A 144,179-nucleotide genomic window follows, 5' to 3' on the forward strand; every position below is an offset into this window, starting at 1 on the left:
AGACACTTTGACCGGGACGAATGGAGTATTTATCAGTCGGGTCATTTTTCAAATTAGTTTAATGCTTAATATACTAGCACGATGATAAGTTTAAAAATAGTTGGAAGTTACTCATGGATTAAGTCGTAAAATAAGAACTCCTCTCTTTTGTTGACTTCCTTTAAATCTAGTTAATTGCACCCGTTTTTTTAAACTGAAATTACTTTTATATATTATATTGTAATTTAATTTTAAATTTAACTTGACCTTATTCTCTTTAAATTTAGTATATAATACGACTAGAATTAATTTTTTTCTTTTTAATTTGACATTTTCAAAAGGCGTATCTAGCTCATTTACAAGGTGCATATGTGCGTCCAAGTTTGTAGTGGGTTTTGGTTACTCATTAGATAGTGTGTGAGCTCAAGTCCCGAATTGGTAAATTATTAACACATTAATTGGATAACTCCCAAACACTTTACTATAACCAAGAAAAGTAACTCAAAAACTTGATTACAATATTAAATTATAACTTACTTTATTATACCCTAAACTCGTTAGACAATGATACAAATTGTAAGTAAATATAACCAACTTCTTGTTATATATACTTACCACCTTTGTCTTGTGCTACAAGTTTTTATTTCTAATTACTTGCAGACCAAGTTACTTGCGGCCCAAGTTCAAATATTAGCCAACCTAAACCCTATTTACATAATGCATACAAATACTCCTAGCTCATAAAACTCACACATATCGACAATATATCTTCCTATGTTTTTATAAAAATGGTTTTCTTTAAAAAAAATCCAACCTCATATAGTAGTGTGTATATTATGATTTAAATAGATCCAAACGAAAAAATATATCCCTGCCTCGAGTCTAAAGATTATTAAGCATAAAATTTGCTCAAATTATGGGATTGTATCAAGATTTTATGCACAAAATTTGCTCAAAACATTTATATAAATAAAGTAATATTCCTATAGTACTATAAACACGCAAAGTATTTCCTTCTCTAGTCTCTAGTTGCTACTCACTTTTTTTCATTCATATATATATTTCAACAAGAAAAGACAATATCTTAAAATATTTTATATTTGTTAAATAATCTTTGCTTTAGTTGTTACTAGATTTATAAGAATTTAACATGCTAGTTATGAAATTTACAAATTTAATGTAACTGAAGAGGTATGTACCCGCCTCAACACGGAGCAAGGCGGGTCAACCCACAAGATAAAGACAAGAAGCTTGAAATCAAGACATTATGAAGGCACTAAGCCAAAACCTATGCGCATGGCGCATACCACACATGCTCAGGCATCATATGCCCAGGCACCACACATGCTCAGGCATCATATGCCCAGGCACCACATATGCTCAGGCATCATATGCCCAGGCGTCACATATGCGCGCGGCGCATCAGCGCGCGGCGCATATCACATCTGCGCATGAAACATCTGCGTGTGAGAATAAAAGAGAAGACCTCGCGCATCCTCAGGATTGGCGCATATCACACATGCACATAATCAACCTCGTCCTTATCCAAATCAGGATTAGGGCAACCTTGATTGTGCACGTCAGACAACCTTCCAGAAGGTATCTTTTTAAGGAATAAGAATATGCTGATGTTAACAGCTGCCAAATGAAAGGTGGACAACTCAACATGACACATGTGCTACCACGTGATTACAACCAATGAGAAAGCACCAGGTGTCCCAGAGGACACGTGGCGCAGAGCAACTGGAGGAGGCCAACAAGGCTGAGCCCAATCAGTGGAAACCCTAGCACTATAAATACAGCATCAACTCCACAAGGAAAGATCATCCAACAATTCACAGTTACAGCCAATAACACATTCAATCATATTCAATCACATTGAAACAGACAGTTACAGTCAGTAACACAATCACACAGAGTATTCAGCTATCAAGCAATACTCTCCAGATTTCCTTACTCTCATATTATTATCTTCTCCACAAATACTTATTCTCACACCGGAGGGTTACCCCAAAGAGGACCCCTCTGTCCCTTTCTGAGGGGTAAGTTGACGGTGCTGTTCATTTTGTAGGTGGAAGAACCCAGATCCAAGAAAACCATCGGTGAAATAGTATAATCACACCCGAGGAAAGTAGATCGTCTACCAGTGAGTCGATCCACGCTTCTTCATTGGCACCATCCACTGTTACAACGGCAACAAGATCTCATCAGATCTATAAAAAAACCAATTTTCACCATGGTTTCTGGCGTTCATAACGTTGATCAAGTTCTGGAGGATATTGAACGTGAGGATGTTAATGAGGGACAACAGTTTCTGAGGGCGCCGCGTGATTCTACGCGCGCCACCAGTAACCGTCCTTTCATCACAACTCCTCATGACCAGACTGAAACTCCTCCAGACGATCTTACGTTACAAAACCTTGCCGGCGCGAAGCAAAAAGGACCAATGGGTCCAGAAGATGAAACAAATGATCCTAAAGAATGGCTCATAAACGAGCAGCGGCGTCTAATGGACAAGTATAATGAGATGGTCAAACAGAAAAAGCTAGCCGACTTAACACAAAGGCAAGCGCTTGATAAGCAAACTGTTCATGGAACAAAAAGGCCGCGCGCGCCGGAAGAAGGACATTCTGTTCACACTGCACACACTGAGTTCAGTGATGAAGAAGTGCACAGCATGAGGAAGACGCGAGATACTCATGCAGGAGGCTCACAGCTCCGCGCACCTGTGAACATGGCGCCTGGAGCCAGAGCCGATCTGGATCTGCACATGCCATACAGCCCACCAGTTAGAGGGCAAGTGGACGTAACCACACCCTATAGACCAGCCATCTTGGTGAAACATTCAAAGTTCACTGCGCGCATCGTGCAGGCTCCCATCCAGCACAAAACCAAGATGCCAAGTGGTTTGGGTAAATATGACGGCACAACAGATCCAGACGATTTCTTACAAGGTTTTTACAACACGGGAAACCTATAGAGCTGGACGATGCCAACATGGTGTCACATGTTTGCTCGCTGCCTCACGGGCGCGGCGCGTGTCTGGTTCGAGAGCTTGCCGACTGGGCAAATTGATGGGTTCGAGGAACTATCGGAAAAGTTCCAAGCCCACTTCGTACAGCAGCGCAGACACACGCGCGACCCTGATGACATCATGCACTGCGTGCGCAGGAATGATGAAACGATTGAAGACTACATCACTCGTTTCAATCAGGAGTCTCTGGCAATCGGAGGTATAACTGAGCAACTCCTGCGCGTAGCCTTTATACAAGGCGCGCGCAGCGATCAACTCCGTCGAGCTCTCGTAAGCAGAGATGGCATGCCCACCACGTGGGCCAAGTTAATGGAAGCCTCGCGAGTCTTCGCGAGAAATGAAAAACAAATTGCCCAAGATAGGGCAAGAGAAAGAGCGCATCAAGCTGAGTCACCGCGCAGCAAAGAAAAGAGAGGCAAGCAGAACTCTGTATGGTCCAGGTTGCAACCAACCAGTTTTTCTTCCGCAGAAAAGCAGGCGCAACCAAGCTCACCCCAGCCCCAAAAAGATGTTCGTAATCGCGGGGAGGGAGACAAGAGGGAGGGCGGCAGAGATCCTAGCAGACCTCTGCCAAGAATATGGACTCCACTCACTAAAACGCCTTCACAGGTGTTAAACACTGAGAATGTACAATTCAAAAGCCCCAAGCCACTACATTACAAGGGACCATCAGACAGTGGCAAGTACTGTGAATTTCACAAGTCCACAGGGCACAACACTGATGCATGCCACCACTTGAAGGATGCAATTGAAAAGGACGTGAAATCAGGCAAGCTGGCTCACCTGGTGAAAAACTCAAGACCAGAAGATGAACAATCAGGAGCCTCAGCCAGCAAAAAGTACAAAAGAATCTGTGTAGCCGAGGGAGGAAGGCAGGGGCAGACATCAAGAAAGAGAAGCGCGCAAATCCAAGGAGATTGGTGCGAGCAGCAAGTCATCTTCCCAAGAATCAGGGGAGGCCCTTCCATCAGCAGTCCTCTTGTTATCACTACACACATTGCTCATTACGAAGTGTCAAAAGTCCTGGTGGACACTGGCAGCGAATCAGACATCATGTATGAGCAATGTTTCAGAAAACTGGATCCGGCAGACCAAGCGAGGCTTGAAATTGTGAATGCACCAATCTCTGGTGTTTCAAATGAAATCATTCATCCCCTAGGTCAAATACAATTTGAGCTAACTATGGGGGATGAGAAACACAAGCGAGCCGAAGTTGTTAACTTCTTGGTCTTGCCCACCACTTCTTGCCACAATATGATCTTGGGTAGGGGAACGATTGCCCAATTCAACGCCATACCGTCGCCAGCGCACTGCGCGTTGGGGTTCCCAACACCAACAGGTGTAACTTTTGTATACCGAGATCATTTGTGCGCAGTGACAAGTACTCCTCGGGAGGGGAGAATGAAACTTCCAATGGCAGACAACGCGCCAGAGGAATGGATTCTCAACCCAAAATTCCCGGAGCAGAAGATCACAATTGGCGCTACGTTATCAGACGACACGAGGGTGAGAATGAAAAGATTGCTCACGGCATATATGTCGGTCTTCGCGTGGCAACACTCTGATATGACTGGGGTTCCGCGAGACCTGGCACAACATTCTCTAAACAACTTCAAGTCTGTAGAGCCAATTGCTCAAAAGAAGAGAGTCATGGGGGATGAAAAGGCGAGGGCCATGAATGAGCAGATTGAGGATTTACTGCGCGCAAACATCATCCGCCCGATACGATACCAGACGTGGGTAGCCAATCCTGTGATGGTAAAGAAAAGTAACGGGTCGTGGAGGATGTGCATTGACTTCAAGGACCTCAACAAAGCGTGCCCAAAAGATTGTTACCCCCTCCCAAACATCGATGCAAAGGTGGACTCCGTGGCGCCATTCAAACTCAAATGTTTCCTGGATGCCTACAAGGGCTATCACCAGATTCAAATGGCACCACAAGATGAGGACAAGACCGCCTTCAGAACCGACAAGGGTGTTTTTTGTTACACAAAAATGCCCTTTGGTTTGAAGAATGCGGGCGCCACATACCAAAGACTTATGGATGCCATTTTCAGCGAGCAAATCGGAAGAAACCTAGAAGTCTATGTGGATGATTTGGTGATCAAGAGCAGGGAGGAAAAGCAAATGCTCAAAGACATCGAAGAAACCCTTGGACGCCTAAAGGAAGTTAACATGAAGCTCAATCCGAGCAAATGTACTTTCGGCGTACTAGAGGGAAAATTTCTAGGTGTAATGGTCACCAAGGATGGTTTCAAGGTGAACCCTGAGAAGGTGGAGGCCATCCTTGACATGCCTTCGCCATCCACCATGAAAGAAGTCCAGAAGCTGAATGGTAGATTGGTTTCAATCAACAGGTTCCTCGCGAACCATGCAACCAAATCTACCCCATTTGTCAACACATTGAGGAATTGTCTAAAGAAAAGCCAATTCAAATGGACTCCTGAGGCCGAGCAAGCTTTCAGGGAGATAAAAGAATGTTTGATAAATCTCCCCGCGCTCACAGCTCCACTTCCTGGTGAAACTTTGACATTATACCTATCAGCAGGAGAACGCGCCATCGGCGCAGTATTATTGGTGGATCGCAAGGGAATCCAAACGCCAATATACTATGTGAGTCGGGTGCTGACAGATCCTGAGACGCGCTACTCCATCATGGAAAAGTTAGTTCTATCACTAACACACGCGTCGCGCAAGCTTCATAGATATTTCAATGGTCATCCCATTGAAGTTTTGACTGGTTACAACATCCAGCAAGTTTTGCGGCGCCCCGCGCTCTCAGGAAGGCTGACAAAATGGGAGCTGGAATTAGGCGAGCACACGATCGCCTATAAGCCCCGTCCAGCAATAAAGGGACAAGTCTTGGCTGATTTCATAGCCGAGATCCCCGAAGGAAGAGTTGAAGAGGCTCAGCGCGAGGTAGACCCTCCGCGAGCCAATGATGAAGAAAATGTTTGGAGATTGTTCACTGACAGAGCTTCAAACAACGAAGGGTCCGGCGCAGGCTTAAAACTGGTGGATCCAGAGAATCATGAATATACTTACGCCATCAGGTTGGACTTCAAAAGCACCAACAATGAGGCTAAGTATGAAGCCCTGCTGGCTGGCCTGCGCATCGCGCAAAAATTCGGAGTTAAAAAGCTAGAGGCACATGTTGATTCATACTTGGTAGCAGCACAGGTCAATGGCCTTTATGATGCCAAGGAGAACACCATGCCTCTATATCTAGAGCAGGCGAAAAAGCTCATCGAGCAATTTGACTGCTTCAGAATCGTTCATATTCCGCGCAGTGAAAACAAATCTGCAGACGCGCTGAGTAAGATGGCATCAACCAGTTTTGATCACTTTGGTAAAGATGTCAGGGTAGAAGTAATGAGCAACCCGTCGGTGATAGCGAAGTCTGTCCTGGTAACTCATACAACCCCTTCATCATGGATAACTCCAATAATGGAATTCCTGAAGGAGGGAAAGGTACCAGATGATCGCGCGCAAGCGAGGAAGATAAGACACAACGCGCAGAACTATGAACTGCTTGATGGTACATTATATCGACGCTCTTATCTTGGGCCGCTCATGAAATGCCTAGATGCTGAGGAAGCAAGCTATGTGATCAGAGAGATACATGAAGGAATCTGTGGAATACATGCTGGCCCGCGCATGGTGGTTGCCAAGGCAATGAGCGCAGGTTACTATTGGCCTGGCATGTACTTGGACGCTCTAAAAAAGATCCAAAAATGCAAAGCATGTCAGAGCTATGCGCCAAACACCATGCGGCCAAAGAACAACTTGATTCCGGTGACCTCCGCATGGCCTTTCCACAAATGGGCAATCGACATTGTGGGTCCCCTACCGCAAGCGCCAGGGCGAGTAAAATTTTTGGTAGTGGCAGTAGACTATTTCACGAAATGGGTTGAAGCCAAGCCACTAGCAAAAATCACAGCCGAAGCGATGAAGCAGTTTATCTGGAGCCACATCATATGCCGTTTTGGCTTGCCCATGGAAATTGTGAGCGATAATGGCAAGCAATTCACTGACAAGAAGATATCCAGCTGGCTCAAGGAATTGCGCATCAACCAAATCTTCACTTCGGTATATCACCCTCAGGGGAATGGCCAAGTGGAGCGCGCGAATCAAAGCTTGTTAAATGGGCTGAAGAAAAGGTTGGAGGGAGAATCCCATTCGTGGGTTGAAGAGCTACCTAATGTCCTGTGGGCACACAGGACATTAAGCAAAACCAGCAATGGCGAATCCCCGTTCAGCCTAACCTATGGAACAGAGGCAATGATTCCAGCGGAAATTGGATGCCCATCCCATAGAGTGCTCATGATGAGCAAAATGGATAACGAGCGCGAAAGAAGGTTGGATCTCAACTTACTTGAAGGGCGCAGAGAGGCGGCTATCATCAGTGAAGCCAAGTACAAGAAAAAGCTGGAAAAATATTACAACCAGCGCGTGAAAGAATGCCACTTCAAGAAAAATGAATTTGTCCTTCGAAACAATGAAGCTAGCCGCGCGATACCCCCGGGAAAAATGTCCCCCAATTGGGAGGGACCTTATCAAATCTCAGAAGAATTGGGGAAAGGCGCGTGTGCTTTAAAAGATTTGAATGGAAAGAAGATCCCGCGCGCATGGAACGCGGCACAGCTTAGAAAATGTTTCATGTAAATGTCAAGTTTGTAATCAAGGCTTTTTAAGCCATTATGAATATTGATACGCGCTATCTTCTATTAATGTGGATTCTATTACCTTTTGCATACATGTTTCACACCTCCCTTTATTAGTTTTGAGCAATATGACAACATTGTATTGACATCAAAACGAAATAAAACGAGGTAAAACATACATGCGCGAGCTTCAAGCTCAAACGCGTTAAGGAGTCTTAACTCTAAAGCGTCAGGGCCTTAGCCCAATTCTATTACCTTTCGCATACATGTTTCACACTTCCCTTTATTAATTTTGAGCAATATGATAACATTATATTGACATCAAAACAAAATAAAACGAAGTAAAACATACATGCGCAAACGCGTTAAAGAGACTTAACTCTAAAACGTCAGGGCCTTAGCCCAATAATGTGAGCCTTAGCTCAAATCACTCACAACATCCATCCTACATACTGCGCAGCCTGACCATAAAACACCTAAACACAACTAAGGCAAAGCAAATGCCAAAACATAGTTGTTAAGGTCTCAGGTTGGGGTCGCGCAGAAAACTGTAATGGATATCTGAGCAACACACTGACGCGTAAGGCTAAAAAACTCATAATTCCATAAACGCGCGATAACGTCGCGCAAAAGAGGAATAATGAAAGCGCCAAGATACGTGTCAACATAATCAAGATATGGCAAAATCACTTACAATATGACAAGGGTTAAGTATAATAAATTCCTTACAACCTTGTTCTTATTCCAACGTGCAAGCATATCTTATATTCGACAAGCAAACATGCGATATAAAGAGATGAATGCGAATGCGCAAGATGCGAAGAAGGGAAAAACAAAATTTCATTCCAAAGTATTGAAATTTACAAGTTTACAAGATGAGATACAAACTACAAAAAAAAAAAAAAAAAAAAAAAAAAAAAAAAAAAACATGAAGGGCTTCTCAAGTCTCCACGTTGACATCAGCCTCTTCATCATCCTCATCATCGCCCTCAGCATCTGGCGCAGCCTGCTCCTCATCATCTCCAAACTGACCGTAGTCAAGTTGTTCATCTTGTATGGAGACTTCTGGCGCAACAGTGTCAGGAGCGGATCCTTTGGCCACGCCAGAGCCGCTAGCAACGCCAGCATTCGCCGCGCCATCATCGCCGCCGCCAGCCCCCTCGCATTCGTCAAGTAACTTCTTTAGCGCGGAGAGATCGGGCTGGTCAGCAAGCGCGGATATCTGCAAATCATAAGCAAAAATATGAGTACAAAAGGACTTAGAAAATAAGTCAAGGTAATCTCATTAAGGTTAAAATACCTGCGCAAGGATGGGAATGGGAGTATTCATATACTTCTCCCCCATCGCGGCCATTTCCGCGCAGGCAGCGTTGCTCTGATAAGGGTACTCGGATGGGTTCTTCTTCAACATGCCATATTCGTAACCATCCGTGAACCCTTCAGCTCGGCCCACCAAGCGCGCGGCAGCGTTGCAATCCATCACCAGGGCCTGAAACTCGCCTGAGTATTTCATCGCGTAAGCGCAGCGAGTCATGCCCTGTGAGATCAGCCAGTGGCGACCCTGCGCGAGGCCAGCAACAGACGTCTCGAGGGCAGGAACCTGAGAGTTTAATAACTCAACAGTTTCCTTAGTCTTTTTTAGCTCCTCTTTGTCGGACGCTGCTGCCGCCAAGATTTCTTCTTTTTCCGCCCGCGTAGCATCAAGTGCTTCCTGGCTAGACGCTGCCGTCGCCAGGGCTTCATCTTTATCGGCCTGCGCGGCCGCCAGCTCCTTCTTCAGGCGCGCAACCTCACTCTCCAGTGAAGATTTTTCAGTGACAGACTGGACAAGAGCCTGGTCACGCGCCTCCGCCTCGAGCTCCAAGTCGCGCGCTCTGTGCGCGTACTTGGCAGCATCCGCCTCCGCCGCCTGCAGCTTCTCCCGCGCCGCCCGAAGCTCATGCCCGCGCTTCACGAAGGCGCTGTTGGCACTGGCTCGGTTCTCACTGAGCTCTGCTTGGAGCTTCTCAGCTCTCTCGCGAGCATCAGAAAGATGCCAAGCAGACACCTTAGCCTCTTGCTTGGCTTCCGCAAGAGCATCACGTACTTTAACGTAATCAGAGCGAAGCTCTTGGGAGGCAGCAAAGAAGGCCGACCCAGCAAACATATGATCGTTGAGCAGGTCGTCGCGAGCGCGGTCCTCCTGGAACCTCCTTTCAGATGGAGGCACAGCATGAGCCCAGAATTCCGCACACACCCCCATGGACTGAAATGTGCTATCTTCAGTAATATTCCATCTCGGGCGGTAAGTGTGATCGGCTTCCTGCAAAAACAAAGAAATTATCTAAGTCATCAAAACATTAAGATGGAAGTCCGCGCAGCGGAACAAAAAATAACCTATACCTGCGGGGATGAAGCAGAAAAGTCATCGCCAGCCCTACGAGAAGGCTCCGCCGCGAAACCTCGTGGCGCAGCAGGACTGGCGCGGGCGCCCGCGGAGTCTTCAACTTCAAACTCCTCACCCTCCTCTGAAATAGGCCTCTTCTCCTGCGACCTAGAATCAAAATTGGTCTCCCGGGGAGGGCTGTGCGCAGGAGGAGGTGAGGGAGGTCTCGACGCCGCCAAGTCAGCGCGCAAGACGGCCTCCTGCTCCTTAGTAATGCCGATGAGGGGAGATTCATCGCTTGCAGGAGCAGGAGCAGAGCCAACGGCGCTGGGAACGGCGCCAGGAGTGCCGCCAGAAGCTTGTGCACCAGCTACGGCTTCTATGAAAAAATCAACAACAAGAAATGGTTCAGGACTTGATCTAAAAGAGTCAGAAAATAAGAGCGCAATACGTACCTTGGCGCAACTCCGTTCGCGCAGCAAACATCGCCATGAAGTCCATTCTACCCTTCTTTGAGGGTAAAACGGGGGACTTCGAAGCGACCTCCGGCGCAGCCTCGGCATCTTGTTGCGCTGTCGCCGGCTCTACAAACATTTGAGTAAGACAAGATTCATTAGTAATCCTATAAGGATAGCGCTCATAGAAACATAAAGGATAAGCAAAGTTTACCTGTCGCGGGCGTTTCCGCCGCGCGAAGGGAAGAGGTAGCGGCACCATGCCTCAGGTGGACAGGAAGTCTGCCCACTTTTATAGGCAGGGAAGACAAGGAAACCTTGGTGGTAAACTCTTGGGTTTTTCCAAATTCCCCCGCCTGAGTAGGAGGGTCCTGAACAACAGGGGCAACATCTTTTTTCTGTTTCTTACTGGCCCCTGCGCCAGTTTTCCCCTTAGCTTTACGCTTTAGTTGGGGCGCCTCCTCCTCCTCCTCCTCCTCTTCCGCGAGCTCCAGCTCGTAGTTTTCGAGCGCATCTACAATACATGCAACAGAAGTGTTAGCAAAATTTGGTATTATAAAGGAAAATGCATAAGTACAAAGGCTTACCAGGCGCATCGCTGTCGAAGACAAATCCCAGATCAACAGGGATGAACATGTCATCAAAGCGATCCGGGAAACCAACCTCCCCAGCGCCAAGCGCGACGGAGCCACCCTCCATGTGCTCATCATAGGCAGCATGGATATACTCCTTGGTGACTGCACAAAACAAGTCAAATGAGTTCAGCAAAAAGAATTATATTCGCGCAGAAATAAAGCAATGAGATAAAACTTACATAACCCGTCGACTTGGATAACGGGCTCAAGCGCGCTGTCCGCCCACCTCTTGCTCATACCAACCCCCACCAGCGCCTCCTCACAAATGTTCTTGGCGGGGGATGGTTCAGCGGTCAGCTTATTAACCCAGGCGCCAGTTGGGTTCTTAAGGACACCCACATCCGCAGGCGCAGAAGAAATCGAGCGCATGGTCATACGGATGGGGATCACACCAGCCCTTATGTAGAAAAACCTCTCAGACCAGTCATGAAGGCTCTTGAATGAAACAGTGGAGCACTTCACCTTCTGACTGCGAGGAATAAAAGAGAACCAACTGTCTTGGATCTTGGGCTTGTAAAAATACTGAAAGCGCCGAGGGGTGGGCTCCTCGCGCTGGGATTTGCACATGAACTCAAAGTGAGTCATGCGCACAAGTCCAAATGGATGGACTTGGGATATATGAATCCCATAGAACTGAAGCAGTGCACCCACAAACCTTGTCATCGGGAGACGAAGGTTGCAGTGGGTGAAAAAATGGCTATATAGGGATATATAGCCGGTAGGCGGGTCCGCCGCCGTTTGCCCGGCCACAGGCAACATGCAGCCAAACAGGGTGGGAAAACCCTGAGAGGCGATAAGGCTGTCAAGATCAGCCTGCCTCAATTTGCAGGGGATTTCATTCCACCTCTTCACCGCCTTGGTCCTCCCTACCTCCTCCGATGAGCCCTCAGCAGCCTTCTTCCCCTTGCCGGTCTTCTTCAATGTAGACATTACTAACGATTTTCTACGGCAATGTATGGGGGTGATTGTGTTGTCTGAGCTATCAGACATACAACGGTGACAAAGAACAAATGATGCTTCTGAACAACAGATATTTGGGAAGCAGAACAAAGATAATCAGAAGACAAAGAAAGAAAAACTCAGAAGAATAAACAAGAAGATGAAGGATAAAAAGACTCTAAGGCCTGGCTTTTATAGGCACAGGAGAGAGAAATTTTGGTGCTGAACGGACTTCACGCGCCCCCACTCGCAGGTCTTGGCCAATGCGAGCGCGACACGTGTCCCTGACACTGTGTGAGGGGACGTGAAAGGAAACAATACGGCTGCTGCCAGAGTTCACGCGCCACCACTCGCAGGAACGGACCAACGCGAGCGCGACACGTGTCCCTGACGGCATGTGAGGGGACACGAAAGGCAACTGTAGCACCTCGAGCACACGAAAGGCCTGACACGTCTCCATCACTGGCCCACGTCAGCAACAACCAACCACGTCCAGGGACGATTCGTTTGCAACCAAGAGGATAGAATTTCGCGCAATGACAAGTGAGAAGAAGAAAAAGACAAAACCCCTACTAAAAGAGCAAACTATTTAGTCTAACATCTATCTTACCTCGCTCGCGCGAGACAAGACACACATTAGACTGGGGGGCTTGAAGAGGTATGTACCCGCCTCAACACGGAGCAAAGCGGGTCAACCCACAAGATAAAGACAAGAAGCTTGAAATCAAGACATTATGAAGGCACTAAGCCAAAACCTATGCGCATGGTGCATACCACACATGCTCAGGCATCATATGCCCAGGCACCACACATGCTCAGGCATCATATGCCCAGGCACCACATATGCTCAGGCATCATATGCCCAGGCGTCACATATGCGCGCGGCGCATCAGCGCGCGACGCATATCACATCTGCGCATGAAACATCTGCGCGTGAGAATAAAAGAGAAGACCTCGCGCATCCTCAGGATTGGCGCATATCACACATGCACATAATCAACCTCGTCCTTATCCAAATCAGGATTAGGGCAACCTTGATTGTGCACGTCAGACAACCTTCCAGAAGGTATCTTTTTAAGGAATAAGAATATGCTGATGTTAACAGCTGCCAAATGAAAGGTGGACAACTCAACATGACACATGTGCTACCACGTGATTACAACCAATGAGAAAGCACCAGGTGTCCCAGAGGACACGTGGCGCAGAGCAACTGGAGGAGGCCAACAAGGCTGAGCCCAATCAGTGGAAACCCTAGCACTATAAATACAGCATCAACTCCACAAGGAAAGATCATCCAACAATTCACAGTTACAGCCAATAACACATTCAATCATATTCAATCACATTGAAACAGACAGTTACAGTCAGTAACACAATCACACAGAGTATTCAGCTATCAAGCAATACTCTCCAGATTTCCTTACTCTCATATTATTATCTTCTCCACAAATACTTATTCTCACACCGGAGGGTTACCCCAAAGAGGACCCCTCTGTCCCTTTCTGAGGGGTAAGTTGACGGTGCTGTTCATTTTGTAGGTAGAAGAACCCAGATCCAAGAAAACCATCGGTGAAATAGTATAATCACACCCGAGGAAAGTAGATCGTCTACCAGTGAGTCGATCCACGCTTCTTCAGTAACAAACTTTTTATTCCTTGCCACATGATGGAAAATTTACCATGTGTAGCTTGTAACAATAAGCTTTTCGGTTTTATAATTTAGTGAAAAGCGAATCATAGCCACATCATAAGATCGTGAAACATCATGAAACCCATATAACGATATAACTTGTTTGCGTGTTCATCCAACTCGTTATTACTTAGTTTGCAATCAAAATTTCCATATTCATTCTAAAAAAAGAGTATACATACATACCTTCGAGTTTCACAGTGAATGGCGCCATGGCAGTAATCGAAGATGGGATAGCTATGCAAATGACACAATTGTTTCACAAACCGAATGATTAATACTAGGGTAATCTTAAAGTAGTCCGACATAAATGAAAAAACCAACGTTTGTGGTATATATGAGGGTAAAGCTATAACATAAATGAAAAACAAGGACCTAAATTCCTAAAAGTGGAGTAAATGAATGAAACAACACACATGGTCACATGGGTTAATCCTAAATAATCGATCAAGTTTATGTTGTAACAAGGACAAACGAGTAGGTAATCAGTTCATATGTTTTGTGCATTGTACCATACTTGACGTTAAACAGATGATAACATGCATTAAAAGTTGAATGTCAATGATTAAGAAAAAAAACTACATTAATTGCTAATCAAACCAACCTAATTAGTCAAAATATTATTAGTTTTGGTTAACAGTCACTTAACCCAACCAACGTATAAAAAATCGTCTATCGTGTAATTTGGAAGCATCTTATCAATATAAATTTTTTTAAACGAGTGTTAAATGTATATCAGTTGGGTGTCTATGAGTTTGTTCTGGTTAATTATATAAAATCTAAATCGAAATAAACTGAATACATGCATTTGTTAAGAGAATTTGAATCTATATTTTGGGCTGGGCTATTTCAGCCCAACAAGTAATACATATGACTATATGAGGCTGTTTGTCATGACTCGTTAAACTGAACATATTTCATAGTTTATAGTATTTTTATAAGATTTATAAGATTATGATGGGATATATTTAATAGATTTTATCGTTAACAATCAATGATTTAAATTGGGAATGTTTGTCGTTGTTTTCAAAAGTACCTATATGATAAAGTTCATAGTGATAAATGATAATATACAAAAAATATATATATATATTAAGGTACAGACAGAAAGAATTAAGTTAAGGGTGTTTCGGTCATTCTTGTTATGTAACAATCCAACTAAACAACATTTACATGTTTAGCCACCCACTCATAAATAACATGTTTTATGAGAAAATCCTCAAAATATTCATTGGGTGTAAATGAGCCGATCTACTCGTAAACCACTTGAGAGCTTGAATCGATAAAAAACTCGAAACAAGTTGAGCTCTTTCGATGTCGAGATGAGCCCGAGCCTTAAATAAAGCCCGTTTAGTTATCGAGCTTGAGAAGTATAGGAAGCTCGTTTAGGCTCGTTGAGCCTTGTATATTTCTAAGTTTGACGTTTTTTGGACTTATATGTATCAATTTCACACCACGCGGCCGAGCTCGAGCCGTGCTTTGGCTCGTTTAAGGTACCATGCAAGCTTCAGCCGAGCTTAGTCTCATTTAAGGTTTTTCTAACTATATAAATAAATAAGTAAAACATATATAAATAAATAAATTATTTTAATAATAAACAACATAAAAGAGCCAAGCTTGAGCTTAGAAAAATAGTTTACAAGCCAGTGGCGGACTTACCATATATCCAAGGGTACCCCTCAACTTTTGTTGCGTAGTGCAAAATTTATTTACTTTTTACCGTTTTCTGTATCATGATACGAATAAGAGAAAATTAGGTTACCTTTGAACAAACATTGCATAAAGAGTGAAAGTGAGAACGCTTCATCGGAATTTTTTTCCGGCTATATGTATAGTTGCAGGTAGAAAGAAGATAGAAAGGTAGAATATGATGAGTTTGGTTTTGTACTTTTCTTGAGTTTTTTAAGTTTCCCAAGGTAAAGATGAAATGTAATAAGCACTATAACTTTTTTCCTTTCATGTCCAGTTTGTGTTTTTTATTGAATTAAGAATATAAAATATTTTTAATTGATAGTAGAGAAATTTGGATTTCTATTATGTATTTATACACTTGTTATTTTTAAGTTAAACCTTACTTACTTTAATACTTTTACTTTATTGTTTTATTGATATTATATTCTTTTTTTTGTTGCATTTATACTATATTCTTAATTCAGTAAAAAAAAATTCACAGTGTAACGAACATAAATAAAGATATAGATATATTATACTACTTTTGTTAAAAATGTTGTTTTAGCCATAATTGACACATTGTTTTGTTATTCTTTTATAACTTTAAATTATAGTGGCATCTATATTTTGTTATATATTGTTACGACGTACATATTTTTATATACGTTTCAATATAAGTTTTTTTTAAAACAATCTGGTCTATGTTTCAACGTAAATTTTATTTAAAACGAGTTGGGTCAAATATCATATTATAAACAACCAGAGTCATCAGCGTTAAACCCATTTAAAAATTCAGAAAATAAAAAAATAAGGGCCCGTTGTTTCACTCGTACAGGCCTTGGGAGTTTTTAAATTGGCCTTGTATGAATGCGCGATAAAAACAAAAAAAGATAGGTTACCCCTGAAATTTTTTTCTAGATCCGCCACTGTTACAAGCCAAGCTCGAGCTTTCGAAAAGGAGCTCGAAACAAGTCGAGCCAGAGCCTAGTCGGGCTCGTCAATTTTCCTTTGTCCGTTAATGTGTAGCACCTATACCTATGTGTTATTGATGTGATGCTTTAACTATAGGCCTCTAGTTAGCCCACAACACATAGTTTTATAATTACGGTTACTTTTTTCTTTTTATTGTTGTTATGTGGAATAAAATATTGAAAATACGAGGTCTAAGGTTTATGATCAACATGTGGAGGTGTAAATGTCGATATTATTTGGAAGAGTAAAGTGGGCCCGAGTCGGGAATGACGTGTGGTAAGCAATGAGTAAACGTAAACGTGACACCCACGAGTGACCACAATACTAGGGTCATATTGGGCCAAACCTTTGCTTGCTTCCCAACAAGTGTCATTCATCTTATCCATATTTCTTACTTGTAAACAACCAATATCATTTTTTATATTTCTCTTAGATTAAGGTGTAATTGAAGTTTTGATTACCCATGAGGAGATAAATTAGATAAGCAAACTAACTAGATTTTGTTGAACTAATTTTATGATTTAAACTAGCCGTTTGGTTTTGGTTTTGGTTATAAATATTTGTTTTACCAAGCCGATTTATATATAGAGAGGGGTTCTTGGTAAAACCCTTAGAAAACGAGAAAACTTATCTTGACCCTTGATCTTTATTAATCAATAGTAGATTAACCTACAATAGTACTTTAAAAAGATCACCTAATTGTTTTGTAGATTTAATGGACTGAATTCCATCTAGTTCGATTAGTAACTTGTAAGAAAACGATTGCATTTAACCCACCACGTATTTAGTTTCTAATTCTACTCATAAACAACATTTACACTCTAATTCTAATTCTAAACCCTCAAACTCATAAAGAGCGACACGTTTCTGTTTCCCCACAACTTGATGCAACTAGGACACAAGTCATTTGCTATTAGCAAACAACCAGTAGATGTGCAACACATGGCATCAACATGTTAGCGTCTTGCTCTTAGACACAACGTATGCCAGGTGTTAACATTAGTGGTATTCAAAAAATTTGAATCCGCATTAGAATTATCTGAAAATTCGAATAATTATCGGATAATGATTTTGACAATTTTTTGATTAATCAAATATCCGAACTATACGAAATATTTTTTAATTATTAAATAATAATATTATTAGTATATTTCGGATAATTTTTGGATACTTCGGATAATTTTTTTTTGGATATTTCGGATATCCGTAATATTTTTAAAAGTAGTTCTTTAATTTTTTATAATTATTATTTTTTCCAAGTTTTTGGATATCCGATTCACTATCTGACAGATATCCGAACTTCTGTATCCAAAATTTTGGATTCAGGTATTGAAATCCACTATCCAAAAAATCCGAATATTCGAATTTCGAATATCTAAATGATATCTGACTTTGAACCCCCTTAACTAACATGCCCAAATGACGCCTCCTAGTTAGACCACAATGAACAACCTTTTAAGGTTATTCAAAGAGTTAATTAATATAACAAGTTTATATTTAAATAGTCCGAAAACAAAGCAAAAAATAACTAAAAATATAAAGAAGGAAAAGTTAGTTGGAGATGTGCGATAAAAACCAAGGAGAAAGCAACGAAAAAGATGAAATAAGAAAAGTCAAAACAATCATCCGACGCATGCACGTCGCTAACAAGAAAACAACAAAATATTATTATTAAGTGGTGGGAATACGAAAACAAAGCTGCCTCAACAATAACAATGGATCAAAGAATTCTTCAACAAGTTCTTTCTTTTTTACACCAACAAACCAACATATTATTCATCATCTTCTTCAACCACTCCTTTTATTCCTCTTTCATTCCAAAGGTATTATTATTAATATTTTCTACCCTTTTATTAATGCTTCATAAATAAGGTTTTGTTCATATAGAAATAATATTTTTATGAGTTGTTATTGATATTGTGTAATATTGTGGTGTGATTTGGAAACAGTATCATGTTTGGTGGTGTTACAAATGGCCATTCGGGGTATCCGGCCTTCCCGGAGGAGCACCGGGCGCAATATGATGTGACTGCATTGCCTCAGCTTCAGTTATTTGGTAAATGTAAGTTCTATATTATCATTGTCAAGATTATTGTTCGTTAAGGTTTTATTGACAAACAAACGGTTCACGAACAGCTAAACGAATGAAATTACTTTGTTGTTTGTGTTTGTTCATTAAGGAAATGAATTTGTTTGTGAACGGTTCAGGAACACAAAGAAAGGAATGAATACAAACAATGTTTTATTTGATTTTGCTGGCTACCAACTTTTGTTGGTGTTTTTTTTAACATTAATATTCATATGTTAAGTTTAAATATAAATTAATCACACAATACTTGTATATATTTTTGTTTTATGGTTATTAAATTTGCTTCAATCTATATGATAACATTAGAAAAATCATTAAAAAGTATTAAAAACCTTTAATGAACAAACATAAACATTAATAAACATAACGGACGTAAACGGTCATATTATCAAGCGTTCACGAACATAATTGAACGAGCATGGCCTATGTTTCGTGTCCGTTCATTTAGTTAATCGAACAAAATTTTTTGTTCATGTTCGTTCATATATTAAATAATGAATTTCCCGTCGAACGTTCAGTTTGTTTACATCCCCGCTTATTTGTGTTAACTCAACTCGACTTTGTTTGATGCAGTTCCAGGTGGTTGTACAATTGACAACATAAACTTTGTGGGAAACGATCCTGCAATGGCTACTAATCGACCCGTCAAGAGGGCTCGTGAGCCAGGACCCATGAACACACAACAAAAGCTTCACATATCCTTAAACAACAACTTTTATCAAGATGAGGTTACAAGAAACAACATGAATCTGAATCATGTATCTACCGGTTTAAAACTATCTTATGAAGAAGACGAACGCAACTCATCCGTCACATCTGTTAATGTAAACTTAAAAGCTTTGTATCCCATCAAACTTGAAATGGACCGCCAAAGAGAAGTCATTGATCATTATGTTAAAGTTCAAGAAGAGAATTTGGTTAAGGGTATACGAGAATTGAATCAAAAGCATACGGCTTTGTTGTTAAACGCGTTGGAGAAAGAAGTAATGAAGAAGTTAAACGAGAAAGACGTTGAGATATTTAACATGAACCGACGAAACATGGAATTAAGTTTGAAAATAAAGCAAGTTGCAATGGAAGCTCAATCTTGGCATTACCGAGCAAAATACAACGAGTTGGTAGTGAACTCGCTCAAGAACAATCTTCAACAAGTTATTGCACAAATGCCCGTGCAACAGAAAGAAGGGTATGGAGATAGTGAGGTGGATGACGCTGCTTCTTATACAAACGCCATTCCAAATCAAACGGTTTCTAAAAACTCGTTAAACTGCAAAGCCTGCAATGTTAAGGAAGTTTGTGTTTTGTTACTGCCTTGTAGGCACTTGTGTTTGTGTAAAGACTGTGACGTGTTGGTCGAAATGTGTCCTGTTTGTCAGACAATGAGAACCGAAAGTGTACATGTTTTCATGTCTTGAAATAAGCGGTCTTGATGTGTTTTGTTCGAGTGTTTTTCGAGTGATTATGCATAAAAAATGAAATCTTGGTTATTCGAAATGAAGTGTTATATGTTTTTTAAATTGTTTATGATGTTTTAGGATACTTTGAGCAATATTTCAAAACTTATATTTTAAGGAAAATGATTATTTATGTCACAAGGCTATGTTTTAAAGCAAATGTAACAGACTTGCTTTACCAATTTGACAAAAAATCCTACCAAATGTGAATAGTTTTTAGCTAAAGTTTTAAGCAAAAAATATCCCTGAAGCAAAAATGAAGGTGGTCTAAATTTGGCATGAACTGCTCAATAAGATGTGGGGACAACTATCTTACCAGAAAGTTTTAGATTACCAGCTTTATGAGATATTAAAATAATAATACAATGCAGCATCTGATTACTATCAAATTCAGAATAGTAAGTCAGTAAATGATTAGTAACTTTTACTTGAGAACAGTAAGTCAACAAATTAGTCAAAGTCGAAACGTTGTACCTTTGCAATATTAAGTTCAATATCTACAACAAGCAGGTTGGTTTGTATATGTAGTGCTTCAATATTATTGCAGTCGACAAATGCTTTCTTAATATGGCTAATGGCTTAGATAATTGCAGTCGACAGCGTCTAATTCCAACAATACATATATACAATTATCTAAGCCATATTAAGAAAGCATTTGTCGACTGCAATAATATTGACAAATGCTTTCTTAATATGGCTTAGATAATTGTATATATGTATTGTTGGAATTAGACGTTGTCAAGCTTTGGGAAAGAGTGATAGAGGTTAGACTTAGACGGGAAACTCAGGTTACGATGAACCAGTTTGGTTTCATGCCGAGGCGTTCCACTACAGAGGCAATACACATTATAAGAAAATTAATGGAAAAGTATAGGGAGAAGAAGCGCGACCTTCATATGGTGTTTATTGACCTGGAAAAGGTGTACGACAGTGTGCCACGCAAAGTTCTTTGGAAGTGCCTACAGGGTAGAAGGGTTCCAAGGAAATATATAGAGGTTATTATGGATATGTATACCAGGAGTGCAACAAGTATCCGTGCGCCAGTGGGGGATACCAATTTCTTCCCCGTGGAGGTAGGCCTTCACCAGGGGTTAGCGTTGAGTCCGTTTCTTTTTGCAGTAATCCTGGATGAGTTATCAAAGTCAATTCAAGAGACACTCCCGTGGTGCATGTTGTTCGCAGACGATATTGTGTTACTTGCTGAGAGTAAACAAGAACTAAACCAGAGGCTAAAGGAGTGGCTAACAGCTTTAGAGACAAAAGGATTAAGGATTAATCGCTCTAAGACGGAGTACCTACACTGTGATTTTAGTGGGGTAAATGACAATGAGGACGTTCAGATCACCATTGAAGGGCAAGTGGTCACGCAGGTAACGATGTTCAAGTATCTAGGATCATTTGTCCAGAGCGATGGGGAATTAGACAGCAATGTGGCACATCGAGTTCAAGTAGGATGGTGTAGATGGAGAGCAGCCACAGGTATATTGTGCGACAAGAGATTCCCAACTAAACTAAAGGAAAAATTTATAGGGTTGCAGTTAGACCTGCAATGTTATATGGAACAGATTGTTGGGCCATCAAGAAGGTACAAGAGCGGAACATGGAGGTAGCAGAGATGAGAATGTTACGTTGGATGTGTGAGCACACAAGGTTAGACCGAATAAGAAACAGGGTGTTTCGGGAGAGATTAGGAGTGGCTAACATATCCGACAAGATAAGAGAGTGGAGATTGAGATGGTTTGGACATGTGAAGAGAAGACAGTTGACGAACCCTGTTAGATCCGTAGAAAACATTACTATAGGGGGGGAGGATGGGTAGGGAGGACGGCCTAAATTGACTTGGGACGAGAGGATTAGACATGATTTGCTAGACCTAAACCTCTCAGAGGACATGATTGAGGATATGAATTCTTGGAGACTTAGAATTAAGGCTAAGGATTTTTAGGGAGAAATGAATACCTTAGAGGTTTTTTTGTTTCTTTACCTGATTTTGGTCAAACACCATTATGTTTCTCTTCTCGTATAGTTCTAAATGGTTATCAATTTTACTACTATTGTACGCTGATGCCACTTATTTTCTCACATACTATGTTACTTTGAGCTGAGGGTCTCACTGGAAGCCACCTCTCTATCCCATCGGATAGAGGTACGGTGTGCCTACATCCCACCCTCCCCAGACCCTACTTATAGCAATGGGTGGGATTTCACTGAGTATGATTGATTTGATTTGAAGACGTTGTCAAGCTTGAAGTAAGTCTGGATCAGTTAATGCAACTATGCAGACTCGGTTCAATATTTGGTTTCACTTCAAACGAGCGATAAAATACATATTCTCCAATAATACCTCACAATAGCCAGTTATACACTTATACGGTCAGAGTAATTCATAGAAGGCTATTGGCAGTGTCTCGGGGGGGGGGGGGGTAAAGACAGAAAGCTAAAGTTTGACGGTACAGTTTAGACTTTAATGTGATTGCTTGTATTGGAACCTTTTTTCTAAAGCATTTTGGTAAAAAGTACCATTTAAAGATTGATGAAATCTGACAGATTCAATTCAAATAATACACCAGCCATGCTGCATGATGAAATGCTTTAACGTTAAGTTTTCGTTCAACTAATAACCGGACTTCCTGGTCCAACCGGAGTTTTTAACATAATCATGTTGTTCAACTCAATGCAGTCCAGACCGAATCAGTAAATAAACTTTGTTGGATGATCATATATAACAGTAAGTCTTTATATATAAGAAAATAAAGTGAAAAGACTTATAAACAAGTATATAAATAACAGTAAGTGTTCATATAGAAGAAAATACCACATCTGCAAAAGTAAATATTCTTAACTCTTCATGTTTAATACACTGCACTCTTGGAGTCTGGGGTGAACCAATTGCTTAACTTTTGAAACCTGAAAAGTTACAAAATAACTTATATACTTACACTTGTATCAATGGTTCATATTTATAAAATTATACAAAAATGCGAAAAACCATAAGGACCAATTATTCATTTATTTTTTCTAATTTAATCGTTTACCTACACATATGTAGGTAATATACCCCACAATGACTTACACATGTGTAGGTCTCATACAAAAGTGTTTTTTTGTTGAATTTTTTTTTAATTTTGTTTTGCGTGTTTTCGCAAAACATGTGTTTTACCTATAACCCTTTGTTTATACAAGCTCTTTATGTTTTAGGCAAGATTTAAACCGTCAAACAGATGTCGGTATCGTAAACACCCCTTGTTTAGTACTTTTTTCACTTGATTTGATATCTTTATCTTTTTAGAAAAAGATTTCAAACATTTATGAAGAGGATTTTTAATTTTACTTTTCCTGGATAAACTATGGATGCTTTATCTTTTAACATCTTTTATCAACTAAAGTTCCTATGTTTAAACTAAATACTTTATAAGTTATCAAAATAATAGAATCTTAACTACTTAAATAAACTTAGGTTCCAACTTCAGTTATATTCCTTCTGCCCTTAAGTGAATAGTCAATTCATATATTCATTTTCACTCAAACAATATACAAGACAAAATATTTTAAAGTTAAATATAATGTATTGCAATTTGATTTATAAGGTGGGGTCCAAAAGGTGAACATGAGGTGGTCACTAAAAGATTTGGTTCACAAAAAAGAAGGCACACAAATATAAATAAAGATGGAGGTACAAGTTGAGTCAGTTGATAAAATGTAGTGGAATGAACCCTTTGAGTTCCACTAAGAGATGTACCCTCAATTATCATTATATGATTGAGCTAAAATTTGGTAGAGTTGTGTTATTATTCATTGTGTCATTCATAACAAGGGGTGAAAAGCAAAAGTTCATGTTTCAATTCACCCCAAGCCACTCAAGTGTCCCCTCAATGTTCCTATTCCAACTTCATTAATTAATGAAGCTAGATTTCATTTTTAGTAGGTTTTAAGTGATATGATAATTGATTGTGAAGGGTGTTTGGGTATAATAAATCAAGATTATATAAGCCTTTATTAGTTGTATTTAGTTCTTACTTGTAAGTTTACATGTGAATGAATTCAAGAAGGTCCAAATATTTAAATACAAACTGGCAAACCGCCTGATGTGGCCCCAAGTGTAGAAGATCGGGATATGATATTTCTGGAGGCTCAAGATCGCGCTTTCAGAGGTGTTGCACAAAAATGGGCATAACTTGCCGCTGTTTCAAACGTGCTACCAGTCAAAACGACCGTTGGAACGTGGGCCACGTTGTGGTAACCAACCATAGGTGGGTTATCCCGTTTCCTTTTCCGAAATAAGCCTTCTTGATACATTTTTGGGTCACTTTTATGTTTTTTTGTCTAGTTTTTGGGTTGTTGTTTGGCCTGTGATTGTTTTTGTTGGCCCAAACTCATTTTGGATGCTTTATTAATACGTTAAGTTACTTGTGACTGATCATTGATCAGATTTTAATAAAATATGAATTGTCTTTTTGAATTTTAGCCTTTTGGGGTCGAATTTGGAGGTTTGGGGAAGGATCATCACGGGTATTCACAGAATCAACGTGATTAGCCTTCATTCACTCTTTGTACGCTGCATCACCGCCTTTAACCCTCTTGAAGCCACCTACAATGCACAAGTTGCGGCTTATCTGATCCCATTTATTAGTAGGGTATTGAGTTTTCTAGTAAGAGGTTTTCATGTAAAAGAAAATTGCATACCAAAGTATTCATATAATGAACTTCAAAATTTATTGATATGTGTTCTGCCCAGCCTATGCATGCATACATACAAGGATACTTCAATACTTTGTATATCATAAAGATACTCTTTCCACAAAGTACTTACATTCCATGAGAAATACAATACCTATAATATCATGATTAAAACGTAAGCGCCATATAGCAAGATGATGAATCGTGTCTCGTTTAATCAAGAACAAATGGGCGTGGGCTGGGAGTTTTCTTGATCTCTAGCCCGTTCCCGGATGATTTAGGGCTCATGTCAACTCGTAACTCATTCACACGTGGACTATACGCAGGCTTCATATCGTCTACTGTAGTTTGGGGCAAATCTTTAACTTTTACACTGCTGAACCTCACCTCGACTTCTTGTCATAATTTCATCAAGAACTTCCACACTATCGACTTGTGGGGTTCGGGTTCTTGAATGAGAATCATCCTCCTGCAAGAACATAAAACTCGTTTTAGTTTGAAAAAGTTTGACTTCATAGTTGACTTTTTTTCAACAAGTTGACTTACACCAAAGGTCATATTAAAGGGCTTAGCTGAGGCTTCTTCATATTCAGCTGCATCCAAATCTTGAAGATGTGCACCTTTAAAGAATTTTGGAAGTAAGTATTGCCTCGCTGGCACTAAAAGCATGATCATAAGCGGGAAAAGAACACCCGCGATTGGAATCCATGTTATTCCAAAGCACGCAAGCAAATAAACAGTTTGAAACAATGTGAATGCAGCAACCGTTTTGAAAGGTACGGTTTCCACAAATGTAGCATGATGTTCTTCCAAGACCCTAATCAAGATTTTCAAAATTATTACTAAAAATCAAAACTTTGACTTCAAATTTGTTATAAAAAAATAGTCAAACTTACTTGTATCTTCGGCTTGGAGCTGTGAAAAGTAATAATATTCTTTCCCAAAACTGATTTCCGGGCAAACTTTCAATCGCCATAAACGCAAAATACCCCCAAAAAACCGAAGTTGGAATCTTTTTTATAAATGGCATTGCAGCCAAACACCCACCAACCATTAACGCTTGTAGCACGTTACTAAGTCGTTGCTCTTTGACTTCAACGTGTAAAAGATCATCAATATCCTTATCAATATCAAAAACTGTTTCATCAACGGGTGCATTTATGTAACCGCTACTAGAAGCTTGTTGAACTGTTGACTCTTTTAGCTCTTTCAATCCCTATGAAAAATGGAAAGTAATAAACGACACGCAGATATTAATAAAAATTGGACTGAAGTAGAGTAAAAGGTTATTTACCAGACTTGATGGAATTTGATAAACAAGCGGTGACTGCATTTCGTTGTATGCTTGTTGCATATTCTCGTATAGTTCACTCAAATTTGCATTTTTATTTATACTTTTGCGCGCAGTGTCCACAAGCTTACGCCTTAGAAGCTGTTCACAAGTAAAACAATATTAATACTCTAAAAAACTCGGTTTAATTTGAAAAATTAAGATCAACCTGATGTTTTAAAGTGGCTAAGCTCTTAGTGTGCATCGGAGATTGCGGAATAACACCATTGGCTGGAGGAATTCCAAGTAGTCCACATAGTAATGTCTTACAAAAGATAATATAAAATGCTTAACTTAGCAGCTTAATTATATGATTATATATTTATATTATTAAATCTATTAAAGCAGTGATCTTTATACCAGAAAGCCCAAAAGAAGAAGATCATAATGATATGATGAAGGTTTCTTTAAATTAAACTCTTTTTGTTGAGCGAGTTGAGATGCAACACTATGATCAAAATAGTAAAGCACTGCAATCATGGTTGCTGGAACGAAAGCTCCAACGATATACACCGGTGGCACATTTAACATTTCCTGCAGGTTAAGGTCTTATATTCAAATATGAGTTAAACTAAAACAACTGTATGCGTAGAAGTAGTAGTTATAACTTATAATTTACCGTTGCAACGGTCCAATTTGTATATGCACCAGGGGACCATGGATTCGGACTAAATAACCGCCTTGGTATCCCTTTTGGGACACCATTTTCTGGCATGTATGAAATACCGGTCCAAACAACTACCATAACTGGAACACCATAATCCGCTATGAATCCACGTAACCATCCTTAAAAGATTAACGAAAAGTTAGAAAAACGAAAAAATCCCAACTTGTTGAGCATTTCATACTCAAAACCTTATACACTAACCGGCTCCATAACGCCAAGACCGTGCTTTACGGCTCTTTAAAGCAGTTAAAAGAAGTCCAAATGACAAAACGAGTGCAAACATTCCGTTCCCAAACCGCCAAGAAGGTTGAAACGCAAGCTGGTTCAAATCCTCAAATTTTGGGATACCAAATTCCTCCACAACTCCCTACGAAAAACGATAATTATATGTCAATACTAATAACATATTAGTGAGTGATCATGTAATGTTAATAAAACTCACTTTAATAGCCTGTTGCATGAAGAGCATTGCTATAAGAAGACCAAACAATTCACCAGCCACCCGTGTAAACCGATTGATAATCGAGCAGGCACCCAAAACCGATAGCAAAACCAGCAAAAGTGCAGTCCACATACAAACCCTGTTCTCAATGAAATATTTATATTACACAACTTATTTATAATTTTTTTTTATTTTTTTAAGCCAAATGAATAACTAGAAGCTTAGACAGTACCATCCACACCAAGCTAGAAAAAGGGGTTTCCCTAAATCCTTCTGGTCTTTCGCAAAGTTGAACATAAACGTGTACATTAACACGGTTGGCTCAGCGACACCTAGTATCAGTAATGGCTGTCCTCCAACTATGGAATGGATAATGCCACAAAGCGCTGTTGATGCTAGCGTTTGAACTGCGGTTAAACTCCCCTCTGTTTAAAAAAATCATAAAGATTCATGTTAGTAAATACCAAAAAAAAATCATTTGGCAACTGAAAATATTCAAACCAGTATCTCTTTGTAGTTGTTCTCCAAACGATATAACCGGAATTGCTGAAGCAAAGAATATATATGTTGTTGGAGCCAGAATCCTGATTAAGTACTAGTTATGCACAAGAAACTGTTTAATAAAAATGCAAGCTTTAGAGAATTAATTTATACCTAATACCGGCATGGATGCCACTTGTCCAGTCTTGCATGTAGCACAATAATCTTCCTTTAAGATCTTTCTTGATTCCACGAAACGGAACAAATGTTTCTTCCATCTTGCTAACTATGCTTCCTTTTTTTTTCCAAAAATATAACTTTGAAACAAATAAAGCACATACAACACAAGCTCTAGAGGCTAATGCTATAACAACTTAAATATGTATACACACCATGTGTTTAGGAATGGGCAGAAACGCGGTTGAATTATAAAATTTGTTGTGTAAAGAGTTAAGGACCCTTGATGCTAAAATCTATATACACTTGCTAGATGATTACATCTAAGGGGGTTATTAAAGAATGAATATTAGTGATGAATGTGAAGTGTTAACGAAACAATGCAATATTAACCAACGTAGCAATTACATGCTTGTAACAGTTTAAAATAATATGTATATGATATTAAGGAGAACCCATGGTAGAGAAAGGTTTAGCTAGATAGGTTTTGGGTGGTAGCTAAAGAGAATAATAGATGGAACAAATTACTTGGTGTATATATGTTGTTACATTATTATTGTTATATGAAGAAGAAATTAATTAGAAGAAGCAGAATATATGTGGAAAGGGTAAGTTGAAGAGGAAATAAGTATGAAAGGTTGAGAATCACATGAATTTGGAATGTAGAGTGAACAACAACATTAATGGATGGAGAGTGATTTGAGGAAGAAGAAGTAGAAGAAGGTGAAGGAGTTTTTGGCGTGAACTAGGAAATAGTGTGTGGTGAGTAAGTATATATATATATATATATATATATATATATAGGATGGATCATGCGAGAAGTAATATTATAGCGAGAAGTGCGAAAAGTGGATCTCAACCATTGATTATCTTCTAGTTGTTCAAAGCATTAATTCCCCTAATTACTCCTAAATTATTCTTCATATTAAATCTTGTAGAAAGTTACAAATTTTAGAAAATATAAATTGATTTTTACATAAAAAATCCTCTAGAATAATTTTAATGAAATATAATCAGGAGAAATTTTTTTACATTCATGGTTTCATAAGATTTATTTGAATTTTCTTTTACGTACCTACATATGAAAATAAATGTATATGTAGGTGAATTGTAATTAACTGATCTCGTACACAAGTAACACAATAATCTACGTATAGCTCATGTTTAATTATACAAATTGTTAGTTATTTTTATTTTTATTAAAATGAAACTCGTATTACAAACACAACTTATTTTCATCTACACAAATTTTGTTTCTTTTGTTTTCACCAACACATAACTAATAGTCACCTACACATAACCGTATTCACCTACACAGATTGCTAATTCATTTTATTTTCACCTACATATAAATAATATTCACCTACACATAACTCGTATTGCCTACACATTAAAGATATATTATAGAATAATGAAAATAAAAATAAAAAACATGATGTGTTCATACGCTACGAATATTTTACAAGTTTCGGTTAATACCATTAATTTTATGTGATATCATGAACAAGTTTTGTTTGTGTAGGTTAATTTTCTGATCTGCGTAGGTAAATAAAAATAGGTAGAGTATAACATGAAGTAATTAAATTTGTATATATAGGTTAACATTGTGATTTGTGTAGGTTACCATGATCTAGTTATGTGCATGTATATTAATATTGTGATATGTGTAGGTGATAATATGAACTAGTTTTTTGATGTGTATGTTAATATTATGATTTGTTTATGATGGTTAATGTAATTTTTTATAGTATGAGTATGGTGGTTTTGTTTTATGTATTTTTTGAAGATTAAATCAAATTAAGAAATAAAAATAAATGTATAGTCATTTGTAACTTAACATTTATTAGTATTAATTACCAAAGAAAACTCATTAAACTTTTTACTAATATACTTCTACAATTAAATAATCTAAAAGTAAATATAAAAATTTTGATTGGTTAATATTTCTTCTCGCACTTCACAACATAAGAACACTTCTGAAATGAACCAAATCCTATATATATATATATAACACATCTTACTAGCTGCTAAATAAACTACACAAAACAGGTATATACATGAAGTGAAAGGGACATGAAAATACATGATGAAAAAGTATTTTGAATATTGTTTTTAAAATTAGATTCTTTATTACATGTTGATATTTTTAAATATAAAAATTTTCACAAACTGTTGAGCAATAGTATATATTTAAACTCATAATATCTAAAACTATCTTATATAGAAACATTTTATGTGGGTTGAAATATACAAATGTTTTCTCTAATTTTTTTTATTAAATTTGTAAAAAAACATTGCAAAGTTCGTAAATTTAAAGGTGATACTTAAATATATATGAAAAAGAAAGTTGCAACGTAGGGGAAAGAGACATTCATGTGTACTACTCATGAATCGGTCAGTCATGTACTGTCACTTCATTTCTACAATCAAGTACACACAAACCATAAAATCAATGTAACACCTACCCACAAGTACCTTATAGTTTTTTGTTTTTTTATTTAAAATAAATTAAACAATTAAAAGTAATCAAAATTAAAAATATTACATAGCTAACAATCTAGAAAAATAAAATACGACAATTTAAACTCAAAAAATAAAGTACGAAAATTTAAACTAAATGTTTTTTCACGATCATGTCGAACATTTTTTTAGGAATGCTTGATGATGTTGTCGTGTCTTCCTCTTCGACTTGCTCGACGATATATTTGAAAAAAAATGTATAGTAGTATCGTTTGAGAAATTAGTCGTTGAGGGTTCAAGTGAAAAAAATAATGGAAGATTTGATTGAATAAAAATGGTGAAGGGTTGATGGTATTTATTATGTTATAATAATCTATAAGAAATCAAGAGAAAACTATGATTTGTCTCCTTGTGTAATTTCGTTGGGCACACCATTAATCTCTGAAAACTAAATTGCGCATGTTGTACCCTTATCTTTATCTGACGGGCTCAGTTTAACCCTTTACGACAGTTGACCGTCGTTGACTGACGGATGACAAGGGCATTTTGGTAATCCTCTATTAACAATAAGAATACTAATAAATAATAATAATAATAATAATAACAGATCTGATGATCTTCATCATCATCAAACTCAAAACACTTCTGGAAAACATATATGATGTTCTTCATCATCATCAACCTCAAATCCTCAAATCCACCATCAAGTAATCCCTCTGGATCTCATCATCTTCATAACAAGTAATCCAAAAACCTTATATCTTTCAAGCATTCATCTTTTTCATTTTAAACTAAACCCTAGATTTCATCATTCAAACCCTCAAATATCTCAAATTCCACCACCAATCACTTCAATAATTCAACCACCGTACCCATAATTCATTCCGATCAAAACCCCTAACCTCCGGCACCACGCCGCCGCCACGTCAGCCACCGCCGCCATGGATTCCGGTCATCTCGTTCTTCCGGCATAAAAGGGATAAAGTATTAGCCGGGGTCAGAAAAAGATTATTGGCCGATGCTTGTCGTTTGGATCGTTATTCTGATCATGAGCTTGTTGAATCAGCGATGCTTATCGTTTGGATCGTTATTCCGACCATGGGAAAGACGGAAGGTAACATATTATTGGGTTCTTTAGTGATGGGCAGTGACTGGTTGTGCTCGAAGCTTGAAGTATTATTGGGATGACGATAATAAATCTTTGATAGGTGTTAATAAATCTGGAGATGATGATGAACTTGAGATGATGATGATGATGATATGGTGATGATGATGAAGCCTTTAATGAAGTGGTGAAGTGGTAATATATATTTCATATTATACAACTATACCAAACATCAGATTAGCTCACATGATAGGTTTTGTGTGTTGTTAAACTGAAGGTCGGGGGTTTGAACCCCAGCATCTACACGATTCTGCAATATAATTCTTATAATTAAGTATAGGTTTAGGGGTAAAATGGTAATTTCAACCTTTTTTTTGACAAGTCAATGACGGTCAACTGACGGAAAGGATCAAACTGAGCCCGCCGGAGAAAGATAAGGGTACAACATGCGCAATTTAGTTTTCAGGGATTAATAGAGCGCCCGATGAAATTACACAACGAGACAAATCATAGTTTTCTCATAAATCAATTATTAGTTCATTTAATTCTACAACTACATAAAAGGAATCAATTTATTTTATGCAGCAAACATTTTCCATAAATTAAAACCATGCACCTTACTCACATAGAGTGACGACGATATTACCACGTGGTTTAGAAGTCGTATACCCTACCCATATAAATATCTCCTCCTCTCTTATGACAATTATTAGTGACAACTACCCTCAAAGTGTAAAGTAGTATGTCTAAAAAGGGCATGCACATGTCATTTTCAAATATTATAAAGTGCTACTAAAGATTTTATACCTAACTTATTTTGGCCACCGGATTATTAACACATACTAGTCTATATATTTATTATCTTGCAAGATTGATCAAATCTGATATCTTAACCTTGTTCCATAACATAGTTACACATGAATATAAAAGAGATGATAAAGTATAAAAAACATAATCTACGAGGATCTTCAGCCAATAATTCCTCTTATACGTTGATACACTATCTTTAGTTAATCATACGTGTTCGTTCAAATTTGCATGCTCATCTTAATAATAAGGTGACTAAGTGTTGCTATACACTTGCATATTAAAATGATTAAATATTGTTCAGTGGGGTATAACAAATTACGAGCCAAACAAAAGGTAGAGGTGGTGGTATAAATCTTCTTGCCCCTTGAATGAGAGAGTTGCATTACCTAACCAAGTGTTATGTTACAACCTCAAAGTGCATTGATAGAGATGTTTGCTGACATATTGATATGTGAAAAAATTAAAGATTGATGGATGAAAAAACAAATCCTAAGATTCTATATTTTGGTCATGGTTTTAGTAGTTATGATAGATTATCTTATATATTTAGCCTAAAAACCATCCTTATCATCTACTTAAAATGGTTCTACCACATGATGATCCTACTTTCGTGCATGCATAAGTGTCCATTAATAAAAAACTTAAATTAATGTTTACTTAATTTAGGATGGCAAATCACTTCTCTTCTAGTGAATTAGTGTTCTCCTTGTTTACTTTATAGGTTTTGTTATGTATTCTATGTTATAATGTTTATAGTTTAGTTTGATCCTTGTATTCCCGTTTTGTAAAGATTTCATATAATTAACAATCATGTTTTCATAACAATAGTGTTCATCATTTCTATATAGTTTGAGAAATTGTTCAATGCGATGGTTTACATGAAGCTCATAAAAACTAACTCATACTAATGGGGTGAAAAGATTTGTGTATTATGTTATTCGGGTAAAGGAGAACGAGCGGAAAAATAAATGTGAGGTTTAACCATATATAAAGCGTGTAAGCGACACGTGTTCTAAAACTTACGGTTTTATTAGGTAGAGGTCTAGAGGATGATAATTGTTTTCTTTTGAACTAACTAGAAATTAAAGGCTTAAACGTAAACAAGAACATATAAAAAGTATAATTCTATTTCATTAAAAGTTTATATTTTTTATCTTTTACTTGTATATAAAGCACTCTCACTTACAATCTTGATATGAGAGTTGGCATTCTTGTCTTCCAATAAAGAAGTACAATAAGACTCAATATTCAATCTTATCTTTAGATGTATTATCTGTTTATTAATTAAATCACAATATCATCAAGTAGCTAGAAAATATAAATAAATAAATTACACACATCTAAATAATACAGTATATGATTTCAATCTCATTAAATCCTTTTAACGGCAAACACACAATGTGTAAATGTGTAATCATACTTCTAAATTTAGATCGTTGTCTACTTTAGAGTACTTAGAACACTTAAATTCATGGACATAGACAACATTTTACACACTTTGATACCGCTAATCCAATGCATTTTGTTATTAGTCATTTATCTTAGCATGCAATGTTCATGCTATTTAATATAAGCCGAACAAAATTTTCCATATTTATGCAAACTAGCAAAAAATAGTATCAAGTTGTGTTTGGTCTAAAAATCTGAAAACGGACTTGATAGAGTCATAGACTCATAGTGTTCAATTAAATTCTATGTTGCCACACTATTTTAGCTTGTAAATTTCAGCATCTAATATCGCTATTTAAAAACATTCGGTAACGTTGATATATTGTGATCTAATTTACTGGATATGAAATTAACTTTTAATGAATCAGATACAATTTGTGAAACTCGAAATAAAACCGATCGAAAACCAGCATGTTCAATATTGCATCAAGTAGCTTGTCATGGTTGCACACTTGACGAAAAAGGTTATCCATTTAAGCAACAATTATTATTGATTTGAATTTATTAATTAGTGATCACTGATCAGCATGCTTGTAAACTTTTAAATCCCCTTTTTTGGGTTTATTATAATAGTACTCTATACTTTTATAGATTTATATATTGTACACGTAGTACTTAGAGCCGAGGGTCTCTCTGGAAGCCACCTCTTTATTCCTTTGGATAGAGGTACGGTGTGCCTACATCCCACCCTCCCCACACCTTACTTATAGCTTTGCTGTCGGTGGGATTTCACTGGGCATGATTGATTGATTGATATATATTGTACACGTACAATTAAAATGTTATCAAATGTAATATACTTTAGTAGACATCAGATGTCATACCAGAAATTAAGAAATAGTGAAACATTTGTCGCATTTTGACATATTTTCTACAACACTAAAAATATCATTAGGTTTCAAAATACCTAATTTATTCTTATCCTCCATATAGTCCACAAATTTTGTCTATTATTATTATTATTAAATATTATTTGGTTTTCTACGAGTTCCGTCACAACTCAACTCATTTACATTCATAGAAAAGAAAAACAAATCAAAGTGTTAAAACTCTTTTAAAATTTGTTACTTTTTTTAAGGCGATTTAGATAATTAACGTGTTACTCTTGATTATATAACTAGTTTTTATTTTTTATCTCCCATATTACGGGGGTTGTTTTATATTATTTGTTTCTAATATTTATTTATTTTTAAAATTTTTTTTTTATTGTATGAAAGCTAATAATATACTTATGGCTTGATAATAAATTATTTCACAAATAAATGAGATGTTATAACTTTTTTAAAATCTATATGAGTTTATTAAGATCCAAGACCCATTTAATTTTTTTACTATAAAATTAGTTTTTTAATTATAAATAATATATATATTTTTTTAAATAAATCATATATAATTTTTAATATATCCCTACTTTATAGGAATTTTATATTAAATATTTGGTGATATTAGTTTTTTATTTAATGAGATGTTATAACCCGCTTAATAAATATATAGGTTTGATGTGACCTATACCCGTGAATTCGGGTCAAATGCATGAGAAACCTCCATTTAAAAATCAAGCAAATTCGATAACTTCAAAAAAATGGGAAGCGACCACATCACGACACGTAGGATGTTTATGGTTTCGTTTATATATATTATAGATTAAATTAAAGATAAAATTGTAAGATATGTAATACATATTATTATATGTAATAAAGCATTATAAGTACAATAAGATAATTATGGTCAAATTGAAAATGAATAATATATTTTATGCGTGATAATTGGCACAAACCTTTAGCGGCATATATAACGCCCATTTATTAGCTTGCTTTTAGTGGGGTAAAATTCGTTGTATCTTATCTATTGGTCAAGATATGAACCGATAACTTATATCTATATATTATTTAGTTAGGCATGCATCTTTAAAAAGGCCAAAAGGTTATAAAATATATATTTTAAGGGTGATTTTTTGTTATTTGTGAGTTTATAAGGGGCTGTTTGGGATTCCTTATTTTAGCTCCTTATCTCTACTATATATAATAGAGGAGGTAAGGACCTCTTAATTTTTAAGAGATATAAGATTTGTTGCTAATTGTACAACACACAATGCATAAGATTATGAAGTTTTAGGGATAATATGGTATTTTGAAACTTTATGAACGGTTAACAACTTAACATTATTTCATTCAAATATAGTTACAAATGTGGTCCTTTTACTTCAATCAAATTATGTTAATTTTGTAGTATAGTTACATATAAACCCCCTTATCTTTACCCATTTATTTGACAAGTTTATATATAATTTTTATTTCTTCTATATCTTCTAATATATTATATTTAGAAAAAAAACCGAATTTACCGTTGTGACGCGCTTATTTTTGTCAACGTTTTGGTATAAAAAAATTTCAACAACTATGTGTAGTCTATAATGTACAAGTTAATAGAGCATTAATGTACAAGCAAATGTTACACATACAACCCATGTTCTCTTTTAATATTTTAGATATATGAAATCAAACAATTACGTACATTCTGAAGAACAATTCTTTATAACTTTTTCCATTGTTAGCCTGAAAGTGCACTAAAATTAATTACATGGTTAGGTTTATCATGTATTACCTAGACAATCCTTCCTGGCTATTTACAAATCCTTTGACGTCACCCTTATAATGAATATATATTATTAAAGGGAAAAGGTCAAACAATAATAATAGAATTTAAGTTTAAATAATAATATCAAGAGAGAAATAAACAAACGTTTCACCATCAAACCAAGCAACTAAGAAACACGAAACCATAATCCATTTAAACAAACGTATTCAAATGCTGAATCGAATTCAATTTTTTTTCTAGAATGGGAAAAAACCAAAACCACCACTGAACTTTAGAATCAGTTGACCCAAACTCATCTTAACCCATCGCCCACCCTCAACTGACCCTCCCGTTTTGCCAGCCTTACTTTAGACCCATTTGATGTAATGTAGCTTGCCATTCCATTATAATCCACCAAAACTAAATAGAAACCTAAGGACTCACAACTTGATTTCGATACCTTATCTTAAAAAAATATGCATTGTACCTGGTAAAATCTTTGTTGCTTCCGCTTAACTACTTGCACAAGTTACCGTGGCCTGCAAAATTGGCTTTTACTAACACAAACAAGTATTAAGATAATAAAAAATGATATGTTGCAAACTTGTTGAAGAAATTATAGGAGATCGAGACATTAGGTAAATTGACACCCATAATTCACAAAAAATATGCGATGTGAACTTGCAAGTTACATTGTTAGCAAAAAAATCCTATATGCCTTCACATATAAACCAACTCAAGTTACAGATTCTGTTATCATGCAAAAAATAAAAAAATAAAAACTACCCAAGTGGTATGAAGTGTTGAAACCACATGATGTTCGAAAAAAATACAATTTATATGTATTAAAAGAAATCAAATTCAATTAATCCAGTAATGTTAGATTTCAAGTTGCAATTTCACTATATAGATTAAAAATATTCATTTTATATGGAAAAATATCTAACTTGTAACAATTTCATAGGGAAGACGCCAATCACAATTAGTCGATTAAACCCTAGACCCTAAATCATTTAAAACCGACAGTCCATTTTAGAGCACTAAATCAAACTTGTAGAAATATCCAACTTCTCCATATTATAACTCTAAATTATTTAAAACCCACTGTGGATTAAACACAAATCGATGAAGATATTGATTATCCAACAATAGAATAAATGCATATCGTTTAGATATGATAATACCTGAAATATGGGTGAGATTTCACATCCAATCAAAACAGAAAAAGAATGAATATGTATAACATTAATTGTAGAAACTTTGTGATGATTGAATGGTGGAAGACGACGGAGTGTATTAGACGAAATAGAGAAGAAGTAGTTAAGGTTTTGCGTAAATTAATTTTGAAATTGCTCTTCCAATTGAAACGGGTGAAGAGAGTGTATATCACTTTCAACATTGTAAGTTTTTTTGATTTATTATAATAGATAGAAATTCTATGGATGAATGATAATTTTGGAAAATAGTCAATTGAACCAATAGAAATGTGTTAATAGTCTAAATAGATGGGTTCCTAATTAATTGAATTTGTTTTTGAATTATACAATTGGAAATAAATTTTAAAAAGTGGTTGTTATATATGGAAGTAATATGGTTGAACTAATAAGAAGATGTCATGTGTCAATAAACTCTATTGGTTTAATAGCATATAGATTATTAATCTGTGTACTATACGGGCATAAGTATAAAAATCGTTAATTAAACACAAACATACACATATTTATATTTGAAGAAATGTAATGGATTGTTTTACATAAATTGGTCAGAATAAATTGTTTTACCATAGTAGAAAAGTTATGTCATGAATTGTGTAGGTTCCCAGCCGGATCTACACGGAATATCTCGTTCTACGTAAGACGTTACGAGCGTAGAAGACGATACGAGTTAACACGATCGAACACACGTTACAATAAGCAAAGACACGTTGTATATTGCAACCTGAAACACGTGATATCAATCACTGATTACACAACTCGTTACAACTCGTTACAACTCGTTACAACTCGAATGACAACTCGTTACAACACTCAGTCGTAACCTAATGAATATATATCACGACAACTTCGCCTGGCATGTTCAGGCGAAGTTGTCCCTAACTTCGCTTATCTAACAAGTTCGCCTATATCAGCGAACTTGTTAGCTAACTTCGCTACATACAAAACACAAATCCAAACGACTCGATTACAGACACTATATACTGAACTACTGACATCATGTACCAACAGACTCCCCCTTGGCAGTAGCTTCATATCTTTATCTTCAAGAACGTGTCTTGTAATCTTCAACAATCTTGTATCTTCGTCTTCTAAGCATGAACTCCTTCACGTACACAAACTGATACAATTCTTTGATATTTCTTCGCTTCGTCTTTCCAAGAAGGAATATAAAATATATTCTTCTCATTTAGCACCTGCAGATCAGCTTGAGACAAGTTCACTAGATGCATCGGATCATAGACTCTCAGCAGCTCTTGTTCATCTTCGTCCTCCATTACTGCTTCAGCTGTTTAACAATCTACATACCACCACTTCAGGTCTTTGAGCACATCCTTGGGCATTTGTTTCATCGGCACTTCTTTCAAACACCGGATCGGCTTATACTTCATGATCATCCAAGGCTTGCCATCTGCTCTCAATCCTCTATCTTTGTCTTCAATAAGTTTTCCCTTTTGTGGTTTCAACAGCTCGAACTTCTTCTCTTTTATACTCTCCTTCCACACTATCTTCCCGATGACTCTAGCCATATTATCATCACTTCTGTTTATCAATCCCAATCTGGCTAAGTCTTTCACTTCACATTCAGGCAATGTATTCAACGATCTCAACAGCCTTTTGAAGTACTGAACACCATCATATCTTTTAATCACAAAGAGCCTCAACTGCTCATCATATATCCAACATATAATCCCCTTTTTCGCTTCAGCATAGCCTCTAATGTTGTAACTCTTCTTAAACATAGTAGGGACCGCCGGTTTCTTCGTTTTTACAAACCACTGAGCATAGCCTTCTTTCCATCTAGGCTGCTCTTCCCATTCTGTCTCATCATTTCCAATCTCTTGACTCATATCTGCCTTATCGACATCCGGAATTTCATGCTCCACATTCTCCTCTACTATCTCTCCCTCTTCTATCTTATTATCAATAACTATCTCTGCACCAATCTTCTCTATCTCATCCACTGGTAATACATCATCATCACCTATGAATTCATCATCCATCTCCTCAACGTCCACTACCACCACATCATCACCACCAGCTGCACTTGTCGACTCCCCCTGAGATGTGGAAGTCCCAAGAGCTTGTTCAGTTCTTGGCAACTCTCCACCTGCACCTTTCGATGCATTGGGATCATCGTCTCTATCATTTCGCTTCTTAGTCCTCAGATCATCGCCTTTACAGCTCGTCTCCCCCTGAGATGCCAAGAACTCCTTTAAAGCATCAATGATTTTGCCATGTTCTATCAGCAGGGACGACTGTATCTGATTCTCTGCAACAAGGCGCTGAATAGCATGGGTCTGGATAAGATTCACCCTTGATTGTTCTGCCACGACCCGTTCAAGTGCTGCTATTCGTTCAGAGTCTGATAAGGTTGCATCGAAATCAAACCTCAGATGTGATATATCTTGAGTGTACTGAGGAGGGATTTCCGATGTCACCGAGACGACAGAAGTAGGCGTAAACGTAACCGTAGATGGCAACGTAACTGGTAATCCTGCAGTTGCTACAACCGTCGACTCAATAAATCTTTCCACGACCTCCGTTGGAGTAAGAGTTGGAGGTGGCAACGATACAATCTCAGGAGCCGAAAGTTGGAATGTAGTGGGTGGGAGGCCAAATGTAGATGAAGTAGCCACCACGGGAACATCCGTGGCGCTTGGCCTTGTAACTTGCAATGATGAAGGGACCATTGTCATACTGGACAGTGCGGGTGGAGTGAAACGTACCACCCTTGAGCTCTCACCAGCTCCCGAACCTGCACCTATCTGTTCCCTTCTTGATCTACGAATCAACTGATGTACTTCTTCTTCATAATCTGACTCGTTGTCATCATCAGTTCTCTTTCTTTTCCCATGAATACGTTCTTGATTTACCAAAAATCATCTCGCTACATTCACATCATTATCCGAATCAGAATCAGCCACCGTTGTAGCTGTCCTAGTCACATTCACACTCGAAACCTGTGCAATCGAGACTTGTACATTTTCCTCTGGATCCACCCTCTCCATGTCAAAGAAGCCTTGACCACCAAATTCAGCATCAAGGTCTACGTTCTCTTCCGGTGACACAACAGGAGCAACAGGTATAGCTTGAGGCGCTCCTGCCTGTTGTGGTGCCGGGTCCCGAAACTCGTCCCCACGAGCAGGCACATACTCCGGGTTGATCAAGTACCCAAATAGTGGAGTATGTCGAGGACGGAGCTCAGGTTTGCTCCTCGCACTGGAAGATCTGCACTGGGCGAAGATCCGTTTACTCACACTTTCTACATATCTGATTGGGCGGCGCTGAGGTAGCGTTGGAGCAACGTGATTCAAGATCATATGGATGAATCTTGGATACATAATAAACCTCTCACGCGCCACCGCTCTTCTCTGTCGATCTATCTCGTAGAAGACCATCTGACTAAAGCTGTAACGCTTATTATAAGTCAGAGCAGTCATCGCCAACTGCATGGTCGCGCCCATGCCATCAGTACCTGCCTTTCTCCCTGACATGCACACGATCATGACATGCATGAGAAAGCGCCACTGATCTAGTAAGAACCCCTTACGTCTCTGCGTATCCCCCAAGGGACCAGAGTATCGCATTCTCATAAACGCTCCGTCACGGAATGGAGCTACAAAGTCTGTCGGGTCGTCTCTTGTCTCATCTCCAAAACGCAAAGCCGCCCGGATTTGTTCAGATGAGAACTGAACAATCTGATTGTTGACCGTTGCTCGCATCACCGGGGGCTCTACGCGACAGTCATATTCCACGGTCTGCCAAAAATCCTCAATGTTTGGCAAGGATATCGGCAGTGTTGTTGTAATCGCGTGGAATATACGCGAGCGGATTAAGAATGTGATGATTTCGCGGAAATCATCTACACCACTCGCGTCTGGGTCTAATGTTATGTACATGTTATGACCCGGGAAGAACTGTCTTTGGTTATCACCACCATCATCACCGCCTGCACCGCCTGCTCCAGCTACAGCAGCCATATCTGCAACAAACAGGCTAAGTTAGATAAACGTCAAGGCAAATCACAAGTTCGCCTGTCACCATGAGCGAAGTTGTGAGTTATTCTGTATAGGCGAAGTTAGAGGTGGGGCGAAGTTGGGAACAACTTCGCTTCAACTCGAAATTCGTCTAATAAATGTTAAATAAAAGGGCCAGGCGAAGTTAAAGATAACTTCGCCTAACCACAACATCGCCTCATATACTGTTGCATAATTAATTATCAGGCGAAGTTAAATCTCAGGCGAAGTTACGGATAACTTCGCCTAAACTGTAACTTCGCCGGAATATGAATCAGCAACAGTTAGACGTTCAATACGACGTGTAGTTGGTGAATTTGGAGATTTAGGATCTCGTAAAACATGTTTTTATGAAGTTCTAGACGATCAATATGATTACGACTACGTGAAAGTAAGTTTGAAAATCGGGTGTTAAGGTTTCAAATAAACGAGGTCGCTAATCGGGTCGATACGACCTCTGAATAACATCAATTGACAGAGATTATATGATTCGACTACCCTACAGACCTTTAATCACGGACTAGAACTGAGAAATTAACAACACAGATGATCGAGATTAAGTTCGCTGAGGGTTACGATAAGTTCGCTTAGGGTTTCAGAAGATAAGTTCGCTGGGTGTTTGAGAATAATGAACTGTTTGACCTTAAAAATCCTTTATATAGGGTCAAAATTATACAGGCGAAGTTATGGATAACTTCGCCTATTGCAGGCGAAGTTAGGCACAACTTCGCCGGTATTAAAATTTTCAAAACAAACCCCTATAATTTGAACAATTTTCAATTAAGTTTTAAAACGTCCTTTAAAGAGTTAAATGATACTATCAAGGCCAAGTAACCAGGTATAAAATCATACAACTAACTAACTAAAAAAAAAATTAACAATAAAGTACACGGGATCAAATTTCAGTCTCGACAGGGACTACCATGTTTTAGAAAAGATCCGAACAGGAATCATACTAACTAAGTGACTGTCACACAGATCCGTGTTCAGCTGTATTATGACATAAAGAAACAGGTTGTAAGCAGGTAAATAACTTTCAATGGTTTTCATCGTTTCTGTGATACGGGTTAGGTTCAATTAAGCTCAAAACTTAAGTGGGCAACAACTCAGAGATTATGATGCCTCCTATCTATTCTCAAAGCGTATTTGGCTTTCCCCAAGTCACCCCGAGTTGACCTCGACCCGTAGTGTCTGATTAAATAGTAAGTACTCTTCGATCTTTAGACTCTTCATCCCGTACTCTTTCTTACATCTTGATTGAGAAGTATTAACATTATGAACTCTAGAATGTCTCAATCACTCACGCATATTTTTTTTATTATTTTTTTTTTAAGTATTTACACAACTTCAGAGTAGTAAACAACTGCAAGTCCCGAATCTGGATCACCGCAGTTTCTTGACACACTATCTTCACGGGAATCAGAACACTTACGGGCTCGTGTATGACTGGGTAATCGCTTTTCTGCCTATCATTCGGAAAGATATATATGGAGACATACACAACTCTTAAGGAGTTTCCACGTAAAATCGAGTAGATTTAATTAGTATCACTTCTACTTTTACGCACCATAAAAAGCTACCATGACATACAATGACTGTTCTAAAGTCTTTTAGGCCTAATAACTTCACTAGTTAAGCACACAGAATCAGTATATCTATCACTTTCCAAGGTTGGATCAATTTTCTGTTAAACATAGTAAAGGAACTTCTTACGAAGTAGTAGACTTGAAAAATAATTTCATCTCCCGTTTCGGTGGGAGAGCATCAAGAAGCTTTCAACGATCTTATCTTCTTTGTAAGCAATGGAATAATTGCTTAGTTCTGTCATCAGATGATAATATCTCGTGATGATATCATCAAGTGATTCATTTTTCAGATATTTGAACACCGAGAATTGGGTTTTAAGTAGTTTAATCTTTGATGCACGAATCCCCACATTACCCTCAAATCGGTTTTCAAGCGCTTCCCAAAGCTCTCTGGCAGTTTTATACTTCCTGAAGGTGTGAAGAATCTCTTGTGGAAGAGCCATTGTAATCGCTGCATGAGCTTTGCTTTCAGCCTCATACATTTTCTTTTCTTCTTCTTCCATCTTGTTGTATTTCTTAATCTGATCACGACCCTCATACTCAGCAGTTGGTGGAATGTATCCATCTTGTATGCACACCCACATCTTAGCATCTTGGTACTTAACATACTGTTCAAACCGATCCTTCCACGCCACAAAATCGGTTCCCTTAAGCATCTTCGGTGCCTTAGTAGCTGAACCCGCTTCCACTTCCATCTTCACCAGTTCCGTAATGTTTATTGAAGTCATCTTTCACGAAACACAATGAAACTCGAAAAATAAAAATTTTATTCTTAACAGTACTGTAGGCGAAGTTGTGGATAACTTCGCTTAAGTCTTAACTTCGCTGATTCGGAACTTTGCTCTCTTTTCTAAATTCGCCTGAATTGGCGAAGTTGAGAATAACTTCGCTTAAGTTAAGCGAACTTGGGAGGTAGGCGAAGTTGTGGATAACTTCGCTTGAGATAAGCGAAATTGAGAGGTAGGCGTCGTTGTGGATAACTTCGCTTAACCTTATATCTTCGCCGAAACCCTACTAACAGTGATGGCAACTTCGCCTGATGAACACGATGGTTTTGCAGGTTTGATTTCTGGATTTTTCGAGGTATGTGAAGGTGTAATGGGTTGTTTATGATGGTGGGAGGCGAGTAGGACACAAAAACTCGGTAAACTCATCCCGCGAATAGTCGAACGGAACGATTTCTACACCCGCGTGATAATCCTGAACCACACAATCACGAGCAAAAGCTCTGATACCAATTGTAGGTTCCCAACCGGATCTACACGGAATATCTCGTTCTACGTAGGTGCGGAATCCCTACGTAAGACGTTACGAGCGTAGAAGATGATACGAGTTAACACGATCGAACACACGTTACAATAAGCAAAGACACGTTGTATATTGCAACCTGAAACACGTGATATCAATCACTGATTACACAACTCGTTACAACTCGTTACAACTCGAATGACAACTCGTTACAACACTCAGCCGTAACCTAATGAATATATATCACGACAACTTCGCCTGGCATGTTCAGGCGAAGTTGTCCCTAACTTCGCTTATCTAACAAGTTCGCCTATATCAGCGAACTTGTTAGCTAACTTCGCTACATACAAAACACAAATCCAAACGACTCGATTACAGACGCTATATACTGAACTACTGACATCATGTACCAACAAATTGTGCGATGCAGCCTAACCATAAACATGATCAGTTCAAGTGTTCATAAAATTATTAACGTATCAAACATAGACCAAGCTAAACAAAAGTAAACATTGAACCAATGTCTCTGACGAAATAAAAGAATTGACAAGCCATCATTTTTATGTTTTTGTTATGATCACTCAATAAACTAAAAGATTAAGAATTCAAATTTGTTACATGTACGATTTACCAATCATTACTAAAATTCACCATTATATATTAGAATACAATACTGAATTGAATATAAAAACGATGTCTATATGTAACAACCCATACTTTAACCTGCAAGAATAAACAAAACAAACAAACATTATTTACATGACAAAATTTTTAAAGTAATTATTTAAAGAGGAAAATTAAAAATGAATAAATGTTACTCACTAACTACTTATCTTAAAATAAATATGAATTAAGAATAACAACTTGAATACCTATTTTAAGGAAACGTCAAAACCTAATTAAATATAACTAATACAAAATAAATATTTGATTTTGATAAATAAGGAAATCGTATTAATTGTTTAGAAATTGTTTGAATAAAAAATGGTAACAAGTTTGTGTTAAGCATTATAGCAAGGTAAAAAGTCTAATTATCAAAAACATAACTTTTTCTAAAATTATTTTAATAAAGGTCAAACATGCATCTTGAAAGTAAGCATTTTGAATATAACAATGTAGAGTATGTTTTGCAATTGTTTTAGTAAACAATAGAGAATGCAAAACTTGAATATTAACCATTAATTTTAGGTTTTGTATCATGAGGTGATGGTTTCTTTTTGACATTTAAGAATATGAATAAATTATAATCCAAAACAAAACAATATGAAAATGAAGTTAACTAATATGTATGAAAAAACATATTAACAGCTTCAAAATGATTCGAAAAGACTTAAATTTAAACGGATTTACATATTCACGTATATAGAAAGTCTAATTTTTTATAAAAGAAAATATTATATAATTAAAGTTTCATTTAAGATATAATTATTAGTCAAAATTAAATGCAAAAACATTAATTCAAAGAGCTTCACATAAATAGAAAGTATAGCTATTGTTAAATCAATAATTATTGGTCAACATAATACAATTTATTATTGAAACTAATTTTTAGATATATGAGAATGTTGTAAACCCATTACCTTTATATATGGGCTAGAACTTCCCACTGCAGCCACAATTACAAGTCCTAAATTATATACGGTTGCAAGAATATCTAAAATAAATAACAATGATTAAATGAACTAATAAAATGGTTTTGTTCATAATAATAAAACTTACACTGATAAAACTTTATCAACGTTTCATATTATTTTAGTTCTCAACAAACTATTTAGCTTACTCTGTGTGTATACATTTTCATATTTATAAAATAACTAATTCCATTTTATTGCACATTGAATTTTTACTTTTAAAATTTAATAATAAATAAATTGAATTGTTTTATGAATGTTCGATTTCTCGGAGGTCAAACTATGTAAATACATTAAAATAGAGCGTTTTGTCTAAACATGTTCATTTTGGTCAATACTATCAAAGTATTTTGGTAAGATTTTGATACTTTTAGCATGGTTGAGTAAACTTGCACTCAATCATTAATTTTACAAACAATAAACGTGTACTCAGTCATTAATTTCACAAACAATACCAAATATGAATAAAATTGTACCTTGCGGGAACGATATGCTTGCAAAAAACAAATATAATCAACACAAAGAACAGTTTTAACACCCTTGTAAATAAAATTTAAAACCTTAAAAATCAAATATTTAGACAGAGAATATCAATAAACGAATAAAAACCGAACCTTACCATGATGATCAAACAGTGAATACAAAGATCGGAATCAAAATCCTGCATGAAACACAATCAACCGATTAAAGCCGTAAATAAATAAAAAGTTTGATTAACAAACAAAAGAGACAATATTCATAAACCTAATACCTTAGGGAGAACAACGACTATAGAATCAATTGGATTTTGAGCGGCTATACTGAAATTAGGGTTAACTTTACTTGAAAGAGATGATTGGTTAGTTATATATATGTCATTGAAGAATTTAAACTAAATGATCTCAATTGATGTGATCATTAAATCATTTGACTACCAAGTAAAATAGTTGAAAAAATAAATAGTGGTCAAACTTCTTTAAATGATATTCTCATACCTATTTCCTTAAATCAAGATATTCTTAATGATCATAATTTATATATTTAAAACTTTCTGTTTTGGTAATTTAATATTTATTTATTATGGTAATCATAAATTGGTTGTGATTAATTAAAATTTGTTTTTGAATTATTTTATTGGTAAGAAAATCAAAGAAGAGGTAGTTATATATGAAAGTAATATGGTTAGATCAATAAGAAGATAACATGTGTTCATAAACTCTATAGTTTTAATAGTATAGGTAGATATAATTCATATAAGGTGTGAAAATAAAAGTTACTAATTTTGTTATATATAATACATATGATAAGGTTCCAAAGAGAATCCTTTGCAAATTGAGAACTTTGAGAACCATTTTTGACCACTAAAAACACTTTTAAAAAAATATTTAAAAAAATCATAAAACAAAAAATAATAAAAAATTTTAAAAAGTAAAAAAACCAAAATTCTTATATTTCTATCCGGTTTCATTAAAAAAATAAAAAATAGAAAAAAATAAAAATAAATAAAAAAAACGTTGTATTATACACATATGTATAATTTTATTTAATCTTTAGTTACGTAATATACACATATGTACAACATCATTTATCTTAAATTATACACATATGTACAAAAAATATATGTAAATGTACATATATGTATATAATATACATATGTGTATTTAATTTAGCTAAACCGAGTTTTTTTTAATATGAAACCGGGATGATAAAATAAGAATTTTGGTTTTTTTACTTTTTTGATTTTTGTGTTTTATTTTATTTTATGATTTTTTTTTTATTTTTGGGGTTTTTGTGGTTCAAAATGGTTCTCATAGTTCTCAATTTCAAAAAGGTTCTCTCATGATCATGATCCTATATATATATATATATAACTTAATTGTTAATTAGTAAATCGTAATTATAAGTCAATGTTTACAATAATAAGTCAATGGATTTGTATTATAATTGTTAAAACTTAATTAATGACCGTAATTAAGTCAGTGGGTCAATGGGTCAAATGAATTAATTATAATAAACTTAATGATTGTTAATTAATTCAAATTTACACCATAATTTGTACAATAATTAATTCAAATTTACAAATTAATTACATTCAAAGAATATATAATAATTAATTCAATTAATTCAAATTTACAAATTCTGTAATTAAACCATTTCCTTAACCAAATGGGTCATCCTTTCCTAAATTTAACATGAATGGTACAAACCTTTACAACTTTATGAATTTGATAAATTTAATTAAATATAATATTTTAACAAAATTTTAATATTTTAAATGGGTAATCTCTCTATATTATATATATTATCTGTAATCTCTATATTAAATCCGTAATCTCTTGATGAAATATCAAATAATTATCTAAATTATATTATATTATCTAAAAAATTAACAAAGGTGGTGAATGAAATCAACCAAAAATAATAAAATTTCATTTTGAATATTTGGTTTACGAAACTATAGTAAGATTTTAAAATATTACATTAATTAGAATATTCAAAATAAAAAATTAGACATTAAAAGAAAGAGGAAAGATAATACTTTAATAGCAATGATGAATCTTATTTTAATATATTATTGATTTATTTTATTAAGTTGAAAATTAGAGAAAGCATTGATATACATGGAAAGTATGAGAATCAACCAATAGGAAGGAGGGATATGGACTTAAAGGCTATTACTTTAATAGTATAGTTAGATTTGTTATGTCGTCAAGTATGGCTGTATGGGTAAACTTTTTTTTTGCTACGTTTTAGTTATATTAGATAGAAGAGATTTCAGTTTTTACACTATATTATGGTCTTACTCTTACATGATATTATAATGATGATAATATGGGTGAGCCATTTTACATTTAATTATTTACTAATAAATCATTATCATTAACTCTTTTTGTACATATATTTATTTTCAATTTAATATTAGTTATTATTAACATTTTATCATCCAAAATATTGATCATTATATGAATTGAATTTATCGCGAGTTTTATTAAAGGGAAAGATGTTGGTGAGAGATGACCAGAAGTAAACGGTTGCTAGGTATTTGTAGTTTTATAGTTTATACTAATATGTTTTGGCACGATAAAAATTTGTTGGTGTATTATGTCAGTAGTTCAGTATCTAGTGTTAGTAATCGTGTTGGTTTGTTTTGTTTTGGTTTGTATAGGTTGTCTTACAAGTTCGCCTAATATAAGCGAACTTGTGGACAAGCGAAGTTATTGACAACTTCGCCTAGTCTGTTAGGCGAAGTTGTCGAAGGTTTTATATGCCTTGGCTACGGCTTGTTTTAGGGAGGGATTCCAGAACGTGTAATTTTGATTGTTTTGTCACGTGTTGAAAGGTTGCAATACAACGTGTCTTTTGGGTATTGTAACGTGTGTTCGTGTTCGGTATTAACGTAGTTTACATCTTACGCTCGTATCGTCTTACGTAGGGATTCCGCACCTACGTAGTACGAGATACTTCCGTGTAGATCTGGCTGGGAACCTACAATTGGTATCAGAGCATTTGCTCGTGATTGTGTGGTTCGGGATTATCACACGAGTGTAGAAATCGTTCCGTTCGACTATTCGCGGGACGAGTTTACGTTGAAATACCGAGTTTTTGTGTCCTACCCATCTCCCACTATCAAATATAACCCATTACACCTTCGCATACCTCGCAATACGTCAAATTAAAACCTGCAAAAACCTTGTGTTCATCAGGCGAAGTTGTCGTCACTGTTCGTAGGGTTTAGGCGAAGTTATAAGTTTAAGCGAAGTTATCAACCAAGCGAAGTTGATCTCAGGCGAAGTTGTCAGCGAAGTTAAGAGTTTTAGCGAAGTTAAGAAATCAAGCGAAGTTAAGCTTAAGCGAAGTTAAGCATAACTTCGCATACTGGTCACTGTTCAAATTAAAAAAAAAAAACTTTGTGTTTTCAAGTCGTGTTTCTTTCAACGATGACTTCGATAAATATTACGGAACTGGTAAAAATGGAAGTTGAAGCCGGTTCAGCAACTAAGGCTCCAAAAATGCTTAAGGGTACCGATTTCGTTGCTTGGAAAGATCGGTTTGAACAGTATGTTAAATATCAAGATGCTAAGATGTGGGTGTGCATTCAAGATGGATACATTCCACCAACGGCCTTGTTTGAAGGTCGTGAACAGATTAAGAAGTACAATAAGATGGAAGAGGAAGAAAAGAAGATGTATGAGGCAGAAAGTAAAGCTCATGCTGCAATAACAATGGCTCTTCCACAAGAGATTCTTCATACATTCAAGAAGTACAAAACTGCTAGAGAGCTATGGGAAGCACTTGAAAATCGATATGAGGGTAATGTGGGAATACGTGCTTCCAAAACAAAGCTACTAAAAACCCAATTCTCTGTGTTCAAGTATCTGAAAAATGAATCACTTGACGATATTATCACCAGATATTATCACTTGATGACCGAACTCAGCAATTACTCCATTGTATACAAAGAAGAGGAGATAGTAGAGAAACTTCTTGATGCTCTTCCACCAAAATGGGAAATGTATACGGTTTTAATGAGAGAGGATAAAGAATTTGCTAATATTGATCTGGAAATAGCAGTCAATAAGTTACGAAATTTTGAGCTCAATATGGTTAGAAAGGAGACACCGACTGATCAGGTTCAGGATCCGGGAATGTATGGTGCGAGGGTCTCTCCAAGTTCAAGTTCAAAATCAGAATCGTCTGCCTACTACTCAAAGGGAGAATCAAACTCCAACTCAACTCGAGATGGTCATGTGATTCTCAATATGGATGGCGACGTATGCTTCGTAGCTGGAGGTAGTAGTTCTTCAAAACCTCAATCAACAACTGGTAATGTACCCTCAAATGTTCCGACCTACAATTACTCACAGATGCCCATGAGTGTTAAATCAGCTGAACAGCAGTTTGCTCTCTATGCATCCTTCATTGCATCGTATGAAAACTACATCAAAGGTAAAATAGTCGACCCTGCAACTTTGGATGAAGACTATGATCAGATCGATGCTGATGATTTAGAAGAGATGGATCCGCAGTGGCAGATGGCTATGATTGTAAGAAGGGTTAAGAGATTCATGAATAAAACAGGTAGAAAGTTCGTTGGAGAAAGACCAGGGTTTGACAAATCAAATGTTAGATGTTACAACTGTCAACAAAATGGTCACTTTGCCAAGGAATGTACAAATGAGAGAGTCGAACGTAGTCAGAACAGGCCTGTACAACAGAATGGGGGAGGTAGTGAGAACAGGGCTATGGTATCTAGACAAAATGGTGGATACAACTGGAATCTACAGGTTGAGGAAGTATTCGAACAGGCAAATTTGGTGAACATCGAAACTGGAGGAAACGAGAGAGAGACGGGAGAAAATCAAGCTTATATGGCAGAAGTGAACGATCAGCTCTCTGAGGTAAGTTCTGAACTTCATTGTATGCAATGTGAAAATCTGTCTGAACAATTGAAAACAGTAACTGATTAGTTTGTTAGTTTGGATGCTCAATTTAAAACGTTAAAAGAAGATCATCACTACACTAAAACTAGAGAAAACAGTTACTCAGTAAAAATAAAAGCTAGTGAAAAAGATATCAGAAGTCTTAAAGCCAGTCTAGCTGATAAAATACAAGTAATTGATCTTAGTTATGAAGTGGTAGAGGAAAAAACCAAACTAATTGCTGAACGGGATAAACAGATAGCTGATTACCAGGTAAAAGTGGTGGAATTAAACAGAAAAATTGAACAGTTTAAAAATTCCTCAGCAATGCTTGATCACATCGTTAGTGTTCAACGTTTCCCAGTTAACAAAGGGGGAATTGGATTTTCTGAAGTTCCACCACCATATAACCATAACTATACGTATGATCCTAGTAATCAGAAATCTGTTGATGTTGAGATTAGTCAGACAGTTCCTGTCAAAGTTTCGATTAAAGAACCTGAAGTTAGTAAAAGCGAAACGAGTAAGGCTGTTTCGAATGTTAAGATTTCTGTTCCTAGCTCTGTCTCATCAAATTCGGATAAGACATCCGAATCTAGTAAGATAAAAGAAGAGGTAGTGTTACTAAAACGTGGGGAGGAATATAAGCCAACTGAAAAGTACTCTCCCTTAAATCCGTTTGTCCCACCTTATGTTAGACAAACGAATAGTAATGCAACCTCAACATCTGAAACAACTGTTGAGACGAAAGTTGAACACAGGAGTTTTTTCAGATGCAATCAAATAGGACACCTGATTGCTGATTGCCCTCTAAATCAGAGATTCAGAGGTATGAGGCCTCCAAAAACTGAGAATAAAACGAATAGTAATTACTATAATGGTAAGAATGCAAACTCACCAAAGTTCAGACATTGGACTAAACCAAGATTTCAAATATACCAATCTCAGTTTTTCCCAGTTAACAACCAAACCTACCATCATAATTCGGTTAATTCACTAAGGTTTGGTAGGTCTCATAGTCATTCCTCAAGAAGGTTTCCCTTTAGGACTTACAGAAATCATTCTCAAACTGACTTTGGACAACCAAAGTATGGGATGCCGTTTAACAGATTTAATCGACCCAAGACCAATAGGTCTTGGGTCCCCAGATTTTAATCTTTTCTTTAACTGTGCAGGAACAGTTGAACAGGACTGTAAACAATCTGTGGGTTGTGGATAGTGGCTGTTCCCGGCACATGACTGGTAACAAGAAATTGTTGCATGAATGGAAACCTGTTCAAGGAGGAAGAGTTAGTTTCGCTGGAAAGAACGGAGGAAGAATCACTGGTATTGGAACTGTGACAAATGGTAAAATGAAGTTAGAGAAGGTGAATTTTGTTGAGGAGTTGAAGCATAATTTGTTGAGTGTGTCTCAGATTTGTGACAAAGAGTACACAGTGCACTTTACTAAAGATGAAGCAATAGTTCTGTATCCGGGTTTCAAGATACCAGAGGCATGGGTGGTGATGAAAGCTCCAAGAGAAAAGAACACATATATAATGGATATGAGGTCAACTAAGATGACAACAGAAGAGTCATGTCTTCTGTCCAAGGCAACTGAATCTGAGTCCGAGTTATGGCATCGAAGAATGGGACATATACATCTTCGTAAAATGAATTACATTGTCAAAAATGGGCTGGTGCTTGGAGTTCCCTTGAAGAATTTTAACTTTGAAGATCAATGCTTATCGTGCAAGAAGGGAAAGCAACACAAGAAACCTCATCACTCCAAGAAGGTTAACTCAATTGTCAGTACCCTAGATCTACTTCACATTCTTTGGTCCCGTGAATGTAAAAAGTCTAGGTGGAACATCATATTGCTTGGTAATAACCGATGATTACTCTCGATACTCTTGGGTATACTTTCTGAAGGCAAAAGATGAGACGGTTCAGTTGGTAATCAACCTGATTACCAAGGTTGAAAATATTGTGGGGAGAAAGGTTAAGTACATCAGGAGTGATAATGGGACAGAGTTCAAGAACTACCAGATGGAGATGTTCTGCTTACAGAAAGGGATAGACCACCAGTACAGCGCCCCGTACACTCCGCAACAAAATGGAGTGGCTGAGAGGAAGAACAGGACGCTAATTGAAGGAGCCAGAACCATGTTGGCTGATGCTAAACTTCCCGTGGTGTTCTGGGCTGAAGCTGTTGCCACAGCCTGTTATATCCTTAATCGTGTTTTAACTGTTAAAATATTGAATAAAACTTATTATGAACTTATGCATGGTCGAAAGCCAAACTTGAATGGTCTCGAACTATTCGGGTCCCCATGTACGATATTAAAGATAAACTCTAAATTTGGTGAGAAAGCCGACGAAGGTATTTTAGTCGGATATGTTGTTGGGACACCCAACAGAAGAGTCTTTAATTTATCGAACAGCAAGGTTGAAGTGGTATGTAACACCGACATCACGAGTTACAAACCACCAAAGCCTAGCACGGGACCCGCTGAAGCTTTTGACTATGATAAACTGTTCAAATCCTTTAATATGCCTTACTTGGATTTTGCAGAAGTTGATGAGAAAATTGCTTCACAGATTCTGTATGATGAGGAAGAAAATATTGTGCAACGTCCGCGATACGATGAGTGTCATCCTTCCTCGTCAAGAACCGCTGATATTCCTGCTGCCTCTACTGAGGAAGAATTCTACAATCCTTTTCACTCTCAACATCAATCACCCATTGATGAACTCTCTTCGAACTTGGAAAACAATCTGGAAGTCAGTACGGTTCCGACTACTGGAGTTCACAAAAATCATCATTTGGAGAACGTGATAGGTGATCTGTCTGATGGTGTACAAACAAGACGAAGCTTGAATGAGCACACCTGTGTTTACGCAAGCATTAAGGAAACGGGTATCATTAATGAGTGCTTGTACACCTGCTTCATCAGCCAGATTGAACCAAAGAACTATCAAATGGCTCTCAAGGATAGCTCGTGGGTCGAAGCCATGCAAGAAGAGTTAGCTCAGTTCGAGAAGATGGAAGTATGGAAATTAGTTGCAAAACCGAAGAATGTACATGCTATTGGCACAAAGTGGGTCTTTAAGTGTAAGAGAGATGAGAAAGGGATAATCATAAGGAACAAGGCGAGGCTGGTAGTAAAAGGGTTCAATCAGCAGGAAGGAATCGACTACAATGAAGTGTTTGCTCCTGTGGCAAGATTGGAAGCGATTCGACTATTTTTGGCATTTGCTACACACAATGAAATGAAGGTGTTCCAATTAGACGTGAAAAGTGCTTTTCTTAATGGTAAAGTCGATGAGGTAGTGTACGTTGAACAGCCTCCGGGTTTTCCTGACCCTGACTTTCCTGATCATGTGTACAAGTTGAGTAAAGCGCTATATGGACTACATCAGGCGCCTCGTGCCTGGTACGCAACCTTATCTGATTACTTACTTGAGAATGGGTTTGAAAGAGGAAAGATTGACAGCACGCTGTTTGTCAAGAGAAAAGGGGGAGATTTTCTACTTGTGCAAGTCTATGTGGACGACATCATTTTTGCTGCGTCAAGAGTCGCCATGTGTCAGGAGTTTGAAGAAGTCATGAAAAAGAGGTTTGAAATGAGTGCAATGGGTGAATTAACTTTTTTTTTAGGATTGCAGGTTGATCAGAAGAAAGATGGGATGTTCATCCATCAAACTAAATATGTCCAAGACGTTCTCAAACGCTTCAAGATGGAGGACAACACTCCATTTGATACTCCGGTTTGCGTCAACCACAAACTGGGTGCTGTTTCGGACAGTGATGAAAACGTGGACCCCACCCAATATAGAGCAATCATAGGTTCTTTAATGTATTTAACTGCATCTAGACCTGATATTATGTTTGCAGTTTGTCTCTGTGCTCGATTTCAGGCAAGCCCAAAGGAATCTCACATGAAGGGAGTGAAGAGAATACTGCGGTATCTCAAAGGCAAGCCTAAGCTGGGATTGTGGTACACGAAAGGGGGAGACTTTGATTTGGTCGCTTACACAGATTCTGACTATGGAGGTTGCAATCAGAACAGGAAGTCGACAACCGGTGGATGTCAGTTTCTGGGAGGAAGATTGGTGTCATGGCAGTGCAAGAAGCAGACCTCTGTAGCCATTTCTACCTGTGAAGCAGAGTACATGGCAGCATCAAACTGCTGCTCCCAGGTTCTTTGGATACAACAGCAATTGCGCGATTACGGTCTGAATTTCACTCAAACTCCTATTTGCATTGATAACACTGCTGCAATCTCAGTAACTAACAATCCCGTAAAACACAGCAAAACTAAACACATTAACATTCGTCATCATTTTATACGGGATTGTGCTGAGAAGAAATTAATAGTGCTAGAAAAGGTTGATTCGTTGGATAATTTCGCCGATCTTTTACTAAAGCGTTTGACCGAACTCGTTTTAAAATCTTGTTGAACTTAATGGGATGATCAATCCCGAGTAACCGTGGTTTTTAGTTTTATTTAAAAAAAAAACATCACTATCGCTTAAAATTATGTCGGTTGCTTCAGTTTGAAGGACATATCTTCGGATGTGTTTGGTCCTCACTTCTACCAGTAGATTATGAGGATAGCCATTAACCAGATGACTGAAAGTGACTGGGGCGGTTTATGATGTGTTTTTATTCTTTCGCTGAAAAGTAGTCGTTCATACTTAGTTAAAAGGACGCATATTCGTATGTGGTCGGTCCAGCTGATCCATTGGATCTTCAGGATAGCCGTTTACCTGATGACTTTGACTTGATCGGGGCGATAGAATTTAAATTTTTTTTTGGGAGATGATATAATTTTTCAAGTCTATAACTTCATAGGAAGTGTCAATACTATGTTTTAAAAGAAAATTGATCCAACCTTGGAAAGTGATAGAAATACTATTTCTGTGTGCTTAACTAGTGAAGTTATTAGGCCTAAAAGAATCTAGAACAGTCATTGTATGTTATGGTAGCTTTTTATGGTGCGTAAAAGTAGAAGTGATACTAACTAAATCTTCTCGATTTAAAGTGGAGACTCATTCAGAGTTGTGTATGTCTCCATATACATCTTTCCGAATGATAGGCAGAAAAGCGATCACCTAGTCATACACGAGCCCGTGAGTGTTCTGATGTCCGAGAAGATAGTGTGTCAAGTACCTGCAGTGATCCAGATTCGGGACTTGCAGTAGTATACTGTTTGAAGATATGTAAATCTTTATTATTAAAAAAAATTATGTTAAGCCTTCTGAAGCCTATTGTGTTATCATTGTCAATCAAGAGGCAAGAAAGAGAACGGGAAGAAGACTCTAAAGATCAACATGTACTTACTGTTTGATCAGACACTACGTGTCGAGATCAACTCGGGGTGACTTGGGGAAAGCCAAATAAGCTTTGAGAATAGATAGGAGGCATTACAATCTCTGATGTGTTGTCCATTTAAATTTTGAGCTTAATTGAACCTAATCCGTATCACAGAAGCGATGAAAACCATACTAAGTTGTTTACCTGCTTACAACCTGTTTCTTTATGTCATAATACCGCTGAACATGGATCTATGTGACCATCACTTAATTAGTATGATTCCTGTTCGGATCTTTTCTAAAACATGCTTGTCCATGTCAAGACTGAAATTTGATCCCGTGTACGTTATTTCTAAAATTTTCTTGCATATGTCGTTTTATGGTTTAAAACTTGGTTACTTGGTTCGTTGATCGTAAAGTTTAAATGTTTAACGGGAAATTTTAAAAGAAAGTTGAACTTTGATCTAATGTATAAGGGCGTGTTTTGTAAGTTTAATATTAAGCGAAGTTGTGCAGGGGCGAAGTTGTTAAGGGGCGAAGTTAAGGGTAAGCGAAGTTAACCTTAACTTCGCCTGGGCATATTCAAACCTATATAAAGGTCAACTTAGTCAAACCTTTTACTTTTTTTCACAAACCCAACGAACTTATCCTAAATTAAACCCACGGCGAACTTAACCCTCGAATCAATCCTTGATATTAGTTGTTTTCAATCCGTGTTAAAGGTTTGTAGGCTCGGTATAATGTGTAATTCTTGTCAATGATGTTAATTAGATGTCGTTTTGGTCCGATTTGGGACCTCGTTCATGCAAACCATTACACACCCACTTTTCAAACTCTTTTTGACGTGTTCGTAACCAATTTGATCGTCTAGATCTCTTTTGTAACATGTTTTCATTGTCCACAATCACCAATTTCACCAACAAACCTCGTCTGGCCTACTGAACTGTCGCCGTTTCAGTTCAGGCGAAGTTAGGTTTAGGCGAAGTTGTTCTCAACCTCGCCTTAGGCTTAACTTCGCCTGCTGCTTTAATCTTTAACTAATCAGGGGCGAAGTTGTTCAAGGGGCGAAGTTATGGTTAGGCGAAGTTATCATTAACTTCTCCTTATACCTAACTTCGCCTGGTTCTTTATATTATTTAAAAGCTTATCTGTTATCAGGCGAAGTTATAGTAAAGGTGAAGTTGTACTCAACTTCGCCTTTTCCCTAACTTCGCCTGTACACCAGAAGCTATCATAACTTTGCTCATGGTAATAGGCGAAGTTGTGATCTGCTTTGACGATTTTCTAACTTAGACCGGTTGTTATGCAGATATGGCAGCTGTAGCAGGAGCCGGTGGTGCTGGTGGTGACGAAGGTGGTGATAACAACCGTCAATTCTTTCCGGGTCACAATATGTACATCACTCTGGATCCGGATGCTAGCGGTGTTGATGATTATCGCGAGATCATCACTTTCCTTATTCGCTCGCGTATCTTCCATGCTATTACTACAACTCTGCCCATTTCTCTACCAAACATTGAAGACTTCTGGCAAACGGTATAATATGATTGTAGAGTGGAGCCTCCGGTCATGCGTGCCACAGTTAACAATCAGGAGGTGCAGTTCTCATCTGAACAGATAAGGGTCACCTTGCAGTTTGGGAATGAAACTAGAGATGATCCTACAGACTTTACTGCTCCATTCAGAGATGGTGCATTTTTACGAATGGGTTATTCTGGTCCATTGGGTGACACTCAGAGACGTAAGGGATTTTTGTTGGATCAATGGCGTTTTCTCATGCATGTGATGATCGTGTGCATATCGAGACGTAAGGCTGGTACGGACGGTATGGGTGCAACGATGCAATCGGCTATGACGGCACTGACTTACAATAAGCCTTACAGCTTCAGTCAGATGGTGTTTTATGAAATAGACCGTCAGAGACGTGCGGTAGCTCGTGAAAGATTCTTGATGTATCCAAGATTCTTACAAATGATCTTGAATCATGTGGCTCCTACGCTACCTCAGCGCCGTCCCATTCGATATGTAGAGAGTGTCAGCAAGAGGATATTCGCACAATGCAGATCGTCGAGTGCTCGAAGTAAACCAGAGCTTCGTCCACGACATACTCCGTTATTTGGTTATTTGATAAACCCGGCGTATGTTGCTCCCCGTGGAGACGAGTTTCGGGATCCGGCACCGCAACAGGCCGTTGTTTCTCAACCACCACCTGTGGTACAGCAAGCTTTACCTGTTGCTCCTGTTGTGGCACCGGAGGAACAAGTAGACCTTGAAGCTGCTTTTGGTGGCCAAGAGTTCTTTGATATAGAACGAGTTGATCCTGAGGCAGATATTCAGGTCTCAGTAGCAGAGGTTTCTGGTGTTGATGTGTCAATGGTAGCTACGTCTGTAGCTGATTCTGAAAGAACCGACTCTGACTCCTCAGCTGATGATATTGCTGAAGCAAGACAGATTCTGGTCACCCAAGAAAGAATTCATGGAAAAAGAAAGAAAGACACAGATGACAGTGAATCTGATTTTGAGGAGGAGTTAGATCGGTTGATTCGTCGATCGAAAAGGGTTAGAACGGGTGAAGGCTCGGGAGCTGGTGAAAGCTCGAGGGTGGTTCGTTTCTCTCCACCCGCTTTATCTGGTATGACTATGGTCCCTGCATCGATGACTGTGTCAGGACCGATCACCTCGGGTGTTCCCGTGATAACTACATCATCTTCCTTTGGCATTCAACCCACTACTTTTCAGCTTTCGACTCCAGAAATTGTTTGCTTGTTACCTCCTACTCTTACTCCATCGGAAGTTGTGACAAGATTTGTTGAGTCGACTTTGGTTGCCACCGCGGGTTTATCTGATACAATACCACATGCGGTTACTTTTCAGCCTGTTTCTGATGTTCCGGCTACCTTGGGAATCCCTCCACCTTATGCTCAAGACATTTCTCATATGAGGTTTGATTTTGATGCAACTTTATCTAACTCGGAAAGGATAGCAACTCTTGAAAGGGTCGTGGCAGAACAGTCAAGAATCAACTTGATCCAGACTCACGCTATCCAGCGCCTTGTTGTAGAAAATCAGATTCAGTCGTCCCTCCTGGTTGAGCACGGTAAGCTTTTTGATGCTTTAAAACAGTTCTTAGCATCTCAGGGGGAGACGAGCTGCAAGGGCGATGAGTTGAGGACGAAGAAGAGAAATGATCGAGACGATGATCCCAATGCATCGAAAGGTGCAGGTGGTGAGTTGCTAAGAACTGAACAAACTCTTGGGACTTCCACATCTCGGGGGAGTCAACTGGTGCAACAGGTGGATCAGGAGGTGATGATGTGGTGGTAGTAGATGATGAGGAGATGTTGGATGACGATATTGTAGGTGACGTCGATGTGTTACCAGTTGAAGAGATTGAGAAGATAGGAGCCGAGATTGTGATTGACAGTGAGATTGAAGAGGGAGAGATTGTGGAGGATAATGTAGAACATGAAATTCCAGATGTTGATAAGTCAAATGTGGGTCAAGATATGGGAAGTGATGAGACTGAATGGGAAGAGCAGCCGAGATGGAAAGAAGGCTACGCTCCATGGTTCGTAAAGACAAAGAAGCCAGCGGTTCCAACTATGTTTAAAAAGAGTTATAATATCAAAGGGTATGCTGAATCAAAGAAGGGGATTATATGCTGGTTGTATGATGAGCAGTTGAGGCTATTTGTGATTAAACGTTACGATGGGATTCAGTACTTCAAGAGGTTGTTGAGATCATTGAATACCTTGCCTGAGTGTGAGGTGAAGGATTTGGCCAAGTTGGGGTTGATAAACAGGAGTGATGATAATATGGCTAGGATTATTGGGAAGATCGTGTGGAAAGAAAGTATAAAAGAGAAAATGTTCGAGTTGTTAAAGCCGCAGAAAGGGAAGCTTGTTGAAGATAAAGACAGAGGAATGAGAGCTGATGGCAAACCTTGGATGGTAATGAAGTATAAGCCTATCCGGTGTTTAAAAGAAGCGCCGATGAAACAAATGCCCAAGGATGTCTTAAAGAATCTGAAATGGCGGTATGTCGATAGTCAAACAGCTGAAGCGGTTATGGAGGATGAGGATGAACAAGAGGTGCTGAGAGTGTATGATCCTATGCACTTGGTAAATTTGTCTCAAGCTGACTTGCAGTTGCTAGACGAGAAAAAGATATTCTATATTCCTGCATGGAAAGATGAAGCTAAGAAATATCAGAGAGTAGTTTCCGTTTGTGTCAGAGAAGGCGTTCATGCTTGAAGACGAGTGACTCGAGATTTTTAGGATTACAAGACAAGTGATTGAAGATAGAGATATGAAGCTACTGCCAAGGGGGAGTCTGTTGGTGTATTATGTCAGTAGTTCAGTATCTAGTGTTAGTAATCATGCTGGTTTGTTTTGTTTTGGTTTGTATAGGTTGTCTCACAAGTTCGCCTAATATAAGCGAACTTGTGGACAAGCGAAGTTATTGACAACTTCGCCTAGTCTGTTAGGCGAAGTTGTCGAAGGCTTTATATGCCTTGGCTACGGCTTGTTTTAGGGAGGGATTCCAGAATGTGTAATTGTGATTGTTTTGTCACGTGTTGAAAGGTTGCAATACAACGTGTCTTTTGGGTATTGTAACGTGTGTTCGTGTTCGGTATTAATGTAGTTTACATCTTACGCTCGTATCGTCTTACGTAGGGATTTCGCACCTACGTAGTACGAGATACTTCCGTGTAGATCCGGCTGGGAACCTACAAAATTTCAACTAAAGTGATATTTTTCAGTATTCTCATCGAACACCCAACTCAATCGAAAATACATGCATTACTAACAAACATAGCACACCGTGACACACCACCAGTCTTGGTTGTGTTATACCTTTAAAATATTCATGAAATTAGTAGCAAATTAACAATCCTTTAAGATAACATACAAACAAAAAAAATCTAACCAACCTTCATGTTTCAGTCATTTTTTTTCTTTAAAAGAAACTTTAAGGTGATATTTTTCATCCTCTTGGTGAATTTGCCTATGCCAAACAAACATTTTACGTTACTAGTTGTGACATAATAATGAGCAACCAGTTTGCGCACATAATACTTTTGCATATCTTTCGGATTTACACTAGGAAAAGACATGCCTAGATTGAAATCATGATTTGAAAAATGATTAATTTGATAAACGACATGGACAAAATGACGAGCAAGTGTAATCATACATACTGAATTTTGGTTTCCTTAGAGTAGGCATCTAAGGAGACATGAATGGAATTCGAACAAGGATGATAGGATAGTACTTAAGTGAGGATAGAATGAACATAAGAAAAGACATAGATGACTCAAAAGAAACATACACTAATGGAAAACATGGTAATTATTGACTAAGGAATTGAAAGGATGGTAGACCCAACTACATAAAAGAATATCCAACCACATTCCCGAACAAGTTTTTCACATGTTAAAATATCTCAAGTACAACATAAACCTAATTTCAAGTCGTAGAAACACAAACATAAACTTATGAGCTAAAAACGTGACCATCATGAACCACATCGATTCACAAACATCAAGCACAATAGCGTGTACGATTTATGGTTGGACCATAAAACCAATGCAAGTTATATATTTTAACTATTTAGCAAAAAAAAAATGTTGTTTCCTTTTCAAGATACGAAATTAGAGATGAGCTTGGTACCATACCGGTACCGATCCTAATCTTTAAAAAAAATATTGATTAACATCATTAGAAATCCTCAAATATGTAGTCTTAAATCTTATTGCATTCCCAATAGGTTATTCATAACATTGGGGGTCAATGTTATATAGAGTAGTTGCAAGTAGTTGTGAGTGAAGGAGATAAAGAAATATTTGTTTATGAATAAATTTGAAGAAACATTGTTCCCTCTGTATTTTTTAAATGTTTTTTTAACTGGTTGTGAGTTGAGGAGAGACAAAATGTAATGATAAAAATATAAAAAATATTATTTAATTAAAAAGAAAAGAGAAAATGTATTGTTTTTAGTGTAGTTATAGAGTTGTTGTTGGGTAGAAGTGCACAAACCGGGTATTTTTATGAACCAGTTTCGGGTATGATTAACAAAAGTCAAAACTAGGTCGGGTAGGAACCGGTTCTGGGTTTAGTCTAGTATTTGACCAGATTTTCCCGGATTTATTCAGGTATTGGGTAGGGTCGAGTTTTGACCTGATAAAGGTGGATCCGATTCTGACGGGTTTGGTTCCGGGTACAATTATGGGTAGAGGTGCATAAAAAACCCGAACCAGGAACCGTGGAAAAAATATCTGAAACTGGTTTTTTTATACATAGGTTTTTAATACCCGAACCCGTACCTGACCCTGCCTGTGGGGTACAGATAGGTTATGCATTTCAGTACCAAAACCGTACCCGATTTATATCCGGTAATACTCGAAAACCGAAGCCGGATCCATACCCGGAACCAGGGTTTTCCAATACCCAAAATTTCCCCAAAAGAGACCTGAAAAACACCCGAAAATACTTCGAAAAAGTGCAATTCCTTAAAAAATCGAATCTATACTCGAAAAATACCAGGAAAAATCTCGAAAAAACCCGAAAATTGGGTTTTTTCAATACCCGAAAATAGGGTATTCAAATACCCGATTTTAGAATACTCGGTTCTATACCCAACCTGAACCTGATGCATTGGGTATGTTTTTGAAGAAAATGCCTGGACCCAAACCCGACCCAGGTATTGCCAATACCCGAACCCGGTTCTATACCCGAAACCGGGTATTTGAAATAACCCGATTTGTGGACCTCTAGTTATGGGAAACCCAACTTCTTTCAAGGTCAATCAAGATGAGTGGGCCAAAAATGGCCGAAATTTAAAAGTTAATGGGTCTTTATTAATAGACAATCGAGCTAGTCGGCAACCCGAAACTTTCACCCCCAATTTCCAACACGTATTCGTTCTTCAATCCTATCATTTCCATCCACCCAATATTAACAATCCCAAACCCTAATAATAACATCCCATCTCAAACAGTCAATCACCAACAATATGTTGAGACACGTTTCGAAGCGAGTTCTAGGGCTAGGGTTACCTACAACACGGTTATCAGGTCCATCGGCTAGTCGGTTATACCACGAAAACGTTGTGGAGCATTACAATAACCCCCGTAACGTCGGTGCCTTTGACAAGAACGATCCCACCGTCGGCACCGGGCTTGTTGGTGCTCCGGCGTGTGGTGATGTTATGAAGCTTCAGATTAAGGTGGATGAAAAGACTGGAAAGATTACCGATGCGTGTTTCAAGACGTTTGGATGTGGCTCTGCTATTGCTTCTTCTTCTGTTGGTAATAATTGATATGTCATATTATGTTAATTAATATTAGTATATATGTATATGTATAATACATACATACTATACGTGTTTAGGTTGAATAATTTGGGGATAGAATAATTTAGGCCTGTACGGGCACACGTTTGTTCATTCGTTTATGTTCATTTAGGTTTGTTTAATATCGTTTGTTTATGTATGTTCAATTATGTTTATTTGTGGTTGTTTAACTTTGTTCACTTGTGTTTTTCTGTTGGTAATTAGTTTTTATTCTTACTTAGGGTTTTGATATGTGTTTAGGTTGAGTAATTTGGGGATAGAATAATTTAGGCCTGTAAATGAACCGAGGGCTCAATAACTGTTTGGTTATTTAATAAACAAACGAACATGAACAAAATTTATTGTTCATTTAATTAAATAGACATTCTTTTATGTTTGTGCACTGGAACATCTGTTTAAGTTTGCTCATTTATGTTTGGTCAATTATGTTCGATTTAAGTTTGTGAGTTCATGTTTGTTCATATGTTACGGTCATCGGGTCATGAACTGTTTGTTTAGGTTTTAAACGAGCGAACATGCATGAACACGGACATGAACATGTACATTTTCGTAATGAATGGATGTGTTTTCAGTTAAGCTATTACCCGGTTTTAAGTGAAAAGTTGGTGAGAACCTTCATCCCTACATGGCGGTGACGTGTTGGGGCGTTTTTCGCTTTTTAGTTAAACCCGCTAAACACTGTTTTGTTTCTTTTTTCACTTTAAGCTTTTATAAGAAACAAGTTTGAAGTTAAGTTAGTAGCTTTTATACAAACTTCTAGTAGCCTGAAAACTTAAAGTGAGAAAGAGAAACTTCTAAAGGGTTTGGTCATGTTTGGCTCATTTACAAACTATGTAGTCAATATCGGTGGTATCTTGGTGATAACTCGGTTATCAGTCCTCATGTGAATTATTGGTCAGAATATCGGTACCGATAATATCGTTGATATTGACCAGTATTTCACTGACATCTGTGTTTTAAGTTTTACTTTTCAACTGTTAGTGTTTAATGTTGGTGTTTTGAGTCTTACTCAGTTTCTAGTTGCTACAATTTTTAGTTTTTTGCAAGTTGCAAAAGGATAATTTGTTAAAGTAGGAGAGTATACTGAATTGGTAGAGTTAAAGTGCTATATATTATGCATGATATTAAAGTTACCGATTTCCCACTGATATCTCACCGCGATTACCGATATCTCAAATATCGGTCCTCAACCGATATCCGATATTTTTCCGCATTAACTGCTTAGTTTACAAACTAGCCGAACCAAGCGTACTTTTGCTCACGCTTAGCTCGTTTACGAAGCAAACCAAATCGAATGAGCATTTTCCAAGCGAGTGTTGAACGTTGAGCTGAGTGACAGTCCCGAAAGTCTTGATTGTTGTTTGTATTGCTTAAAATTGGTTTAACAATCAAGTGCTAAAAGGCTGATTAGATTAGATCAAAATTAGCGGCATTAGGTTGATTATCCTGTTTGATAAGAACACATTAATCTTTAACAATTAGTGTGTGGAAGATTAATCATTAAAGATGGATTATGTGCTGACTGCTGAAGAGTATGATGATTTCTTGTGTATTTTGGCATTAAGATAACGGTTGTAAATTGGTAATTTGTAAATGTTTACCTTGTGATTTCAGCTACTGAATGGGTCAAAGGAAAACAGATGGAAGAAGTTCTCACCATCAAGAACACGTGAGTTTCGGGCCTTTCTCTTTATTATCATTGCTATTATATACTTGGCTTGCATTTCAGCATTCATTTGGTTATTGATAAATGATATAAACTTGTATCTTTATTCAATAGCCCTATAATTATTTATTTTTAAGCTTGTGCCATTATATGATGGCTTGCTTATCACTGTTGAAGGTCAACTAAATGTCAAAGTTAGAATGTCACTCTTTTTACCTGGCCCTTATTAATGCCTTTTAGATTATTGTAAGGACAAGACTTTTTAAGTGCGTGAGAGTGAAAGTGAGGATCCCAGGGTGCATAAGTACTCAAAAACAATTTAAATATTAATTTAGTACTCCCACTAAAGCAACGGAACTTTTAATTTATGTATATAGAGGACTTATTATAAACTGTCTCTTAAGATCCTGTTTAGTTCACAGAATTCCATGGAATCGTAATTGGATTTGGAATGTGTTCTTTCAATCAATTGGATTGACGGTCATCTAACTTTTCTTCATACAAGCGAAGGAATTTAAAACATTCCAAAGGAAAGTCAACACGTTACATTATCAATATAATTTAGAAATAAAATTTTCAGTGGCTGAAAAAATCTATGTGGCAAACCAAAATCAAATTCAAAGCCAATATTAGACCACCAATACTCCAATAGAATCACAAATATCATCCACTCGTGTAACCAAAATGTACTGAAACAAAAAAACAAGTTACAGATTATTTGCACAATGAACATCGATAATGAACCACAAATAGAAATCGCTAATAATCCAAAATAGGAAACTGGAACCGATAATAGACCACAAACCCACAAAAGCTGACCACCACTGAATCACTGATGAAACTAATCGATGCTCTGTAGAATAAGTGAATAACCAACATGTGGTGATCATATGTTGAATTTTAAAAGGCTAAAAGCTTTGATCTTTGAATAGTAAACGTTGAAGAGATTATATGTTGAATTTTGAAAGGCTAAAAGCTTTGATCTTTGAATGGAAAACGTTGAAGGGATCATATGTTGAATTTTAAAAGGCTAAAAGCTTTGATCTTTGAATGGAAAACGTTGAAGAATGATCAATTGATCATTGATAGTGTAGCAGATATGATGAGTTGGAATGGGATGCGAAATAAGGGGGTGATTAATATTGTCATTTTAGAATTTTTAGCGTTCTAATTTCATACACAACTTTACAGACCAAACGCGACTTAGATTTTGATTGGAGTTAATTCCAGTTTTTCTAAATTCTAATTTCTTTGAAACATTTAACTTTTTTCATAAAAGTTTGCGACCAAAATGACTCCATAGTTTTGTTCCAAATTCTATTGATGAGTGATTTGAAACCAAGATTGGTATAATTGCTCTTATTTAGTAATTATATATCTGTAGGTGCTCACATTATATAGATGCAAAACTTATAACTGATACTTTTTTTTTACAGAGAAATTGCAAAACATCTTTCCCTACCTCCTGTGAAACTTCACTGCAGCATGCTTGCTGAAGATGCGATCAAGGCAGCGGTCAAAGATTACGAGACCAAACGTGGAAAATCAGTTGCTTCCACTGCTGACAAGGCTGCTGAGGCTTGATCACTCATAAAACAAAATCATATGCTTTTTACTGTATGTTGTTTTTTCTTCAACTATGGTGTCTGTTTGGTATGTAACTCGTGTTACGTTTCTATAGATGTTTGGTACATTTGATACTATGGATATCTGAATGTGTATGTATATTATGAATTAGAATAATGTTCAAGTTTATTGGATTAAGCATATATGAAGTGCTTGATTTGATAATCCTACTCTCACATATTTGATATTAATCATTGTTAGGATGATATTCACAAAATGGTTTGTGTGATTTTCTATTCCTTGTCTTTTAGCCATGGCATGAAGACAAGATTAAGTAGTTGCTATGAATGGATGGGAGTTGATAGAGTTGTAAAGTCTTCAAAAGGCTTCTATAGTTCTATGCCATTATTGCCACCCACTACAACATCTAATGATATCTGATATATGATGATAAAATGACACATCTTCCACCAAACAAAGGGTGTTGCTTTTCATGTAAATGACTTACATGTGATGTTAACAAGTTTGGAAAACATAGCAATGGAAATTTAACTTAGGGGTTGTTTGGGGTTGTTTGACAATCATGTGTCTGGTCATTAAGAGGTCTGACCGATTAAAGAGGTAGGTAGTCTCTGAATCGGTCAACATGTCTTTTAAAACTCACCCATTAAGAGGCTTTCATGTTGTTATTTGGTACTTTCATACTTTGCTTGATCTAGAGAAGATGAATCCAACCCAACTCTTTAATAGATCAAATAACCGAATACCATCATTTTCGTTATACGTGGCTTCCATGTCGTTATTTGGACAGAAATAATTTTGTGCTCATTCGAAAAATCGAAGATCACGGGATGTATTGCTAAAATCATAATATAAAATGACAAAGTTAAGTTTTATGAGCCTTAATATAAAGCCGATGCATAACTATATCATGACTAAAGATTATTCACATCTGATGTCACATTTGACTTTGTTTTGGTTATTAGTTATGTGGCATGAAACATGCTTAAAGCACTTCTGTTTGCGTCTCAGTTTCTCCTAATATACTAGAAGAGTTCCACCCTTTAAATTATAAAATGTCTTTTTTACTTCTTTAAAAATGAAGCTTCCCTTTTGATTATTTTCTGTCTTTAGCAATCATTAAAAAATGGGGAATGTAGTTTAAGACCGATATATAGGTCGGTTAGTGTAAATATTGGTTTTTCTGTACAAAGAATCTTAGACGATCACCGTACACATGTATATGGGGTGGTGTGTCAGTGTCATGCGTGATTAAAATATAAATGATTTTTAGATGCATCGTTATAATCATCCAATTCGTTCATGCATATAAGTACACCGTAGATACATAGTTGTAGTATTGAATGTACTATTGTCATTAGTTTAGACTTTAGACCCACCATTATAATTAATAATGCCACATTTAGAAAACTTCGCTTTTAAGTGTGTATTAATAAAAATGTTTTTATCCCTAAAATATATAAAAGTTATTGAGTTTCTAAAAGCAATACAACCTATATTCAAATAAAAAATATTCAATGGTTGAGTTTGATTTTTTTTCCTTTAGCTATTTAATATTGTATTGCTATTTACAATCTTGTTATCGTTTTAATCTTAATTATTCAAATCACACACAAAAATCACACTGGTGCGTAGTTAGATACACTATATACATATTTTATATCTAGGAGCTCGAGCTCAAGGAGCCGAGCTGCACGTGAGATCGGCTCGTTAAAAAGCTTAATCGAGTCGAGCTTAATCGAGGTCGAGGTTGAGCCTAAAAATATTTTTATCCCTAAAATATATAAAAGTTATTGAGTTTCAAAAAGCAATACAACCTATATTCAAATAAAAAATATTCAATGGTTGAGTTTGATTTTTTTTTCCTTTAGCTATTTAATATTGTATTGCTATTTACAATCTCGTTATCGTTTTAATCTTAATTATTCAAATCACACACAAAAATCACATTGGTGCGTAGTTAGATACACTATATACATATTTTATATCTAGGAGCTCGAGCTGCTCGCGAGATCGGCTCATTAAAAAGCTCGATCGAGCCGAGCTTAATCGAGGTCGAGGTTGAGCCTAAAAATACGCTGGTTTAATAAACGAGCCCGAGCCCGAGTTTTACTTATCGAGCTCGAACTGGCTCGCGAGCCTAAACGAGTCTGCCATTTATATATTTTTTTAATATATATATTTAATAATTATAATTAATATATACAATGCTATGAAAAAATAAATAAAAAATAACTAAATAATATATATTATTTTATACATAAAATTATAATAGAAAAACATATATAAAATAATTATAATTATATAAAAAATAATTGATAAATTTAAAATCCATTTACGAGCCGAGCTCGAGCTTTGAAAATAGGGCTTGAAACGAGCCAAGCTCGAGCTTGAGCTCTGTGTAAGTTAAACGAGCCGAGCTCGGGCTCTGCTCAGCTCGGCTCATTTGCACCCTAGAGCTTATGACTAGTTTTCCAAACTTGAGTGTTTCAAAATCTATTTATAAAGCTCAAGTTTGGTTTGACATTGACTCGCTTATTGTTTATTACCTATTTTACTTATATTTATATTCACTTTTTATATATAACATAATCTAAGTTATATACTTATTTTTATCAAAAAAATTTATAGATGAATAATCGTTGAAAGATATATTTTAAATATAACAAACAACGTTTTTGAATCGTAAACCAGCTCGAGCTCATTAATTAAACAATCTTATTTTTTATTTTTAAATTCAAACTCATTTAAACTCCACTTAATTTAAATTTTTAACAAACTAATCTCGAATAACTCATAAACAATTTGAAATTTTGAATATGTTGAATTTTCTTTTCTTTTACACTCTTATATTATTTAATAATAATAATATTCCCATCACCGTAATATTCAGATTTCTCAAGATCCCAAGATCCCAAAGTCTTGGTCCACTGTGGAGAACAGAACAGAACAGAACACATACGTGCGTTAGCCGAACTGCTTACTACTTCAACAACAACATTAACATAAGTACACCACCACCACCGATCAATCCAAATCCCAACAACCTCTTTAACTTAACTACTGATACTTCTCTCAACCACTCATCTCTTCATCCAAAACTGCTGTCTTGTCTGGGTATACTATACCTTCTTTTTTATTTTTATTATTTTTTTTATATCATCACTCATGCATTTATTTATCTTAGCATCAATTACTTATTAAATCCCCACAATTTGTTGGGTTTGTTTTGAATTGTAAAATATATCAAAAGGTCAATTTTGGCAGCCGGTTATTAATTACTTTTTATACTCTAGATTATTAATTTCCATGTGGGTATGATACATATATCATATATGTTGTTAAAACATTTATTGAATTTGTGGTGGTAGTTTATTTGAGAATTGTCTCTTTGTAAAACGACTGAATATTATTGGTCGGCTGTTCTGACCATAGACGGTTAAACTTTATAATTAGATGGTTTAAATGGCCGTCAGAGTGTTTTGTGAATCGTCAGATTATAAACAGCCAAACTTTGAAAATTTATGGTTAAAACGGCCATCGAGTGTTTTGGAGACGGCCGTTCTGACCATAAAATTGTCAAACTTTGAAAAGTTTTAGTTGAAACGGCCGTCTGGGTGTGATACATATATGTTTTTAAATATTTATTGAATTTGTGGTGATAGCTTATTTGAGCATTGTCTGTTTATAAAGCGATCGAACGGCTATCGGGCCAGTATCTAGATGGCCGTTCTGACAGTAGACAATCAAACTTTGAAAGCATGTGGTCAAAACAGGATGACAGTTTGAAACAATGTGGGATTAGATGTCAGACGGTGTGTGTACAGCTGTCTAGCTGTCCCTGTTACTTTTATACTTTAAATTATTAATATCCATGTGGTTGTGATGAATTGTGTACATATCTATATGATGTTAAACATTTATTGTCTGTGTGATAATTTATTTAACAATTGTCTGTTTATGAATAATCAAACGATGAAATTGAGGACTCCAAATTTGACATTGACATTGACCTGTGTAGGAAGTGGTTAGGTGAAGGGTAGAATTGAATTTAGCTATGGATGGCCTAAAAGATAACCAATCAGATATTGATGCCATTAACAACAATATAAATGAAGATAATAACAACAATAATAACAACATAACTGAGAAAGAAGATTTAGAAAAAGATATGGTTCCTCCCGTCGGCAACTCGATTCATAGATCGAGTTCACGACCGCAACTTGATCTTAGTGGTGCTGCAATTCAAGGCAATTTCGAAGAAAGAGACCCCACAATATTGTTACCGAATCAATCCGATGATATTTCTCATTTAGCACTTGACATTGGAGGTAAATTTTGTTACTTTAATATGTTGGTTATTAATACACTAAATATTATGATACCTTTATTTTATTTTAATTTTTTGTTGGATTTGTGACAGGATCGCTTATCAAGTTAGTTTATTTTTCGAGACATGAGGATCGGGCGGTCAGCGACAAGAGGAAAATGTCGACAAAGGAGAGATTCGGTGTAACGAATGGTAACCGAAGGAGTTTTCCGATTCTTGGTGGAAGGCTGCATTTTGTGAAATTTGAAACAGCTAAAATTAATGAATGTTTGGAGTTTATTCACTCAAAGCAACTTCATAGAGCAGGTGTGATTTGTTCAATCTTTTGTTACTTATGTTATATTTATTTCACTCACATCTAATTTAACCTTTTTTCGGTCCAATCTCAGACGTTGACAATGCAGTAATCAAGGTACATATTTATATAATGTTACGATTATCATATATTTTTGTTAAATAATTATAAGTTGTAACAGTTGACTAATTAGAATGTGTGAGAAGGCTACAGGTGGCGGGGCGTACAAGTTTGCCAATTTATTTAAAGAAAAACTTGGAGTTGTAATGGACAAAGAAGATGAGATGAATTGTCTTGTTGCGGGTGCAAATTTTTTGCTAAAGGTGGTATTTTTATTTTGTGTATATTAATTTCTATTCATAATTAGCGTTAAAAGAAGAAAACTATTTGTAGGCGATTCGTCATGAAGCTTTCACTCATAAAGAAGGTCATAAAGAGTTTGTGCAGATAGACCATAACGATTTGTACCCTTATCTTCTTGTTAATATTGGATCTGGTGTCAGCCTGATAAAGGTATGATCTTTTTGTCATTCTTATAATCTTTTCTGTTTACTTTTTATAAAGGTAATATATTTTAAAAATTTGTGTTTGTGTAGGTGGACGGTGACGGGAAGTTTCAACGGGTTAGCGGGACAAATGTAGGTGGTGGTACTTACTGGGGATTAGGGAGACTGTTGACTAAGTGCAAGAGGTTAGTCTTGTCTTTTGACTAATTTTATACGTGATCAAAAATATATTGAGTTAATAAATTATAACATATATATATATATATATATATATATATATATATATTTACAGTTTTGATGAATTGTTAGAGTTGAGTCAACGAGGAGATAATAGCTCTGTAGACATGCTTGTGGGAGACATTTATGGCGGATTAGATTACTCGAAGGTAAAATATTCTTATGTTATGTCATGTTATGTAACTCGTAGATGCGAATAATTATCTTTATTTGTTATTTTATTTAAAGATTGGACTTTCTGCATCGACAATCGCTTCAAGTTTTGGAAAGGCGATATCCGAGAACAAGGAGATTGAAGACTATAGACCTGAAGATATTTCTTTATCTCTACTTCGTATGATATCTTATAATATAGGGCAGGTACGGTGTATATAATGACATTGTTTTCTTATGAAAGTTTAATAACAAAAAATGGTATCTTAAAAGTTTTTTTTTTTTTTTTTTATGTAGATATCTTATTTAACTGCATTGCAACTTGGAATAAAGCGAATATTTTTTGGAGGATTTTTCATTAGGGGTCATGCTTATACCATGGATACTATTTCCTTTGCAATCCAATTTTGGTAAAAAAATTAAAATATTTTTTGCTTACAAGATTTCTCACTTATGTTATATGTTTGCCTGATAATTTGGAAAATAATGCGTTGACTTAGGTCAAAAGGAGGCGCAGAAGCTATGTTTTTGCGCCACGAAGGCTTTTTGGGAGCTTTAGGTGCATTTATGAGTTATGAAAAACATGGATTAGATGACTTAATGGTTCATCAACTCGTTGAAAGATTCCCAATGGGTGCTCCGTACACTGGTGGAAAGATTCATGGGCCCCCACTCGGAGATTTAAACGAGAAGGCAAGTTTATGATCACAAAACATAATACGAGTTTAAATGATTACGTTTATTTAATGTAGTATTGTATATTTTAGATATCATGGATGGAGAAATTTGTGAGGAAAGGAATTAAAATAACTGCGCCTGTTCCAATGGCTTCACCGAGAACTACTGGTTTAGGTGGATTTGAGGCCCCGTCTTCAAAAGGCGACGCCCTTCGTTGTGATGAAAGTAATTTAAATGTCGGTGTTCTTCATTTGGTTCCCTCGTTAGAAGTTTTCCCCTTGTTGGCTGACCCTAAAACGTATGCTATTACCGTTGTTTATTAGTTTACTTATATCGTTTAAATGATTAAACATTCACAATGTAAAGTTGGTGTTATTTACAGCTATGAACCAAACACCATTGATCTTGCTGATCCCAATGAGCTTGAGTAAGTTATTATTATTATTATTTTATTTTTTTTTTAATTTTTTTATATGTATTTTGGGTATAAAAGGTTCAAGGATTATCATTATTTTTATGTTGGATATTTTTCTTGTTGTAGATATTGGTTCACGGTATTGTCAGAGCATTTACCGGACCTTGTTGACAAGGTAAACATAATTACGAAACTTTTTTCGACATATCTGGATGCCTTGCTTGAAACGATGCGTTTTTTATATCCCAATAAACTTAAGTCTTGTTACCTTGTATTATAAATATTGTTATGGAATATGCAGGCGGTGGCGAGTGAAGGTGGAACAGACGATGCTAGAAGAAGGGGTAATGCGTTTGCGCGTGCATTTTCTGCTCATTTGGCACGGTACGGTACCTAGAAATGTATCTTTAAAATACTCTTAAATATTCTCCGACACATTAAAAGTTTTACAATTTCTATCTATGTTATAGGTTGATGGAAGAACCTGCTGCTTATGGGAAATTAGGACTAGCAAATCTTCTTGAATTAAGAGAAGAATGCTTGCGGGAATTTAACTTCTTTGATGCGTATCGTACTATTAAACAGAGGTATTATTTATATATTTTTTTAATTAAATTTCAATTTTTTAGAAACTAAATATAAATTATTTTGTAGAGAGAATGAGGCATCTCTTGCTGTGTTGCCTGATCTTCTAATAGAGCTTGATAGTTTGAGTGAGGTATAACTTACTACCAAACTTATAATCAAGTTTTTTTTTTTTTTTTTTTTTTTAATACATTTTACGTTACCCACAAAATAAAAACATTTTAAATTCTTTGGTTTTCAGGAAACAAGGCTTCTTACATTAATAGAAGGCGTTCTTGCTGCAAATATCTTTGACTGGGGATCCCGTGCTTGCGTTGACCTTTATCACAAAGGAACAATTATTGAAATCTATAGAATGAGTCGAAAAAAGATGCAACGTCCATGGCGGGCAAGTTTATTTAAATATTGCATAATCAAACTTAAAAAAAATAAGAATGACACGTTTAATTCTGCATGTATTTTAGGTGGACGATTTTGATGCGTTTAAGGAAAGGATGGGTTTTGGAGACAAGAAACCTAGTCCTCGTCATAAACGCGCTTTGCTTTTTGTGGACAATTCAGGCGCTGATGTTGTTTTGGGAATGCTTCCACTGGCCCGTGAACTTCTACGCCGCGGAACGGAAGTGAGTCAAAATGACATAATTACCCTTCACAAAGTCTAAGCATGATGAAATGTTTATTTTAATTTTAATTTGTAGGTTGTGCTTGTTGCAAACTCCCTTCCAGCACTAAATGATGTTACCGCGATGGAACTTCCAGAAATCGTTGCCGAGGCTGCCAAGGTTTTATAAAATTACGCGACCCGAGTCCCGAATTTATAATAGTTGATTAATTTTTTGAATATTATGTTTTTGTTATAACGACAGCATTGTGACATTCTTCGTGGAGCCGCTGAAGCTGGTGGTTTACTAATGGATGCAATGATTAATACTCAAGATAATCCAAGTGAGAAACTATCTTCGACTCCGTTAATGGTGGTTGAAAACGGTTGTGGTAGTCCGTGTATCGACTTGAGACAAGTCAGCTCTGAGCTGGCAGCAGTGGCCAAAGAAGCTGATTTGGTATGCTTTCTTCAATCAATATTATTTGTATATAATTTATAATTCTATGTTGAATATTTTTGCGTCATGTAGGTTATATTGGAAGGGATGGGGCGCGCTTTGCATACCAACTATAATGCTCAGTTTAAATGTGACGCTTTGAAGGTAAAAACTTGATCATGTCATCATTTTTAATAAACGTTTCTTGTTTGTCCCGAATAATTTTTTTATTGATGTTGACGATGAAAATATTTGTGTAGCTTGCGATGGTGAAGAATCAACGATTGGCGGAGAAGTTGATTAAAGGGAATATATACGATTGCGTGTGCAGATATGAGCCAGCTAGCTAGTTGGTTGAAATGTTTGGTGTTACTTTAAGCTATACAACGTTGTTTTTATTTATGTACTTGATAATTAATCGAATCTTGTATCTATGTATTTAAGCCTCGGTTTGACGGTTTCGGCTGTGAGAAGTTCATGTTGTTGCAAGAATATGGTATCATAATATTACCAAATATGAATATACTAGTTTAAGAATGGGTATTACACGGTCAATTGATAAAAAATTAAAATTTAAACATTAAGAAATATACAATCAACAACAAAATTGTCATACATTATTAATACAATTACAACTTAAATTAAAATTACAGGAACTACAAAAGAGACGTTAGTCTTCTTTTTTCACAAATAAGAAAAAATTTCTTTGTACATTACATTCGTGGTGGTATTGGTTAGATTACCTTAATTATCAAGAATCAAAATCTTTAGCCCAATTCTGCTTGTAACTCTTGACAAGACGACGTATAGTTGTCCATGTGAGAACACGGGTTCTTTCAAGTACAAGCCAACCCTTGATAATGACTGACCTTGGCTTTTGTTTATGGTCATCGCGAAACATACTGCAAGGGGAAACTGTCGCCTTTGAAATTTATATGCTATTTTACTGTCTGTTGGAGTTAGCGGTGATCTAAGGATCAAAACTGTATGTCCAATGTTAGTTCCAGAAATAATTTTTGCTTCAACTACACGAGTACCTAAAGATATAATTTGTAGTCGAGTACCGTTACATAAGCCTTCTTTCTGGTTAAGATTTCTAAGGAGCATAACAGGAACACCAACTTTTAGCACAAGTTTGTGGTTTGGTAGTTCGGATATTCTTAGACCATTAAGCAGTTCAGGGGAGTATAAAGTTGTATCAACAGTGTCATTGATATATTCTGATTTACATATGGTATCTGAACTTAAGTACTCGACTTCATCACCTGGAAAAAACTTGAGCAAACTATCATTAATCTCATCAACAATTTCGTTTGTTGGTGCAAGTATGGCTCTGTCTTGAAAGTAATGTTGGTTCTCGTAATCCTGTAGAATATCAGGATATACAAAGTCAAAAAGTTTTGATATAGGATCAACAGAATCTTTTATAAGTAGATCCTCAGGTATATCTATCGTTGCAACATCATCATCAGGACCGCCAATATTACCTTCACCTATATTTAAAAGCCATTTTGCGGATAATCTAGTTTCTTCAACATCAGATGATGACCTACCCATAGTCAACCTTAGATTTTTTGTTAATCTCAAGACATTGCATTCACTCCAAATGTAAGAAGAACATAGAGAGGCGTTTACTATGTCTTGTCTAGTGCATTTTTGAACTACAGGCAGGATTTGTCGAAAGTCTCCTCCAAATACAATAACTTTTCCTTCCAAATAGCAAATTAGAAGATAAAACATCTTTTAAAGACCTATCAAGAGCTTGAAACCCATGTTTGTGAGCCATTGGAGCCTCGTCCCAAATTATTAATTTGGTTTTTTCTAATAATTGTGCCTCGTCTGTGCCTGGATCAATGTAGCAAGTAGAATCCTCATTCAGATTTATCGGAATATGAAACCTGGAATGTGCTATGCGACCTGGAATGTACCCGATGAAAAATAAATTCCAATAAGTTATATGTTTTTTAGGCTATTTTTGGAGTCAATTAGTCAAATGAAACCAACTAAAATGATAAATGAAAACAAAGAGAGGAGAAGAGTTGTTTCCATTACTTTAATTCGTTGGTAGCAAATTTCTATATTTGTTACGTCCTAATGTCATGAAAGGGTCTGAATATATAATGAATCTCAATAATTCTATCATATTTAATTTCTAAAACTTAACTTATTAAAAATTTCTTAATGGACAGACACAGACATGAATTTTCGTTCGGTTGAGTGTTCGTGAACCGTCCGTTTGTCGGCCAAAAGCTTAACGGACGGACACGAACATGCTCTTGTTTGATCTTGTTCGGTCCATGTACACCCGTTATGATAATAAATATCAAATAAGAAAATCTCATTTTTCTCACATCTTCATCTAGTAAATGGGCTACTAAAGGATACAAAAACTCATATTAGTTTTACTCGCTATATGAATTATCCTAAAGTTTCATGTACTTTTTTTTTTTTTTTTAATAAAAGTTTTATATAATTTACTATAAAACGATTACAATAAAGTGGCAGGCAAACGGGCAACAAGCTGCGCTGCAACCTCTTTTTGAACAGCAAAGCCAATCCTGCTAAAAATTTAGTTGAGGCATTTCATCGAGCACCTTATGTGCATACCTTCTCAGCCTTCTAATTGTGCTGAACAAACAAAGGATTAATCCTCCAAGCTCTTTCAATCTAAGTAATATAAATATGTTGTTAAATTAAAAAGGTAACTAAATTCACATAAATCAACAAAAGAAAATCAAAAGACCTAAAGTAAACAGATTTTTGTAATGAACAAAATAATCAAATCAAATTAATTACTAACCATGATGTGCTGCAATTGGAGAACAAAGCATGATATAAATCAGCAGCGGACGAGGGTCGCGTGTATCGGAGAACAAATGAGGCAAATAGTAATCAGGTTCTTCAACAATGACAGCGTCCTAGGGCTTGTAACAGGTGAGGTGTTGATCCAAATCGGCAGTGGCAGTGGGAATCGAATATGAAGGATGATGATGCTGAAAACGTATAGAGGAATCGAATAGGTGAGAAGCTGTTATGAAGTGACACGTGGGTGAATTTGGTATTCATTTATTATATAGTAGATGACACATGATTTGTAAATTGTAATTACATAAGACAGCTTTAACAAAAAAATTGTCTACAAATGAGATATCTTATATGTATGTATAGATTCTATAATAAACATAAGTTGGGCATTTGGTCTAGTGGTATGATTCTCGCTTTGGGATATTTATTTTTCATGATATACATAAATTCTTTTTTTCATAGCTATTCATACGAAAGAAAATCGTAACTCATTCCTCCCAGTAACAGAACCAACACGTTTTAATTGGGGGTCGTGATAAAACGTTTTTATATTCGTAACTCATTGGTGAATAACATTTTTTACCAACAATTAGTAATGGTAACTTTCGAGTTTCTATACCTTAAAGTCTCTTTAAAATTGTTTCACTTTAAACATTTGTGAAAACATATTTCTCGACAACTAAACAAAAAATCGTTAAATTGATTTAAGCAAGGCCAGCTCACCAACATTATCATCTTCTGATAGTTCAACTACTTCTCGAGTTCTTTATTATTACTTCCATGATTAATTTTGAAATTTTTTTACCAATGTATCTATCCCTTCTATATGTGATAAGAATAGCTTTTCTCAAACAAATTAAAATAAATAGTATATATTTTACAATATTCGTTTATATTATTAGGTTCACTTGCAAGATATAACTACAAAATAATTACTATATTTTTATAGAAAATAAATAAAGAAAACGTATGAAAATAGCTCTTCGAGACATTTCGAGCCAAGTTGGCTCTCACTCGTATATTAGTTCAACTTGAACTCAAGTTGTGAACAAAGCTAATTCCTACACGATTGCCTCCATTGGACAATTGTTTATTATTATAAAAATATATATTGATGAAGATAACATAATTAAAAACCATCACCTTTTTGAAAGTAGTGATGAGCTAGATACTATGCATAAAACATCAAAACTATTATAAAAATTGCAATTTATTTCCTTTTATAATACCAAAAAAACAAAACCGACATATGATATCCTCTAGTTGTTCATGCCTTCGTGGTTGTAGTGATCATTATTTCATGCAATCATGTACCATCTTATAGGTCGGCAATTCTTGAGACGAATGAAAACACAAAAATAATCATGTTACTAAGTTTTAGGTATTATTTGTAAAAATTCTAGTCATTACAACTAGATTCTTTGTGTCAACGAATAGTTTACAAAACTAGTCGCGACGACTGTTTAGGCTAAGAATTTCAGGGACGAGTATTTTGAAGGCCTACTTGTCGAGATGAGTATTTTGATGCACTAAACATTTGTGGACGACTATTTTAGGTAAAAAATAGTTTGGGCGAGTTTTTATAAAATTTTTGCTCTTTTCTTAATATTATATTATTATATTTAATTTTCTCATAATTAGTACTTTGATTACTTTTAAAATATAAAGTTTTACTAAAATCCAAATACATCGTTGAGACGTGTTTTTTTTATCTGCGCACGGACATAAGATTTATTCAAAACCGAGCTGGCCAAATTTATATCGAGGTTTTTTTTACCAGCTCGGTTTTGAATAAATTTTATGTTCGCACGTAGATAAGAAAACACTTCTCAACGGTTTATTTGGATTTTAGTTAAACTTTATATTTTAAAAGTTATAAAAAACTAATTATGAGTAAAATTAAATATAATATTAAGAAAAGTACAAAAAAAATTCATAAAAACTCGTCTAGAATATTTTTTTTATCTAAAATAGTTTTCCTGGCAAGTTTAGCTCTTCAAAATACTCGTTCTAGAAATTTTTTTAGCCTAAAATGGTCGTCCCGACCAGTTTTATAAACTACTAGTCGTCCCGACCAATTGATATCAAGAATACAATCTTCACGACTAGTTTAAATTACCTATTCTTTTGTAAATAATACCTAAAACTTGAATCTTGTTTTTTAAAATACTTGTTGTTTTGGGATTTTTCTCCTTAGGTAATTATTAGGTTGATTAAAGTTTGGGTACTAAAGTTTATTTTATTTCTTTTTATTTGGTCTTTTGAAAACTGACTCCAATAATTTTTCAAAGGGTAAACAAATTGAATTTAGCAAACCGTTTGTCAATTGTTGGATGAAAAGTTCTTTTACCTCAGTTCATTTTATTAATGAGCTTTCATGAATAAAGGCCAATTCGCTTAGTTGTATTTGCTAATATTCATTTTTATGTGCATTGTCATTCATTAAACTTGTATAAAATATAGATGTACCTATCACATTTTAAATCTTCATATTTATCAAAATGTATATTTCTGAACAACATGTCACATCCTATACGATTTATAACTTTTAATATGTCCGTGTATTCGTTTATGTTTGCTTAATTAGTTCATTTATGTTCCTTTTGTGTCTTTAACAATGAATACATACAAACACAAACAACTAACACATAAACACATAATTTAGTTAGGTTATGTGTTCACGTGCCGTCCTTTTACCTAAAGAAAGTTAAACAAACAAACACGATGCTTGGAATTTAATCTTTTAATTAATATATAATTTACTTTATTTTTTTATATCGAGTATAAACACTTATAAAAATACTATGAAATTTATGTAGGATTTCTAATCTCCATCTTTCTTTCTTAATCTTATATTAGATAACACCAGTGCCTAGTGTCCACACCCGCAACCTTGGTTACCGGCATAAAGATATAACTGACGTGTAACTCAAGTTTATCTTAAAAGAAATTAGCTTTAAAATTTAGAATAGATAACTCATAACATAATTATTTGACAATTTTATGTAATATTATTTTTATTTGTTATTATTTTACGGTAAAAGTTATATCATTCACAATTTATGTATTATAATTTTTTTAAATGCATTGATGATTAATATTCTATCCAACTAAGTAACAAAACCGGTCACGACTTTCCTAAATAATATCATTTCATTTCACACGAACCCAACCGACTTACTTCACGTGTCCACCTTCCCAAGAAACCCCAAGGGCAAATCCGTCATTTCCCACGTGCCATCCAGTTCCGTGGAGGAAAAGGTTTCTTTATTACAACCGACTCCACCACCATCCATATTAATACCGGTGGCCACGCCACCAGTTTCCGCCGCACTGCCTCCGTATATTATTATCATCAAACTTGGTCCATACGGTTGGTTCTCACGAATCCATTGGCGTGCCTGTTATTTATATTCACACCAAATTAATTCTTTCATTATTCATTATTCATCATCCACACGTATACAATATTCTCAGCGTTTCAGCTTAAGCAGACAATCTGTTTTTGACTAATAATATTATTTTCCAGCTTTCAAGTTGCTGAGTTAATTAATGTGCTCCGGGCGTGTTAACTGGAACTCGTTCTTTGGGTAGAATCATCTAGCTTTTCTTAGTCGGTTCTTTGGGTAGATTCATCTAGCTTTTCTTAGTCGGGTAAGCGGACAAACAATCTGTTATTGACTATATATTATTTTCCAGCTTTCAAGTTGAGTTAATTAATATGCTCCGGGTGTATTAACTGCAACTCGTTCTTTGGGTAGAATCATCTAGCTTTTCAAGTAGTCAGTATTGGGTATTGTTTAACCAATGGAAAAATTATTGCCATTCGTTGCGGATCGGAGAATCATTGTTTCTGAAGACGAGGGCGATTCATCGTGTGTTTTGGATTGCGAAAGTAGCGTTTCTGGAACCCGAGTTGTTGAACCCGGGTCGATTGAGCTAAACGGGTTGGTTTGGTTGGATGAGAGTGATAGATTGTATGGGATGATAGGGAGTAAGTTTGTGTCTAGGTTGAGTGAGCTTGGGGTTAATGTTGAAGTTGGATGTATACATAGGAATATGTTTAGTGCAAGTGTTATTGCTCAAGCTAGAGTTAGTAGCTTTCAGATATTTAGAAAAGCTGTGGAGAAGAGGAATGGTGGTGATGCAAATGTTAAGTATGCTTGGTTCGGTGGATCGAAAGATGAGATTGAGAATATTGTTCAGCACGGGTTCGGGTATGGTAATATTCGGAAGGATGGGTTGTTTGATCATGGAGTTGTGCTTTGTGCTGATCATTCTCCTCTTGAAAGGTTAGTAGATCTTAATTTATGTTCTTCATAGTCATAGTTCTTAATTACTATTATGATGATTCTTTAGTTATTAGTTAGGGGCTAGGGGTGTAAACGAGCCGAGCCGCTTGCGAGCTACATGAGCTCGGGTCGATAAAAATTTCGAAATGACTCGAGCTTGTGCCTCGAATAAAGCTCGTTTGTTTACCCATCTTGGATTTTTATGTATTAGTTTCACAATGCACAATTGAGCTTGGGCCGGGCTTTGACTCGTTTAAGGTACTACACAAGCTCGAGCCAAGCAAGTTTTCCTCAAAAAATACATGTATTTTAATATTTTAATAAAAAAGTGTATATAAATTAATTGATAAATAATAAACTAGTCGAACCTGAGTCGAGCTTAAAGATACAAGTCACGCCGAGCATTCTACTCATGCTCGGGCTTGGCTCATTTACACCCCTATTATTACTATTAGTACGGTTTAGTGCTGTGCTAAAGCCAAAAACGGACAACAATTTTGAACAAAAAGGCCGAACTTTGAATATTATTAGTCAGGTTACTGTCATTTCGTTTGAACAATAATCGGACGGCCGTTCTAGCTATTGGCAGTCACACTTTGAAAGTTATTGGTTAGAACGGTGGTTTGGCTAATATCCGCTAATGTCCATACAACCGTGCTGATCATAGATAGTCAAACTTTGAAAATTTATGGTCAAAACGGTCGTCCAACCTCTATTCAAATGGCCTTTTTGAAAGAGTGTTGAGATTAGATGTTAGACGGTGCATTGGAATGATAAATCGATAATGATTGACTAATATAACGATATTAACAGTGTGCAGTCTGCAATTGCTGATGAAGATGGAAACAAACACATATTGCTTTGCCGTGTGCTATTGGGAAAAACAGAGCTTGTGAACCGTGGTTCTAAGCAATCTCATCCGAGTTCCGACAGTTTCCAGTCAGGTGTTGATGATTTGGTCTCCCCTAAGAAGTACATCGTGTGGAGCAGCCACATGAACACTCATATATTACCCGAATTCCTCATAAGTTTCAAGACACCAACGCGCACGAACAATAAGCCTAGACAAGATGGAACTCGTCTCAAGAAACCAATTTCCCCTTGGATCCCAATTCCAGAACTCCTTGCAGCACTTTCCAAGGTTTTGCCACCTAAAGCTATCAAAGAGATGACACAGTTTCGTCAACGTTACATTGTAAGTGCCCAACAAATGATTTGACTTTCTTGTATTCGGTTTCTTGATCCTAATGCTTTTGTTATGGTTTAACAGGAGCATAAGATCTCTAGATGTGATATGATACGAAGAATCAGACGGGTCACGGGTGATCGGCTGCTCTTGATGGTTCTCAAAAATTTCACCGAGCAGGTACACGTTCATTTCAGTTCAGATTTTTCATGAATTGTTGTCTAGTATATGACATCGATGGACGATGAACATATACTAAATGGTAAGCAGAGTGATCATGATATTCTTTGTGTTTTTGATTTTGCAGAGGCAGTGCAACCGTTTCGGTTAGAAAGTTGTGGTCGCATGCATATAATACGAGTATGAGCAGGAGATTGAGGGAGATGATTGTTTGCTGGTGAAAACCAGAGAGGAGAGATTGTTAGATATTAGATAGGTTACAGTTTACATTGGACACAGACGTTTGTAGTTTGTACTTCATACACTTTCAGTAGTAGAAACTGATCCATTGTTTTCTTGATCTCATTTATGTAAGGTTTTGTTATTATAACTATGATATGATAATTATGATGGAAAATTTTCAAAATAGCTTATTTTAACGTCCTTGCTTTCATTCTAGTCCATGGTAATCATAAAATCCTCAAAATGGCCAATTAAGTGTTGTCGAACCTACGGTTCTTTGATCACCAACGCTTCGAAACTCATGGGCGTGTAATATCGCAACGTAGATTCTATAGGACGACGAAGTAGTTGTTTATCCTAACGGTTTTTTGACCACCAACGCTATGAAACTAATGGTATTATATTGCAACATAGATTCTATAGGCCGATGAAGCAACTGTTTATGCGACGCGCCCGGCTCATCCATTATTTTACCATAAAAGTAAGAACAATTGTTTTAACAAAAAATAAATTAATAATAAAACAAGGCTTCAGCAAATAATTATGATTTATTGAATTTTAATAATCCATATCGAATGTTATTGAGCAATAATAATCCCTATTTATTTTATAGCAATTTGTGCCAAATTGAAAAGGTTGGCCTCCAATGGTCCTCTATTAAAAAAAATACTTTAACGGTGTAATATTTTTTTTCCGAATTTCAAACTAATATTTTTGGGTTTTTGATCGGAAGGAGGATATGAGTCAATTGGTGTAAAACTTAGCTCGAAACGTTGATCCAAACGGCTTGATTTTTGTTAATTGTAAGTTCAAAGACCCGAATGAAGCATTGTTTCGTCGTTTTAGAGCACCATTTCGAACTAAATTTTACATTAGTCGACTCGCATTCTTCTTCCGATCATAACCAATAAAAAATTAGCTTGAAAATAGGAAAAAAGTATAATGAAGTTAAGTCCTTTTTAACAGGGGATCATTGGAGGCAGCTTTTTTAAATTTGGGACCGCTGGTGGTGATAAAATGAATCATCATCATCATCATCATCATCGTACTCAGTATATCCCACCAATAGCAAAGCTATGGTAGGGTCTGAGGAGGGTAAGATGTAGGCAGCCTTACCTCTACCCCATAGGGATAGAGAGGCTGCTTCCGGTGAGACCCCCGGCTCGATGGTAGTTTTGCATCAAGCCTTGGACATAAGGCACATAGCACTCAATCATCAGGACACCGGCTGATCGGTGCATGTACCCTTATCTTTCAGCTATCAACGCCACTACATGATGCCTGATTAACCGTCCGTCACTTTTAACGTTATTTTCACGAGATTAGTAAAATAACGTCAAAATTATTGCAATTTCACTTTTGCCCACCCGAGGGTTCACACATATATACATCATATGTGCGCACCGTAAGCATGGCTATTATCGACCAATACCATTTAATATGAATTATTAAAATCCAATAAACCAATAATTATAGACCCCTATTTTCTTGTTCTTGTCAAATGTAAGAGTTAGTGTACGTTTGGTTTGATTCATCAACTACAAAATGTAACCTTTGAATTTGATTTAAAGTTCACTCAAAGTTTTTGAGGGTACAAAAAAAGTGTTGGTATATTGATCACTCACACAGTGTAACAAATTTTGAGAGTTTGTGATAAGTTACAACTAGTTACGTTTGGTGACTATGGATTGCCTTCGTGTTCAAGTTTGACACGCACCCCATGCCAAATAAGTAAAAGTTGTGTAATATCCAATTACGTAGATATATAGTGGAACGGTTAAAGTTAAAATACAAAGGACAAGGAAAATGAGAAGGGTGAGAAGGAATTCAGTCCATTGATTTTAGATTTGAATGACTGAGATTAATTTAATAAATAAAAATTGATGGAAATGACATGAATGTAATAACCCACCTTTGTTGACTTTCTCTCTCCACATGCAAGGCACATGTCAATTCCCCCCATCATTTTAAGATGCCCGTAACTTTTTCATACGACATTATTTTTTAAAAAAGTATTCACCATAATAATAAGCATTTTTTTATCTTTAATATGAGTATCATATTGTTATATAAAAATAAAAAAAAATAATGGATTTTTTTAATTGTGTTTTTTTGTTGTTCATTGTGTCTTTTAGTTGAGTTTTTATATGAATTGAATTATAGATTTTGATCATTATAATTTTCAATTGGTTGTTTACATTATTATATTACGTCCAGTTCATTGTGTAATATGTTGTTTCCTTGTGTTTTACGTTTCAAGTAATTGTTTTATACGTATTCACCATTCTGTCTTACGTTTTAGGTCATTGTATTATACGTATTCACCATTGTGTCTTACGTTTTAGGTCATTGTGTTATACATATTCACCACTGTGTTTTACATTTCAAGTTATTGTGTAACATGTATTAATCATTGTGTTTTATGTATTAGATAATTTGTTGTTATTTTATCATTATTTTTACATATTATTATTATACAACGGTGTTATTAGTATTTAAAAAAAAACATAATGATGAGTTGAAAGACACAATGACGAAAAAACACAATGATAAGTGAAAAGACACAATGGTGTGCAAAAAGACACAATGACGAAAAAAGACACAATGATAAACGAAAAGACACAATGTGTGCGAAAAGACACAATGATAAACGAAAAAAGACACAATGGTGTGCGAAAAGACACAATGGTGGGCGAAAAGATACAATGACGTAATTTTTGTTTTAAATTTTATATAACAAAAGTTATACTCATATTAAAGATAAAAAACGCTTGTTATTATGATGATTTTTTTTTAAAAAAAAATATCACACGAAAAAGTTATAGGCGTTCTAAAATGATGGAGATATTAACATGTGTCTTGCATGTGAAAAGAGAAAATGTGTACAATTACCTCCATACCATTTTTCTTTTGGTCCCCACTTGACACATGCCAATTACATATGGCTTCTCACACTTCTCATTTTTGTAACCCTTTGTAGAATAACTTGAACAATGAGGTTTTATGTTATATATATATATATGATCAAATTATTTTATAAAGGGGAACAAAAATGAAAAGGATTTATAACCACATAAAAAAACCTCTAAAACAATTAAAAAAAATCATAACTCAAAATTTAATAAAAAAACGAAAATATTAAAAACACAAAAATGTTTTCATCGTCTTTCTCGTTCTCATAAAAAACAACCAAAAAAAACACAATGGTAAAAAAGTTATGATTTTTTATTATTTTTGTTTGAATTTATTGTAAAAAGGTTTTTTGTGCGCTCATAAATTCTTCTTATATTTTACATTTTTGTCTTCATTTATATTTTAACTTTCTTTTCCATATTTAGATGTTTTAAAAGACATTTAAAAGACGTCCTCATCTCTCTTACGGTCTTACCTAAAACATGCCACCTAGAACCTGCTATCTATATTGTATTAATTTTTATGAAGTTCCTAGCCTCCTAAATTTTAATTTCTTTTAAAGAACTTTTATTAACAACTAGCCCGTCAACTCTGACTTCAAAAAAGAGAAAGAGCCGCGGCAAACCAGTGTCTATTACATCACGTTGAATTTACACCACGAATTCCTATTTATACAACCCTTTTTATATCTACATCTAAACCAAAGGAAGCTTAAAATTTTTATTTCCACAACCACTTCCGTAACCTTCAACATTTTATCTGATAATATACGATTATTTTTAGCATTCCAAATATTTCACAACGAAACAAAGATATCCTGAAACGCCTTCTTGGTTTTAATACTTCTCAAATTTATATCGGTGGTGTTTTCTATAATTTTATCATTTCTTTATCAAAAACTTAATTACTTCTTTGCCCTCACTTATGGGATGAGGGACCACTAGTTCTTTGTCTTTTCCTCAAGTTCATGTATCAATCAATGAGTTGTCTATTTTATAGTTCTTTTCAGAACCTGAGTCGTTGAAGGTACATAAGTTTTACTTTTCACCTAGCATTTAGTTTAAATTTTAACTTTTATAATTATAGGACAACAGTGAGAAATAACGACAAGAAATAAGGACCATTTATGTACTATGTGTTTGTGGTTATGTTATGGGGCTTTATAAATGGTGGATGTAGTTGTTTCATTTGAAGATTGAAAATTTATGTACTCTTTCTCTCTCTCTCTCTTCTTCATCTCAATTTCCCTCACAACTTTCATTTTTTTAACAAGTTTTGTTTCCGTTGTTTTGAGATTTGTGTTATGAGAGTCGGTGCTCGTCATCTAAGGCTTCATATATGACTAAGAAGAAGTGACAAGGTGGTGATGGTGGCCGTGGTGGTGGTCAAGTGATGTACTAGCTAGGCTAAGTTACTAGTGCCATAGGCACTGGTGGTGATTGTGTATTGAATTTAGGGCTATATATGATGATCCGAAAAGGAATTAAATTCGTTTTATGTTTCTAATACTTAATTAAGTTGACCTGATTTAGAGCTAATGTGCTTGTTGTTTTTTCGTACAACATGTTGCGATACGCAGCCACACTCGTGGTCGCTAAAACAAGCAGGGAACAAAAAAAAGTAACAAAACTCAAGCTACCCGAGGAAAAACCCGCAAAAGCACCCGTTCAACAACAACCGAAGAGAAAAAAAATTGCTATCTCGTCCTCAACAACAGGAATGCGAGGGATCTTTAGAAAGAAGGAATGAATAATGAATACCTTCAATGGTGAGTAAGGTGATGTGGGATTTATGAATGAAAGGGTTTATATTTGTTTGTTAAAGAACAATTAAGAATGGCTGTAAAGAAGCCCAAAATGTACAAACACTAGTCAACTGACCCTTCATGATGACCTTCCAACTGATCTGATCCTGATTCTTCCTACACACTCCCCCGCCCTTTTATAATTTCAAATCCTCTTTTTAATCCTATGCTTAGATTAGATTTAGATGTGCAAGCTGGTGTATGTTTGCCGATTATTATAATTATTAATGAGTGTACTTTGTGATTTTTTTTATTATTTTAATTATTTTAAGCTAGAAATTAGATAGAAATAAAAAAAAACAAAGCAAAGTGATTCCGTATCGGGTACTGCACCGATACTTGTACTCGTACCAATAAATTCGGTACAGTACCCAGTATTCTGTTTTATTGATATTCGATACGGGTACGATAGCGATCTTAGCCATGCTTAGTGGTGTAGTCATCACATTCGGAAGCTGATATTCCCGTCCTCCGGACGGGTCAACTACTGGTTAGATATGGATGTGTTATACCCTCTATCGTTGTGACTTAATTTTATACGTATACGATCATCTAAAGAGCGGTAACACATGTTTAACACAACCGATTTCAGTTTCGAATACTCTTCCATACATGCAAAAATGCACTTATTCAACCATCACATACTTCTAATCTAAACCAACACTTGGCTAACACTTTCATCCCAATAATCTCTTCCTTTTCATACAAGTGCCGGAGTTACACCACCCGACACAGACGCCTTCAAACTGGCTGCATACTCCCGGGCCCACAAATCATAATGTATGATTTCCTCAAGAGAAGGCGCCGTCACCAGTTCGTCTTGATGTTTCTCACATGTTAGTTCCACAACCTTAAATATGTCCAAGTAGCTAATCCTAAAACACCAACAAACCATCATTAGTTACACCACTTATGATCAACCAAAAAGCGCATAACGTCGTTGGGCCGGGCTTCTAAAGCCCATTGTCAGGCCCATTGATAGATTGTATACAGTTTTGTATTCTTTACTATTTCATTAAACTTTGACTTACTTTTCATCAATGAACATTTCAACCGCTTTCTCGTTAGCAGCACTAAGAACTCCGGTCATCGTCCCGCCAGCTCGACCAGCAGAGTAAGCCAAATCCATCGACGGGTATTTCACGTTGTCTGGAGCTTTAAATGTCAATGATCCCAGCCTGCATAGTAAAAAAAATTAATATAATATATATAGATAAACATTCGTCTAAATGTGTTACATACTTGCAGAGATCAAGACGCGGCCATGTGATCTCAGAGCACGCTACTCTATCGGGCCATGATAACGTGTACAAAATCGGCAAGCGCATATCGGGCCATCCTAATTGAGCCAGAACAGATGAATCCTGAAAGTCAACATGTAAAAGAAAAGGTCAACATGGTTCATCAAAAGTGTTGACTAGTCCACAAAGGTAGATCAGTGGACAGTAATCAGTTTACCTGTGTCTCAACCATGGAATGTATGATAGATTGAGGGTGAATAACAATATCAATATTGTCGTAATCCGACCCGTAAAGATAATGGGCTTCAATAACTTCTAGGCCCTGCAAAACAAGCCAGTTTCATATTACGCTTATATAACTAGTTTAAACATTTAATTAAAGAAGCAAGATTACCTTGTTGAAAAGTGTAGCAGAATCCACAGTGATCTTCTTCCCCATGCTCCAGTTTGGATGTTTTAACGCGTCGGCTACTTTAACGTCTTTTAGTTTTTCAACGGGCCAGTCCCTAACACCAAAAAGAAAACATAATTAACATCAGTATAAAACATATGGATTGGGATCATGTGAGAACTATTTTGAAATTGAGAACTTTGAGAACCATTTTGGACCACAAAAAACCCAAATATAAAAAAAATTATAAAACAAAAAAAAACCGCAAAAATAAAAAAAGTAAATAAACCAAAATTCTTATTTATCATCCCAGTTTCATAAAAAAAATTAAAAAAAAAACAAAAACAAAAAACGCCTCGATTTAGCTAAATTATACATATATGTATAATATGAACATACGTGTGTTTTTTTACACACATATGTATAATTTATGGTAAATGATAATGTACATATGTGTACATTACGTAACTAGAGATTAAATGAAATTATACACATGTGTATAATACAAAGTTTTTTTTTTCTTTTTATGAAACCGGAATGAAATATTAGAATTTTGGTTTTTTTACATTTTAAAAATTTTTGCTTTTTTTTGTTTTATAATTTTTTTAAATAACTTTTTTAGAGGTTTTTTTAGTGGTTCAAAATGGTTCTCAAAGTTCTCAATTTGCAAAGGGTTCTCTTAGGATCCTTACCCTAATTACTAAAACATATAATCCAATATTTAGATACTAAAACACAAAGCTAGTAATTTACTAACCTGAAAGCACCTCCGGATGCGGTTAAGATTATACGCCTTAGTGCGCCTTCAGGGAAGCCTTGTATGCACTAAATTAAAACAGAACATTTATATAAATCATGTTACAAAAATAACAAACTTTAGAATTCAGATACTATTTTTCTAAAGAATTTATACCTGAAAAATAGCCGAATGTTCAGAATCCGCAGGAAGAATCTTGACATTATGCTTATGTGCAAGCGGAAGAACAAAAGGACCGCCAGCGATTAACGTTTCTTTATTTGCTAGTGCAATGTTTTTCCCTGCTTCAATAGCAGCAACTGTAGGCTAATATTCATAAACATATTACATATATTAACCATCTTTTTTTAAAGATTAGATAATATCATAATATGTTATTTTGTGTTTAATGATATACCTTTAAACCAGCACAACCGACTATTCCTGTGACAACGGTAACACAATCCGGGTGGCGTGCAACCTCAACGACACCTTCATCACCAGGAATGATTTCAGGCATGTAATCTGCACCGGCCAAAGCTTCTTTGAGTTCACCAACCAATGACTCGTGTTTGATTGAAACTAACTGTGGTTTAAATGCCTTGATCTGCAAAAGATGGTTAACTAAATATTACATGCAAAATAACCCCTAAATCATCACATAATAATAATAATAATAATAATAATAATAATAATAAATTTTGTTACATATTAATCACCTGATCAGCAAGAAGTGTGACATTTGAGCCTGCAGCAAGTGCTACAACTTTGAATTTATCCGGATTCTCTGCAACAATGTCCAGTGTCTACACACGAAAAAAAATCATATAATTGAACGATTCTAATAACAGAATTACATAAACAAAAGAATTCGAATTTTACATAAACGGGCCAAGCCTGAGCTCGACTAGGCCCAAGCTCGACTCGTTTTGACTTACGAGCGCTTGAACTTTGCTCGTGAATAGTTTTTTTGAAGCTCGGGCTTAGCTCATTTTATTAACTAATTTATATATGATTTTAAATATTCGGTTTAATATAAATTTGATACAACACATGGTTCCAGTTACAATAGAGAGGCAGGTAAGCGGGCAACAAGCTATGCCGCCACGGCGCCACCCCTTTTAATTATTTATATATATTTTGAGAAAAACTTTAAACGAGCTAAGTCCGGCTCATTTGAGCTTGATTAGCTCGCGAGACTCGGCTCGTTCAACTTGAGCTCGAAAAATCTAGGCTCGTTTTAACTTAAATGAGAACTCGAGCTTGGCTCATGAGTTGTTTCTTAAAGCTCAGGCTCGGCTTGTTTTATAAATTAATTTTATATACGTTTTTAATTATTTTTATATATTTTGAGAAAAACCTTAAACGAGCCAAGCCTGAGCTTGACTAAGCCCAAAGCTCAGCTCGTTTTGACTTACGAGAGCTCAAACTTAGCCCGTGAGATGTTTTTTTTATGCTTGGGCTTGACTTGTTTTATTAATTAATTTTATATACGTTTTTAATAATTTTTATATATTTTGAGAAAAACCTTAAACGAGCCCAAATCCTGTTCACGCTCTACTATGCAATGTGAAATTAATATCTAGAAGTCCAAATTAGTAAAACTTAAAAGTACACAAAGCTCGACAAGCCTAAATGGGATCGAGTTCAAAAACGATCGAGTTCTCACTTGATAATCGAATTTGAAAATTTTCAATTATCAAGATTGAAAATTTATGTTAACACATTACAAGTTGATTTCAGTTCTCTTTAAAAAAAATAAAAAATTAATAAATTAATAAATAAATTCAAGCTTTTATTGATCAAAACTCGAGTAGCTCACGATCAGCTCGGCTCATTCAGCTCGGGCTAAAAAAAAGCTCAGCTCATTTCAAGCCTTTATCAATCCGAGCTAAAGTAGCTCGCGAACAGCCCCGCTCGTTTACACCCCAACATAATCTACATTTACCTGAGTCCCAATGGAACCAGTGGATCCAATAATTGAAATAGGCTTAGGCCCGTCCCAGTTCTTGGTACCCGGCTAAACAACCGCCGTTCCCGGCCATGCCGGCGGCGGTGCCGCCGCACACTTTATCCCATTTCTGGATGCAAACTTAGTCTTTATTGAAAACCCACCTGGCAAAACACCCAAAACACACAAATGAATCATACCCATCAACAGATTGTCATAAAGTTTGGATTTTTAGTGGTAAATGACACAAATGAGAAAACCTTGAGTCTTGAGATTATGGGTGTTGGATTTGGTGGTGTCCAAGAAAGTGGTGATATTGGTTTCTGCCGGGTAAAGGGTGTTCAAAGATATCATCTTTTATTGATAAATTGATAATTTGATGGATTGTTATTATTATTATTATTATTATTATTATTATTATAAAGTTGAAGAAAATCTTGAGTTAAAGAGAATGTGGAAAAGGGTGTAATAAAGAAAGGAATGAAGAGTAGTAATAACTGTTTGAAGAGGTAATGGTGATTGGTGATGAACTTGGTGTGTGTTGAGTGGTGAGGATATTATTATCAAGGGGTTAATGTTACATTTATTAGCCCTTGAGGTTGGGCTTTGCTCTAGGATTTGACAATTCTTCAAAATGTTGTGTTAGAGCATTGTGTACTTGTGTGTGTGTATGAAACACTTTTTATAATGGATTAAGATTGGTAAAACTTAACTTTAGCGACACGTTAAGAGAGAAACACGACATTGACAAACGTAGCATGCGTAAATCTCGTTTATAGCAGAGCTATTGATAGAGTCATTGAAAGAATTTGATAAAAAAAAAAGTTGTTAAAGATCTAAAGAGAGATACATAATGTCAAGGAGGTGTGGTGGTGGTGATGGTGATGGTGATGGTGATGGTAGGCAAAGATAGGCAACGACAAAGACAACGAGTGACGCTAGTTTTGTCGGCCGGTTTACTTTCAAGAATGTTAGTATGGACCAATTTTATATAAGCAAGGTTTAAGAACCAATATTTTCTTTAGATTATAGTTATAACTTATAACACAGAAGACCTTAATATTGTCTATTATTTATAAAAACATATTTGAACTAGTTTTGTTAAACTATGTTTGCTTAAGTCATTTGACTAAGAAAACACTTCATTTTCGTAGGCCTTACGCCTCATGGGTTTAGAAACCAACACTTTGACAAGCGGTAACTGAAAATCAAATACTACTTAAAAATAAAGACGTCAAGGTTAAAAGTTATAGAATTAAGTTTCTATTTTGTTACTTTATGGGCATAAATAAATAAAATCAAGTCTACATCCAATTACAACCGGGTTATGTCCGTTTAATGAAAGAGATAAAATTCTATGTAACAAAAACTCACGTTTAACTTGTTAACGGTTATACACTTCATCTTTGTTTTTGGGTCGACTCGTTTATTATTTTATTTATTTATTATATATAACACTCTTTGAATATTGTTATGTATTACTTTCTTTTAAAGTTTTGAGAACCTATGCAAACATAGTGAAACACGAGTCAAGCAAGTGAGAGTTCTAAAACTTGAGGGGACAATTGAAATGAATCAAGACATATAAGGGTTAAACTGAAAGTTTACCGGCATTGACAAGACACGTGGAGTCCGGTAACAAGGATTGCTGATGGCCTGCATCTTAATTAAGAAAAAAACAACAATAAATATAGAATACGACACCGTTTTGGTCATTTTTGTATGGTCTTCAAATTTATTGGATATCCACGTTAAACACACAATTGACTTTTAATAGAAAGAGGTCCATTTTAAAGAAAAATACATTAATTTGATAGTTGTATATACCTATCGTGTAGCATCAAATTTTATATTTTAAATTGTTTTTTATATCAGAATTAACGTGTATAGGTTTAAATTGTTTTATACAAAAAGTTAAGTGTTTTAAGATACTATTTCTTCTTTTATTTAATTTCATTTTTATTAGTTATAAAAAATCAATCTAAAAAATACTCGTATTGTTTAGAACATATTAGAACGCCATTGTTAAATGACTGGCTAGTTAAACTCAACTATATATGTAACATTGATGTGACGTTTTAACTAAGCAAACAACGTGTTCCAAACCCTATCTACACTTCAAAATTTGGAATCCTGAATAAAACACGCTCCATCATTTTTAAATATCTTTATCTTTGCTCACTTTTATCTAGTCTATTTGAAGCATGTTTTCATATAATCATAGCTTGAGTAGATTTCAGTTTATGATAAATGATCAAAAGGTTGAACAAGGTCACTTCTATTGGATAGCAATGCATCAATTATAACTAAACAAACAACGTGTTCCAAACCCTATCTACACTTCAAAATGTTAGTTTTTAAAAATACTTTCTAGGAAATAAAAAATAATTAGTTATCAATTTAATAACAAATCATTGGTAATGTAGGATTGGGAATAATGAGGAGGGTTAAAGTACAATAATAGGTTATCGTACATTAGGTACTTGAGACCCTGCACCACCAGATCCTAATTGCAATTAAAACTACGCGGTGGCATAATTCTAATTAAATCAAAAAAATGCTTCTCGCACAACAGATCGTCATTTGCTGCAAGCCTTCAACCATAATCAAATCATCCACAAAACTAAAGCAAAATCAAAATCGATAAACCCATTATCGCTATAGTTTAATAATCTTCAAATTGATCAAAAATTGTTGATTTAATCAATAGAATTGATGTGTAGGAGGCTTTAGAATCATCAATCGATTATGAAATTGCATAATAATACACTTAATTGAGCTATGATTAGAGTTCATGCTTAAACGTTCTGCACAAAAACTTTAAACGTTATGGACTTTTTGTACAGAACTTTTAAACTTTTTTGTACAGAACTTCTAATTTTTTTGTCTAGAACTTCTAAAGTAAAAAAGTTTAGACCACAATGAAGAAAAAGTTTAAACGTTCTGACAAAAAATGAACAAAAAGTTTAAACGTTTAACTAATACGTTCTGATCAAAACTACAAATTTAAACGTTCTGACCAAAACGAACACATTTAAACGTTCAAGTTTAGATGTTTTGTACCAAAACTTTAGAAGTTCTAACAAAAGGTTTAGAAGTTCTATACAAAAAACTTTAGAAGTTCTATACAAAAACTTTATACGTTCTGTTTAAACGTATTATACGTTCTATTTAAACGTTCAGAACAAAAATCAATTAAACTTTAAAAAGTTCAATACAAAAAGTTTATACGTTTTAGGTTAATGTTGATATGTTCAATGTTAAACCCAGAACTCAAACTCAAAATTGATAACTGAAACTTCAAATTGATGATTAATTGGATCAATTTCAAAGTTTAATTGATCAATTAGTTCATCAATTTCAATTGATCAATTTGATAAACTAACCTGTGAACAACTCGTGACGGAGGAAGATGGTGTTCACGACGGTAACGTCGATGGTCGCGACGGGGAATACAATCGTTGGACGGTGACGAATTGATGAACGGTGATAGTGAAGGCGGACGGAATCGATGGGAGTAGTGGATCATAGTTGATGAAATTTACAATATTGCCATCGCGTGATTTTGAAATCAACAGTGTAGGAACTCGCGTACATAATGTACGATTAGAGATTATTGTATTGGATCTTTTATCTGGGAATAATAAAGTATTTTTATAAGAACAAAATAAATGTTTGGGTAAGGGGAATATTTTAGGAGTATATATGTGAACAAATTTCAGAAGATACCTTCACGTTCCATTTTTGGCGCATTATTAGCGGCATTTGGATTTGGAATATACATTATGTTAATATATAAAATACATTTTTTAAAGAAACACAATGTTTAACATAAAAGTAATATGTAACGTGAAGATCTACTCATAAATAAAATATACATTATTTTAATTGTATTTTTTCTTAAATTAATTTTATGTTACAAATAACTTTTGTGAATTATTAAATTATAAATTTTGTTCTGATCTTGATTTTTTATATATAAACAAAGATATTACATCAACATAGCAGGTAGGCGGGTAACAAGCTGCGCCGCCACCCCTTTCTAAATTGCAAACCCTAACCTGATAAAGACATACCCCTGCCCCTTTGGAGTCGACACATTGCTATGCACAACCCGTTGGACCCTGGTTAGGAAACAGATAGCTTCCGGTGCCAAGGAGCCAAAGGTATCAAAAGCCAGAGGGACAAAAACATGTTGGTTCTCTTCGCAGGCTTTAGCATGTTTCTCCACCTTCTTTGCTTCAACCCTTTTCATTGCTTGCCCAGCTACAAACCCATTATCCCTCAAACCAGCCAAAGGAGATACCCCCCTGTGAGGTCAACACAAGCGTGTTTTCCCCCGGCCCAACCAAAGACGAGCAAATCTGCCGGTCGTAGAGTGGATCTCCCTTCCGTGGGGTCTGTAAGGAAGTTTACAGGGGCTTCCTTTTTAGCTGATATCCCAGCCCGCCTTAAGATGTCCCAAAGAACGTCCCGCACCCAATCATGTCGGTATTTGAACCCAGACATCTCCTTGCAATGAACCGCATGCTCTCCGAATTTATCCAAGCAAGCCTTACGGTAGATCGGACATGTTTCGTCTTCTGGGTACATTGGGACTATCAAACGGTACTTAAGAATGGCCCTATACTCGAGCGCAGACATGCTTTGACCCAAGTCATCAATAAAAATCAATTTTTATACGGCCATTTGAATCACTAACGGAGCACTGATTCATTCGATCATCTCTATTTCATTCTTAAGATAAACCCCACCATAGATGGTTATTTGAAAATCCATAACAATATCTAAACAACGCGGGTTTTGAATAAAACAATGTTTAGCTAACTTTAATGGAACAACCTTATTGTTTTTATGACTTGGTTTTGCTAATTTTAGGTCACGTCTTACCTTAAAAACTAGTATAGCATGTTATTTGTTTTGTCATATTATCAAGGTTAAGTGAACGGTCATGTTCACAATACCGATTATTTATAAACATACTTCTTTTGTGTTCTTTTGTGTTATTGGGTGCTTATACCAACCAATATCGTTTGTTTTATACACTAAGAGCTTACGTATTTGTCTTTATTGTCAAGTGATGACTTTCAAATATCTCACCATCTTATAGTTACCCAACCTTATCACGATTAAGTGTGAAGTTCTTCTTTCAACATCAATAAGAGCGTACAAAATGTTTCGATAGTATCTAACATTAGACACTACTTATGAACCCCCTCGAGACCGATATGAGACTGGGGTTGGGGATGACAATAAAACCCACACCCAATGGGAATACTTGAAACATCCAAGATGGGTATAGGGTCGGGTAATCGGGTATGTGACAGGTATGAGGATATGGTGATATCTCCATTTACCCGATAGCATATACATATTAATACATTTATATACCCCACGTGATTTTCTTCTATTTAGTATAAGTATGTAAATTGTATATACATCCGATTATATAACCAACGGGTTTTGGTCGGGTACAAAACATGATTTCCCTTATAATCGCCACCACACATTGTTCGGTGACATATCTGAATATTATCAAATCAGATGAATTTACTTACTTTTTTCTTTAACGGCTAACACATACTCTTTAATTTTATTAATAACAACATGGCAATCAAAATGTACACATTTCATTCAAGTCAAAGGAAAACAACCTTTACATTTATGTTATGTTGCCATTATTCAAAATGAGTGTTCTGAATATTACTTTATCTAGATAAAAGAAAGAAAAAACTCGAGTAGCAGTTTAGAATGCAAATTAAAATATCACTTTGATGTCTTTTAACTAAATTTTATTTATGATAAAAAACATTTTATTATTTAACTTTTTTTCAATTGCCGATTTATATTAAGAACGAAACAAAATCTAGACTAGCAAGGAGCTAGCCAAGAAACAACAAACACACCAAACTAGTCTCACCCGTTTACAATATTTTTTAAGGAAAAACGAACACCATGATTTCTGATCTACCCCGTTCGATATTCCCCTATGTTTAACCCACTAAACACTAAGATTTCGTAGTCACTTATATTCACTAGTGCCTAATAATATGTTAACAAATCAGTGGCAAACATTTTTGTATAGCAACTTGACATAAATAATTATTTAAAAGAAGCCTCACTTTGACAAACTTAAATCCCAATATACAATTGAGTTGTGAAGTAGCAACACCATGGCTCATTTTATAATATTAGTCGTAGCAAATCGTTGCCTCTGACCCTGTGTCTTTCGGTCTTTCTCGTGTCATGTTTAATTTTCAAATTTTGATATGGCGGTTTCTTATATTATTATACTAGTTTATAAGCCCGTGTGATACACGGGACTGGGTACAAATAATTATAAAATTAAGACAAACCTTTTGTTCAACTTAATAAAGAAATTGAAGAAGACAGACGATTGTTATATCATGAATTCATAAGCTAAGCGAATTGTTTTTTTCTTAAACATGGAAGGCAAAGAAAATTAATTTTTCCTTGAAGGTGGTTCATATATACATATAAAAGATTGAAGCTTTGTAATGCAAGGAATCAATTCCGAAAGTTCACCTTTTCATACAAAAAAAAATTCATATACATTTATCCAACTTTGTCATACATACGACCATTCATAGACACCAATAACTTTATTGCCGTCACAGACACCAATAACTCTAAAGCCGTCATATGAAGCTCGCTCTCATAACACCAAGATATTAGTATATAAAAAAATTAGAAGACACATTTGAGAAGATATAAAATGTTGAAATTCAGTAAGTTGGTGGTGTATAGAAAAATTTGGTGGTGTTGAAATCATTTCTCATAAAAATAGTAAAAGCATACTCTTTTGACAAATTGAATGTCATATTAGACCATGAAAGGGGTCTTTCTACAAAATTCTTCATCCTCAGCCAATAAAATTTTCTCATGCAAAATATAGTAAAGCATTCTTTGACAAACAGAATGTCAGAAGGATAAGACTTAACTACTTTGCATCTCTAAAGCAGACAGAATAACTAAATTCCACTTATAGGTCTTATGTTCGTGTTTGTTTTATGTTCATTCATATAAAACCTAAAAAAACATAATCGAACATAAATGAAGACGACTGAACATTGAGAGGAAAACTTACTTTTAATGTTGCAGAAAGTAATCCATGAGCCACAGAATTCATCCCATCTTCCCCTGTTACTATTTCCTGCAAGTGGAAAAGCAAGGGCATTTTGGTCATTCAAATTCACCAACTATTCACATGACATTAAAGCGAAGATCAAACATACCTGAAATACTTCAAAAGTCCATATATTTTACAATATTTCAATCATAATTCTTCTAAAAGATTTCACACAATCGCACACGAAATGGTGATGCTCCCAAGCACAACTCGTCAATATATTGTTAAATCCCGCAAACCTCTTTTCACTGAACGGGGTGTCGACCATCGGAGCACCCTGAACCGAACCTTTAGTTATAAGCTTAGTTGTTTAACCATTAACACATAAATAAGCCTATAAATGAACCATACGTTCGTGAGCAATTCTTTATGTTCGTTTACCTAATAAACAAACAAACATGAAAAATACTTTTTGTCACTTAGTTAAACGAACAAATGTTAACATAAAATGAATTTAAAAGATACTGAATTAGAATATGGCGAACCTCCTTTTCTTCTTTTCCAAAATACTTGAAAGGTATTTAATCAAATTTACAAAGTTGTAAGTGAACATCCCAAATCTAGTTTGACCATTTTCAGAAGTCAACTCCATCAGAAGGTGAATATTATGTTTCTAGATGACAAGCATGGACAGAGAATTCAAATATAAATTAATTCAATTTAACATGTATGGCTCTGTTAGAGATTTAGATGTATATGCTTGACCAAACTATACCATGACAGAGTTGTATTAGCTTGACCAAACTAAAAATAATGCTTAAATGATCTCTTTGTAGCACTTGAACTGTAGCCACAGATATCTGAGCAGAACATAAAATGGCAAAATATAATACATATTCAACCTATAGAAAACACTCATAATGGCAACACAATCACAAATTTCACCTAAACTAATACATATCTAACAGATTATAATAAGCTAATAAAGGATATATAGCATTACATACCGAAGATGAAGCAGCGTTGACCAACTCAGATTCTGTTCCGAAAACACAAAATCGATAAAACCATTAGAAAGAGAGGGTTCGATTGTTACCTTTTCTTGTGATAGAAAACAGATCGAATTGCAGGAGTCGTTATCTACAGGCGACCGACGGCGGTGGTTATTATATAGAGGTTTAGGGGTTCTCAAAATTGTGGTTATGTGGAGGATGGATGGAGAAGTAATCAGACAGACATGAAGTATGTATTAGTGTTTAAAATTTGAATATGTATAAAAAAAAGTAAGCTTTATTTTAAAATTTAAAATTTGAAACGTGGATATGTTGTTTGGGAGACACGATAGCATATTGAACATGGAAGAGACACGTGTCTAAGAAGTTCTTTATTTATTAGATAGGAAGATAGGTTGGATATATATATATATATATATATATAGTAGGTTGTTTACTACACGGGGTCAGGTAAATAAAAGCTTAACTTAACATAATCAATTATATGCATTGAATAAACCAAATAATCAAATAACATTATCAAATAATACGCCGGTAAAGGTTATTAGTTAGGATGTCTAAATAAAAACCGTTTTAAAATGTGAAGAAGTAAACTCACTAACGATTGAGAGCTACAACCAATTCTCTCAATAATTTAAGAATCCTTTTACAAGCATACATACACACCCCAATATCAAAATATAAACGGAAGTCAAACTACTGACTAAAAGGGAGAAAATATTTTGATTAGTTGTCATTGTTGAAGTTCAAGACTGGTTTATAAGAGGGTCTCCGGTCCACTTCAATGGGACCACATAGGCACGAACACATGAGACGGTAAAAATAAGTTATAAATGGGTAAGGTAATTAAAGGGAAAGGAATGTTAAGACAAAGCCAACAAAAAGATGCAAAATGAGAATATTAAAATGTGAAGAAAGAATATAATGATAGTTGCTAAAAATATTAGTAATCTCATTGTCATAAATCATAATTATCAAAAAATAATAATAACGTTAATAACACGTCATTTAAACCTACTCGTATGACAACATTAATATCACCTTTGAAAAGACAATTATACCTTTTCACATATTTAAAACTTCAACTTCTGTTCCACACTTCCACCTATCAAGTTAAGGCCACAACCTTCAGTCTTGCTTCTCAAAAGAAATGTAAATTTATCCTGCAAACCAATTTTATTATTATTATTATTATGCATTTGAAAAAAATAAAAAAATGAAGGAATTTTGAAAACTTTTGGTTGATCATTGAAGACTTGATCAACTTTTATCTGTATACTGATTGATGACTTGATGAAGGCGCATCAAGCCTTACAAATGGATATCCGGTGTCTGAAAAAATAAATATTATATCTCAACTTTAAACCAACGGATTATAATAATGTAATTAGGTGCTTAATCGTTCATAACTAAAAGCGCAGCCAGTGTAGAATTTGAAACGAATACAAGTTGGTCATCTGTTCTCTTATGCATATGAACCAACAAACGGGCTAGCAGGTGCATCTTCCCCGAAAGTTCAACCCATGCCCCCATCACCACCGGTCCAAATGGTCCCTGAGCCCATGCCATTGGGGTCTAAATTTCAAAAGTTGCAATTTTGGGGCACAATTTTGTAACATGTTTGGAGTGTGAGGCTAAATTTCGTTAAATTTCTCTTATTTAAGAGCTTTTATGGATTGTACCTGATTTCTAAGTGATCTTGCTATTGTTGTAACAATAGAGAGGGGGGAGAACTGTAATTTTAATTCTATTTTGACTGAAATTCCTAAAATGCCCCTTTGCAAAAACTTGGCCCATGTCAAAATTTTTTGATCTATCGGGTAAAACGTGTCGTATTCGAGTTCACGTGTCTGCCCGTTTTTTGGGTTCAGATGGGCAAACACAGCCTGTTTATGAAATCTACCCATTCTAAAAAAACATAAGATAAAAAAGAAAGCAATAGGTAATTTGTTACCTCCCACAGCCAACAAAGCCACAAAGAGGGCATATCCAAACATTTTCCGAGGATTGACAGATCAAACATTTCGACTTTTCAGACTTCTGTTGACAATAAGACATACCTGAAGCAATCCTAAATCAGATTACGATTAATATAATCCAACTATATAATATTAACATGATTAAGTTACTTACAGATTTACATTGCAAGAAGAACCTGCCCGTTTAGAAGTAAATGAGCAATGAAATTAGTGAATGCACATGGTTGTCAAAATTCCACTCATATCTTGGTCCAATCTGTCTACAAAAAAGCACATACACACACAAAAACAAAAAGAATATAAAAGCCCTCATAAAACTTAACAGAAGTATACATATATGTTAAGTTAGTAAATACCGAGACAAACCAGACACGATGGCTGCTATGTACTTGCAGGTGAAGTTTGCATGTGTTCAAATAGATGTGTATATTGCACATTAATAGTGAGACATGAATCCGCCTGCATTCAAACATAACAATTAACAAAGATTCAGAACAAAACTTTATTATAAACTATGAACAAAAACCTCCGAAGATGAGAAGCGTCTTCGATTAACATGCTTATGAAGTGCATTTGTTGGGTTCACTTCAAAGTATTCTGATAAAAAATCTTACCTGCCATATAACGATTGTTTACCTTCCCCGTTATGATCAATCCATCATTGTTAACTTTATTTCAACTGGGTCCCAATCAAACAAAATACACGATACATGGTTTCAACTATTAACATGTTATAACTCCTCAAAAGCAACAAAGTTTTAGGCTTTTAGCTGCAGCTTCAAATTCAAACAAAAGCTACGCTCGTTATGTATGTGCCAAATCCAAATTGGGGTTACAAAAGGTTTTAATAGTGTTCAGCCTATGGTTATTAAACAGGTATTACGTGAATTCATGCGTACACAGTTTCTCACTCAATTCTACATACGTACTTAAATAAATAATTAATTTAATATAAACAGAACAACTAATTTAAGGTAAATAAAAAACCAGTACCTAAAAGGTGAAAGGAAGTAACGATGTGATGGAAGGAGAAAGGGGGAGTTTGATTGAGCCATCTAAAGTCTAAACGATCATGGGTTAGTTTTCTTTTATTACATTAGTAGATATGGTTTTTAATAACCTATTTATTTATTTATTTATAAATAACTAATAATGATTTATTCTCCTATATTTTTAATTGTTTCTGCCATCCTCAAGATCACATTGTTAAAAAAATGTAATTAGATACCAAAAAAGTTATAGGACCGATTACGCAGGCCCGTCCTCAAGGATAATAAAAAAAATTTAGCTCTCGTGCGAGATGAAATTTGAGCCTCCTCCTTATAATATAAACTCATCAATTATATATCAAAAAACCACAATATGAATACAATTATTATAAAATAAATAAAACAAAAGTAGTGTATCAAAATGATCAAACTTAAGCGGATTTCAAGGCTCTCCTAGTGTTTTGGGAAGCAAAGCTCTCTATTACCCGACCCGATCACCGATTACATAGTCCCGTGTACCTGATTATATACTGTAACACCCCGCAACCGCAGGGGAAACGTAACCGGGGCGCCACAGACACCTCTGATATCAACCACATTGTTTATAAAGAAAACTGAATACATTAATATACTTCAATTTACATTATCTCATATTTCATTACCGTCTAGGTGATACACACATCATACAATACGATACATAATTTTATTTAATATAATGTATCGTAACATCCCGCACGCAAATCTTACACACATCAAGCAATTAGAACGTAAGCAATCACTTCATCTTAATCGTACCTGAAAAGCATGTGAGAAAACGGGTCAACTACGAATAGTTGGTGAGTTTCATAATTCGAGTAAACCATGATAAATCAATATCATAATATAATATTATCGATGTAATTATGCTGAGCCCACAAGTGAAACCTCTGACTATCCACATACAACCCCGTGGCATACTCCGCCCACGAACCTGCCCTAAACCGCTACGCCTAACATTACATAGCAAATTAAATAACAACAAAATAGACATGTGCAACTGGCTGGGAAACATCAGCAAATCCATGCCGGACCAGTTGGGTTTGTCAGACCAATAGTACTATTCACACTCTATCGGCTTTTAGCTAATCACTCGTGTTGCGGGGCCTTACAATGTTAGCAACTCAGACAATCACCATCTTAGTACATTTCCGTACGATTCCCGTACAATAAAATATATATAAATACACGCAAATCCATGCGTTCAGTATGTACTTAAACATTTTAATAGTAACATGCTTTCCGCCCCGAGAAAATATTTAAAAACAATTCAGAAAAAGGGGCTCGTGAAACTCTCCTTAGCACATGCAAGCAGGTAACAACAGTCATTATCAGTTAACACGTCCAATCTGTAATATGATCCCTACGATCGTTATTATACAATTATTGTTTATATAATCTTTAACCGTATCATTCGGTCACTCGGGGAACACCGTTACCCCAGTAATATAACAATTCTGGGAGCAGTGTTAACCCAAAAATAGGTTTCTGGACTCAGATTGTGATGTCGTATAATGTCCGATAGTCAAAATCACTATCGGCCCGTTTTCCCCGTTTTGCGTGCCTAGCACAGTTGTCCGTTTTTACGTTTCGAAAATGAGTATGGTCACACACGACTCGAAAATAGTTGTTGACTGATAAACTGATTAAGGTTATGAAAACAGAACAGGGTTTCGATGTCCCGATTAGCTACGGGATCCGTATCCGTTTTTAACGTACCGGAAACTATTAATCCTTATAAAAATTACACAAATCATCCGAATTATTTTCGGATGGTTCGTTTTTACTCGATTTAATAAATAATATGAAAACAGCTTATTTTTAGGGTTTTCGTATACCAGTCAGCTCGTCTACCCGAACTTTGCTGGTTTACGCGTTTTATATTATAAAAGTTCACTTTTATTCCAAATAAATATCCGTTCATCCTCGGATCTTGAGATTTTGCACAAATAACATTTTGACAGTTTAGAATTTTATAAAAATATTTCCAAAATTTATTTGTACTTAATATTTATTTATCCATTTTTAAAACTCATTTAAACACTAAATATGCCGTAAATACCAAACGACACCCGAAAAATCCCAAATTTTCCAGGATGGCCCCTGCCATACCATAAGTTTCCTGTAAAAATTTACAGATCCAGACTCACTTTCAAATACACTTTTTTATGCCAAAACCGAGCTAAAAACTCTATAACTCGTTTATCCAGAAATCATACTTAGGGTTTTTTAAATGACCCGAAATTTTGTGTGTGACCTTTACATGACCTAAAAAGCTTATCTGAAATTTTTCAGAATTTTTTCAAGGTCTTTAACTATTTTTCACAATTTTTAGCCAAAATCTAGCATTAAATTCACCAAATATTCTATATTTATCCAAAAATTACCAAAAAATCACAGAAGTCATATTTTCATATGTTTATCATCCCTGCAAAATTTCGTGACCCAGCTCAAACTACATCACAATCTGTCCAAACACATATACAAATTTATAAATCGAAATACCTTGCTCTTTCCACTTTTACACGCCTAAATCTCGATTTTTCCGCCTTAGCTACAAACTAAACACAGAACCTACAGCCAATATACCACAATACCAAGCAAGTTACACTCACCATCAAGCCTTTTACACCATAGTTTCGGTTATTGTTTTAAAACTAAAGTTTAAACCGTAAAAATTCGTTTTTGGTTCGTTTGATTCTTTTCTTGGACCAAGATCCCTTGTATAACCCGTATACATCACTTGATCATGCAAGAATCGGTTTTCATCTCGGGTTTTCACCCTTTTTTTCACTTGAAACCTCATTTTCTTGCAAATAAACTCAAGAAATGAAGATGAGAACGTAAATAACTCGATTTTTACCTTGCTTTGTCTTCAAAATCCTTGGATTTCTAGAGAGATGATGGAGGTTTCTTTGGTTATTTACTTGAGAAGATGGGAAATGAAATTATGGTGGAAATATCCACCTTATGGCAGATTTTGAGGGGGTGGGGTGGGGCCCACCTCCTTCATTCTCATCCACATATTAAGATTTCCAGATGTGGATAACGTTTTGGATAAACTCGGTTCAGTTCGTTTTTCGTTTAGATGCTTAATTCGGCTTTTAAAAATGCATTTCATTTAAACCGGTTTAATACATTTAAAAGTTTAAACCATAACCCTTGTTTACTTAAAACACCTTAATAATATTATTTGCGCATCTTTTTCGGCTTGAATGATGGTATCTTGCTCGGTTTGGTATTCATATTTCGTTTAACGTACCGACGTATCGTTAAATCGAAATTCTTTTTCTGTGCCGTACTTTACTTATCCCGAAGCATTAATGCTTCGTAAAATCACTAAATATTATAGATATCGTCTATAATTGAACCCTCGATTCGTTCGGGTTTCAATAACTATCGATCGATTAATCGCATATTCAATACGATGAATTATATATTCACGTACAATCAATACAGTGAACCATGTATTCTCGTATAATTACTATGGTAATTCATGTACCCGACATTAAATATAACGTAACTATTGTCTACCGGTTAGGGTATACCTGGTTTCGTCGGAATCGTTACATTCTCCCCCTGTTAAGAAATTCGTCCTCGAAATTTTACACGCCCACTATCCCCTTCCGAAAGAAAGGTGGGGGTTTTTCCTTCAGAATTCATCCTCGCGTTACCAGGTATAATCTGGTCCTCGCTGTGAATTCCGCTTAATCTTAATCAATAAAGCTTGGTGTGTCCAAACTGTTTAGTTTTTCCGTCTACTATCTCTACGGAATTATTTATGATATCAAGCATGTCTTCTATGAGTACCTCCATTACTGGTACTTTCGTTGCCTCATCGCCTAGGTACTTTTCAATCCGTATACATGGCAAAACATCATGTATAGTACTTAGCCCCTGGAGTACTTTAATCGATAAACTAAATGACCAATCATGGAGATAGTCTCATAAGGTCCAATATATTAAGGAGCTATTTTCGGTTTTGCCAAACCTTATATCACCTATCTAAGGTGATGCCTTAAAAATGTCTTGTCACATATTTCCAGTGACAATGGTTTCCTTTGAATGTTGGCATAAATCCTTTGCCAATCTCGCGCTGCTTTCAACTTATCTTAAATATTATAAATCCGATTGGTTGTTTCTCGAATCAATTCAAATCTTATGGCTTGATTGACGCCCATTTTCAATTTAACAAATTGGTGATAATTATTTCACCCATAGAAAGCTTCAAGCTCTCGATGCTTCCTTCCCCGCCTTCCAATAATGGAAGTAGGATGACTATTTCGATCTGAGATAATTGAAAATGGTACTCCACGACGAGATACCATTTCACCATCATGAATTTGGGCGAGAATTCATATTGGTAATCGTCATGGATTGGGATGAAATGCGAGGTTTGGTTAATCGATCCGCGATTACCCAATTTACATCATGCCTTTGATATATCTCGGGAATTTGCGTCCCGAAATCCATTGTAATTTATTCCCACTATTATTGGAGAATTTTCTGTCGTTGTGGCGTTCCTTAGGGTTTTCGGTGTGCAGCCTTATCTATTGCATAACTTAAATATTCACCAACATACGTAACCATATCTTTCTCCAAACTCGGCCATTAATAAAATCCTTTCAGATATTCGTATCATCAATAGTCTAATCCGATCCTCTCTACTTAATCATCGGATACTATATTAGCCTTACCTGGACGATATCGGATCCCACAATCCTAATCGTTTAACAATTTTACCCGTCTTCGTTGAATATGAGACTGCGGTCTCTTATCATTTAAAAAATTTGTACATTTACGTCGTACAAAGGATTATAAGTTGGGTAATGCTAAAAATTCTTCAATAAACCGCTGATAGTCTCCGGCTAGTCCTAAAAATTGGCGCATTTCCTTTGCCGCCTTGGGTGACTACCAATTTTAATGGTTTCTATCTTATTTGGATCTATGTGAAATCCTTGTTGCTTTACAACATGACCAAGGGATTATGCTTTCTGTATTCAAAATCACATTTCGAAAACTTCGCGTACAACTCCTCTTGCTTTAACACTTCCACAATTTTCCTTAAACGTCGTTCGTGCTCTTCTTTACGTTGCAAATATATCAAAATATCATCAATGAATGCTATGACAAATTTGTCAAAATAAAGTTTACAGACTCGGTTCATGAGTTCCATGAACACTGCCTGCGCATTTGTTAGCCCGAACGGCATAAATAAGAATTCATAATGGCCGTAACGAGTCCGAAACGCTGTTGTTGCAACGTCCTCCTCTTGGATTTTTCATTTGGTGATAACTATATCTAAGATCAATTTTCTAAAAATAAATCGCCCCTTGCAGTTGGTTAAACAGATCATTTACTTCGAATAAGTGAATACCTATTCTTGATCGTCACTTTATTCAATTCTCCCTAATCAATACATATCCTAACACTTCCGTCCTTCATTTCCCAAATAACACTGGTGCACCCCATGGTGACTAACTAGGTCGTATAAAACCTTATCCAATAATTCTTGCATTTCAGTTGGTGCAAGTCAGTAAGATACTTTGGCAATAGGATATGCTCCTGGTATTAGATCGATACGAATTTCAACTTGTCATGCTGGTGGTATTCCGGGCAGTTTTTTTTTTTTTTTTTGGGAAAACTTCTGAATATTTACGTATCACCGGAACATCTTCTATATGTTTTCTTTTAAATCTGTGGCAATCACGTTTGTTAAATACACCACGTCTTCTTGACGTAAATATTATAACATCTCAAGATGAGATTAGAGTGGTAACATAATACCGTACACTTTTCTCTGTATCTAATCGCTTCATCGTCCGAAAGAGAGCTTCTAATCATCTTATTTTCATATTTGATTTCAGCTTCATGTTGAGTTAGCCAATCCATGTTAACTATTACGTCAAAACTTCTTAACTTTACTGGTCGTAGGTCAATAAGGAAAGGTTAATCGTTCAGAATAACAGGACAATTCCGAACAATTTAGTTAACCATTAGGGATTTACCGTTAGCGATTCTACAGTATAGGGTTCTATAGTTTCACTAATCGGTATCTTTCCAAATGGTAGGAGGTTAACAGGAACTAACTTCTATCGGCGACCGTAAAAATATCACTGAAGCCTATTGATTTAAAACTACAACATACTTAATACCACCTTTGGATCATGACGTGCTTTATTCGAATTACTCACAAAAGCACGGCTCCTTGCTTGATCAGAGGTTGATGCTTGTCATGAGGTTCGTCTTCCAACGACACCTTGGTTCAACTTTGGGCAATTTCTCTTGAAACGTTCTGTACTGCCACATTCATAGCAAGTACAACTGTTTGGCATAATTTGATTTCTTTGGATGGATTGTTATTGAAGCTGTTGGGTTCGGAGTGGTTGTACACGAATGGGTTAGGGTTGCCGGTTCACATGGCTTCAATTGGTTCTACAATTGGGGCATTACGTCCATCTTTACCACACCTGTGGCCTACTATCACTCGACATTCTTCTTCCTGCCGATAACCATATTTTCCACATTTAGGGAAGGACCCTTCATGCGGTTCATGTTTTCACACCAGAACTAGTCTTAGTATAATTCTGGGTTGTAGGACATACCTACTTATTCAAAAGCCTATCTTGCACTATACCTTTATCATTTCTCTTCTTTAACACTCGACGTCTCACCTAACGTCCTTCTAGTCCGCTTCCCATAGGGTCAAATATATCAATGCTGGCTTGTGACACAACCCTTCCTAAGGTTGTATATTTTACAGGATTGACTATACTCCTTATCGATGGAGTTAGTCCCCAATATAGCGCTCACTTCGCTTAGTTTCAGGAGTAATTAGCCATGTTACCAGACATGACAATTCCTTCAAACGATTAGCGTGTTCTAAGTGATCAGCACACAACATTTCTATCTTCCATAGCTCAGTTTCCAATCTCTAAACTTAATTACTCGAATAAAAGTGTTCTAGCCCAAGAATTTTAAATTCCGACCATATCATCTGAGTAATAATTTTCTAACTATAATTTTGTACCATCGTGTTCCATCACGATACAACATAATCTACCAACATATCTGTAGCATATTTCACTACACAATGTTCTAGACTCTTACCAATATCCTTAACCATTTCGATCTTTTCTATCCACTCGCTAATCTATTCCTCCATTTACCATCAGTAAACTATTAATAATTTCCTTAACACAACCAACAAACATATCCTTCATACCGGATCTAATTCATTACGACTACTATTCATGTTTAGTTTATAACTAATACTTGTAGTCATAATAGTATTCGGTGGGACATTATCACTCTTAGTAATAACACTAAGAATTGAAATATTCATAATCATGTGATTGCTCGATCTATAATTCTGCGATCACATTTGCATCAACACTAGCAGTGATCTGTGATACGACATTCGGTATCATCATCTGCTATCTTTGAGCAATCAACTGAATCATATCAATCTCCATCATTGGAGTTACTCTTTTTATGTCATTCTGCCGTACCCATCCCGTACGCAGTAATCAATACTAATCTCACCGTATAACTCGTTACCAGCTCAATCATAACAGCATGTACACATACACACCAAATATTATCATACATATTACACATACCAGTATCTAGTATATATGTCCCACAAATATAATAACATATGGACTTAACCTGACATCGGTTAACGTTTAAATATGTTTCATAACCCTTGTCACCAACTGACATATAGATCTTTCTCAACAAAGATTAATGTTTAATATGCTTGATTTCAATATCCTTCTGCATGTCAGCATAACCGATACATGCTCACCGTGAGCACCAAACGATTACGTACCACGGAGTTATAATATCCGTGTCTATTTGTATATCCGGCATACACGGTATACCACCTACGAACGAACAACCAACTATGCTATAATGATTCCAACACCTCTTTGTGTATGGGTAATCATTCGATTCGAGTATACATGGGTATAGGCATCTAACGGATGTAAGGATAACATAGGGAGTTGCAAGGTTCAAGGTATACGCGCAACCCATGTTGCCTTCAAATATTATCAATTACTATTATGGGAAACTCTATCACTTGCTCAGTCAATGTCCTCAGGCATTCTATGTTCGCTAAAATCGGTAATTCTCGATCTGGAGGTGGTATGTCTCATATGTTTGAGAGTGAGAAATACACACATATATTTCTATATATTATTTTTATCTGCTCATTTATTATCAAATTTATTATTATTATTATTATTTATTTTATTTTATTTATTTATTTATTTATTTATTTTACCTTAATGGAATAAGAATGAGTTCAGGTACAGGTCCGTCCGTACGTGAGGGTCGGCGGTTCGGGTGAACATAGGGGGTTATTAAGATATACGGTACCGGTATTGGTAGGGTAAGGGATTTATTAATTTTGGTTGGGAGTGACGGTTACTAGATATTTCTGGTTAATGTCAAACGGGAGATCTAATTTGGTACTATCATAACTATGGCCCGATAAGTCAGACTTATCATCAACCGATGCTCTAGAAATTTCAGCATCCTCGGTACTTTTATTATTTCATCCCCCGGTTCCTTATCCGGGTCCTATTTCTCAATACATGTACCCACAAGATATGTACATATATATATATACACATTAGCACGCATAAATAATATTATATACGTTACACATATGTTGCCATTTTTACCTATTAATGTACCCAGTGACTTCCCATGAATTCCCTCGTGCAGACAAGTCTGTTATTATGTTCCGGACCATAATAACTCACTTGTCCGACCGAGTTCATCCCGATACTCGTCACCATATATTATTAGTTGATATTCAGTTTCAATAATACTTGAGCCTCCGGTTATATTTTAGATATCTTTTAAAGACATCCTAAATCTTTATAACCAATGGCTCTGATACCAACTTCTGTAACACCCAGCAACCGCAGCGGAAACGTAACCGGGGCGCCACAGACACCTCTGATATCAACCACATTGTTTATAAAGAAAACTGAATACATTAATATACTTCAAATTACATTATCTTATATTTCATTACCGTCTAGGTGATACACACATCATACAATACGATACATAATTCTATTTAATATAATGTATCGTAACATCCCGCACGCAAATCTTACACACATCAAGCACTTAGAACGTAAGCAATCACTTCATCTTAATCGTACCTGAAAAGCATGTGAGAAAACGGGTCAACTACGAATAGTTGGTGAGTTTCACAATTCGAGTAAACCATGATAAATCAATATCATAATATAATATTATCGATGTAATTATGCTGAGCCCACAAGTGAAACCTCTGACTATCCACATACAACCCCGTGGCATACTCCGCCCACGAACCTGTCCTAAACCGCTATGCCTAACATTACATAGCAAATTAAATAACAACAAAATAGACATGTGCAACTGGCTGGGAAACATCAGCAAATCCATGCCGGACCAGTTGGGTTTGTCAGACCAATAGTACTATTCACACTCCACCGGCTTTTAGCTAATCACTCGTGGTGCGGGGCCTTACAATGTTAGCAACTCAGACAATCACCATCTTAGTACATTTCCGTACGATTCCCGTACAATAAAATATATATAAATACACGCAAATCCATGCGTTCAGTATGTACTTAAACATTTTAACAGTAACATGCTTTCCGCCCCGAGAAAATATTTAAAAACAATTCAGAAAAAGGGGCTCGTGAAACTCACCTTAGCACATGCAAGCAGGTAACAACAGTCATTATCAGTTAACACGTCCAATCTGTAATATGATCCCTACGATCGTTATTATACAATTATTGTTTATATAATCTTTAACCGTATCATTCGGTCACTCGGGGAACACCGTTACCCCAGTAATATAACAATTCTGGGAGCAGTGTTAACCCAAAAATAGGTTTCTGGACTCAGATTGTGATGTCGTATAATGTCCGATAGTCAAAATCACTATCGGCCCGTTTTCCCCGTTTTGCGTGCCTAGCACAGTTGTCCGTTTTTACGTTTCGAAAATGAGTATGGTCACACACGACTCGAAAATAGTTGTTGACTGATAAACTGATTAAGGTTATGAAAACAGAACAGGGTTTCGATGTCCCGATTAGCTACGGGATCCGTATCCGTTTTTAACGTACCGGAAACTATTAATCCTTATAAAAATTACACAAATCATCCGAATTATTTTCGGATGGTTCGTTTTTACTCGATTTAATAAATAATATGAAAACAGCTTATTTTTAGGGTTTTCGTATACCAGTCAGCTCGTCTACCCGAACTTTGCTGGTTTACGCGTTTTATATTATAAAAGTTCACTTTTATTCCAAATAAATATCCGTTCATCCTCGGATCTTGAGATTTTGCACAAATAACATTTTGACAGTTTAGAATTTTATAAAAATATTTCCAAAATTTATTTGTACTTAATATTTATTTATCCATTTTTAAAACTCATTTAAACACTAAATATGCCGTAAATACCAAACGACACCCGAAAAATCCCAAATTTTCCAGGATGGCCCCTGCCATACCATAAGTTTCCTGTAAAAATTTACAGATCCAGACTCACTTTCAAATACACTTTTTTATGCCAAAACCGAGCTAAAAACTCTATAACTCGTTTATCCAGAAATCATACTTAGGGTTTTCCAAATGACCCGAAATTTTGTGTGTGACCTTTACATGACCTAAAAAGCTTATCTGAAATTTTTTAGAATTTTTTCAAGGTCTTTAACTATTTTTCACAATTTTTAGCCAAAATCTAGCATTAAATTCACCAAATATTCTATATTTATCCAAAAATTACCAAAAAATCACAGAAGTCATATTTTCATATGTTTATCATCCCTGCAAAATTTCGTGACCCAGCTCAAACTACATCACAATCTGTCCAAACACATATACAAATTTATAAATCGAAATACCTTGCTCTTTCCGCTTTTACACGCCTAAATCTCGATTTTTCCGCCTTAGCTACAAACTAAACACAGAACCTACAGCCAATATACCACAATACCAAGCAAGTTACACTCACCATCAAGCCTTTTACACCATAGTTTCGGTTATTGTTTTAAAACTAAAGTTTAAACCGTAAAAATTCGTTTTTGGTTCGTTTGATTCTTTTCTTGGACCAAGATCCCTTGTATAACCCGTATACATCACTTGATCATGCAAGAATCGGTTTTCATCTCGGGTTTTCACCCTTTTTTTCACTTGAAACCTCATTTTCTTGCAAATAAACTCAAGAAATGAAGATGAGAACGTAAATAACTCGATTTTTACCTTGCTTTGTCTTCAAAATCCTTGGATTTCTAGAGAGATGATGGAGGTTTATTTGGTTATTTACTTGAGAAGATGGGAAATGAAATTATGGTGGAAATATCCACCTTATGGCAGATTTTGAGGGGGGTGGGGTGGGGCCCACCTCCTTCATTCTCATCCACATATTAAGATTTCCAGATGTGGATAACGTTTTGGATAAACTCGGTTCAGTTCGTTTTTCGTTTAGATGCTTAATTCGGTTTTTAAAAATGCATTTCATTTAAACCGGTTTAATACATTTAAAAGTTTAAACCATAACCCTTGTTTACTTAAAACACCTTAATAATATTATTTGCGCATCTTTTTCGGCTTGAATGATGGTATCTTGCTCGGTTTGGTATTCATATTTCGTTTAACGTACCGACGTATCGTTAAATCGAAATTCTTTTTCTGTGCCGTACTTTACTTATCCCGAAGCATTAATGCTTCGTAAAATCACTAAATATTATAGATATCGTCTATAATTGAACCCTCGATTCGTTCGGGTTTCAATAACTATCGATCGATTAATCGCATATTCAATACGATGAATTATATATTCACGTACAATCAATACAGTGAACCATGTATTCTCGTATAATTACTATGGTAATTCATGTACCCGACATTAAATATAACGTAACTATTGTCTACCGGTTAGGGTATATCTGGTTTCGTCGGAATCGTTACATATACCTTATCGTAACCTGCCATAATAATTTTTTAATAATATATTTTATATATGTTAATATATTTATAAGTTATAATATACATAGATATTATACTCACACTCAGTATACATTAAAAGACTAAAATCCAAGAAGGTAAACCACGTTACCACCCTTTTTTTCACACTCGAGTATTCAACTGTTCGAGTGATTATATAAAAGTTAATATACCTTTGGGCCTCATGCTCTCATACAGTAATATTTATAGAATTTAATATATCTTTGGGTCTCATGCTCTCATATAGTGATATTTATAGAAGTTATCAAGTTAATATACCTTTGGGCCCCTTTGAAACTTGGGCCTCGTGCTTTTGCACGGATTGCACAGTCCAAGAACCGAGACTGGGATTATGGATTGGAGGGCAAAGTTAAGTATGGGTTGGAGAAAGTTTTTAACTATTCTAAATTGTCGAAAGAGAAAGAAAATACGTGCTTCATTTATGTGTTGAATAGAAGTATAGAACCCAGGTCTTTTAAAGAAGCGGCTATTGATAAAAACCGGGTTGATGCTACGAATGATGAAATGCATTCTTTAAATTGTAATCATACATGATTGCTACTTGTTATTCTATGAATCGTGCTTTTCTAAAACTAATGATGAATTGCTTAAACTTAACAAATCATTATGTGGTTGTTAACGTATATATAATTTTTTGGAATTGAAGCTTTACAATCTAAATATGGTATTTGTTTATCTCAACGAAAGTATTGCTTAGAATTATTAACTGAATTTGGGTTAACTGGTTGTGAAAAGACGTGAGAGAAGAGTAAGGGCTAATTAAAAAACTCTTTCACTCTCACCTGACCGCTCGTCTTATTGTCTTCCTGAATCCTGATATGTGTTCTTATATGTATTCGTTTTAAGTTGTGTCTAAAACTCAACAAAAAGACCAAAGTTGGTCAAAACATGCATACGAAAACAAAAAGAAAAAAACGTGTTTTATGCATCTAAAATTTCAAATAGATGCCACCACATTCAATTCACTAACGAACATATGTGATAGTGTGATACTGTGATAGTGACCCTTCTCTTCGCTAGGATATTCTTTGGTTGACCCATCTTCCCCGTTGGGCCAGATACCAGCCCAGGCCCATTATCAATCTATGTTAGGATATGAACAATAATAAGGTAACAATTATAGAGGTGCACAGATCGGTTAACCATCAACCGATTAATAAGCTAACCGGTTTTTTTCAGGAATTAACCGGTTAGACCAGTTTTTCGGGTAGGGTAGTAACCGGTTAGAGAAACTGTTTTGAGGGGTTAGACCAGACCGGTTAACCAGTTAATAACCGAAAACACCCTATTTTTAACAAAATAATAATTAAAAAAAAATCGGTTAACCGGTTTTGAAATCAATAATACAAACCGGTTACTAATTGACAGTTAGGATCAGTTAGTAACCGGTTAAGATTGGGCCGATTAGTAATCAGTTTACAAAATCGGGCTCAAACTGGTTAAAGCCCAAAACACTAGAAGAATAAATACTAATATTACTTGATGAAGCGGTTTTTATTGTTTTTACCTTAAAATAATTACACAAGAACACTGATCATGGCGTAAAACAATAATTTCATGGCACTTTAATAAGAACAAATTCATGTTGTTACTACTTACTAGAGCAGTTATTTCAGTTTAGGTTACGACGGGAGGGGAAAAAATAGTTTCACGCCGCTACAAAAATACACATTCGTGATTCGTCAACCCGAACCAGGTAATGTGCCTACTAGCCAGGACGTTGCACGCTTATATGCCACACTCACACATGAAGCTAGACAGATCCCTCATGCCCAGTAGCGTCGACTGTACACATTTTGTTATGAGATGTGCCCGACGAGTTTGCAAGACCAACTTATGAGATGTGATCATAAAAAACCAACAATCATGCTTGAAGCGGTGGCGTCAAATGTTTTATGGGTTTGGCATGCGTACTTTTGTGCTTGCGGTTCAAAAAACGACAACATTGTGCTATATCAATCCCTGATATTCAATTATAAAATGCATGGAACCGCAACGAGGTGCCCATTTGTGGTCAACGGGAGGCATACACACGCGATTATTATCTTCTTGATGCTATTTACCCGTCTTGGTTTGTTTTTGTAAAAATTTTTGCATATCCAATTTCCGACAAAGAAAAAATGTTCAAGAAGTTACAGAAATCAATGAGAAAAGATGTTGAGAAAAGATGAAATGACGTGCCAAGCTATGATTGGTGGATTTCACATGATAAGTGGTAAATATATAAACCAATGTTCAACTTTGGACGAGCCGGTTCTAATACCACTAAAATAAGTTAAATCGGAGCTGGTTTAATCCATGAGTCCTCACTGTTTTTTTTTCAGTTTCCGAATAATCATCTCTCTCTCTCTCTCTCTCTCTCTCTTTTGTGTGTGTGTAGAAGTAACGAAAATGAAGATTGGTATTATTAACGTGTAAAACATATCCCAAAACCATATTTGTAATTCAACGTATTCATTTTCAATTATTCCACTTGTTAAAATAAGTAAAAGATAAGTATATGAAATATAAATGTTTTACACGTTTTGTTGATGTTATGCAAATTAATTTTTTATATATGGCTAATATGAGTAATTAAAGACTAAAACCATCTAATTATTTCCAGGGGCGGATCTACGGTAGTAACGGGTGGTTCCGCGGAACCACCCGAGTTTCGAAATTATAGTGTATTTATATATAGAAAATAATAAAGGAACCACCCTATAAATTATACACGAACCATCTTAAAACATATAAAGTGCTTGCCCGGATGGTAGTTTGTGGGTTTTGTAACCCGGAGGTCGCAGGTTCTATTCCCGTTTTTATAGTTTTTTTTTTTTTTGTTTCTTACTAAGTTTTTTATAACAAACATAAGCAAAGCAGCGCCTCTCTTCGCAAACTGGCAACAGCAGTCGTCCACCGCCGTCCGCCGGCGCCAACAGCCTCCCTCAGCCACTCCCGTTGCCCACCTGCCCCGCACAACCCCTGACCAACCAGTCTATCAGTCTATCAGCCATTCACTCTATCAGTCTATCACTCTATCAGCCACTCAGCCCGTCTTTGATCCCCGTCCTCCTGCCACTGCCTACTCTTACTCGGAGTCTCGAATCCTCCCACTTTGAAGGTAATAATTCATTGTTAAATGTTAATTGTTCATGATTGTTAAGTGTTAACTACTTAATTGTTAAGCTATTTGTTAAATTTAGTTTTAGTTTGTTAGGTTATTGGTTTTAATTTGTTAGTTTGTTAGTTTTTGTTAGATGACGGTGTCTCTTTTATTATTTTATCGTATTTTTATTATGTAATGAACTTTTCCCGAACCATCGAACCGACCCGAACCTCAAACCGACCCGGAATTTTATATACCCGACTCGGTGAAATTGAAACATATAAAAGTAGTGCACCACCCAAGAAAAATTTCTGGATCCGCCACTGATTATTTCAATCATGCCCAGTAAAAAAACCATCTAATTATTTAATATATATAAATATTGGTACGTTATTGTACAAATGACTTCCACACAATAATTACGCATAAAGTTATTAATTAGTGCCTAAATTATTATTGGTTTTTACAATTAGTTTTTGTTTAGAACTAGATGCTATTTTTGTTTCCTAGCTGGTTTGAGTTTTGTTGTCCATTAAGTTTCTTAACCATTAAGACGTAGCCTTTTAATAACCAGGCTATCAAATAGCTAATGACCCATACCTATAAAAAGCGTGAAATTCTTATTTGTAAGGTATCGAGTTTTCGCTTTTAATATTAATAAAAAAAATGTTGCATAAGGTTTATGCAAATCATGTTCTTGATTAACTTGCTCAATAATTCAACATTATCATGAACGAATCATAATGAATGTCTAAAAGAAATAACCGTAAAAATCCAGCTAATACAAACTGAATCATAACGAATGTCTATATAAAACCAATATATAATCCAACAAGTCGTACGGTAGGGAGTGATCAATGAGCAATTTCCGTCTTTATTTAAGCTCACCTCTAATCAAAATCAAATCGCATACCTTAGTTACTGATCAGAGGAGTTTAGTGGTTGACATATACAAAGGTTTGAAAACGCATGGCCGGTGATAACCGGAGCCATGGGGTTTAAGCAACATGGATCAAAGAATCATGTTCTATATTTTTGGGGGTTGCGGCGCAGCTTGTTGCCCGTTTGCCTGCCACTTTATTGTAATCGTTTTATAGTAAATTATATAAATAAAAAACGAAACTAAAAAAGTGAAACCGGGCAGAATTAAAACTGAAAACCCCCGGCCAAAACGAAACAAAAAACCGAAAACAAATCCACAATCGACCCGTCCAGTGCGAAAACTCGAAAAAAACCAAAACCCAACCCGTCCAGTGCGAAAACTCGTGTCAGCAGGAAACCTGATCCGAGCCAAAACCTAAACCGATCTCGTTCCAATCCAAAACCCATTTCAACCCGAACCTGCCACTTTTCTTTAAGATACTAACCCACATCGACCCATATATTTAAATTTGTCGACCCATTTTGACCCGAAAATAAGAATGTGAAATTTCAAGTGACCCATTTGACCCATTTAATAACCCGTATAAATTTTAAAACAACTCAAATAGTCAAATTGACACATTTGAAATGGTTTGGGTCAAGATTGCCACCCTATTATTTTCATTTCGTTAGGGAAATTATTGCTTAACGGAGATTAGGTAAGCATGTAACCGTTTGTAGTGATTTTATACTTATAGGTTCCTTATTTTACCGTATGTTAAAATTAATCTTTCCTATTTAACTTATACATTGCTTTCTTTATTTCAACATGCAATCAGATAATAGCAACTGTAATTATAAACATGTTAATAATAATAAATTTTACTAAAATTGCTGGCTTACGTACAATTAACAAATAAAAAAAATTAATATATATGTGGTGCTACATTAGCATTTTACACGTGATAACAATTAAAAAAAACAATGGTAAACATAAAGTTCTATCCTAAAATACTGTTAAAACCAAAAATTAATAAACTTTTGAGAATTTAAAATTAGAAACATGTATATGAAAGGGTTGACGTAAAAAGAACTCTAATGCAACATATTCAACATATGTTTTACATCTATAAGTATTCAAAGATGGATTAAGTATTTTTATGAGGTTAGAAATTTTTGAGTGTCGGTAGTTTATTGCTAAATATCAATTTCTTTTTGGTCCTGGTAATGTCACATGATAAAATATAAAAAAAATGTTTTTCCAAAAAATCTTCAAAGTCAAGTGGCAAAGATGAAATTGAACACCAAAACGGAACTAATCATGAAAATTGGAAATTGTAATAAGTTTATATTTGTATAGCTTTAAGTAATTAAACAAACATTTCTTGAGAGTAAATGTTAAAATATTACGAGGTCGGTTTCAAACTTTCAAAATTTATGGGGTTCAGGGTCAAAACTTCATAAGGGATGGTGCCAAAGTTTCTTAAGTATTGCTCGAGATTAAATTGCTTAAAAATATAAAATTCAAGGGGTGCGATCACACCCCATTCTCAAAACTTGAACACCCTTATAACTGATTTAATTTTATGATAAAAACTTCTTTTCCGAGATTTGACAATGATAGGGGTAGGATAATATATATGGAGGTTCATTAGGAAACCACAAAAAGTGAATAACTAAAAAACTAAAAGTTTTACATGTAAAAGATCTATATTTGGACGTAAAAAGTTCTTATTTTTTCATAATATTTTTGAAGCTTTGCATATAAACAAATAAATAATAATTTTTTTTTGTCTTTTACTATTTTATTTTATATATTTTTTTATTAAAGTGACATTTATACGTGTTTAAATGTAATAACTTTAAATAAATTATGTAAAAATGAGGTTTTTACACGTAAAAATGATTTATAACAAACTTTTTACGTATAAATTTTAGTTTTATGACGCAATGCACAAAAGTAAAAAGAATTATAGTGAAAAAACTTTTTCCTGGTTTTCATTTTCTTGTTTAGATGTCTAAAATGTTTGTTTAGAAAGATGAAGATTAATTATACGAGGGTTAAAACTGACATGAAATGAAAAAAAAAATATTCGTTTCTAGACTTAGTCATGAATTTGAGCCTTGTTATTATCACAACTCTATCTAGCACTCTTCAAAAAGCTAACGGATTAAGTTTATTTGAATCTCGTTAAGAAATTGCTCACAAGCTAGCTTAGCTCAGCTTGTAACTGAGCTGAGTGATGAGCCCACACTAAGATAACTCGCTTGTTAAAATGCTTGTTTGCTCGCTTAAATTAAAGTCCAAATTTATATATATATATATATATATATATATATATATATATAAATTATAACCCAAATTTTATTATATAGAAATATAAGTTTTAATGTTTATAAGTTCTACATTATATGCATGTTAAAAATGTTATTTTTTCTCTTCGTTTTCTTTTTGTATTATCAATATGTGAAACAAATAAACAATACAATATAACAAATTAAAAAGCTTTAAAAATGAGTGAGCTAGTTCAACGAGCCATGCATGAGCTGCCTCAAGCTTTAAATGAGTTGGCTCGAGCTCTTGACGAACCAAACCTAAGCCCACGTAGTCTTGACTCGTTACCAACTCTATCTATATATGCACATTGCACGTACAAAATATAGTATTCATGTCCATTTGATAATAGAAATTACATGAAAACGATTGATTATGACTTAGAAAAACTCATTGAATTAAAAGTTTAAAACACTGCTTAAAACTTAATTTTCCAACAAGGTAATTTAAAATATTTCATAGCTTATGACTATATCTACCCATATGAAAATAAATATATAAATTACGTATTTAATCGATAAACATGTGAAAAGAGTTTCATACATTTTGTTTATGGGGATTTGACAATTGTTTTTGGCTTCACGTTAATTACTAAGAGCCCTATAAATATACATCCCATTTAGCTTGGTCTCAAAATCAAACACCCAAGTCCATATTTCAAAAATTCTCCATAGATTGAGGTAGTTAATTCCCTTTGAGCGGAGCAAACGATAAGTTTTCTTGTAGTTTGACCCTTTAAATTGCCGCTGATAAGGTAGTAGTTGTCTTAGAAAGTATAAAATGATCGAGATTATTTATCATACGTCAAATTGGATACTTTACAATAATCCAATATCATTATGCAATAATGCATGTTATTCATTTGTTTTACATGAGTAATTAAACCATTTTATCTTACTTTCTAAGCAAGTTTTCATGCACCTAAATCTTTGCATTTTCTTCATAAACCAAAAGTTGCAGGAACATCATTACATCAAGAACACATCAACATGTCAACGAACTCGATTAAGGAAGCGATTGCACCGGCAAAAACACCAAGGTGGTTTACCAAACTGTTTCAAATATAGGTTTTACGTATCTGTGTTTATTTTTCTGTTTTATTAATGTCTCTACATTTATGAAAAATAAAATAAAATTATGGTTTCAAATTGTAGAAAAGAAGATGAACTATCATGCACAATATTTGACCCGATACAAAGGATCAACGACGGATTTAAGCACTTCAAGATTTATGAATTCAAGTAAAAGGATAGAAAATTTTGTCATTTTGTTATATAGTGGTCGTAATTAGTAGTTTACTTACACGGGTTATTTTATATTCACAGCAAGTATCCTGATTATTATCGTCAACTGGCCGAGAAACAAGAACCTAAGGTAATTATAGTATCATGCAAATAATAAACCCTTTATTTATGGGTTTGAGATTTTTTATTAACACATATTTGAAATGGTGCAGTTTCTAATATTTGCTTGTTCGGATTCCCGAGTTAGCCCTACTAATATCCTGAACCTACGACCCGGGGAAGCTTTTATGGCTCGTAACATTGCCAACCTGGTCCCTACGTTTAATCAGGTTGAAAATACATATAAACTTATTTAAAATAATTATCCTTTTTATACATTTGTAACTTTGGTTTGTGTTAGTAATGTTTTCATGTTTTGTTTCCTATATATGCAGCCTAACAACTCAGGAGTTGGTGCAATCATTGAATATGCAATCTTAGCTCTCAAGGTTATTAATTTTAAGGAACTAGCTTCTTATATTATAAAGTCCTTAAAATACTGTACAATGCTCTTAAACCATGTGTGACACTCACGTCGACGATTGCTATAGGTTGAAGTTATTGTGGTCATTGGACACAGTCGATGCGGGGAATCCAACAACTAATATCACTTCCTGACGATGAAACATCTTAGTAAGTGTATGCATTTGTCACGTTGTTTGTCACAAAATAATGAACCGAAACTACTTAATTAGATAACTGAGCATTAATTAGCAAATTAGATTTTCATAATTTAAACTCTAACTAGCTTATTGACTGATAACAATCTATATTCATGACGTGACCAATAACACTCCTAACATTTAATTTCATTGCCTAGGGCAATCACACCTTAATAGAGAAGTAACTTCATATGCTCCAAACTTTTATTTTTTGCCGTTTTGAAAAACAATTTACTAAAAAGTAGTTAGATGTTCATTATAGACAAGGTTGCAAAAGTCGCTAGGCAGACCATAGGCGGTCGACTGAGGAGTTGGGTGTACTCGGAGTACTCGGATATGGTAAATAGAAAGAAATTTATTTTTGGATATTATATATATGTGTTTACTAATATTTATAACAAAATATGTTAATATCAATATAAATAAGATAAATACATTTATAAATAATAAATTATTCTAAAAATTAATAATCATTAGTTTAAAAAATGATATATCGTTAATATTATAGAAATACGAATTATGATTCATTTTTTAAGTCCAAATTTGCCCAAGTTCACCGACTAGATGTGATTTTGGCAGAGGTTGACCACCTTTGATCGATTCTTAGTAATTAGACGGAGTAAAAGAAACTCGCATCAACGATAGACCTTGTAGCAAGTACTCGGAGAGTACTCAGCCTTGTGTTTACTTTCACAACATTGATTATAGACACGTAGCTTTTCCGTTAAAGTGGCCATGCCCTTGGCAACAAAAATGAAAGTTACGAGTGTCATAAATCACATCGTCAATATAGATTATTTTTGAAGGTCGTAGTTTGGATTATTAAAATCAAATTTGCCTTAGTTAAATGAATGAGGTTTATCATTAGTAATCAAACATATAACCTAAAAGTTGTATCTATTCATGATCTGAAGTGACTTCATAGACGATTGGGTTAGCATAGCTGAACCCGCGAAAGAAAAGGTGCTGGCCGAGCATCCAGATGCAACATGCGAAGAACTTCAAACACTGGTTGAAAAGGTAACATCTCTTCAAACATGGTTAAACAACTTAATTAACAAATGATAATACGTTTCAATTCATGCTTTGTATATATGATATATCTACGCAGGAGTCGGTGAAGAACTCGCTAGGAAACTTGCTATCCTACCCTTATGTCCAATCTGGACTAGCCGATAAAAAGCTTAAACTATTGGGAGGATACTACGATTTCGTGTGTGGAAAATTTCATATAATTGAAGTTGTTGAATGATGATATCGAACCAACAACCGACATACAAGAATGATCAATAAGTTCATGGAATTCACAATGTTGTTATTGTCTTTCTGTCCTGTTATCTTCGCTTTCTGTTTCGTTTCGGCTACTTTATTTGCAAGTCAAGAATAAGCACAATGCATGTGCATTTGAATACGCTCAATAAATTATGGTGTTTTTCTCTTGTATTAATTTTTAAATAATTTAAAGATTACTATTTTCATTGGTTTGTCTTGTTTGGCAGAGTGGCAATTCGTGTCTTAACAGGTTTAACAGGTAAGAGGTGACGCGTGTGACACAAATATAAAATATGAATACGACTCGTTTAACTACTTTATATGCCATGATTATAAGACAGTTTTAAGTTTTGTGTACCAATAAGGGATAATGAGGGAGTAGCCTGCTAATTTCAATTATTTACGAAAATAGAAAAATCACATACCGCACTTTTTTGATTAACCGGTCTTATCGTGTCTTTAACAGGTACCCAATTGCCAACCCTTCACTTAAGCTATTAGAATGTAAAATCTAATCGTGCATGTGTGCCATAAATATAGAATGAGTGTGTGGTAATAATTTCATATTAATCCAAATCAATCCATATACTCCCATTTATAAAAAAATTCTGGCTAGAAGCATACAAGTACTGTTATGTGTCTTTCTTTTTTAATCATAACGAAGTTTTATATAATTTACTATAAAACGATTACAATAAAGTGGCAGGCAAACGGGCAACAAGCTGCGCCGCAATTTCGTGGGTGGGTATCTGGTAACCATGTATGTAGGGTTAGAAACGGCAATTTGACAGCAAAAGCAATAAAAATCCTATATAAAATATTATTTCCAAAGTCACAGGATACGACTGATTAACTGATGTTTCAAAATTTAATGTTGGTTGTTAAATGATACAACTCTCAATAAAATATATAAGACTTTTACCTCACTAAGGGATTGTATGAGTCCATCACTTGAGCTATATATTACAAGGGCTGATCAATTAAGAGGATTCATTTAACACGTTTATAAATCTGACTGGTTTAGAGGTTTACAAATTGTAAGCCAACCACACTTGGGCACGTTGTTTTTAGCACGTCTCTGGGCTAACGGCTTGCTATTTTTGGGCTTAGACACAAACCAAAAAAATTCACTAGTTGTTTACTTATGTATGGGTTGTTGGGCTACGGTTCATTACAAATGTTATTAAAACGAAACTCCACAAATATAGAGTATTAACAATTAACAAACAAGACCAATGATAATCACTATGTAACAAAGCTTGAGCCTTGAGCTCAATATTTTTTAACTTAACTTGAGCTCGACTTGTTTCTATCTGTATTTCTAAGAACTCGTATGAAATATTATTGCTATATATGTGCAACACATACATGTATTAGGATCTTTTGACGAATACATATTAGGATCTTTATACATCTCACTAGCCACCCTCAAGTTGATCTAACAAACATATGTGACACTGGATTCCCCGTTGGGCCAGATATCGGCCCAAGCCCATTTATTAATCATGTTAGGAAAACCATTTTCATATGAACAAAAAGCAAGGAAGCAAATTAGCAAATAGCAATCTATGGCCAAAAATTTGATAAAGCCCAAAGCACTAAATGCATAAATACTAAATTACTTGATGAAGCAATTGTTTTATTGTTTTTACCTTTAAATAACTACACCAAGAAAACTTATCATGAAGTAAAACTGTAAAACAATAATTACATGTCACTTTATTAATACAAATTCATGTTGTTACCAGCGCAGTTATTTCAGTTAAACTTGTTAGATTATTTATTTATTTATTTATTTTAATAGTTAGTTGTATTTCAGCTTCTAGTTGTAAGCTCCACCTATTTTATGTTAAAACAATATTAACGTCACATATTTAGCGGCCAATCCAACGTCACATATAAGCATTATTGAGTTTTGTGATTTTACTGCCTTGTTCATGGAAGAACTTAGAACCCAGTGGCGGATCCAGGAATTTTTTTTAGGTGGTTCCCTCTTAATTTATAAGGTGGTTCCTACGCGTCTTCTATATATCCGTACACTATTATTTCGAAACTCGGGTGGTTCCGGGGAACCACCCGTTTGTATGCTGGATCCGCCAATGTTAGAACCCCCTTAACATATAAATTGAAATGTTCTTATTCCTTTCAAAACAATTTTCGAACTAACTAAAGTAAATGCCAGCTTAACAATAACCTAATCGAACACATACTAATTTACTAGCCACACATGCTATTTTTGTCAACTATCGTATTCAATTTTTCATATGAACTGCAGTAAACTGTATGTTTTAATGTGTAATTACAATCACAATGTATGACTAACGACTAAGAGGCACATAGTATTGTTAGTTTGGCAATAGATTTAATTGAATCCATAATGTTGAATGCTTTGTTGCTACGCATTCGAAGTGGTCCAAAAATTATTGTTATTTTAATTCTTCTAGATGCAAATTTATTCAATTATATTATTTATTGTGTGTGAAACGGATTACATAAAGAAAATATTAAATAGTTGGTAATGAATGTTATGAATTATAAAACGATATTTTGAGAAAAAGATATGATTAAAATTATGTATAAAAGTTAATAACTAACAATTTGATATATTTGAAATCAAATCTCTCTCATAAGTTACAATTTTTAATAATAATGTTTTTTTTACTATTAATCCATATAAGTGAAGTAAGAGAAACATGAAAAAAAAGTTTAAAGCACACCAAATTATGATGCATGGCGCAATAAAATATTTTAAATTTCAAACATATAATCATTTAAATTTTAATTCTTAGGGGGGGGGGGGGGTGCTCCCATGATTGAACCAAGTGATGACCACGGAACACTGCCACGAGTCCTCGATAGTCGAGGTATTTTATGTTAAGTAACATGTTTAAAATATATAACTTTAAGTGTTTTATGTGTTTTCATGACTTTGGAGTTTATGTATGGTTTTCTTGTCTTTGGTTGATAAGTATGTGTTCAGATGCTGTTTGTTAAGAGTTCGAAAGAAAACCGAAGCCAAAAGGGAAAGCTAAGAAAGACGAGTTGACTAGAATGAGTTAGAACTTCACACATGCATATCTCGTGCTAGAAAATGAGTTACGAGGCACATAATTTCTTAACTTTGGGTGTTTCGACAAGAGGAATCCATATATGTTGTTACTTGGGTCTCACAACTTGTGTGTGGTCTGTGGCCACACTTAATGGACACAGACCGTGTGTCAGGACCATATGCGAAATACCCTAAAAATCACTATTTAACTTTTTTCTATGGTTGATTTTAGTAGCAACCGACTAGGGGCGGCCTTAGGGGTTGTGAGGTACTTTGTGGATGACTCGGGATGACCGGGAAGCATCAATTCATCATTCCAAACACGAATTCATTCCCGAAAGCATCAAAAATCAAGATCCTTCATCAGGATGCAAGGCTAAAACCACCTATGATCATCTTCGAGTGTAGGATACAATTAGGATTAAGTTATTATTTGTAATTGATTCGTTTATCATTAACAATTGATATAAATTGTGTCTTAAGTTCTAAAACTGGTAATTAATTAGATTCAAATTCACCCATGCTAGTTATTCGGTTTTACATCATCAATCATCAAAGTAAAATACTCTTACCATTGATATATTTATCAAAATGAGTAGTTAACAAATCATGTTTAAATGGTTTCCAATTTGTAATAACTAGGTTATATAACTACCTAAAACCTGGGTGTGATAACCCTTTTCAATTTCATCATATGTTATTTAATCAATCAAGGAAATCTCAGAGCGAGTTTAGTTAAAGTTATTTAACATAGTAAAATACCCAGACAGATCACATAGTACTGACCACCCATGCTCCTCGTGGATATGATACATTTGCTTACCCTAACTATCTAGGTTATTTAAGTTTTTGAATGACTTAAACGACGACCATCAGTACTCCTATAACGACGTGGTGGTGATCACGGGTTTTATGAAGAATGTGTATGTTATTCAACAGTTATCTTACCAGCTAAGTTATTGAAGAAACATCTTTCCCACCATATAGATCATTAAAACCCATTAAAATTATTCACACATTTCGTCTCCTATTCTACTACAACTTAAACCCTCTAAAAAAAGAAAATATCTTGCTATGGTAGCTGAAGCAGTAGAAGAACTTCAAGATACATGGTGACCAAAGAAGGAAAAAGGTGCGGCATGATCAAGAAGGGGCTCATGAAGTTCCAATTAATGATTACTTTGTCGAAAACCCAAAGTGCGATGCTGCAACGTACTTTGAATGGTCTCGCTTACCGACATAATTATTTTTAAATTTGTGGGAGCTATATAAGCCAACTTTGAATTGTTTCATGCCGCTACAAAAAAATGTGGGAGCTATATAAGCTAACTTTAAATTTGTGGGAGCTATAGAAGCTAACTTTAAATTGTTTCATGACATGAGGAACAAAAAGGGTTTCATGCCGCTACAAAAATGTACATACGTGATTTGTTAACTAGCAATAGGTAATGTTCAAAACGGATACACTGAATATTTAGCTATGTTTGATAGGACTTCACGTGAATGTCTTGAATATTTTTGCAATGCGATTATTAGGTTATAAGACACATATTTTCTACGTGGACTGACTAGCCATGACATTGCACGTTTATACGCCGCATGTGAAGTTAGATGGAGCCATCTAGGGAGACTTGATAGCATCAACTGTACATATATTGTTTGGAGAATCTGTCTAACGAGTTTGTAAGGCCAGTTTACGAGAGATGATCACAAAAAAACAACAATCATGTTTGAAACAGTGGCGTCAAATGATTTATAGATTTAGCATGCTTAATTTGAGGCCCGACGATATTAATCTCCAATATTCAATAATAAAATGCATGGAACCGCACCGAGTTGTGTGTTTGTGTTCAACATATTTTTTTTAAGAGAAAATATTGATCCTTTTATATATAACACAAACCGAACTACATCTGGATAATGGGTAAGCGAGCAACAAGCTGCGCCGCTATCCCCTTTTGAATCGCAAAACCTATTCTACTAAATATAAATCCTTGGTTCCTCGGGCTCTGCGAGTCACTGTGGACCACCTTCTGCACCCGCTCCAAGAAGCGAACCGCCTCGGGAGCTAGGGATCCAAAAGTGTCGAAGGCAAATGGAATGAACAGTGCTGATTCTCCAAACACGATGTCTCATGCTTAGCAACCTTCCTAGACTCCGCTCTCAAAACCGCCTGTCCCGGTACGAAGCCACTGTCTCTTAGCATGAGATAATACAAACACGACTATTATCTTGGTTTGTTTTTGTAAAAGCTTTTGCATTATATTTAATCGGCTGACACATGCTATTTGATAAGAGACATATAAGAAGTGTGGTATGTACGACACGGTATACAATAAATGATGATGGGAACATAATATCACCGAACTATTTGAAGGACCTTCCGGCTGAGGTAGTCATTCCCATTGATAATAATTTTGGAGTTGTGGGATGGAGAAACACACTTTAGATTTAGATATATTCTAGTTGAACATATTATCATCATCCTCAGTATAACCCACCAATAGCAAAGCTGTGGTAGGTTTTGAGGAGGGTAAGATGTAGACAACCTTACCCCTACCCCATAGGGATAGAGAGATTGCTTCCGGTGAGACCCTTGGCTCGATAGTAGTTTTGCATCAAGCCTTGGACATAAGACACATAACACTTGACCATTAGGACACCGACCGATTGATGCATGTACCCTTGTCTTTCAGCTATCAACGCCACCACATGATGCCTAATTAACCTTCCGCCACTTTTAACGTTATTTTCACGAGATTAGTAAAATAACGTCAAAATTAATGCATTTTCACTTTTACTCATCCGATGGTTCACACATATATACATTATATGTGCGCACCGCAAGCATGACGTATCTAGTTGAACACATACATAGGTGGTTTAAATCTAAACATACCGGATAGTATTAAATTTATTTTATTTTCTTATTTATTATGTACTTTAGTTTCATATATTTAATCTTTTGTATTTAAATATAAATAATAAAACATATTGGGTTCAAGTGATCAAATAATGAATGCCCCCTATGAAAAATGGATGGAAATGGGTTCAACTGATAAAATGACTTGGCAATCTAGTGATGGAGGGTTTCAACTTTCAAGATCATAAGGTCACCCGTAGTGGGGCGCAAGGGTTGAGCGAGAACACCCCCTCCCTCCTAGGGATGGCAAAAAAACCCAAACCCGATGGGGAAAACCGAAACCCGCCCCGAACGGGGCGGGTTCGGGGACACTTAATCGGGGACGGGTCCGGGTTCGGGTTTTCCCCGTTTAAGTTAATCGGGTTCGGGGCGGGTATGGTATAGCCTGTACCCGCCCCGTATACCCGCCCCGTATACCCGTTTAAAACCCGTTTAAAACCCGTTTAATTAAATATAATTTTTATATTTATATATAATATATTATTTATTAAATATAATTTTTATATTCGGGTATGACTTATTATTTACATTAATTTAACTTTATTCATTAATTGTATTAACTTTATTTATATATTAGGTGTCACAACGGAGCTTGATTTGTATCTACAAGAGAAAGTTTGGATAAAAGAAACTGAGATTGACCTTTTAGCTTGGTGGAAAACAAATGGTGTCAAGTACCCAAGGTTGCAAAAGATTGCTCGAGATATATTGGCGATTCCAATATCTACCGTTGCTTCCGAGTCCGCTTTTAGTACAAGTGGTAGATTGGTAAGTCCACATCGTAGCCGTCTTCATCCAAAAACATTGGAAGCGTTAATGTGCGCCCAAAGTTGGTTGTTGAATGAAATCAAAGGTAAACAAACATTTTATTTTTTATTTTTAACTTAGCTACTATATAAACTTTTGACTTTTGTGATATGAATATAGCAACTTGTTCAGAAGAATCCGAGGCATATTGCCAAACTATTGAATATGATTGTGACGATGGTATTGAGGTAATACATATATATATGGTTTATCGTTTACATTTTAATATGGTTTAACATTGATTCTTATATAGTTTCCAATTAATATGTTAATGTTTGATTATCATAGCAATCCGGCGTGACAAGTGTTTGAATGGTTGAATGGGTGCGGTATGGACGTGTAAGAAGGATCAATCATGAAGTTAATTTCCGTTGTGATGGGAGAAATAAACATTTTTATGTATTAATAATGTCTTTTGTATGTGTAATGTGTTTGGATATTGAACTTTTTGTGTATTAATATTGTATTGTAATTTTGTATCATTTTCTTACAATCGGGTTTTAAACGGTGAACCCGACGGTTAAATGGGGATCCCCACGGGGAATTTAGCCCGTTTAAAAACCATTTATGCTAGACGGGTTCCCCGAATACCCGCGGTTTTCCCCGAATCCCCGATGGGGATTCCCCGTTTAGTCCCCGCGGGTTTTTAGACGGTTTTGGTAATGAGTTTTATAAACCGGGGCGGGTATGGGATTAGCATTCCCCGCCCCGAAACCGCCCCGTTGCCATCCCTACTCCCTCCCGGACGATTTTAGGGGCGATCGGGGGGAGGGGGTATTTATCGCCGACATTGTGTGTATATATTATTATTATATTAATATGTGTGATATATATATATATATATATATATATATATATATATATATATTACGCTACAACACCATTACACCCCAAAAATAAAAACCTACTATTTGCTGACTGGGCGTCACATGACGTAAAACGTCCCATTTTGTAGTCCCTCCACTATACATAGTTTAAGTGGTAAACATATAAATTAAGGTTTGACGAGGCGATTGTAACATCGCTGAAATAATTTAAATTGGAGTTTGTTTGATTCCTGGTTTCGAGTTCCTCATTTCTTTGTGGTTTTCAAATGACCCCTCTCTCTATAGTGTGTGTGTATGTAAGTAACGGAAATGAAGATTGGTATTTTTAACGTGTAAAACATATCCCAAAACTATATTTGGAATTATTGTATTCATTTTCTATGTGTCAGGCTAAACGTACCCCCTGGTTGCTTGTCATATCCCCCCTAGAAAAACCAATTTTCATATTACCCATTGAAATCATATAATTACCAAATTAGCACAAAAATAAGGATTTCATATTATTTTTTTTACAAGTTGCGTTTTTTTTATGATTTCGAGTTTAGAGTTTCGGGTTCGGGTTTAGGGTTTAGGGTTACAAAAGAGAAACTTATATTATATGAAATATTAGTTTTTATCCTTCGTATTGCGGGTTTGTTTTACATTATTCGTTTATGATATTTATATATTTTTTTGAATTTTAATTTTATTTATTATAAGAAATTTAATAATACACTTAGAATTTGATGAAGCAAGGGCTTCACAAATAAATTAGATGTTATAACCCGGTTTAAAAGCTATTTTGGTTTGGTGAGACTAATGACCCGCTTATATTTTTACTATAAATTTGTTTTCTAATTATAAATAATATATTTTTTTTAAAAAATCGGATACTATTTTTTAGTATATTTCTATTTTATAGGATTTTCATATCAACTATTTTAGTGAGATTAATTTTTAATTTAATAAGATTTTATAACCTGTTTATGGGTTATTTGGATTTGGTGTGACCCACAACCGTAAATTCGGGTCAAATAAATAGGAAGCCTACATTTATAAATAAAACAATCTGTTAGCTTGAACATTATGTAAGAATATTTTGTTTATATATATTTAAGATAAGTGTTTTGCACGTTTCATTGATGTCATTCAAATTATTTTTCATGGCTAATTTAAGTAAATGAAGACTAAAACCATCTATAATATATATATATATATATATATATATTTTTATACAAATGACTTATGCGCCATAATTACATTAAGTAAACTAATTACACACAATAATTAGTTAATTACGCAGCATGTAAAGACAATTACACCTAACAAAGCAACCTATGTTAATTAATTATGCAACCTATATTTAATTATCTATATGTTTGTGATACGAACTAATCGTAAAGATAACCAGATCAATTCATCATTTTTATTCATAAGCTTTCACAATGAAAACATTAGCCTGTATAAAGGCTTATTCCTGAAAGAAGAATACATGGGCATAATGGAATGAATTTAACTACCCACTAACACACTATTTTACTAGAGATAAATAACTAAAGTAAAAGTAATAAAATAAAGCAATAATGTGGTAACAATGTGTAGACCGTCGTAGCACACATCAGTTTGATACGTTAAAGAGTCCTTGGTATTTAAACGCCGCTATTACAAAAACTCATTTCGAAGCATAAATTCATCATTGACGAACTATTTTTCGACAAAGGAAATCTACAACACCTAATTACATATTTCTTTATCATAATCTATCTTCTTTTTATTTCTGTCATCTCTTGATCTCTTAACACATCCAAACTATATATATATACACACACACACATAGGGGTTGATTCAAAAGAAAGCTCTTGTTATAGAGACAACTTAAAACTCTTAAAGAATTATTTTTAACTTTTAATTTTTTTTTGTAGTTTGTCGGTAACCTTGTCGGTGTAGTGCACATGTGTAATAGTGTGCATTGCATATATGCAAGACTGTTGTATGGTATAGAATACAACACTATTGTACATATTTGATATACACTACTGTATATATGCAATATAAGACTAATATACACATCGAATACACATTAGTACGTATGTGTAATACAACACTATGCACATGTGCACTACGTTGACTCTCTTTTTTTTTGTATTTTTGCGTATAATAAAACACTCTACACATATGTAATACAACACTATGCACATGTGCACTACGTTGGCTCTTTTTTTTTTTTTGTATTTTTGCGTATAATAAAACACTCTACACATATACTAGCGGATCTAGAACACAATTTTAGGGATAACGTAAAAAAAATTTTAATCGTGCATTAGAGGAAAAAAAAATTACTAGTTTCGCGAATATGATTACCCATTTGGTACAAGGTCCCTACGTTTAATTAGGTTGAAAATGAAGTCATTCGAGTTAAAAGTCAAGTGCTTGTAATGTATATGTCCTGCAATTTAATTTCTTACAAATAATTTTGAAGTTAAACTTAACACGTCAAAAACTGATATTTAGAATAATTATCCTTTTAATAAATTTGTAACTTTGGTTTGTGTTAGTAATATTTTGTTTCCTGTGCTGCTGTGCAGCCTAACGTACATTACGTACGCGAAATACGTTTCAGGTTAAAAACACTAAAACGTTCAAGCCAAATTCCAACCCTAAAACGTTCAATGTTAAACCTTTAAAAGTTCTTGTTTAAAATCTAAAACGTTCAAGCTTAAATCCTGATACATTCAAGATTAAACCCCATCATTCAAAACTCAAATTAAATTGATCTTTTCCAGACTTATGAATTTGTTCACAACTCTTCAAAAAGCTTACAGATCGAGTTAATTTCATTCAAATCTCATTTAGTAAATGCTCACGTGCATGATTAGCCTTGTTTGTAAACAAGCCGAGCCCACTCCAACATAACTTGCTTAGTTGCTTGTTTGCTCGCTCGCTTAAATTAAAGTCCAAATTTTAATATATATATGTATATATATATATATAAAAGTTATAACCCAAATTGTATTACATATAAATTATAACTTTATAATTATAACTTAGCATGGTTTATAAGTTCTACGTTATATGTATGTTATATATCCACCCCTTTGAAAATTGATATTAAAGTTACGTATTTGATTTATAAACATGTGAAAGACGACTTTCATACATTTTGTTTATGGGGGATTAATTGGCAATTGATTTTGGCTTCACATTAACAAAGAGCCCTATAAATATACATCCCATTTAGCTTGGTCTCAAATCACACAACCAATTAAGTTCATATCTCAAACATACTCCATAGATTGAGGTACTTAATTCCCTCTGAGCGAAGGAGTTGTCTTGTAGTTAGACACTTTAAATTAGAACGTTTAAAAATGAGATTATTGATCATACGCCAATCGGATCCTATACAATCATTCATTACGATTATGCAATTATACATGTTATTCATTCGTTTTTGCATGAGTAGACCATTTAATCTTACTTTCTAACCAAGTTGTCATGCACCTAAATCTTTGCACTTTCTTTCTAAACCAAAAGTTGCAGGAACATTAAGAACACGTCAACATGTCGAAGAACTTGATTGGAGAAGCAATTGCACCGGCAAAAACACCAAGGTGGTTAATTAACCAAAATGTTTCAAATAGAGGTTTTAAGTATTTATACATGTTTGTTTTATACATTGTTCTATTAATGGTTTCAAATTGTAGAAAAGAAGCTGACTCCACATTTGACCCGATACAAAGGATAAACGCCGGATTTGAGAACTTCAAGATTAACGAATTCAAGTAAAAGGATAGAGAACTATGTCATATTTTTTATATCGTGGTCGTAATTAGTACTTACACTGCTTACTCTTATATTCGCAACGAGTATCCGATTATTATCGCCAACTGGCCGAGAAACAAGAACCTAAGGTGACTAGTATCATGCACCATGCAAATAATAAACCCTTTTATTTATGGTTTTGAGATGTTTTTCTAACACATATTTGAAATGGTGCAGTTTCTAATATTTGCTTGTTCGGATTCTCGAGTTAGCCCTACTAATATCCTTAACCTACGACCCGGGGAAGCTTTCATGGCTCGTAAAATTGCCAACCTGGTCCCTACGTTTAATCAGGTTGAAAATACAGTCATTCGAGTTAATAGTCAAGTGCTTCTAATACATATGTCCTGCAATTTAATTTCTTATAAATTAGAATAATTATTCTTTTGATAAATTGTAACTTTGGTTTGTGTTAGTAATGCTTTGTTTCCTGTGCGGCTAGGCTAACAACTCTGGAGTTGGTGCAATCATTGAATATGCAATCTTAGCTCTCAAGGTTATTTTCACGAACTAGCTTCTTAAACAGTTCTTAAAATACTGTATAACGCTCTTAAAACATGTGACACTCACGTTGACGATTGATATAGGGTCGAAGTTATTGTGGTTATTGGACACAGTCGATGTGGTGGAATCGAACGATTATTATCACTTCCCAACGATGAAACATCATAGTATGGATATATGTTTATTACGTCATTCGTCACAAAATTAATAAATGAACCAAAAAACTACTTGATTAGATAAATGATATTAATTAGCCGATTATATTTTAATACTTTAAACTATAACCTATTGATCGATAACAATACATTCTAATAACGTGATCAATGACACTCCTAACCTTTAATATTGGTACCCCGTATGCTCCAAACTGTTACTTATGTTTTTTGAAACAATATACTTTTCTGCTCATGCCCATAGCAATGAAAATGAAAGTTACGAGTGTCATTGATCACATTATCAATACATATTAATATTGTCGGTCATAGTTTGAATTAACAAAATTGAATTTTCCTTAGTTAAAGAAAAAACTTTTATCATTAGTGAAACATATAACCTAACCGTCGTATCTATTTATGATCTTAAGTGATTTCCTAGACGATTGGGTTAGCATAGCTGAACCCGCGAAAGCAAAGGTGTTGGCCGAGCATCCAGAAGCAACAGGCGAAGAACTTCAAACACTGGTTGAAAAGGTAACATCTCTTAAAACATGGCTTAGCAACTTGATTAACAAATGATAATATGTTTCAACTATGTGCTTTGTATATATGATATATCTACGCAGGAGTCGGTAAAGAACTCACTAGGATTACTTGCTCCTACCCTTATGTCCAATCTGGACTAGCAGATAATAAGCTTAAACTATTGGGAGGATACTATGATTTCGTGCGGGAAAATTTTCAAATAATTGAAGTCATCGAAGCAACAACCGATAAACAAGAATGATCAATTTCAAGGAATTCACAATATTATTGTCTTTCTGTCAGGTTCTTCGTCGTTCGTTTCAGCTACTTTCCTTGTAAGTCAAGAATAAGCACAATGCATTATGCATGTGCACTTGAATAAGCTAATAAGTTATGGTGTGTTTCTCTTGTATTAATGTTTAAATATTCATGTTAATTTGAAGATTACTATGTTCATTTGGTTTGTCCATTTAGGCTATTAGAACGTAAAGTCTAATCGTGTATGTGCCGTGTTTATTATATGTGAAGATCGTGCGTTAGTTATAACTAAGAAACCTTTGGATTGATCATTGAGTGTTATATATGAAAGCTTTGGAAATCTTGTTAAATGATACAATTCTCAATAAAAGATCTATATAAGACTTTACCTCACTAAGGATTGTATGAACCCACCACTTAGAGCTATTACAAGGGCCGATCAATTCATAGGCTTCATTCAACACGTTTATAAATCTGACCGATTCAGAAGTTTACAACTTGTAAACCACACACACTTGGGCACGTTGTTATTAGCACTTCTCTGGGCTAACGGCTTTATTTTTGGGCTTAGACACAACCAAAAAAATTCACTAGTTATTTACTTATGTATGGGTTGTTGGGCTCCGTTTATTACAGATTTACAGATGCTATTAAAAAAATTCCACAAATATATTAACAAACAAGACCAATAATAACCATTAGTAACAAAGCTTGAGCTCCATGTGTTTTAACTTAACTTGAGCTCGACTCATTTCAAGCTGTATTTCTAAGAACTAGTCTAAAACATTATAGCTATATATGTACACATACATGTATTAGGATCTTTTGACGAATACATATTAGGTGTTTCGGACTTTATTCATCACGATAAAAGATCATTAAATAGGGCGTATATAGGATGTGTGCATTACTACTCAGTTACGCTGCTACGATTAAACGGCATTATCAACATCATCTTTTGATGTAACAATCCTAATTATAATAACTCACACATTCCTAATCGTCCTCGCTGCAATGATAATTGTATAAACATAGTTTGCATCATGGAGTACGGATTTGAACACAAGAGTTTACCTTTAAGATCATTTAGTTTTCAAACATATAGAAAAAGACCCACAAAAATAATTGATAAAATAGATCAAAAACATTTGACAGATGCAATAACTTGTTTGTAAACTGATACACATGGTGCACAATATCTGACAACTAGCATCAACCTGTCTATGTCATCACCACCCATCAAATGCTGTCGGTCGAGTACCATTGGCCGGCCACCACCACAATCAAATCTTCTAAACTACATTACAAAATTTAACACAAAAAATTCTTCTAACAGCGTCGTGATACATTTAGACGGGTACATACGTCATCAGCATCGTGGAGCCCGAACATGAACTCAACAACTTGTCTATATATACTACTCTCCAGTTTCCATCAAATGGTCCAAAATCAGTATCTTATCTTCATTCACTTACAATAATAATAAATAATAAAATGGTGTAAAGACAGAAGCAATAACTTAACTTGTTTGTTATAACTAACAAGAAATACACACACATGGTACACAAGACAACTAACCCTGTACCAAGCAGCCACCACCCATCAATGATTGTCAAGTACAGTTGGCCACCACCACAATCATATCTTCTAATATATTGACGGAAAAAACGGTTTTAGTTATAACGATTAACACGAATTGGTAACGGAGACAATACGAAAATGGTCCAAGATTCAGCTAAAACAAAGAAATATTGAAACTTTAGTAGATATCTAAAATTAGAATTGTTGTGATTTACAACGTAAGAAAGACCCACATCCAGATAATATGATTTCAATGAAGGGTTCCCAAAAAAAGCTGTAAAAGACACCTGAGTATAATATGTACAAATGAATTATTGTCCCCCAGTAATAAACTTACATAACTTAAAAAAACAATGCAATTTAATAAACTTTTCCCAATGTTTTGTAACTTTTTTATATATATGCAATTGTGTTAATTAAACTCTTATAGTAAAATAATTACCTTGATCTTTTCTTTCTGGTTCGCTCCGTCATCAAACAATCTGTTCCAAGATTGCAATTGTGTTTTACAATATGTTTATTAAAAAACACGCGACAAAAGCGTGTGTAACTGTTTATGATTTATTGTTGTGTACCTGCCAACCGCAACATAAGTTCCAGCAAAAATTGTTGGAAACGACAAGAGCATCGGTACGATTTTGAGTCTTGTATTTTGCCAATTATGTTATACAAATCAGCAAGATTGTGCCAACTTTGTGCTTAGGTTTTTTATAAGTTGCATAATCAATAAATGTGCATGGTTTTGAGTTGGTATTATCATTAGAAAAACATCATTTTCATATGAACATAACATCATAAACTTCTTTGTATCTACTTACAAAAATAGCATGACACCATGATCTTGTGTGAACTTGAAATAGATAAAGGGTGTTGGGGGGGGGGGGGGTAAAAACTAGAACCAACAATAATCCCAAGGTTAAAGGTATTTTTAATCAGAGTTGCAATATTACAAATTCATAATCATTCAATATAAATATTTCAATACCTATTAATGAAGGTACATCAGGATCACACACTTATGACATAATCCATGATTAAATCCCATAAGCAGTTTTACGGGGACCGAAACATCCACGATCACAACCGAATAAACTACCATTATCGGGTTCATATGTAGTCAAGAAATCAGGATTTTCCTCCACACATGCTGCATATCCCTCAAGAATCTTCACAATTTCATCAAATCCTGGTCGTTTTTCCGGTTTGCTTGACCAACAACGGTTTAATGAGGTGGTGAAACGCCATTGGACATGAATCATCTAAGGGTGGTCTAGCATTCTGCATATATAAACAGAAGCATACATATTTAAGTAAGAGCGAACTGCGGTTTTCGTCCCTATGGTTTGTCCAAATCCGCGGTTTAGTTCAATAGTTTCAAATTTGCGATTTTTTTCCTTATGGTTTCATTTAACTTGCAATTAAACCCGAATTCACTAATCCCGTTAAGTCTGGTCGTTAAATCCATCAGCGTGCCCTTCACGTGAGGGGTGGTTTTGTCCTTATTTTCCCCCAAATACACCCCAGCCCCTCACGTGAGGAGGCTTGCGATTTAGGACTGAGGTTTATTTAGGGAGAAAAAGGACAAAGCTGCCCCTCACGTGAGCGGCACGCTGATGGGTTTAACGATTAGATTTAACGGGGTTAATGAATTCGGGTTTAATTGCAAGTGAAATAAAACCATAGGGACGAAAATCGCAAATTTGAAACTATTGGACTAAAACGACATATTTGAACAAACCACAGAGACGAAAACCGCAGTTTACTCTTTAAGTAAATATCATAACTTAAAGTATAAAAAACCTTAATAATTTTACCTTCTGACAAACAGCAAATGCTGCTTGTTCCGGAGTCATGTTTTCGAAAGGTATCAAGGCAGTTAAAAGCTCCCAAAGAACAATTGCAAAACTATAAACATCAACTTTTTTAGTGTGTTTTTTCTCTTTAATCATTTCGGGCGCCATCCAACGGTAAGTGCCAGTAAATCCTTTTGCACTACCACATTGAGACTCTAAACACGAGATACCAAAATCCGCTACTTTTACACACATATTTTCACCTAGTAGTAAATTTTCAGATTTTAGATCTCGGTGAAGTATGCCTTGAGAGTGAAGATATTGCATTCCCCATGCAATGTCAAGAGCCAACTTTAACACTAGATTGGGTGGCACTGAATATGGCTCCTGTTGATGGAGGTATGCCCTTAGGGATCCACCCGCCAAATACTCGGTGATTATACAAAATACCGGAGGTTTTTTTACAAGCCGCAACTAACTGAATGAAAATCAAGAAATGGTTTTTGTTGTAAACAGAAAATCAAATGTAACTTGATTAGTCAACAATGATTAAGGTAATTATCAAGCAAACATATCTAAATTCGATATAATTAAGCAAGTCAATATATGAAGATGTAAGAATTTATTAATTTACAATTTTTTTAGCATAAGTTAAGATGGGCCTTTAGGTTCAAGTTCATCAGCATGACCCTGAAAGCAAAAAATGCAACTTGAATTTATTTATTTTATTTTTTATGTACTTTTTTTTTATCAAGGGATGACAAGTAATGTATGATACCCAAGCTAGAAATAAAACAAATGTAATGTGGTCCATTTTCTCACAATATAAGGCCTGGATTGTCTGAAAACTGCATTTTATATTTTTATTGCAATTTGATCACAATAACTTTCATGTATACATTATTATAAGAACATTAACATTTGAAGTATTCATAGCGGTAAAATCATTAAAAGAATTAACCTATCATACTCCTAGATGAGTTATAAACAAAGGTTGTAAAACTAGTCAATTCGCTAAGGGGATCGAATTCAAGACTTTCGACAAAAAAATTATGATTTATTGACAAATGAATCCACCCGGTTTGCTCGCATGGGAGCGAATTCAAAAGAAAAAAAATTACATTGTGATTTTAAATAACTATTTTGTTTTCTTTCAATTCGCGCTCATGCAAGCGAATCGAATCAGGTGGATTCACTTAGCACCTAAAGAATTGTCTAGTTTTTTTTTGTTTTTTCAATTTAAACCCATCTAGAAGTACAAGTGTTGCGCGCTTTTTCTAAACCACCTACTTTACAGTAGTAGTAACGTGGATTCACTTAACGGATGTAAGGATAACATAGGGAGTTGCAAGGTTCAAGGTATACGCGCAACCCATGTTGCCTTCAAATATTATCAATTACTATTATGGGAAACTCTATCACTTGCTCAGTCAATGTCCTCAGGCATTCTAGGTTCGCTAAAATCGGTAATTCTCGATTTGGAGGTGGTATGTCTCATATGTTTGAGAGTGAGAAATACACACATATATTTCTATATATTATTTTTATCTGCTCATTTATTATCAAATTTATTATTATTATTATTTATTTTATTTTATTTTATTTTATTTATTTATTTATTTATTTATTTTTTTTACCTTAATGGAATAAGAATGGGTTCAGGTACAGGTCCGTCCGTACGTGAGGGTCGGCGGTTCGGTGAACATAGGGGGTTATTAAGATATACGGTACCGGTATTGGTAGGGTAAGGGATTTATTAATTTTGGTTGGGAGTGACGGTTACTAGATATTTCTGGTTAATGTCAAACGGGAGATCTAATTTGGTACTATCATAACTATGGCCCGATAAGTCAGACTTATCATCAACCGATGCTCTAGAAATTTCAGCATCCTCGGTAATTTTATTATTTCATCCCCCGGTTCCTTATCCGGGTCCTATTTCTCAATACATGTACCCACAAGATATGTACATATATATATATACACATTAGCACGCATAAATAATATTATATACGTTACACATATGTTGCCATTTTTACCTATTAATGTACCCAGTGACTTCCCATGAATTCCCTCGTGCAGACAAGTCTGTTATTATGTTCCGGACCATAATAACTCACTTGTCCGACCGAGTTCATCCCGATACTCGTCACCATATATTATTAGTTGATATTCAGTTTCAATAATACTTGAGCCTCCGGTTATATTTTAGATAT

General features: G+C 35.4%; 4 protein-coding genes, 4 long non-coding RNA genes and 4 pseudogenes across 12 annotated transcripts; 7 read left to right on the forward strand and 5 right to left on the reverse strand.

Moving 5' to 3' along the window:
* Window positions 1-17,970: 17,970 nt before the first annotated feature.
* Window positions 17,971-19,913, forward strand: LOC143562431 (BOI-related E3 ubiquitin-protein ligase 1-like). 2 transcript variants are annotated; one of them, XM_077050230.1, is made up of 3 exons: window positions 17,971-18,226; window positions 18,353-18,465; window positions 19,066-19,913. In XM_077050230.1, the coding sequence occupies exons 2-3, from the start codon at window positions 18,357-18,359 to the stop codon at window positions 19,905-19,907; spliced, it is 951 nt and encodes a 316-aa protein (XP_076906345.1). In that variant the 5' UTR covers window positions 17,971-18,226; window positions 18,353-18,356; the 3' UTR covers window positions 19,908-19,913. The 2 variants fall into 2 exon arrangements, with proteins under 2 accessions (XP_076906345.1, XP_076906346.1); XM_077050231.1 differs by lacking the exon at window positions 17,971-18,226 and having other exon boundaries at window positions 18,324-18,465.
* Window positions 19,914-24,780: 4,867 nt separating this feature from the next.
* On the reverse strand, window positions 24,781-27,923 carry LOC143562445 (putative boron transporter 2; annotated as a pseudogene). Its single transcript, XR_013140486.1, has 12 exons — window positions 27,717-27,923; window positions 27,564-27,646; window positions 27,295-27,487; window positions 27,063-27,201; window positions 26,822-26,987; window positions 26,573-26,739; window positions 26,314-26,487; window positions 26,123-26,218; window positions 25,918-26,055; window positions 25,520-25,839; window positions 25,170-25,440; window positions 24,781-25,092 (listed from the first exon to the last, which is right to left on the reverse strand). The product of XR_013140486.1 is annotated as a putative boron transporter 2 (transcript).
* Window positions 27,924-63,485: 35,562 nt separating this feature from the next.
* Window positions 63,486-67,368, forward strand: LOC143562446 (iron-sulfur cluster assembly protein 1-like). Its single transcript, XM_077050238.1, has 3 exons — window positions 63,486-63,824; window positions 65,483-65,537; window positions 66,971-67,368. The coding sequence occupies exons 1-3, from the start codon at window positions 63,530-63,532 to the stop codon at window positions 67,116-67,118; spliced, it is 498 nt and encodes a 165-aa protein (XP_076906353.1). The 5' UTR covers window positions 63,486-63,529; the 3' UTR covers window positions 67,119-67,368.
* Window positions 67,369-70,788: 3,420 nt separating this feature from the next.
* LOC143562447 (pantothenate kinase 2-like) lies at window positions 70,789-75,820 on the forward strand. The gene is made up of 22 exons (XM_077050239.1): window positions 70,789-71,452; window positions 71,545-71,757; window positions 71,841-71,863; window positions 71,953-72,069; window positions 72,140-72,259; window positions 72,343-72,437; window positions 72,545-72,638; window positions 72,718-72,849; window positions 72,940-73,052; window positions 73,143-73,335; window positions 73,410-73,618; window positions 73,703-73,747; window positions 73,862-73,910; window positions 74,037-74,119; window positions 74,206-74,322; window positions 74,390-74,453; window positions 74,562-74,708; window positions 74,785-74,943; window positions 75,019-75,102; window positions 75,187-75,381; window positions 75,454-75,525; window positions 75,621-75,820. Exons 1-22 carry the CDS (start codon window positions 71,179-71,181, stop codon window positions 75,708-75,710), a joined length of 2,688 nt encoding a protein of 895 aa, XP_076906354.1. The 5' UTR covers window positions 70,789-71,178; the 3' UTR covers window positions 75,711-75,820.
* A 5,985-nt stretch (window positions 75,821-81,805) lies between these two features.
* On the forward strand, window positions 81,806-84,190 carry LOC143562448 (putative inactive poly [ADP-ribose] polymerase SRO5). The gene is made up of 4 exons (XM_077050240.1): window positions 81,806-82,457; window positions 83,271-83,652; window positions 83,728-83,823; window positions 83,951-84,190. Exons 1-4 carry the CDS (start codon window positions 81,973-81,975, stop codon window positions 83,972-83,974), a joined length of 987 nt encoding a protein of 328 aa, XP_076906355.1. The 5' UTR covers window positions 81,806-81,972; the 3' UTR covers window positions 83,975-84,190.
* Window positions 84,191-89,189: 4,999 nt separating this feature from the next.
* On the reverse strand, window positions 89,190-93,567 carry LOC143562449 (1-deoxy-D-xylulose 5-phosphate reductoisomerase, chloroplastic-like; annotated as a pseudogene). Its single transcript, XR_013140487.1, has 11 exons — window positions 93,342-93,567; window positions 93,079-93,245; window positions 91,850-91,936; window positions 91,549-91,737; window positions 91,308-91,457; window positions 91,152-91,219; window positions 90,398-90,509; window positions 90,221-90,325; window positions 90,005-90,126; window positions 89,794-89,940; window positions 89,190-89,637 (listed from the first exon to the last, which is right to left on the reverse strand). The product of XR_013140487.1 is annotated as a 1-deoxy-D-xylulose 5-phosphate reductoisomerase, chloroplastic-like (transcript).
* Window positions 93,568-100,109: 6,542 nt separating this feature from the next.
* Window positions 100,110-101,216, reverse strand: LOC143562432 (uncharacterized). Its single transcript, XR_013140481.1, has 3 exons — window positions 101,179-101,216; window positions 100,338-100,508; window positions 100,110-100,255 (listed from the first exon to the last, which is right to left on the reverse strand). It is a non-coding gene; the product is annotated as an uncharacterized LOC143562432 (long non-coding RNA).
* Window positions 101,217-103,344: 2,128 nt separating this feature from the next.
* LOC143562433 (uncharacterized) lies at window positions 103,345-104,248 on the reverse strand. Its single transcript, XR_013140482.1, has 4 exons — window positions 104,157-104,248; window positions 103,690-103,777; window positions 103,530-103,622; window positions 103,345-103,423 (listed from the first exon to the last, which is right to left on the reverse strand). It is a non-coding gene; the product is annotated as an uncharacterized LOC143562433 (long non-coding RNA).
* Window positions 104,249-123,419: 19,171 nt separating this feature from the next.
* Window positions 123,420-125,922, forward strand: LOC143562434 (carbonic anhydrase 2-like; annotated as a pseudogene). Its single transcript, XR_013140483.1, has 8 exons — window positions 123,420-123,565; window positions 123,681-123,767; window positions 123,852-123,900; window positions 123,983-124,099; window positions 124,205-124,258; window positions 124,361-124,442; window positions 125,386-125,491; window positions 125,583-125,922. The product of XR_013140483.1 is annotated as a carbonic anhydrase 2-like (transcript).
* Window positions 125,923-136,597: 10,675 nt separating this feature from the next.
* Window positions 136,598-137,107, forward strand: LOC143562435 (uncharacterized). The gene is made up of 3 exons (XR_013140484.1): window positions 136,598-136,626; window positions 136,860-136,936; window positions 137,030-137,107. It is a non-coding gene; the product is annotated as an uncharacterized LOC143562435 (long non-coding RNA).
* Window positions 137,108-137,197: 90 nt separating this feature from the next.
* Window positions 137,198-137,646, forward strand: LOC143562436 (uncharacterized). Its single transcript, XR_013140485.1, has 3 exons — window positions 137,198-137,236; window positions 137,325-137,441; window positions 137,590-137,646. It is a non-coding gene; the product is annotated as an uncharacterized LOC143562436 (long non-coding RNA).
* Window positions 137,647-141,127: 3,481 nt separating this feature from the next.
* LOC143562439 (serine/threonine/tyrosine-protein kinase HT1 pseudogene) lies at window positions 141,128-142,441 on the reverse strand (annotated as a pseudogene).
* Between the last annotated feature and the right edge of the window lie 1,738 nt (window positions 142,442-144,179).

This window comes from Bidens hawaiensis, unplaced genomic scaffold (assembly GCF_021521415.1).
Source record: "Bidens hawaiensis isolate Kalapana, Puna unplaced genomic scaffold, B.hawaiensis_p1.1 tig00021017_1, whole genome shotgun sequence".
Lineage (NCBI taxonomy): Eukaryota > Viridiplantae > Streptophyta > Magnoliopsida > Asterales > Asteraceae > Bidens > Bidens hawaiensis.

Excerpts from the sequence above, each read along its gene's own strand:
- LOC143562431 (XM_077050230.1), top strand. The coding sequence starts at position 18,357 with ATGTTTGGTGGTGTTACAAATGGCCATTCGGGGTATCCGGCCTTCCCG. Across the intron at positions 18,466-19,065 it reads GCTTCAGTTATTTGGTAAAT|TTCCAGGTGGTTGTACAATT; the intron begins GTAAGTTCTATA and ends TGTTTGATGCAG.
- LOC143562446 (XM_077050238.1), top strand. The coding sequence starts at position 63,530 with ATGTTGAGACACGTTTCGAAGCGAGTTCTAGGGCTAGGGTTACCTACA. Across the intron at positions 63,825-65,482 it reads TATTGCTTCTTCTTCTGTTG|CTACTGAATGGGTCAAAGGA; the intron begins GTAATAATTGAT and ends TTGTGATTTCAG. Across the intron at positions 65,538-66,970 it reads GTTCTCACCATCAAGAACAC|AGAAATTGCAAAACATCTTT; the intron begins GTGAGTTTCGGG and ends TTTTTTTTACAG.
- LOC143562447 (XM_077050239.1), top strand. The coding sequence starts at position 71,179 with ATGGATGGCCTAAAAGATAACCAATCAGATATTGATGCCATTAACAAC. Across the intron at positions 73,336-73,409 it reads TCGGAGATTTAAACGAGAAG|ATATCATGGATGGAGAAATT; the intron begins GCAAGTTTATGA and ends TGTATATTTTAG. Across the intron at positions 74,454-74,561 it reads AGCTTGATAGTTTGAGTGAG|GAAACAAGGCTTCTTACATT; the intron begins GTATAACTTACT and ends TTTGGTTTTCAG.
- LOC143562448 (XM_077050240.1), top strand. The coding sequence starts at position 81,973 with ATGGAAAAATTATTGCCATTCGTTGCGGATCGGAGAATCATTGTTTCT. Across the intron at positions 82,458-83,270 it reads GATCATTCTCCTCTTGAAAG|TGTGCAGTCTGCAATTGCTG; the intron begins GTTAGTAGATCT and ends CGATATTAACAG. Across the intron at positions 83,824-83,950 it reads TCAAAAATTTCACCGAGCAG|AGGCAGTGCAACCGTTTCGG; the intron begins GTACACGTTCAT and ends TTGATTTTGCAG.